Raw genomic sequence first — 144,179 nt, 5'->3', positions numbered from 1 at the left:
AGAAAAAAAGTAGGTCACTTGTCATCGCTTACTGTCGAGGAAAGGGGAAAATGGTGAAACCCAAAACATCAGGCAATTGTGCGGACACTATCTACAAACCAACCTTTTTTCAGCTATTTGCTCCTGCAATTCCTTGATGGTGTGTACGAGCTGAAGGGAACTAGAGAGAATGTGGGCAAAGAGATACAAAAATTATGCTTGCCTGTCTTTATTTGTATTTTTTACTGTACAGGAACAGCCATACATAGACAGTTTGCCACAGTACTCTTCCATGTGCTCTTAGAAGAATTATTTGCAAACTCGTCTCGAAAAGACAGGATTGGTAGTATTCAAAAGAATATACCGTTAATGGCCAGTGTGTGGCATATGCGCTACGAAAACTGCCATGGTATGAAGAACAAGAGTAATGGCAAAGCTCAGTGCTGTTTTAATCCAAAAACAACTCAACCATTCTGAGAGTTTGGAGTTGTCAGTGATAGTGAATGTGTCAGGGGCATCAATAAACAGTATTGATTCTTCTATCACATTCATAAGCAACCAGAAAAACTATTGAGGAAGTAATTTTCGATGATTTGTGTGTAATTATACCAAATGAATAAAAAATCAGTAATATGTATATTTAATTATGTTTTTCATTTACTTACCTTTACATAACCCCTCAGGACTTCCACCAATGCTCCAAAAACTTCAGGTACTATTTGAAATATACCCTTCTTCAAAATGTGAAATAAATTTGTAAGGCTCTGAAATGAATCTCCTGTTGCCAAAAGAGGAGATTAACAACAAGTCTTTGGTTGACTATAATTGCTTTCCTGAAATTTGTACCTTTTTTTTAAAAAACAAATGGTGCTATCGTATTGCCAGAAACTGTAAATTGATGGATGACTGCCGAATGAAGTTACAGAAACCAGAGCCATCTTCCATATTCAGCTCCCATTGCAAGTTATTCCCACTAGTTCTTCTCCAGTATGTTTTTGTCCACCAACGACGACGACGAGTTATATTTGTTTGCTTGAACCTACGAATGTTAATAATGCAGCACCATGTATCATTACAGTTTTCTTGGCTCTAGATATAATGTAGCAGACGATGCGGTTGAGGCGCCATGTCACGGATTGTGTGGCCCCCTCCCGCCGGAAGTACGAGTCCTCCCTCGGGCATGGGTGTGTGTGTTGTTCTTAGCATAAGTTAGTTTAGGTAGTGTGTAAGTCCAGGGACCAATGATCTCAGCAGTTTGGTCCCTAAGGATTTCACACTCATTTGAACATTTGAAAACATTAAGAGAAATAGAGTAGCAGGTGACGCGAATACATTACAGGAAATGTTTGTGGCCAGTGTGGGCAGAGACAGGAACAACAAACACAAAAAACAAAGTTGGAAACATGGTGTGAAACACTGCAGGAAACATATTTCCAACAGAGGCATGTCTCCAGTGGCAGTGTGCATGCAGCTTAAACTGCATACTCACTGAGCTTGAAACATGTTTTTGCAGCATTTCTGGCTGGTTGATGTGGACACCATCTGGAAATATATTTTGGAAGCGGAAACATCCGTCTGTAGCAGTGTTGATACAGATCAAAGAAAATAATGTTTAAGACCAGCTGCACCACGCTAGTGTTTGCTTATATGTCGCATAGTGCCATTTGTTACTTACAGTTGTATAGTATTGTTTTCTGCTGTGTTTAAGATTGATTTTTCTGAAAAAAGTGGATTGGATGAGGCAGCAGGCTATCGAATTGCTAGCACTGTACTAGGCTGAAGACTGCTTATGGAATATATGAAGCAATCAGTTCAAGAACATTAATAAAGACTTGATACTTTCCAGAGAAATGCTGCTACATTTGGCACAAACAAAAAAAGAGGAGAGAAGAAATACGGTTTCTTGTCGTTGTGTATCGACAGGAAAAAGAGAAGGATAGTGTCAAGCAAATTATCAGGTAGTGGTCCAGGCATAGTATATTAACCTACACGGTTTGGATATCCATTCCCGAAGTTTCTTGATGATGTTGATAGGCCACAAGGAACTACAGACACTGTGGATAAATAGGTACAAAAATTATGTTTGCATGTCTTTATTTGTGTTTTATACCGTATAGTAACATTCAGCCATAATTATTTTGGCACGTTACACTTCATTGTGGGCTTAAAAAAATGCAAACTCGTCTCGAATTTGTTTGTTTGTGTTAGAACGTTTCCAAGGTATATTCTGAGGTGCAGTCAAAATAGATGCAGTCTCATCTCGTCTCCCTGTGCCTGGTATCTTCTCACCTGCCTGTTCGTCATAGGAATCGAAGCTTCCTTGTAGGGTATGTACGTACCTCACTTCACAATTCTGCCTTAAAAACTGTGGACTCACATGACTGTAATGGGGCCTTCTCTGGTTGCTGCAACATAGGTTTTCAAAAGACGCGAAATATCAAAGCTATAATGCCGAATGTGTTCTCCAGAACCCCTCTAGCCCAAGGCAAATTAAAAATAATTTCTTTTGAATCTTGAACATGCCTTCGTGGGTAAGGTTTCGCAATGTTTTCTCATAATGGAAAAGCGTCCTCTACCACTAAAACGTATGGTAGGGCTTTCATCCCTTCAAATAACCATTCAGCTCTAGTCAAGTGCCGTTTATTTTTGTGAACCCGTTCATTTATGGTGGCGTTCTTGAATACATTACCATCTAAAATTCTTTCTACACAGCCAGACCTGCGAACAAAATGTTGCAGTTGACATCAGCATACAACAAGGAGCACAGTGCTGAATGACTCTTCGTAATTATAAAATTCGCTCCCACTAGCAACAGGAAACTGTGGGATTATTTGCCTCCCATGTATTCCTTCCACACATTGGGAGAACTGAATTATTTGTGACAACACACATGCTATTTCCCGTTAGCATTTTTCAATCCCAGACTAGTAAAGAAACAATTTTGATTTAAGATTTTGCAAGATTTTCCTGAGGGAGTAAACCATGATGAAAAGGATGCTGCCAGCCCTTGTACATCGACTCGTCCACCGACAAAATTAAAATGAGTGGATGGGAAGCATGATAGCGGGGCCTAGAACGTTGATTCCTTGCCTGTCATTAAATAAACTTCTAGAAAGAGAGGGAGAAGATTTTAATGACGAATGCAACACCTATGGCCAATATGTTGCATGTATGCTGTAGGGAAGCAGCCTACTCACGCTGTAGTAAATTCACATCAGTTTCCATTGTGTGCCAGCCAGTCTGCTGTAACTAGCTCTGACGTCATAAATGTTGCGCAATATTTTAAAAATCAAGCAAATAACCTAAAACTTTTCTAGCATGTCAGAAATAATACTAAATTAATGTGCGTTGAATATCAGTTCGATAACTTAAGCCATTTCCGAAATTTGGACGTTTTTCTGTAAAAATCATTGGCGCAACAGAAAAGAGCTAGAGACTTCAAAATTTATATTTAGATTCATCTTTCATAATGATTTAATAAAAACAGTACTTTGGATTTCACAAATTTAGATTTTAGTGGAAATTCATGATTTTCTGGTTTTCGTCTCAAAATTGAAGGAAGCAAGATAGATTAAGTAGGCTAAGAAATAAGGCTAGGATGTTTATATTTAAATAGGTTGGAGGTCCGCTATGACTATGAAGATGTGAAAAGTTTCTTTTGAATACCTATAAAATTATAGCGATAGCGGATCTCAAAAGGGACAGTTCAGAACTCATCTGCTGCGTGCAGTGTAATTAAATTAATTCTCTCGCCCAAAATATTTAACTTAGCCACGTCAAAATTTTATTATCAATACTTACCTGCGTGCTGAATGCACAGTTAAATTAAGAGCTTCATCGGCCATCAGCAAGAGAAGCTAGAATTTATTATGTAACTTGAAGTGGTGCGTTACTAGCCCAGCGGCTAGTCGGGAGAGCCGATTTGATCAGGCGTTCCCTTAGCCGTCCGCACCGCGGCTTTGTATATAAGAACGCTGCGCGAGGAAGCAAGGCCCCAGTTCTCTCCAGACGCTGAATGACACGCCATCTGTGTCGGCAGTCGCGTCGCGTCGGTATCACTGCGACAAACAGCCTCGGGTGCCGTATTAAGTTACTAGAGATACGCGGAACCATGAAATCATTTCAAGTGAAGTGTTAATTCTGGGACGATTTTCATTATCTAGCTTCAGTTTGCGTATTGTCGTATTTTCACGTGCCGTCGCGGGACAGACATTCTACCAATTATTTAGCGTGGCGTTTGATGAAACTAATCATCAAATTATGGCGAGCATTCATTTCAACATTTAATTCGGACATTTATAGTTGCATCAGCGCATTAGACTCTGAACTGCTCTGTTAGTTAGGTTGTAGGGATACTTGTGTTTTTTATTTGTGACTTTGAGAATATACTCAACTATTTTGGAAAATCGTTTTTGATTAGAAATCCTGGACAATCTCCTAATTCCTCAGAGCTATAAGCTGCAGCTATAATATTATTCTCAGATGAAGTGGGCACTAGGAACTCTAATTACAGGCTTCACGTTTTGTTAAATCGCTTTCTGGGGGCAAAAAAGTAAATAGAGAGCCAGTGTTGAGAACGGCGAAAGACAGCATTAACAACATTCTAAAAGCTAGAAACTGATTCAACAAACAAACATTTGTACAGCAAACGAATAATTTTCTCAATCCTAACAAACCGCCGCCCCACATATGGTGCATCGGCCGGGAAATCAACTAAGTGAAAGTGATTTCTAACTATTCGGATTCGCGAGTGGAATGCGACACGCAGCTGAGTAATAGAACAGTGAAAGTGTTACGTGTGCATGTGGACGACGCAATTGGATTAACAACGCATCTGGATTCACGGAGCTGGCACTGAGTCTAGCGGTGCTGCCGGCATCGCGAGTAGCCAGTTTCGCCGCACCGCAGTCGTCAGCCGCAGCAGCCGGAATCGCGCCTGCAGTTACGGGCCACGCAAACACACAACAGCCGTCGGAGTGCCGTCTACAGTTCAACGTGCCACGTCGCACCAGTAATCCTGGTACGCTGCGCCGGCAACGCCATACGTCGTGCAGAAGGAACTAAGTTAAGTGAAAAGCTGTTAAAAATTTTACTAACCTGCACTAAAAGACTGTCGGTGATGGAACCGCCAAAAGAAACTGAGTTTAAACTTAAATTAGAACCTATGTCTGTTGAGGGAACTGTAAATTCGGACAACGTTTCAAGTATAAACATGCATGAAAGTAGTAATGTTAAAGTGAAATATGAAGTATTGTCTCCTGACAGTAGTGTGCGAAGGGGCAATGATTCAATAATAGAGACCCCTGTAGTAAAGGAGAAAGTAGAAATTGTAAATTTATTGGATGATAGTTTCTCTGATGAATTAAAAATGAAACAGTCATCAGAGATGGTAGAGTTTAAGAAGGAGCAGTTAGATATGACTAATCAATCAGAAGTTTCATTTAGTTTTGATGATTCTGGTGTTGGAGCTAGTTTTTCGTCACCTGAGTGTGATAAAAAGCCAGCTAGTGCGCAACCCAAAGATGCTGGGGCTGTTGATTAAAATGTTATATTACAAGCAATAGCTGCCAGTAATGCAAAAATGACAGCTGAATTAAAGTCTGAAATAAGTGAACAGGTCAAAAGCAGTAATGCTGAAATGTCAGCCAGTAATGCTAGAATGAATGCTGAATTAAAGTATGAGATTGTGGCCAGCCAAACTAATTTTAATAAACGATTGGAGGAAATGTACAATACCTTCAAGGCTGGTTGCAATAAGTTGAAAGAGGATCTAGACAGTTTGAATTGTAAAATTGATTACAATCATGAGGATATTAAGAAAAAGGTTGCTCAACAATTTTCAGAAATGTATAAAACAGTAAAATCCGAAGTTGCTGAGGTTCGCAAAGACTTCCAAATGGAAGATGCGAAGCTGGAGCACAAGTTAACAGAAAAGATCGAGGCGGAGTCTGAACTGTGCTCAGATAAGTTTAAAGATGTTAATATAAAAGTAAATATATGTCAAGCAGACGTAGATGCAATCAAAACTGATACTACTCATATTGTACAAAGAGTAGATAATGTTGAAATGAAAGTAGAAAATATAAGTACTAACATTGCTAACATTGAGAGTAGAGTATCTTCAGTAACTTCTGGTAATGGTAGTGTACAAGTTGTAGCTGCAAACGCCGCTTTTATCGGGTGTCGGCAGTTCTTGCGGTTTGATCCAGATAAAAATATACACCCGCTAGATTTCTGGAACGATTTTGAAGATGTGATTCCATCAACTTGGTCTGAACGAGAGAAAATCTCATTTGTTAGAAGCCATTTAGCAGGTGACGCCATGCGTTGGTCAGCTGATGTTATGTTAAAGTGTAAAACATTAGCGGAATTTAAAACAGCTTTTATTAATGAGTATTGGTCTAGCAATAAGCAAAATGAAGTGTTGAGAGAATTTTGGAGTGGAAAACGCTTCAATGCAGGCAAGGAATCAATTAAAGAATTTGCTAGGTCATGGATTTCACGTTTGTCACATTTGGACGAAAAGTTGAAACCTGAAATGATTATACTAGGTCTTGAAGCCAAACTGCCATGGTATTGGCAAACTAGAATTATATCTGCCCCTAGAGACAATCTGGATCGTTTCATTGAGTATCTGGAACGTGTAGAACGTGTTGCTGCCAATGAGGAGCAAGCACGTAATAATAGAAATGCCAATAACAATAGTAGTAATTTTAGGAACGAGCAAAATGGCAATGTAAACATCAGAACAGTAGGTGTTCGCCATCCTAAGAGAGGTAGGAATTGGGGAAATAATTATCAGAACCAACAATGGCATCCAAATGACAGTAATGTTGTGCCAAACAGAAATATGCATGTAAACAACAGTACGGAAAGCAATGCTATGCCAGCTAACTATAATGAAACTAAAGGAAACAGTAGTAGGCCGAGGCAGGAAAACTAGTTCCCGTCTATGAGGACACTGGCGCTCACCAGGCGGTTACTTTTCCTAAGCCAGTAGTTACGATAATTGGTAAGATAGATCAAAATACTCAGACTGAGCATGTGGATGAAGAGTCGGTAGCACCTAAGAATACAGCAGAAATATTAGATCACTCACAGTATTTGATAGATACCGTGTTAGAGACGCTTTCTAAGTGGGAAGAGCAAGAGAAGGCGCAGCAGTGTAACGATAGGGAGGAGCTATAAAATACTGAATTGACAGGTGAAGAAGCAGAAGAAATTCATGCTTATATTTACGATGAAGATGATGTGCTCTTATCTAAAGTGCCTGTGCAGGATGTTAATAATATACTAATAGATTTAGGACAGGAGGTAAATGAGAATGTAGAGGGTAGGCTGTTGAGGGTCGATGAACCCAGTAGCTGTGACCAGTTGTCACTTGAGAAGGAAACCGACGATAATGGTGAAAGTGGTTTAGCTGTAACTAATGTTATGCCCGGTCTAGAGGCGCAGAATCGCTCAGACTACAGTAATTTGGGTTATGTTCAGCAAACTAAATGTAATGAAGTCGTGCGGTGTTTCGATTTAAAATTAATAGACCGACTGGAAAAGGCAGCTGAAAATGTAATTCAGGAAACCCCTACACACTGTGACCTAAATGTAATGAAGACAGATGTTGATCACTTTTGTTGGAGACAAATCCAAAAGGAACTATTAGATGAATTTGAGGAACCACCTGTACAACCTAGAATAAGCCACGCTATAATAATAGTGAATATGTTGGGTATCAATGTACGTTGTCTCTTAGACAGTGGAAGTGAGGTGAGTGCAATATCTCAGTCCTTCTTTGATGCATTACCGGGTAAAGACAAGCTTACAGTAATGAGGGTATCAGGACTAAGAATAATTGGTGCTACTGGTAAGGTGTCAAAAACGGTAAAGCAAGAAGCTTTACTGCCCTTTAACATTAATGGTAATTTAATTGATCATCCATGTTTAATTGTAAACAATCTCAGTATTGAGGTTTTAATTGGCATAGATTTCTTGTCAAAATATCAGAGTGTTGTTGACTTTGAAAGAAGCCAGTTAAAAATGGTCTTGCCAATAACCGGAGTAATTACAGTCCCTTTTAGTGATAAATATGTAGTAACTGATGATGTAACTTGGGAGCTGCCTATACGAGTTCTGAAAAATAGGAGGTATTGGGACGAAAGTGTTAATCTTAGTAACAGTAAGCTAAACACAGAAAAAGAAGAAGAAGCAATTATTGTGGATAAAATAGAAGCTAAATTGCAGGAAATCGATAAGATTTCAGCCAATCAGAAGGAAGAACTGAGACAGGTTCTCAAAAGGCATCATAAGGTATTTTCAGATCGGCCTGGCATAGTCAAAGGTTATGAATATCAGTTAAAGGTGAAACCCGGCCAAGTGTTTTTCAGGAAGCCATACCAAATACATGTAGCTAGGAAGGAGGCGGTTCGAAAGGAGATACAAAGAATGCTGGAGTGGGGTGCGATTGAAAAAGCGGTCAGTGAGTACAATAATCCTCTTGTAGTTGTACCAAAAAGAGACGGGAGTGTCAGATTGGTCTTGGACGCTCGTTGGTTGAACGAAATAGTGGTTAGGGAAAGTGATAGACCGCAGAACATGGACGAGTTATTGCAAAAATTCTGGGGAGTAAAATTCTTAACTTCTATGGACATCACGTGTGGATATTGGAATTTGCCACTGGCGGAAAGTTCAAGGAAGTACACAGCTTTCTTGTACGAAGGAGTTTGTTACCAATACCGTGTGGTACCTTTCGGACTTAATATCTCTGTTTGTGCCTTCGTACGTGTGATGTGCCATGTTTTAGGACCAGCTTTAAGTAATAAAATAGCAGTCTACGTCGATGATCTGTTAATAGCAACTCCTACCTGGGAAGAACACATAGCTTTATTAAAGGAAGTGTTAGAGGCTATTGAGAGAGGTGGCATGAAACTAAAGATTGAAAAGACAGAGTGCGTTAAAGAGGAAATAGGTTTCTTGGGATATAGGATAAGTGGAAAAGGTATTCTGCCTGACCCAGGCAAGCTAGCAGTCATTGAAAAATTTGAGGCGCCCAGAAACAAGAAGCAGTTGAGATCGATGTTCGGTCTGTTCGGCTTCTATAGGCGTTTTGTTAGTGATCAGGCTTTTAATGCTCCCTGTCTTCACCTCCTGCTGAAAAAGAATACCCCTTGGGTTTGGACAGCAGAATGTCAACAGGCGTTCGAGGTGCTTAAACAATCTTTAATTAATAGTTCTATTTTACATCATCCTGATTTTGAAAAACCATTCTGTATGTCTGTTGATGCTAGTGGCTATGGTATAGCTGTGGAGATATTCCAGGTAGAAATAGAGAACGAACAAGAAGTGCACAAGACTATAGCTTTCGCAAGTCGATCTTTACAGGCAGCAGAAAGAAATTATGGCATCTCAGAACTGGAAGCATTAGCAATTGTATTTGGGGTATAGAAGTTTGAGCAGTATTTATTAGGTCACAAGATAATTGTTTACAGTGACCATAAGGCGTTGACCTTTTTAAAGACCTGTAAGTTGAGGAATTCTCGTTTGGTAAGATGGTCATTGTATCTCCAGCAGTTTGACCTTGAGGTTAGATATATTCAAGGGAAAGACAATCTGGTAGCTGATGGGTTATCTAGAAGTGCGGAGCTCTGTGATGACGCGGGAATTACAGCAACAGACCTAAATGAAGTTCGAATGTTTGCATTGCACGAAGTAAAGGAAGAAAGTGCATTAAAGAGAGTGATTAAGAACTTGGGACGTGAGCAGAATGCAGATGACCAACTGAAATTAGTGAAGAGCTATTTAGGAAATGCGAACTATCCTAAGGTTTCGCAATACTATTGTCTGCATAAAGGTATTCTGTTTAGAAGGAAAAAGGTAGGTGTTTCTGAGTGGAAGCTGTGCTTTCCCTCACAACATGTAGACTTACTAATAGACTATGTACACCTGAGGTATGGGCACTACGGTGCAAAGAAGTGCATTGCAAAATTAAAAGAGAGGGTTGTGTTTGACAACATGTACCGCCGTGTGACCAAGCGTCTAGCATCTTGTGTAGTGTGCCAGAAAGTCCGTGCTGCTAACACCAAAATACAAGGAGATATGCATTCAGTAGAGCCAACTGAAACCCTAGAATTACTGGCTTGTGATTTGTTTGGCCCTCTTCCTGTTTCGAGAGGTGGTTGCACCCATGTTTTTGTTGTTGTGGATGGATTCAGTAAATATGTTAAGCTATACCCAATTAAAAGAGCAAATGCAAAAACATTGGTTGAAAAGTTGGAAAAAGATTTCTTCATGAACGTTGGCATTCCGAAGAATTTGCTGTCAGACAATGGGCCTCAATTTACTTCTGATAGATTTAAGGAATGTCTAGATAAGGCCAGCGTGAAACATCTGAAAATATCTGCGTATTTCCCCCAAGGAAATATGAGTGAACGTATTATGAGGGAATTGAATAGGCTTTGTAGAACTTATTGTGCTCGGAAACACTCAAGTTGGGCAGAGCACATTAAGTATTTTGAGAATGTAATTAACAACTTAAGACATGATGCCACTGGTTTTGCACCTTGCGAATTGATGTTTGGCCAAGAACCGCACAATGTGATTGCAGATATGGTAGAATTCCCTATTCTAACACAAATATCCACAGACGTGAAGAAACTAAAGGCTAGGGCAAATATGAGAAAAAGAGCGTTGGAAAGGAAGAAGCGTCATGACGCAAAAGCTGTACCTACTAGCTTTGAAATAGGTCAATTAGTCCTTGTCAAAACCAAAGAAAAATCAAAGAAAGTAAATGCAGAAACAAAGAAATTCATGTTCGTATACCAAGGACCTTTCAGGATCATAGGAAAACCACATGCCAATGCATATAGGCTAGAGTACCCTAAAAGTAAGAAGCTATTAGGTCTCAGGAACGTGATCGACCTAAAGAAATTCATAGGTAGTGAATGAATGCTGTAGGGAGGAGGTTGTTCTGTAACCTCTACACAGTGTGGCAGCTGTGCAGTCCCAGCTGTGTGAGATCTTCTTTCCCTTTCAGGTCTCACTCATTCTTCATCTTTCCTGTCCCCAAAAATTTCGACCTCTTCTTTCCAACAAATTAAATTTTCCGGTATGACTATTGAGCCAGCATTCAACTAATGAATTCTGTAGGGAGGAGGTTGTTCTGTAACCTCTACACAGTGTGGCAGCTGTGCAGTCCCAGCTGTGTGAGATCTTCTTTCCTTTTCAGGTCTCACTCATTCTTCATCTTTCCTATCTACAAAAATTTTGACCTCTTCTTTCCACCACATTAAAATTTCCGGTATGACTATTAAGCCAGCATTCAACTAATGAATGCTGTAGGGAGGAGGTTGTTCTGTGACCTCTACACAGTGTGGCAGCTGTGCAGTCCCAGCTGTGTGAGATCTTCTTTCCTTTCAGGTCTCACTCTTTCTTCATCTTTTCTATCCACCTAAAATTTCGACCTCTTCTTTCCAACAAAAGGAAAATTTTCTGTCATGGCTATCAAGCCATGTGTTATGTAACCATTCTATCTACCGATTAGTGAAGAACAAAACCTGATATGACAAACCTAATAGTGACAAACAATAGAGAAGTATGACGTAATTAAGATATAAAATGTATTTGAGTAACAATTATGTATAGAACCCTGGTAAAAATATTATAAGTATAAAGTGTTGTTTTATTGGAAATGGTCCACCAACAGTAATTTAAAAGGAAGTACAAATTCATGTACGAGCAGGATCTGAAGTGGTAGTGAAACCTAGTGTATGCATTAGAGCTAACTAATAAATAGTAAGAAAGAGATTGCTTAGTGTTATGAAAAACATGCAGATAATTTGTAAGATTAAATTCACCTGGTGTAGCAAGGAATGGCAGTGAAATAGAATTGAACAGTGTTTGTGGTTGAGACGTGAAGGACACGTCCCTGAAGTATTTGTAAGGTTGGAGCTGGACATTATTTTGGTGTAGTGTGTGACAGGATACACCTACACGTATTGAGGTTATGAGTTGGAGGCGTGAATGCGACCATAGGTACCCTTATGTTAGATGAGACAGAGCAGCTCATGGTGTCCTATAGGTTTAAGGAAATTAGCATTACGCTCGTCCATAATTACTTGATGCATTTTAGTGGTAGGTCGAGAGAGACTACCTGTGGTTTCAGCGTCCGATCGAGTGGAAATGGATTGCCACGTGAGCAAACTGATCAGCTGCAATACACTATGAATATGAAATAAATGTGCTATCCTATGCTTTAAATGTTAATACAGTGAGTGTTAAATAAGTACATACACTAGCAAAGTAAATAAGTAACATAATGGCAAACATAAAACATTATTTTAGCTCAGCATAAATACACTTCAAAGTAAGTAAGTACCTAATTGCAGATGTGGAACTGACACAACAGCAGAGGACCAATAAGTGGAGTTAGTAGTCAACTAAACGTAGTGTGTTTTGAACACTCACAACTGTACTATTACCAAAAGTTACTCACATGTAGAAAGAAGCTGAAAAACAACTACTAATCAAATATACTCATACTATCTCTAAGAATAAGGTAATCAAAGATGAGTCAGCTAAGTGAATAAAAGACAAATGTATCAGGAATGTACCGAGCATTGGTTCAGTATTCCGGTCCAGAAATAATAAATTCAGATTAAGTAGGATTTATGATTGTATGCCTTAGGAGCATAAATTTTCTCTAGTATGTGACTAACGGCGTTTTGAGCCATTTGTTTAACGATTTTATGACAATTAAGTAACCACGAGAGTAATACTGAAAAAGTTCTGTTAACTTGTTCCAGCAACAGACCCACCCTTAGATATTAAGTGAACAGAGTCTGAGGCACTCTTTTTGTTTGTTCTACAGGACAAACCAGATAATGGCAGCCTGGTAGCTGCGTGAAAGCGTGGAGTGACTTGGACATGACTCACAGTAACCCCTCCCCTTTCCCCATGTAATTTAGAGTGATCAAGAAGGACGCACACCATAGCAACTTCCCCTCCTCTACCCTTGTGAATGGAAGTGTAGGACGCCAGCCAAAGCGGCTACAACCACGTGTGTAAAAATTATTTGTGAACTTTTCTTTCAGGTTTAGAAAAGACTGCTAAGAGATAATCATCTGTTTATGTATCATGTTATTTTCTTTGAATTTGTGTATGTAAAGATGTATTTAATGTATTTAATGGATCTAAGATTTTCATAATTTTTCAATTTGTATGTGTTTGTTTGTCTAAGGCAATATGTATGCCAAAATATTTCATTGACTTTGCTTAAAATTTTGAGTAATGACATTGTTTAAAAGGCAGTGAACATGCCCACAATTTAAATAATTAATGTAGATAATCAGTTTTCTTTTAATGTTTCTACATGTTTACATTTCAATTTTGATTTTTCATAGGGAGTTAAACTGTACTCTTGCTTCCCTTTTTGTAATTAATTTTTTTTTCATTCATTAACATTCATAAACAAAAAATTTAAGTAGAGGGTGATGTAGGGAAGCAGCCTACTCACGCTGTAGTAAATTCACATCAGTTTCCATTGTGTGCCAGCCAGTCTGCTGTAACTAGCTCTGACGTCATAAATGTTGCGCAATATTTTAAAAATCAAGCAAATAACCTAAAACTTTTCTAGCATGTCAGAAATAATACTAAATTAATGTGCGTTGAATATCAGTTCGATAACTTAAGCCATTTCCGAAATTTGGACGTTTTTCTGTAAAAATCATTGGCGCAACAGAAAAGAGCTAGAGACTTCAAAATTTATATTTAGATTCATCTTTCATAATGATTTAATAAAAACAGTACTTTGGATTTCACAAATTTAGATTTTAGTGGAAATTCATGATTTTCTGGTTTTCGTCTCAAAATTGAAGGAAGCAAGATAGATTAAGTAGGCTAAGAAATAAGGCTAGGATGTTTATATTTAAATAGGTTGGAGGTCCGCTATGACTATGAAGATGTGAAAAGTTTCTTTTGAATACCTATAAAATTATAGCGATAGCGGATCTCAAAAGGGACAGTTCAGAACTCATCTGCTGCGTGCAGTGTAATTAAATTAATTCTCTCGCCCAAAATATTTAACTTAGCCACGTCAAAATTTTATTATCAATACTTACCTGCGTGCTGAATGCACAGTTAAATTAAGAGCTTCATCGGCCATCAGCAAGAGAAGCTAGAATTTATTATGTAACTTGAAGTGGTGCGTTACTAGCCCAGCGGCTAGTCGGGAGAGCCGATTTGATCAGGCGTTCCCTTAGCCGTCCGCACCGCGGCTTTGTATATAAGAACGCTGCGCGAGGAAGCAAGGCCCCAGTTCTCTCCAGACGCTGAATGACACGCCATCTGTGTCGGCAGTCGCGTCGCGTCGGTATCACTGCGACAAACAGCCTCGGGTGCCGTATTAAGTTACTAGAGATACGCGGAACCATGAAATCATTTCAAGTGAAGTGTTAATTCTGGGACGATTTTCATTATCTAGCTTCAGTTTGCGTATTGTCGTATTTTCACGTGCCGTCGCGGGACAGACATTCTACCAATTATTTAGCATGGCGTTTGATGAAACTAATCATCAAATTATGGCGAGCATTCATTTCAACATTTAATTCGGACATTTATAGTTGCATCAGCGCATTATCTTAATAAGTAAACATGAAGGCGCAAGCAGATAAATCACAAAGTATGACTTACATACATAACCATATCAGCACGACTAATCAGGTGACAATTATAATTTAAATAAATAAGCACAACAGCCACATAATAAGAAAATATGACATCAGTGAAAAGGCAGAGCAGCCAAGCGATGCATAATATACATAAGTAACAACCCTGTTCATTAATCAATCATTGTCAAAATCAGTTAACACAAAGTATAAATCACGTAATCGCGAGCAGCAAATTACGTATAAAGTACATACCTAAGTAGAAATATGTTACCTGAAAAATAAACTCAATTAATAGTTACCTTTTAACTTATTACTTTCTTCTTCGAAATTACATTCTTCCTCTTAACGTCGGACACACACAGAATTTACCTGAAGTTCTTAAATATTTTATACAACTGTATCCTGAAAAAAACTGAACGTTAATAACATAATTTATCAAGTCACTATAGCTTTATACTGAATTTAATCGGAGAAATTAGACTGTGTATTTGTTTACGGCTGTCAGTGCATTTGCACTGAGCGCTCGATCAGCTGTAGGTACGCGTGACGTAGGAAGTAATTGTTTGCGGTCAACGACTGCCTTGTGCGGCGCGCAGACTTGACTGTACTGAAGTAGCAATTTTATCGTAATTTATGATAGCATTTCCTGGGACCAAAGTGTGCATAACTGGAATGTGTGTACCAAATCAATTTATTAACCCACTCATCAGGAATGCAAACTAACCAAACAGAGTTGTCGACCGATTTTCGTTTAAAAAGAATATCATTGCGAACTAAATAATACTGTCTAATCGCTACGCTTTCCTTTCTCCTCCACTTCTCCTTAATGTCCTTCCAGATTAGATCCTTGTTTTGTTCCTTAGCGATGTCCTGGAGCGAAGACGAAATAAAATTTTCAAACGCAACACCTTGAATATACATCAAACAATAATTGTTTTCTTTGCAGTCCTCCTCAGCACTTTGTTTTAAACTCATAGGTGCACGTGATAAAGCATCAGCAATGATATTTGAAGAACCCTGTATATAAACAATACTAAAATCATATTCCTGTAGATACAGCGTCCATCGTGACAATCTTCCATGTGTTAATTTTGTTGACACAAGAAATTCCAGAGCTCGATGATCGGTGTAAACCTTAGTACGTCTGCCATACAAAAAAATGCGAAATTTTGTGAAAGCCCATGCAACAGCCAAAGCTTCAAGTTCCATAATCGAATAATTCTTTTCTGATTTAGAGAGAACACGACTTCCAAATGCAATAGCTTTCTGTACTACAACGCCGTTTTCTTCTATCTCTTGAAATAAATGTGCACCTACGCCTTTGTATGGTGAGTCCGTTGCCAAACAAAAATCTTTCGATATATCCGGATGTGAAAGAAGTGGAGCAGCAACTAAAGCATCATGAAGTTGTTCAAATTCTGATTGAGCTTCCTCGTCCCAACACCAATTAGAATTCTTTCCAGATAGTTCACATAAACGAGGTGTGGTCAAATTGTCCAATCTAACAAAGCGTCTAAGAAAATTACAGACACCAAGGAAACTACGAACATACGTTTTGTAGTAGGAACAGCATAATTACGAATAGCGTCTAGTTTCTCTGGATCAGGAAGAATACCTTCTGTAGAAATAATACGACCAAGAAATTTCACCTGAGAACAACCAAATTCAGATTTTTCCAAGTTCACCGTAATACCAACTCTTGCAAAAATACGTAATAATGAATCCAAAATTTTGTTATGCTCACTCCAAGAACGTTTAGCAATAAGAATATCGTCAACATATGAAGTAATATTGTCACGAAGATAAACAGGTAAAATTTCGTTTAAACTACAGATGAATGCTGCAGAAGATATAGTAAGTCCAAACGGTAATTTCCGAAATTGATAACAGTTACCAAAGGCTAAAAAGGTAGTGTATTTTCTACAATCAGGGTGGAGTTCTATTTGCCAAAAACTTGCGCGCATATCAATCGTGGATAAAACTTTAATTCCATGGAAATGTTGAAGAAGTTCATCTAAATTTTGTGGACGGTCAGTTTCAGGAATGATGATATTATTTATCTGTCTGGAATCCAGAACCAAACGAATTGACCCATCCTTTTTAAGAACGACATGTAATGGGCTGGAATAAGAACTGACTGCTGGCTCAATAATGCCTTGATCTAATATGTATTGAAGTTCACTCTTAACCTTGTCTCTATAAGCCAAAGGAATAGCGTACGTTTTTCCACGAAATAAATATTGTAAACCTTGTATAGTTCCTGTGTGATGACCAGATACTGTAGCATGTGAATTCAAAATTTGGTGCAGTTCTTCTCTTGCAACGTCATCTGGCACTTCAGCTTTGTTAACCTTTTTCATTAATTAATTCTTTGCTATTAATTACATCATCCATCCCGTCTCTGTATCTATTGTCGTTGTCATGAATGAACACATTGTCATCATAATACCCAGCGAAAACATCAGAAGTAAGAAACCTTAAACATTTTGTGTCTGATTCAGATTTCGTTAAACACTCGAAAAATTTCAAACATCTCGGCATTCTGGCAACAGTCAAGTTCACACTTCCTTCCTTAAAGTTTAAAATTGCCTTATGTGTGTTAAGAAACTCCATACCTAATATAATTTGTGTACTGAGTAATTGAACAATAATAAAATTAGCAGAAAATTCATATCCTTGACAAATGAAATTTAAGTTGGTCTGTTATTTGACTTCCACACTTTTCCCAGAAATAGCTCCTAGAATAGTAGTTTTAGAAACAGGTAACACAGGACAAGCAATAGTTCTTACACATATACGAAACACTGATTCACTAATAACATTCAATGGGCTCCCAGAATCTAAAACTGCAGTGAACTTATTCTTACTCACACATACTTCAATAACAGGATGTAAAAATGCGTCTACATTATTTTCCTTTTCGTCTAGCAAAATGTCTCTCATGTCTTCCAGGCGTACGTAGTGTAAAGTCGTAGTCTCATTACTTTCTGAACCGCCTATATTGCTGCCAGAAGCCGAAGCTACAAGTCATTGTCGATTGTTTGCGTCACGACTTTGATTATTCGCGTCATTTCGCGGATCAATTTCTACGATTTGCACTTGTCTCTCTGAATTTCTGTCACGCCGAGGATGCCAATTAGGTCCCTCCTGTCTGTTACATGTAAATTCTTGGTTATGTCTGTTATTACAATTTCTGTTTTCCTGGCTATCTGCATGCCTACTTCTTGTGTAATTTCGACTGTCACTTCTTCTATTATTGTTATATCTACTACTCTGGTTATTTCTGTAGTAAGAATTTCTATTATTGTATGAATAATTTCTGTCTTGATGATACCGATTACTGTTTCCGTATGATTGATCATTCCGGTAGGAATTTCCGTTATTATAATTGTCTGTGTAATTTCTGTTAGAACATCTGTTATTGTCATAAGGCTGGTATCTATTGTCCTGTCTGTTTCGTCTGTCATTCTCAAAATTACCACTGTAACGTCAGTTCCGATCATTATCCCTTTTCTCTAAAAATCAATTGTGATTACCGTTACTGAAAAAATTACAAGAAGTCCCGTCGTCGTTGTCATACTCAAGTTCTTGTAACAAAGTCTTAAAAGTCTCAATGTCGTCTTTACATCTTCCAGCTAAAGCAATTTGTCTTACCGATTGTGGCAGCTTAGTTAAACAAATGCGAATTAAGTCAATCGGGCTATAAGGGTTGGAAAGGAATTGATTCTTTCGAATCATGTCTTCAAAGTATTCTGCTGGCGTGTGGAACTCAGACTGTTTAAAATTACGCTGCATAATAAGACTATGTTTGACTCTGTCTTGCGTGTTTTCGGACCAAAATGCCGATAGAAATGCATGATAAAAATCATTTAAATTATTACAATCTCTAATAAGTGCGTTCATTAATTTTTCTCTGATTTTCAACATGTTTATGTTCTGAAACTTCCTGGCAGATTAAAACCGTGTGCCGGATCGAGACTCGAACTCAGGACCTTTGCCTTTCGCGGGCAAGTGCTCTACCACAACTCAGTTGGTAGAACACTTGCCCGCAAAAGGCAAAGGTCCCGAGTTCGAGTCTCCGTCCGGCAAACAGTTTTAATCTGCCAGGAAGTTTCATATCAGCGCACACTCCGCTGTCGAGTGAAAATTTCATTCTATGTTTATGGTCTGGTACTCTTCGGTTTCTACAAACGGCAATGGAGCTGTATCATCTGAATCTCTGTCCCCATTTAAACTAAGATTTGTCAATTTATCTGAAATCTCCTCAACTCTTTCCGATAAGTCACCTATTTGTTCTTTCTGTTTATTTATGTCTTCCGCAAGTGTCGCGACTTGGCTTTCAGTATTGACACATTTAGTAGTTAACTGTTCATATTGTTGTGTTAGGTTATTTATTCTGTCATTTGGTACGGATTCCTCAATTCTTTCAAATATTTCTTCCTTATTGTGTGCACGTTGTAAATTTAACTCTGAAAATTTTTGTACTATCACGCGATCTCTTTCTTCCTGTTCTCTATCCTGTTCCTTTTGTCTAATTTCTATTGAAATTAATCTATTATTGTGAGCATTCAAAATCGGTTGTACTTCTTCTCTAATTTCTTTTTTTAATTCATTTTTCATGTTTTTGAAACATGTCCCTATTCGTGAGTCTAACTGTGTTTCCATTGTTCCCATATCAGTTTTAATTGTTCCTATTTGTGAGTCTAACCATGTTGCCAATGTTCCCATCTCGGTTTTAATTGTTCCTATTTGTGAGTCTAGCCGTGTTGACAATGTTCAAAATCAGTTTCTAACCGTGATCCCAAATTTAATATTGCACTCATCAACTGCTCCATATTAACTGGTTCGAAATTCTTTTCACCCCTAACATTTCCCATAAAACTAACTTCCTTCGTCATAGCAGTAAAGCTATCTGTGTTCGATACTATTCCAGAATCTTCTGTCGTTAATCTCGTATTCTGAAAATTTTTTGATTGTGAAAAATTTTGAACTGGTTCCGAACTATTTTCCTGGCTTATTAAATTGTTTTCTACTTCATTATTCATCCTACTGTTCTTCTGTGTTGGCGAGTTCGCCAAGTTAACAATTTCGTCATTCTGACTATCCATCATTTTTGCCTTTCTCATCGATCGCGTAATCATTTACAAAACATACAAAACTCGTCACTATACGAAAATTACACACAATATAACACTTTATCACCAACAATACCATTCACACGAAATGCTTCCCGACAAACACGATTAACGAACAATTGAGATCTTCATAATTGCACAAAATTGTCAAGCCCGTATACAAGACATCAAAAATTAAATTCTGCAAAAATACCATTAGAAGAATGACAACTACAAATGTTCAATTACAAAATCTATATGTGCAATATAGACTACAATTACTAAACTACAAATTACTACAACAATACTACTGTCATATTTTTACTGTCAAAAGAATTCCAAGAGACAATCTGAAGCAGTGGTCGCCACGTGCATGGGGGCTTAATTATAAAATGAATGCAATAATTTTAGTAGCTGTGTATCCGGTTACGAAGTCTCGTACTATTAGTACACAATCTGACTGCATAAAACAACAATAAAGAATGAAAGGAAATTTCCGTTATTACAATTGATTAATTAAGTCCCCTGCAACTATAAAAGTTACGAAACAACAAAGCACAAGTGTAACTGTTCTGGACTGATGATCGCGTAGTTTGGTCCATTCTCCAACCAACCGACCTGTAACTGTTCTTTGTGTGGTAGTGTGGTTCAACGTACATGTATCTGGCACGGTTCTTCCTCAATACAACGAGATATTTTAAATACCATTTACAATGAACTAATTTAAAAACCAGAAATACTATAATTGCACATAGAAACCAGAATCACAGTCTAATACATGAACACAAGCCAGATGCTTTGTTGACTGTACCTGTGACCAAGAGGCATTGTTATTTAGGAAATTTGAAATAAAAAAATTTTTTGTTACCTCCATATATATTGACGAAAAATACACTGTGATCATTGCAACATCTTCCATCTATACATTACGCCAACCGAACAGCATCTACTCTCTCGCCCAACAGAACAATAACTGCACACGACATGCTCTCAACTAGTACTGCTCTCGACATCCTCTCAACAAGCACTGCCCACGGCAACCTCTGAACTACAACTGCCAGTGGAGGCGGCGGAATAATAGTCTTTGGCGCAATCTCTGGCGCTGTGACTCAGTGTAGCCACCTTTCACCATATGGGGAAGGCTGCTACCCAGCGCTTTTTCTGGCAGCCATAACTCATTCTACAGCATACCACTACACTCAGTGGTTGCAGAGACCAATTAATTTCTCAGTTATCATCCCAGCTTTGACACCATCACCTTGTCTGGCACCACTGGTTTGAGTCTGTGCACATACGGACCTTGGAGCAGAAGAGCGACAAATTAGCAGCACTCGCCTTGGAGTAGTAAGACAACCAAACAAAGGAAGCTGCCAGCTTATCACAGCAACGTGTACATAAGGCTTTGCCATTAGAGAGCCCTGCAGTTGTAGAGCCAACCCTGAATTTACGCTTGCCAAGCTCTTCTATTCTTGCTCCAACTCGTGATACAAACAATGGTGTTTCCTCCAATTGGTCACCTTATGCAGTGAATAAAATTAACTGTTATCAAGACAATGACATTGGCCCTTTCTGTATATACACACATCAAATAAAGTTTTGTATCACCCCAGCTCCCAGAACTCCTGGAGACAGACATTGACTGTGGATATTGTATCACAGAAACAATCCCTTTTGCTGTTCAGAGATGTCACTAAACCCGCCCAAAGGCACCATGTCACTAAACAACCATGCATGAGCAGCGCCTATTAGACGGAGGGGGTCCAACAGCTGATTAGTTCAAGATATTCCACCAGGAAGAAGGTACACAGCTCATGCGATGTGTAGTTCAACCACGCCTAGACGGTCAATACCGCGGTTCGATCGCGTCCGCATTGTTATTTTGTGCCAGGAAGGGCTCTCAAGAAGGGAATAGTACAGGCCTCTTGGTGTGAACCAAAGCGTCGTTGTTCAGACATGAAGGAGATACAGAGAGACAGGAACTGTCGATGACATGCCTCGGTCAGGCCGCCCAAGGTCTACTACTTCAGTGGATGACCGCTGCCATCGCATTATGTCTCAAAGGAACTCTGACAGCAACGCCAACATGTTGAATAATGCTTTTCGTGCAGCCATAGGACTTCATGTTACAACTCAAACTGTGCGCAATAGGCTGCATGATGTGCAGTTTCACTCCTGACGTCCATGACAAAGTCCGTCTTTGCAACCACAACACCATGCAGTGCGGTACAGATGGGCCCAACAACATCGTGAATGGACCACTCAGGATTGGCATCACCAATGAGTGTCGGATATGCCTTCAACCAGACAATCGTCGGAGACGTGTTTGGAGACAACCCAGTCAGACTAAACACCTTAGGCACACTGGTCCAACGATTGCAGCAAGGTGGAGGTTCCCTGCTGTTTTGGAGTGGCATAATGTGGGGACGACGTACGCCGCTGGTGGTGATGGAAGGCACCATAACGGCTGTACGATACATGAATGCCAACCTCCGACCGGTAGTGCAACCATCGGCAGCATATTGGTGAGGCATTCGTCTTCATGGACGACAATTCGCGCGGCCCCTGCCGGCCGGAGTGGCCGTGCGGTTCTAGGCGCTACAGTCTGGAGCCGAGCGACCGCTACGGTCGCAGGTTCGGTTCCTGCCTCGGGCATGGATGTGTGTGATGTCCTTAGGTTAGTTAGGTTTAATTAGTTCTAAGTTCTAGGCGACTGATGACCTCAGAAGTTAAGTCGCATAGTGCTCAGAGCCATTTGAACCATTTTTCGCGCGGCCCCCATCGTACACATCTTGTGAATGACTTCCTTCAGGATAGCGACATCGCTCGACTAGAGTGGCCAGCATGTTCTCCAGACAAGAACCCTATCGAACATTCCTGGGATAGACTGAAAACGGCTGTTTATGGACGACGTGACCCACCAACGACTCTGAGGGATCTACGTAGAATCTCCATTGACTGAGTGGGACAATCTGGACCAACAGTGTCTTGATGAACTTGTGCATAGTACGCAACAACGAATAGAGGCATACAATAATGCGACAGAACGTGCTACTGGGTATTAGAGGTACCAGTGGGCACAGAGATCTGAATCGGCACCTCTGAAGGTGTGGCTGTATGGTGCTACAACATTCAATGTGTGGTTCATATAAGCAATAAAAAGGCTGGAAATGAAGTTTATGTTGATCCCTATTCCAATTTTCTGTACAGGTTCTGAAACTCTCGGAACCGAGGTGATGCAAAACTTTTTTTGATGTGTGTATGTGGAAATGTATGCAGGAAACGTTGGTAGGCTGCATCTGACAGCGATTAGAAAGCTTGTGTACACAACGAATTCACGGTACACGCAAGAAATTATAAATAGGACGGACGGACGGAACAGAATCAAAAGTGAACTTCACTCTCTCATAACAGCTAACTTACAGGTAGAGTCCCCATTATTTTCTGCTCACCTACTGGACGCCTATGTACCATGTCACATCATTATGTCCCAGGGTATAATGAGAAATGCTGACAGCAGCTTAAATGAGGACGTACTCTTGCATGCAAGTTTCACCCTATACCATCTTGCATGTTAGGCTCATGTCAAAAATGGCGATGAAGGATGGAATTACCACTACCACACCATTTGGCATGATGCAGTTCAGTTTGCCTTGCAAGTACTGCCAGATTTTGTTGCAACTTATGGGATGCATTGCGCAGTGCATATATATATGTCCCTTCTGTGCAGCAAAGTTTTAACTGTCTCAGGGTCAGTGCTGCTTTCCCTAAGATGCGCCAGTTGTGGTGGAAATGATGCTCGAGCCAACTGTCCCTCCTCTCAGGTGGAGTGTGTACATTACAACCAGGTACACAAGCCACTAAACTGGGAGTGCCCCGAGTAAGCAAGCCGGAGGTGCGTTAAGGAAATCGCTACTAGACAAGGCATCACTTCATGGGAGCCCATAAGGGTATCTCACATAGGCTATATGCTGAAACAATGCTGTTTCGTCCACCCCTGCGTGATGAACGAGCCTTCCCAGCTCAGCCAGAGTCACAAAGCAGTGACGCAAGGCTTCCTGCCTGGTGCCCACACACCGATGAACGCCACCTCGACCTCTGCATCCTAACACCTTACCAATGGGACTGATCTGTCACAACCCATACCCAACGCAACGCCACGCCCCCTTGTCATTTAACATTCTTGTAATAGAAGTTCCATTCCAGAAATGGAAACAAGAAGACCTTCTACTCTGGGGTCACTCACACTGCAAGACGTGCACGTCATTTACGGAATGCAAATGGCGACACAGGGACCAGTCAGTTTCACAGTGCTATAGCAGATGTTACTAAAACCTGTGATTCAGCAAAATGGCGATTAAAATTCCACAATGGAACGCCAGATCGGTCATTTCCAACAGAGAAACCCTGCAAAGAATGTTACGTTCACAAGACATAAACACTGCTGCTATCTCAGAAACTTAGTTTAAATCACATTCTTTATTCTTACTCCCAGGCTTCCACATTTTTCAGAAAGACAGACACGACGAGAAAGATGGAGTGCACTATTCGTTAGATCCTCAGTTCCTGCACCTGCTAGATACATCGAGACACACACATAAGAGGCTTCGGGCTTTAGATCTCTTCATAGTGGCGTTATAGCACCCTCCAAGAACCAAAATCGAAATTGATCAATGGTATACCTTGGTTAATCAGCTCGACCCCTCCCCTCTTTCCTGTTTTTTGGAGACTTCAACGCACAGCATATGACCTGGGGATGCGAGATGGACAGCTGATATGCAGCAGCTGTTTTGGACACCACAGTTGGATTCATTTTATTTATTCTGAACAATTGTTGCCTTAGTCCAATCCCAGTGCATGGAAGACGGTCGTTTGCAACGTACATCACTTTTTGATCTTCAATTGTCTCCCAAGAATTTAACTGAGAGGTCTGGCGCTACCAGCTGGAGTCTGATCGTTTTGTAATTCGAATAACTACGATCAATGAGAGTGATCTAGGTACACACATGCCGTCAACGAAATGGAACATAACGAAAGCAGAATGGTAGGCCTAAAAAATATTTATCAAGGAACACCATTACGCAGGTTTATTGCAAGGGCCCACAGACAAACGTTAATCTGTTAATTTCCCTAAAGAATGAGATGGCCATATTTTCCAAATGCCAAGTCAAACCGATCCAAAGGCCAAAAGGTCTTTCTATTTGGATGTTTTAAATGTTTCTTGTTCCCAGTATTATTGTCATTCTTCCTCAAATACTATAAATATACCAAAAATAATATAAGTATAATTTGATCTCCAATAATGTGTTCTAATTTTTATTGTTCTTAGACGTAAAATTTTTGGAGACTGCGATCACTGTTCAGTCGCCATTTGTAGGGTATTATGTGTGGAAAAAGGATTTGGTTAGAACCATGGAAATATCATTTAAAAGCAGTAAATGATTTTTTAAGATTATTCTGGAATACATTATCCGATAAGGAAAGGGTTTCGACTATGCGAACAGTCAGCCACCATAGTTAATTAAGAAAAGATTGAACATTTCGTGAAGGATAAATGTTGTTATGCCACTTCTTGAAATAATTTTCCTTTTATACCTCTTCAGCACTGCAGTAACACGTTGGAGTTTCCCTCTGTTATTATTGGTATCCTTGCAGGTCCTCACGATCGTCCAAAATTCTTATAGTGGAATTTGGAGGACTGATAAATAAATATTCAAATAATTTTTTTATAACTGTCCGGAATATATTTGCACACACAACCTTTACGTGAAACATTCACAATGTTACTGATAGTTGTCAGGCGTACACATGCATAGAGTCTCTTTGCGATCCCAACACGGACAGACAGACAGTTACTAATTAATTAGTCCATGCTGCATTGCTCATTAATATCCTCTCTGCCCTCGCTATCTTTCATAGTTGTCACAGATGGTATCTCTATCTAGCAGTCAGAGAGCGCGTCCTTTAATCGACTTAAAAATTACCACTACAAGCTTTATCTAAATTTACATATTTTTCAACACATTCAACTATTTACATAAAGATTTGTCTGTACATGAAGTATCCAATATTTTTCTTCTCTTGTAAACAAAAATTGATTGGTAAGGTCATTACATTTTTTAGTCTGTGTTATACAGTTTTCGTTTGGAAGTCTAGTTGCTGAAAAAATGTTTGTACAGAGTAATGAAATGACATTCCTGACTTTTTAATGAAAGCTGCAGCACTGTTCTATGGTGGCATGTGACTGAAGTGGGCGTCCTAGGTTGCCACGTGGCGACAGGTCCGTGACCCTGTTGACAACTGAGGTGAAGATACAAAATCAGGAACCACCACATCGAGGGACAGACAGATGATGAACGCTCCTCAGGTTGGACAGAGTGATGTGCTTCAACCATTTCGTCAAGGAATTCATTAAGCAATCGAATGGGCAGTATCATTGTTACATTATGGCATGATATGCTTTGCTGCCCTGTCATAAAATTGGTGGAGTACATTTATTTCATGCAGAAATTTTAATATACATGTATGTACACCTAAACAACCTGAATCTGTGGGGATTTGTGTCTTTTACCAGTTATAAGTTGATAACCCTGTTTTCTGACTTAAATGTGTAACATATTTACACACTTAACTGTCCTCATCTACTCATACCACAGACTTTACTTATTAGAACCAATAGTCTAAATAAAATTGCTTGATGTTTGACGTCTGTCACTTGCTGCTACAGTGTTGCCACATCGGCTGCTGGCTACCGCTCGGTTATAGGTGACACATAAACATGATAGGTCACTTCACAAATACTGTTAATGTGGATCACGGAGATGGCAGCAGCAAGGTACGTCGGAAATCCGAGATGCTCAGTCGACAGTTGATTTTAAGTAATCAATGACTAAAATGCGGCAGACGACGCGCCTTGTAGCTCTGAATTTAAACTCATCTCCTAAGCTAACCACAACCTCGTGATGTGTAACGTATTCTAGTAAACAGAGGTAAGGAATCTGTGGCAGAACTAAAATCTTGGTCGCATTGTTCATGGCGATTCGAGCTGATCTCCATGAGGAATCTCAAGACAGAAAAAATACAGCTTCACAACTAAAAGCAAATTGTAATTCCTCGCTATCACTTCTTTCCTGAAACTTAACACTGGCTGCATAAGATGCAAGGTTAAAAACTGATGAGCAGTCCCCGTTGGGACTTGGTTGTAGATTACAGGCAACACAGGCAGATTTCAAATGAAAAAAGAATGATAGGAACAAAAATAAAAACAAACAAAAAATGCAATACGGTGATCAAAACGACTTGACAGAATACGGGAAATAAAAAAATTACATTTAAACCAATTACTGAATAAAAATAATAATCAAGCTCTTTTGATTAGATTTGGAAAGACAAAAAGTCGCTACATTTGACAAGATTCAAACATATGACATTATGACATCAGCCTTATACACTAACCATTATGCTACACAATAACGCTGAGGTTAATAAGTTGTAACTGTGGTGACCAGTCGCAACCATTAATTGCAGCCTTCAAAAATTTGGCTTTACGCGATGTTGTGCAGGAGTATCCAGTAGTGTTTGGTTAGTGCTGTATATGAAACGTGGGGATTTCATAAGCATCGTTTTGTGTGTGTGTGTGAGTGTGTGTGTGTGTGTGTGTGTGTGTGTATGTATGTGTGTGTGTATTGTTTTTGGTGTGTTTATCATGTGTGATGAAATACGAAATAAAAGTGCAAGACCCATGACTCAGGATCCAAACATATCAAGAAAGAAAGCTAGACAAGGAATTGGATGTGAACTGACCAAGTGTTAATGCAGATAGGCAAACATCAAATGGCTCGGGCGTGACGCTGAGCGCTTTGATTGAAGGAAACCAACTCCAACACGTGAAGTGTCAACTATAAAATAATTTTAACTTGACTATAGTAATCATTTACATGTTTATCACTGGCAACTAGCAAATATCACTGTAGTGTAGCGGCATGTGATGCACATTCAATGCATTTACCCACAACTTAAAAGTGCTGGACACGCAGGCTGACCAGGCTAAATAGAGTACAAGTGCTATTTTCCATCTTCTTCTCTGTATGCTCTACACTTTCCCTTTATTTACACATGCTGTACTCCTTTTGAACTTCGCAGTTTTGCATAATCTAAAATGCTTTGAGTTCAAAGTAAATAGCACTGGTGTCGGTTTATGATGTATTGCGGTACAGTGTGGCAGATGTGTGGTACACCAGTTCTCTTCATGTTCCCAGGATCAGACCATCTGTTAATCGCAGGGAAAAGCTGCCTATGTTAGAATGGAGATGCATTTATTGAGCAGACGTCAACTTGCAACGCAGCCCCCACTACTGTCTAGCCGGCAGTGCACGTATTTGCAGTTATTTAGCGCACATTGTTGTACATGTGCAAGTCAATGTAGGATCTTTGTTGAATTAGCTTACATTTTCTATCTCATTGTGGACAGTGTATGATCAACTAGTGAACAGCTGCTCAACAAGAACGGTGGAAAAACTGAAACGACACGTCGGAAATGTAAATTTCAAGATATTTCAGAGAGTGACTATTCTGGCATAAAGCGAATTACAGACGACTGCAAGACAAAATGCGTCACCTGTAATGTAATTTTGTAAATTCAAAACAAATGTGAGCATGATACTCTAGGTTAGAAATGTTCTTTGGACCAAAGCAACTGTGTTCAGAGGGGCTGAAACTGCGTCACATGGAACTCGTGTGGTCATATCATAATGTTGAACATAATCAATCGTTTAGAAGTATGGGCTGCACAAGCACTCTTTTCAAAAAGTCATGTGATCAGCGAATTTCTGTTGCAAGAACTAAATCAGAAGCTATTGTTACGTTTGTTCTACATAACTAGTTTGAAGAAAGATTAAAAGAAGAGATTACGGTAAGTCAATAAATTTCGTCATAGTGGCAAGTGATGCATCAAATAGGAAAGACAAGAAAAAAAGATGCTTCCTGTTCTGATTAGATGCTGCAAATTTTCCAGCGTGCCTGACAACATACATATAAATGTAAAAGTGAGGCTTCTGCGAGTTTGAATTCTTTCAAACGAGACTGTTGTAGAACATGTTCAATCTGTGTGAAGGTGTTAAATGCTGGAAGAAAGAATTATTCGTTATGTTGCAGATAATGCGCCTGTCAATTTTGGCTCTCTGACAAATACAGGTCAATGTAACAATGTACACTCTTTACTGGAAGAGATATTTAAGAAGAAGAAACTGACAGTAGGATATGCTGCACATATTATTCATAATGCATTGGAATCTGCAATGGCAAAGACAATACCTGTTGACACAAATAATATCTGTTACAAGGTACATCATGACTTTGACATTTACACAGAACGGGTCAATAAGCTGAAAGAATTCTGTGACTTCATTGGAATCCAGTATCGGCAAGTGCTGCAGCATGGGAAGAGTCGGTGAGCCTCTCTGTCTTTCCAGTGGTGGAGCGTATCGTATAATTGTTTGAACTTCTGAAGAGCTATTTTTTTAAGTAATACGGACTCCCCAATAAATTTAAAAAAGTCCTTTGGACAGCAAGATAGTGAACTATGGTTTGTGTTTATTCATGTACAACTTAATTTGTTCAGTAATTTTCTTACAAGCATTCGGAGGGTAGATGTTACTGCAATTGAAGTGGCAGCAGAATATGACAATCTGCTTCAGAAGTTAGAAGACAGGCAAGTGAATACATTTATTCCACTTACAGTAATGACACTGCAGAACACATTAGCAGAGAATGGTGTGCTAAACAAAACTCAGTTTCAGGAAACTGTCAAGAGATTTTACTGCGATTGTATCCTGTACTTAAAAAATTGGTTTAAACGATTTATTGAAGATGTGCTTGAATTAAGGAAGTTGCTCTTAAATTCTATTATAACATTTAAAGATTATAAATCATTCTTTGAACTGTATGAAAATATTACTGAATGCCATGGTGACCAAAACATTATTTTTTGTGTACTGCCTCATAAAGTGAATAACAGAAGACTACTTGTAATCCTGGAGAACCAATAATGTGTGCCTTCAGAAAAAATGGGAGATTGGCCTACAATGCTGTATGAAGGCTGATTGGGTTTTAAATAAAGAATTTAAAAGGTTTGTGGAGTTCATTATTACTGTTCCAGGAACCAACGCAGACTGTGAAAGAGTGTTCAGTGTAATCTCAAACTATTGGTCATCTGAAAAAAGTAGCCTTTCAGCAGAGACAATGGAAAGTGTGATGAAAATAAAAACTAACTCTAACTATGACTGACAGGAGTTCTTGGATGCCACGAGAAATGGGACCTCGCTTCTCGAAGAAGTGGGAACCTCAGAAAAATATATTAAGGAGGGGCCAAGCTGCAGTGCACAACAATCTTAATTTGTAAGCAGAGAAGGCAATGTTAAATGTATGTATTTTACTTGAATAAATAAATATTACATCTTTGGACAGTTCAATTGATATGTACTTTTTTCCAGTTGGCAATATATGGTCACCCTGTGGATATGGATTGACAATTGTCGTTGCAGTGACATTATTGACACCCACTACTGAGCAGGGCGTCTGTATGAAACCCCAGTTTGCACCAGTATCACGTGTTTTTGTGAGTGCGAGTGTTCATTAGCGACTTCTGGACATGCAGAAGACGAGAAGTGTCTCTGGAATCATGACTCTGTTGCATGTCTCTTCCAGATTATTAGAGACGAGTACACAGGCACTGTGCGTTTTCAAATGTTTGTCAGATGTCTGCTTGTGCGCATCATGTAGCACCTCCACTCGCACAAGCATCCCAGACATAATTTTATCAGTTCAAACTTGACTGAAAGAACACAATGTTCACACACACGAGTCCGACCACGACCCCACGTAGGAACTTAACCAAAGTCTCTTTTATTATTGGTGCTGCATATCATAAAAGTTTTCTTCATAGTGCCTAGGTCAAGAGACATTTGCAATAGTTATCTGCATTAAACACAACAAAGTATTCCTTTTTCTTTCTTTACAATACTTGTGTTTAATTTTTGTGGCCGTAGTCCTCACATGGAATTCAGTAGCGTGATACAAGTGAAGCAGTAGAAATACGAATTTCAATGCTTGGGATACCATTGTTTTATTCTCGCACATGGTGAATCGTCGCATACCTAAGCACGAATCGGACATGACAAGCAAACCAAAGTAATAAATCCACCGTCATCACAAACAAGAATTCAGTATTATGATGAAACACCCATTGAACAATTCATAGCTCGTATTACTACACTGAGGTAGCAAAAGTCATGGGATGCCTCCTAACATATTACCAGACCACCTTTTTTTGCCTCACGAAGTGGACCATCTCGATGTGGCTTGGACTCACAAGTTGTTGGAAGTCCCCTCCAGAAAAACTGAGCCACGCTGCCTCTATAGCCGTCTGTAACTACGAAAGTATTGCCAGTGCAGGACTTCGTGCACGAACTCACCCCTTTATTATGTCCCATAAACGTTCAAAGAGATTCGTGGCGGGAGATCTCGCTTGCCAAGCTATTAACTCGAATTGACAGAATGTTCCTCAAACTAATTGCGAACATTTGTGACCCGCTGACATGGTACGTTGCTATCCATAATAATTACATCGTTGTTTGGAAACATGAAGTCCATGAATGGCTGAAAATAGTCTCCAAGTATCCGAACATCTGGAGGACTCAGTCTATTCCACGTAAATATATCTCACACCATTATGGAGCCACCACCAGCTTGCATAGAGCCTTGTTATGGCTCCGCGCAATCTGCGCCATCTTCGAATCTTAATATCAGCTCTTACCAATTGAAATTGGGGCACACCTGATCAGGCCACAGCTTTACAGTTGTCTAAGGTTCAACCCATATGGTCCCAGGAGAGATACTGCAGGTGATATCGTGCTGTTAGCAAAGGCGCTCTCGTCTGTCGTCTGCTACCATAGCCCATTAAAGCCAAAGTTCGCCGCACTGCCCCAACAGATGTGTACGTCGTACGTTCCACATTGATTTCTGCGGTTTTTTCACGCAGTGTTGCTTCTCTGTTAGAACAGCCAACTCTACGCAAACTCCACTGCTCTGGACCGTAAGTGGAGGCCATCGGTCACTGTGTTGTGAGTTGTGAGAGGTAATGACTGAAATGTGGTATTCTTGGCACACTTTTGACACTGTGGATCGCGGAGTACTGAATTACCTAACGATTTCCGAAATGGAAGTCCCATACGTCCAGGTCCAACCACAAAACTACGTTCAAAGTCTGTTAATTCCAGTTATGCGCCCATAATGACGTGAGAAACCTCCTACAATGCACTGCCCTTTTATGCCTTGTGTACGTGGCTACCGCCATCTGTATATTTGCATATCGCTATCCTGTAACTGTTTGTTATCTCAATGTACCATCAAACTGAATACTTACTGTGAAAAAACTAACAAAAATCAACTGCTTATTTTGCTCAATGACAAGACTACTAGACACGATTCTTGCTTAACAACATATTAAAATATTTCTTTCAAGTTTTGCATGGTTTAAAACTGATGTGATTGGTTTATTATTCTCTCTATATTACACATCGTATGGATGAGAAGGATTCTGTACATTTTAGGTCCACAATCAGCATACAAAGATATATTAACTGTACTATACATAAGCTCTTAGTATGCCACTGAGGCAGTATTTTGCTTCTGACATAGTCACTACTGATCACTTCACTTTAACATACAAATTTAAAATATGCTGTTCCCACTAACACAGTTCATGAAAGATAACCATTTTCCACAGAAGTTTAAAAACAAATACTTTTTCCCATTTAGCACTTAAACAGAATATTTACAAACCATCTGTTCACTTGAAATGAACTGTCTGTTACTTGGTCAAGCGTCCATGACTCTATAACCACCAAGTAAACCAAGTTCCCTCTAACCAGTTATGGATTATCTGCATTCTGCTTAACTTTATTCTTAATGTACTAGTAGTACCCATATATATGTACAATAAAAAAGAACATTATGAACATTTAGTGCTTTGTACCTTGCAGTGAGCAATGTGCAACATATTCAGACAACAGACAAGATTTATTGTACTAAATACATATAGATAATAAGATGTACAAATAAAATAATAGGAAAAAGACAAGCATTTATGAATAAGACATCTTGTATTATATAAGAAACTCTGTAGTACATATTCCTTTAGATCTCTCCATTGGTATAATGCTTTAACCTTGTTGGAATCCTGATAGGCAATGAGACAGGATTCCTCATGTGGTATTCTGATAACCATCTGCAGATCACTGTGTACCAACTGCCACTTCTTGTTCTTATTTTGCAGAAGTGAAGGCTTGAGATGTGTTCTAAACAGTATTTTCTCACCAATCTGGAAATTCTGAACTCATGTCTTTTTTTTGTCTTAAGTTGCCTTCTTCAATCGCACAGAGGCTGTTAGGGAAATGAGAGCATGATGTGTTCTTTCTTCTCTTGATATGTCACACCATGGTATTTGCAGGAAAGGGTTTACCTATTCATTCCCTTTGGCTTTGAGCATGACCTCCTGGACATATGTAATGTGGATGCAAGGGATAAATTGTCAACTGCTTGCTCAAATAGAGTTACAGACTCAACCCGTATAATTTATTGATGAGGAATTTAGGTCAAACAGTTGAAGTCCCTAAAAATCCTTCCTGTAGGATTGGATTTGGGGCAAAATATGGAGATCAAAATTTTCCTGGTTTGTTGCTGTTGCAGGAAAGTTTTCTATGCCATGCAGATAAAATTCGGGGTGTTGTCAGTAGGGCTGCTGATAAGATATCAATACGTCTATACTTTTTCGAAAAAGTATCTGCATAAATTGCCTATATTTTTTCTCCGCTATATGGATATGTCGATATCGAAATGGCAATATCGAGAGCCAATATTTTTGTTTTATATTATATTTTTTAGCAATTTTCGTTAAATATTTCGTTATGTATTTAATTTTACTTTCACTGTGTGATGGAGTCTTACTATTTTTTGGTCATTCATCATGTTCAGTCTTTCTCTTTGACTGTGAGAAGCAACTACAGGTGACACAAAAGAGAAGGCCAATTGCACTGCAGGCAGGGGAGGGGGGGCTTGCTGTGAAGAAGTAGCACACCTAAAGACAATATTTTATGTATTTGGTGTGCTATTTCTTCACATCGCCACTCTTCAAAAACAATTACTTAAAATGATGGACAAAAACGTAGATTACAATATTGGTCTTTGTGGTGGGCAGAGATATGTGAAGGGAAATGCAGACATATCGGCCCTCGGTGCTACGAATAGGAACAGCAATGTTTAACTTCACCATCTAATTTTGACACTGCAACTGCTACGTTGTTGGCGTTTTGCAGAAATGAAGAACCAGGAAAGTCGACATGAAGTAATCTGGGAAAATCCGGTATTTGACAAAATCAAACTACAGTCGCATCCAACAACTTTTATTGTACCACTAACATGCAGTTACCACTGTTAGCAAAGTGGTTATTGTCAAGAGTGAATGTGCGTCGTTTCCCTTTCAATTCTTGCTCTAAGGGATTTAAGCCGGCACTAGCTTCATGATGTACAGAATAGCTAATAATAAATCAGTACTTAAATATACAATTCTAAAACCAGCAGTATATTTACAATGTGCAGCCGATGTCTCTATAGGCCAGTACATTGATACTTTTTCTGTCGATACATCGATATTTTTTCGATATATCATGTGCTGATAATGATATACAGTACTATAAATATAGATCTATCGAATTACCGATATTTTTTAAAATATCAACAATCCTAGTTCCCTGTTGTTCCCCAAATCTAGTCTTCCCTGATTTTTTTCATTATAGCAGCTGCTGTAGCAGTGTTAGTAACATACAATTTGAGATATTTAGTAAAAAAATCAGTTACAGCCACAAGGTCTTTGACATTCCCACAATCCTGGGGTAGAGGTCCAGCGATGTCAATGAACACGATTTCCCCTGCTTTAGCAGAGGTATTTTGTTAGAAACATGTATTGGTTTGTCTGTCTGACAGACAGCACAGGAGTTAAGCAACTAGTGCACCCATCAATGCAGCTTTGGAAAATAATAATCCAATGCAATCTTTCTCTTATAATTTTCTGGTCTGAAATGCCTCCATGTCAGATATGAGTTCTATATAAGGAACAGCAATTTGAATTGGGTTTTTGCTGATGGATGAGAGCATTGTCCTGTATCTTGTAATACTGAGTTAATTTGTGTTGTCGGTGTTGTGCTGTTAGTTGTTTAACTTTGCACCATCTTCAATCTGCATCTTGCAAAATTCCAATATCTCTATACATCTCCAAGTAATACCATCAATGTAAAGGATGTCTGCTCATTCAAACTCGAATACCCAGGTAATCCTTGCAGAAGTCCAGACAAAGCATCTGTGATCACATTATCTTAGCTTGGATGAACGATCTTGTAATCATATTATTGTAATATATGTAACACATACACACCAACCATTCAATAATGGTTTTGCCGATAGAAGAGAACGTTCATCTGTATACTATAATGTTGAGTTATTTTGTATTGTGGGTTTTGTGCTATTAATCCTTTAACTCTGCCCAATCTTGGATATGTGTCTTGCAAAACACCCATATCCCTGCATACCTCCAGGTAATACTGTCAGTTTAAAGTATCTTTCAGTCTTTAAAATAGGACATCTGCTCATTCAAATCCAACTTCTCAGGTAATCCGTGTGGAAATCAAATTATCTTTGTCTTGGATGTGAACTGTCTCGTAGTTGTATTCCTGTATAAAGGGTGACCACTGGGTAAGTCTTGAGTGAAACAATTTACATGTTAGAAAGAAGCTTAGAGCTTGATAATCACATTATTCACTAATATGCTTGCCTTGTATGTAGAAATAGAACGTTTTAAACGACCAAATCACGGAAAAGGCCTCTGCTTCCGTTGCAGAATACAATCTTTCACATTCTGTGAGAACCCTGCTAGTAAATGATTCTTACTTCGGCTCCCGCATCCTGGTCTATTATTTGAAATAGGCCTGCCCTCAATTCAGAGCAAGATGCGGCAGAGGCAGTGCTGAAACCTCTTAGCATGTTGGGGGGTGTAAAGTTTCTTAAGTGACTGAAGCTCGTGTTATCTTGTTAAATTCTTCTCAACATTTTTGAGACCAGAAACACATTGCGTTATTACACAAGAAGTTTAGCAATTCAGTGCTGTTCAATAACTAGTTAAGAATGAACTTCCTAAAAAAGGAGGGAAATCCTAGAAATGCCTTCAAATGTTTTTTCATGCAGGGGGGAGAGAAATTTTTAATTGCTTTGATGTTTTCTGGATCTGGTGCAATTCTCATTGGAAAGATGATATGTTCCGGAAACTTAACCTTATCGTTTGCAAATTTAGATTTCTCCAACTTTGACTTCACTACTCAAGAATTCCTTTAACACTTGTTCTGGTAGTTTAATATATTCTTTCCAAGTCACAATTGCTATTAGCAGGTCATCTTCATATACTATAGGCTTGTCTAATAATAATATGAATCGAGGACCGTTACGAAGAACCAGTGCTCACATTCAACCCAATGGGCAATACTTTAAATTGGTATGACCTTCCCTCGAATATAAATGTAGTGTACTTGCATGAGTTTTGTGCTCCACAGAATTTTTGAATTTACTCCTTCTATATAATATATTGAGCTGGTCCTTTCTGGAACTATAATTTTGTTGATGGTTCTTGCATGGTCACCCCAGACTTTGGTATGGCTCACAGCAGACTACTGTAAGGTGATAAGGATGTTTCTATAATACCCCATTGCATCATTTTCTGAATATTTCGGCTTATGGTCTCCCTCCTGGACTATGGGTTGGATATGTGTAAGACAATATGTTTTGCTGTGAACTCCTCTATAACAAACTGATATCCCTTTATGATCTCAGGTTTGCTGAAGAAATCTTAAGCACAACACAATAATAAGTCTGCTAACTCGAGTATCCTCAGTTTCCTTGTATATGCACACAGGATCACACATTGCATCTTCGCCATTTGATAGGGTGCTCGTGCATGCACATCACCTGAGATCATACGGTTTTCACTTTAGCCCCCTGAGGGGATCTACTTTGATGTGCCTTTATTTTTAATATAATTTAAAACAATTTCTCTGCCATTAACTACTAAATGGCATTGGCTGCTTGAAAGGTCGATTTTTGTATTCCTTTCTCACAGGAACTCCATTCCCAATGCAAAAATGACAGATAATACTTTCACCACAACAAACATGCAACTACTGGCTGTGTTCTCAAATTTTACATTAATCTGCGCTGGTGTCAAGTACAATGGTGGTCGGAATTACACGTTAACTGCTGCTTGAACAAGTTCTTGCAAAGGTTTTCTACAAAAGTCAGAGTCATTACAGAGCTCATGCCTAATATCTATGTCGACACTGTACCCCAACATATAAAGCTGCTCAGTGGAAATGGTGTCTATTTCCGTCCCATGACTGCCATTATGGAGCACAATGTAGTCACATCTAATTTGACACTTCATTCGTTGTTGAGGGATGCTCATCTTCTACCTCAACAATGTGAATGACATGATTCTCTGGTAGCGGCCAGTTCGGTGGACTTACGCCTATATGCACGCCTATTGCCAAATTTTGGGTTTTGAGCCGGTGACCAATTCGGTGGAGGTCCTGCATTGTTCACCTGCATGTTACTACGGTTAGAATTTTGAGGTGGTGGCGAATTCACTGTGTTTTGGTGCCACAGAGTGCCAAAATTTAAGTGCCTTTGGTTGTGTAGTGCTCCATTACAGGTAGTATGATATCTCTAGTTAAACCTTTGTTGTTATTCCTCTGCCACCCATAGAAATGCGTCGAGTTTTGTGTGTTTATGTTATTGTCCTGATTTGTTGGTGTGAGCTGCAGTGCAGTGTCGTTCCCAGGATATCTGTTGGCGTGCCCATGATCGTTGGCGTGCACATTAATATTGATGCTGGTGTTCCTATTAGGATAGTTAAAATTCTCCTGGATCTAGTGGATCGAATCCAAAACCGACACGAAATGCTCCTTTTTATTGTCTGGTAATCCATGAATATTGATTGGGAATTCAGCCTTTAAAATCCGCAGCGTATCTTTATGAGTATCAGATCGTCCCATTAGCGAGTTTTACTGATGTATCGCTACTACCCTGCTTTGAACTGAAGACTTCAATGTTGAAAAGCTCTTTCCAAAGTGTTCCTGCACGCATTCTGATCAAAACTTGGCTTGGAAGGCCTTCTCAAACTGATCAGTTGTCACCAGTTTCAATTGCCAACAGGGATCACCCTGAATATATGCCACAGCAAACTGGATTTTCTGACTTTCATTCCAAGAATTGGGAAGGACACCTCTAAAGGCTTTTATAAAGAGTACTGCATGTGGAGACTTCTTTTTGGGTGAAAACACCTGAAACTGACGATGCTTCTAATTCTAACAATATCGCTGTCAATGCTTCTGCTCCATTTGTAGCACACTGCAGAAACCAATGCCTGACATCAGCTTTGAGCAAAAATAAGATAACCATTGCCATTTCATCTGAGATGTTACATGCAGATAAAGAAAAGCTACACTCACTTGAGTTGAACCTAAACATCCAGAGTGTAATCTTGAAGACCTTCCACAGTTAAAGAAATAATTGCTGCGCTTTGCAGTCTCCTGTAAATGCCATAAAGAAGAAGTGAGAAAATGGCAAAAAAGAAAAAATATATTATCTAAACCTAGATTTAAAATTCGAACTGTCTTCAAGGCAAAGGTAGTTGGAAGCAACTAAGATGGCAATAGAACAATTGAAAAAAAGAAATCACTCATCCCCAAAAATCATTTGAGTGTCAAGAAGTTCGCTGACTCATTGATGCATACCAGCACAGAACAGCAGCATTAAACACAACACTGTACATCATTATAACCAGAGCACACTTGACCAGCCTGTTTCACAATGTGTCTGCAGAATTTCCCCAGAGCTACCAACACAAACAAAAGCCAGCAATGTAAAGTGAGATGACATGTGGACACCAACATTGGGCACCTTTAAGGCCCTCCAATGAGATTTACATGTACATCGATCTCATTGGTTCTCTTCCACCTCAGGATAACAATGATACGGTAGAAAGGTGGCATTGGACCCTCAAGACAGCTAAAGAAATCAATGTAGAACCTTCCCTTGGTCATTTTAGGCCTTCACATGGCGTAAGAGCTGGACATCAGAGTTTCATTAGCAGACATGGCATATGCACAGCCGTTAAGGATTCCGGTGTACTTTCTCACACCTGCACCTCTGTCATTGCAAGTGAAGCTGTCACAGCAGGTGCAACGGCTCTGAGACCACATAGCCAAGATCTGATGACCACCTGTTTTGCTCCATGATGAACACACTATTTTCGTCTATATAGCTTTGGTCGACTGTGCTTACATCATTCTCCATACAGATCTCATCAGAGATCAGACTGCTGTTCCAACCACCATGCACCAGCTCCTTTCTTATTTTTATGATCAGGAGACCACGCCACGTAGAGCTTGCAAAATGGTAAAACGACAAAGGTTTCTACTGAGTGAGTCACGCCAGCGTGGGTTATACCTTCATCATTACCATATCTATACTGATGTCACAGACCATACCACGCCAGGAGCCATCTGTGCAGACCTCGCATGTTGTTACCACCTCCCTCCATCAGCCAGTGGCCACAACGTCAATGCCACCAAGAACTCCATCGGTACCCCAGCCAACAGTTCAAACACCAAGAAAACAAAGAATGAATCCCTTACATTTCACCGAGCGAGGTGGCGCAGTGGTTAGACACTGGACTCGCATTCGGGAGGACGACGGTTCAATCCCGCGTCCAGCCATCCTGATTTAGGTTTTCCGTGATTTCCCTAAATCGCTCCAGGCAAATGCCGGGATGGTTCCTTTCAAAGGGCACGGCCGACTTCCTTCCCCATCCTCCTCCAACCAGATGAGACCGATGACCTCGCTGTCTGGTCTCCTTCCCCAAAACAACCAACCAACCTTACATTTCAGGTGTTCTGCTCTATGGGCAAAGAGGAGGGTGGTGCTGCAGGGGAATAATCGATCTAGTAGTCTGCTGTAGTGTATGCTACTTTTGGTACAACCTTTTATCTTTGAAGTTATTCTCTGTGTCTAATTTTCTTACATTGTCAAAAAAACATAGCCTATATTTGGTGCTGTGATTAATAAAAGTAATTCAGTAGGCTTAAATGCTGTGTATGTTATTCTATGTGGTGTGCAAGCCTTACTCGTCGCACCTTTTCAGAGCATGATATTAGACTAGGTACTAGACTGAAGAAACAGAACATAATTTAACAGTGTTTGGTACATTTTATCACTGTGAACATAACAAATTTTACTATAGAAATAGTGAAGGCAGCAACGGATGAAATAAGTAAAAGTACATGGCCTAATAGAAATCATTAAATATTGCAAGAGATATTGAATTTAATTGATGAAAGGAGAAAATATAAAAATGCAGCAAATTAAGTGGATGGAAGGGAATACAAACGTCTCAAAAATGAGACTGACAGGAAGTACATAATGACTAAGCAGTAAAGGCTGCAGGAAAACGTAAGGATACAGAGACGGCACGAAAATAGGGCTTCAAGCTCATCTCGCCGTCATACATATAATGATAATTTCAAATGATCATAAAAATTCAAAAAAATATTGGGTAACTCTGTTTTTAGTCGAGAATACGATGGAGTACTTTCCAAAAGAAAATTCTCCCTAGCTGCTAGGGAAAAAAATGAAAACTAACGTTACAAGAAATTTTGGAGGATAATAATTTTTTACTTCAACCTGTGGTAGTAACAGAATCACTAATACAATTGGACTGAAAAAAAATATTAACATCCTCAAAGTTTACAGGTGCATATGCTGCGTCTTTAATTTCGGAAACATAAAAGAATTCTGAGATAAAAAATAAAATATTATAAGAGGTGTGAAACTGTGCAGACTGCGTAACGAAAGTGAGATAATTTTCGTTCTGTAAGGCCGCGAAGAAACTTTCCACGAGGAAGTTGTTAAGAAAACTACAATTTTAGTTTTGGTAACATTTCAGAGATCATTATTGCATCATATCCTTCGACCATAGATACTGGTATCTATGGTCGAAGATCATATCACGTACAGAGGTAAATTCAACGAGTTAAAATTTCATAGAGTGGCTATAGGCCCGCCATGTTTGAAGCAAATTGAAGTTATGTCCGCCATGTTTTCTTTAGTCAAGGCATTCGTCTGCTGTGTCCCACCCCCTTGTAACTGCGTTTGGCTTACTTGAAATAGCCCATACTAGCTTTATTTTTTCTAAAACAAGAAATAGACAGCAGTGGTTTCAGTGTACACTGACAGCAAAAAGGGATGTTTTTGTCGAAATATGGCTAAACTTTTCGATGTGGATAACACTACAAGACAACTCAAATAAGTCTGTCCATCCACTATAACGTTACTTGTTGCCCATAAATTAATGCAATTAGAAAAGGTACCACCAGAATATTAAGGTGAAACTTCTAAACATGCTGTGGTTAACTATTAGAAACAGTAATGGGCGCAGAAATGCGATATTTTTGTCGCTATTTCAAAGTAAACAGTCAAAGCCTCAAAAACCAGTACAATGTGAACGAGAATATTATTTGAAATATGTGTTACAAGTAATTAACACAAGCATAGTAATTCAATAATAATAATAATCTACAAGAAAAGTAAAATAATTTATTTATATTTAATTTTTACAATGTTTTAACTGACATTCGTATTTTTTCAGTCTTTTCACTGACCTTTAAATAAAATAAGCTTCATGTATAGTTGTCTCACAACTTTACCTCTCTGCTCAGATGATTTTGATTTGCATAAGTGATTTATTCAACATACAAAATAATGTCTGAGCAGCAGTTTTATCAGTTTAACATAATGGGTTTCTTCACCAAATTCAGTTTCTGTAAAAAAATGTTCATTGTTTATAAATAAGGAGCCTCTCACCAATTGCAACACTTCTGTCTGGAACCTCAACAAAACGTTTTTCTGACATTTCAGGATTATGTCCTCATTATTTCTGAAAACCTTCTCAGCAACATTACAAAGTTTAACATCATTAGCTGGATTGATTAAACTGGCTTTCACATCTTTCACTGCAATCAATCCAGTTCTTTTAGCCTCAATACAAGCAAAAATAACTTCTAAGCAGTCAGTACAGTTAATTTTGTTTGTCACCTGTCTCACTATAATTCCAGCTATGTACTCAATGACATATTCTGAGTACATACTCACTGAGGCATAATCTGGCACATAATCATGGTCTACAGCTGCAGGGCTTACCTTAGCAAAAGGAAGTGATGGAACGGTAGCAGGAGGTAGCATACTAGTATTTGATTCTTGGCAATTGCCATTTTGAGAACCTTCTATCTGTGCAATTAAGCATTTCCTGTATGCTGATCTAAACTGCACAGCATTTGGTTTATTTCTGTTTCCTCCTCTACTACGAATGCTGGAGAAAAATAATTCCAAGTTTTCTTGACTTGTTCTACGGGTCTGCATTTTCTTTCCAAATATACAATTCTGCAATTTGCCTTATGCTCATTAAATTCAGCATAAGTCCATACAACGGCATTTTTCTGTTAGACATAATTACAGGACTTCCATCAGAAAGCTTTAAAGACTTGAAATACTTAATGTATTCATTGATCCTTTTACAGACTGTGTCTCTGTTCCCTCTGAAAATTGGTGCCTTAGTGCCCTTGCCCATTGTGTGACAAGAATTTAATGAATCAAAGGCACTGTCTAACATTTTGATATATATTTAACTGTTGCCTCACACCCATAAAATTCTTTAATGCCTAAATCTTTGCAGAACAACATGGCATTTGCAACAGAATTGCTAAGGGTTTGTGCTGCCAAAGCCACTTTCATTTTTTGAGTATGGTACAGAATGTGCTGCCTCCTAAGTTTGTTTGCAGCATGCAAGCCTTCCCTTTCATGCAAGCCCACTAACTTTTTAAAATATTCCCATTTAATTATGTTATCACCGCCTGAAATGGTACCATCTAACAAAAAATTCTTTTCTGCAAGTAAATTACATGCCAGCTTTAGCATGTGAGCTGTGTCAAACATGCAAAATACCCTCATATCATTATTTGAAGGGTGGGGAAACCAACACTGTGCTCCCTGTTCATCGCATCTGATCCCTAAATTTGCCATTAAAGATCTATTTGTGGCAGTACCATCGCAAACCACAGCTACTATAGTAACACCAGTTTCTTCAAGTTTTCGGAGATACTGTTGTGCCAAATTTAGCTTTACAGTAGAAGATAGGGAGTGAACTAAACAATAACCCACAGGAATTTTCCAATTTCTGTTTAGCGCTGTGACCATGAACACAAGAGCCTCTTTTGCTGCCTCGCTATCATCACTTTCTATGCCACCCTCCCCAAAATCAACATAGCCTCTTATTTTTTTCCCCACCCCAAACAAGGTCCTTCTTAATAGCCATCTCACCAAACATCAGTGTTGCAAAAATTTGGGTTGTGCTATTCTCAACTTCAGAGGCAATTTTAGTGAAACCCTCCTCAGTAAAACGTGGATGGCCACCCACTGACATTGCCCAACGGCGAAGCGTTCTTTGGTGGGGTAATGTCACAAATTTTCGTAAGTAGCTGTATGCCTTGGCAGAATAAAAGTGTAGGGTCAGGGCAAATTTCCTTATTTGCTGAGAATAATGGCATTCTTTAGCACTGCACTGAAGTTCCAATAGCTCCTTCAACAAACCAACTACATGTTCACTGTTTAACATATCAGAAACTGAACTACATAGCCTTCTTCTCAAACCAGCAACTAAAGTCTGTAACTGCACTATTCTTCTTTTGTGTCGTACACTAAGTTGCTTCATTTGCTTTATCCGCTTCTTTAGTCGCACATTCTCTGCTTGTACTCTGTTATATTGTGTTTTCAACTTCTTAGCGTTTGGTAGACAGTAATTGTGGTCAGCAGAAACAGATGTGGGTCCAACAGGCACTGAAAGAATGCAGTTACATTATGAGTTTATAACAGAGTTACACCATAAGATTATAATAGAAAGTATGTAATCCAAAGTAATAAGAACATGAAGTAAAATTAAATTATTGACTTACTTTGTGCTAATGATGTCACTGTAACAGCACTATCTTGCAAATTGTCGAAAGATAGCTTTCTGGGTTGTGGTCGTAATACTTTAATTGCTTTTGTAAATGTGGTGGAAAGTTAAAGATAGTAGGTAGGCGCCTCTGGACATTTGGGTGGTACATATATTTCTCTTCAAAATGAGCTGAACAGAGGTAACTGGCTGTAGTAGGAAACCAGTTTTCTCACTTCATATTTATAACCCATCTTTTTCTAATTTCCTTATCTTTTGCCCGCATCTCGTGGTCGTGCGGTAGCGTTCTCGCTTCCCACGCCCGGGTTCGATTCCCAGCGGGGTCAGGGATTTTCTCTGCCTCGTGATGGCTGGGTGTTGTGTGCTGTCCTTAGGTTAGTTAGGTTTAAGTAGTTCTAAGTTCTAGGGGACTGATGACCATAGCTGTTAAGTCCCATAGTGCTCAGAGCCATTTGAACCATTTTTTGAACCTTATCTTTTAAAGGAAATCTATAATCAACGATAAATAAATTACTTTCCTGCATTTGTCTTAAGCATAATTACAGTTCCAATGCAAATGACTCTTTAATAAACATTAAAAAACGTGTGTCGTATTTCGGTACTAATATACTTACTTATAATATGAAATATTTGTTGTTTTATCGCTGCGATTTGTGCAGTTGAATGCTGAACACACTGCAGGCATGTTGACTCTATATTTTGTAACAAAAAAGTCAACTAGAAAAGTTAAATATTGCAGTAATATCATAACAGCTGACACACTTCCAACACAAACAACAGTAACGCTTTCCTAATGTTTTGACTAAGGAGAACATGGCGGCCGAGTTAGCGTTGGTTGCCGCTAGGAGCGCTGTAACTAGTATCTCAGCCACTCTATGAAATTTTAACTCGTTGGGTAAATTACTTCAGCGATATTCCGTGCGCAGCAGCGCGCGAGTCGTTGTAGGCAGTCGCCAAGAGATTTGTTCGGAGGGCTCGCTTTAATATGACCGAGAATATTCTCTACTTCCCGAAAATATTTTACTGGCTGCTAATACATATCCTTCCCATTGCATCCATCACTCAAAACGCCAATATACGCTACACAAAAGTAATTGTAGTTATTTTGAAGCCAATATTTTCACTGAAGTAGAGCAAAATATTTGTTCGAAAGGTTTTGTGAAACCTAAGTTTTATTAAATTTGGTGTAAACCTATTATTCTCAGCACGGAATACGTTCTTGGTACACAAAAACCTCGTTCTTACTTCTGCAATGTCCCTGTCCTGTGTTACAAATTTCGTCCATCATTACAGTTTCTGAATTAAAAACCAAGTGGGCGGAGAAGACAGTGCATTGAAGTGACTGGCCAGAATAATCAATTTTATTACGGACATTACTCTTTATTGCTCCAGCCATCGGATACTATCCTCTGTCATACTAAAGTAATACAATTCTACGTTTTAGCTTTTCGTAAAAGTCTTCAAATATCACAGATTTCTATGCTCCTCTCGGAGAATAAGAATAGATTCTGGGACTGTTCTGTTGTTAGTGCGCTGTTATTATACAGTCGATATAGAAGCACCACAACGTTTTGTCGTTTTATGAATTGTATTCCCCTTACTACGAAGCAGCCAGTAAATCCTTCTATGAAAAAAAAGGAGTTCAATTTCGAATGTACAAGTAAACCGAATTCAGTATAATTATATCCGAATGCAAAGACATTCGATACAGGTTTTTAGGAAAAACTGTTGTTAATTAATGCAGAATTGACAATCTTATTTTAAATGGAAGTTAACTGTCGAGTAAACTAATCGCCACCACTTGTGATAAATTTATCAGACGTCTACTGAAAGGGAAAAACATTCCTCTATAACTGAAATGAATAGACAAACATTTAAATCAAGTCAGCTTTTTACATAGACGACACTTACCTATACTGAAGGATCTTCTGGCTCCGTGTCTTCAGATTCACTGTCGCTTGTTTCAGCCAGGTGTATTATCACAGATTCCATTATGGTGTCTCTTAAACCCTGGTTCAAGAAATCAGTTTTTTGCAATGCTTCTGCGTGTTTTACGCACCTCTCCCACTCCTACTGAGTAACATTATCAAGAGTTTCGTGTGTTAGGTTCTCGACATCAGCAAGTTTGAAAGTAGTACTTCTTTTCGCCACTTCTTGCTTTACTTGGCCCATATCAATTCAGTGGGATTATGCTGGCAGTGACACGGTGGTAGACGTACCACCTGGTGTCTCATTTCGTTTGCCAGTTGATCTAATTCGTAAGTCTTTTTGGCACCTATGATTTCTTCCATAGACAGGAGTTCAGAATTCGTTTCATCGACTGAAAATGAAACATTCTTTCTCTTTAACCATTCCATAATATCTGCCTTGCACCAATTTTAGCGTGGCAGCTATTCTATCTGAATGGAGTGATAGCTGGCGTTATCCACCACGATAATTGACCCTTCTTCCAGTGCAGACAACAGTCGAATACGCCAATTCTTAAAAACTTCTCCATTCATTTCTGAATGGTAATCAGATAGGCAAGAATTTTTCCCACCACGAAAAACAAGTTTGGCCTCTGGTATGAAGCCTGTGGTTAACGAACCAGTGTGGGCAATGATCAATCGGCCACATCTACCAGTAGGCCCTTTCAAACCGCCGTCTCCTTAGGAGTCGTGGCATATATACTTATAGGTGTGGTTCTGTGAAACTGAAGTTTCATCCAAGTACACTACAGGCCTGGTGTCTTCAGCACGCAAGAACTTCACTCTTACTGCTACAATGTCTCTGCGTTCCATTAAGAATTTCCGTCCGTCATTACACTTCTGGAACTGTAAACCAATGGAGCGGAGAAGACGAAGAGCGGAGGTCTCTGAGCCCGAGTAATTAATTTTTGCACAGAGGTCAGCCTGTATTTTTTTAGCCATTGGATAGTCTCCTCTGTCGTAATATCCAAGTACAGTTTTACGCACGTGCTCTTTGTTAAAATCGTCAAAGTCGGTTGATTTCCGTTCACGTTCGTATCCCTTTCTTGGAGAATCGAAACACTCGTTCATGTCTGGAGATTCTGCCAATGACACAGATTTGCTAATACGGCCTACAGTTGACTTGGAGACACCACATGCTTTAGCAGCAGGTTTATGAATTTGCGCAAATTTAAGTTATTCCTCGCTTCTTCATTGTCGACCAGATCAGTAAAAAACTTGAGTACATTCGATATGATAATTTTCGATTGTTTACGAATGTCTTTCCGTCATTTACGCACACCGACTGGAGGAGCACTAAAAGTAGGCCGTTGATCCTGCATTGTTGTTCACCATCGAACACACGTCAAAGCACCTTACTGTCTTTAGACTGAGATCAGACGTGAAAACTCGATATAACACGGTAACACTGAGCTTTCAGCTGCTCTGACCTACTGCACCGTTAATGTTACCTACATAGCAACAAAGCCGAGAGGCATGCGAATCACAGCCCGCAGACCCTGCTTGCGGCAGGCAGCGGCCTTGACCTTGAGGAGTCTACTTTCGTGCTGGCCACTATAGTAGAAGAATAGATGCAGCCTATAGGACAATTAAATAGGCCCTTGAAGAAAAGAGAAGCAGCTGTACGAGTATCAAGCGCTCAGATGAAAAAACAGCACTATTCAGAGAAGCTAAAAAAGAGGGAGGAGCATATAGAGGGAATACAAGGAAAATTATTTGAAGCCAATATTATAGAAAGGGAAGAGGATGCAGATAAATCTGAGATGGAATATTTGATACTGGGAGAAGAATTTGACACAGCAATGAAAGATCTAAGTCCAAACACGGCCTTTGGAACAGACGAAATTGCATCAGAACTAATGATGTCCTTGGGAGAGCCAACCATGACAAAACTATTCCAACTAGTGTCCAGGATGCATGAGACAGGCGAAATACCCTCGAACATGAAAGAATGTAATAATTCCAGTTTCAAAGAAAGCAGGAGCTGACAGGTGTGAATATTATCGAACTATCAGTTTAATAAGTCATTGTTGCAAAATGCTAACATAAATAACTTACAAAAGAATGCAAGAACTGGTCGATGCCAATCTTGGGGAATATCAGTTTGGATTCTGGAGAAATGAGGATCTCATGAGGCATTACCGACTCTATGTCTTCTCTTTGAAGATAGGTTAAGGAGAAGCAAACCTACGTTTATAGCGTCTGTAGACTTAGAAAAAAACTTTAGACACTGTTGGCTGGAATACACTCTGAAGTTATGAAGGCAGCAGGGGTAAAATACAGGGATCAAATGGCTATTTACAACTTGTACAGAAACCAGGTAGTGGTTATAGGAGTCGAGGGGCATCAAAGGGAAACAGTGTTTGAGAAATGAGTGGGAAAGATTTGTAGTCTATGCCCAATGTTATTTAATCTGTATATTGAGGAAGCAGTAAAGAAAGCAAAAGAAAAAAAACTGGAGAAGGAATTAAAGTTCAGGGAGAAGAAATAAAAACTTTGAGATTTTCCTATGACTTTATAATTCTGTGAGAGACAGCGAAGAACTTAGCAAAGCAGTTGAACGTAATAGACAGTGTCTTGAAAGGAAGATATAAAGTGAACATCAACAAAAGCAAAACAAGAATGTAGTCAGATTACATCAGGTGATGCTGTGTTGCTGGGGGAGTTAGTTAAGGAAACGAGACCCTAAGAGTAGTAGATTAGTTTTCCTATTTGGACAGTAAAATAACTGATGATGGCCTAACTAGAGAGGATGCAAAATGCAGGCTGGCATTGGCAAGAAAAGAGTTTCTGCAGAAAAGAAATTTGTTAACATCGAATATACGTTGATTTAATCTTTTCTGAAGGTATTTGTTTGGAATGTAACCTTCTATGGAAGTGAAACATGGACGAAAAACAGTCCAGAGAAGAAGAGAACAGAAGCTTTGGAAATGGGGTGCAACAGAAGAATGCTGTAGATTAGATGGGTACATGATGTAACTAATGAGAAAATACTGAACAAAACTGTCGAGAAAAGAAGTTTGTGGCAGAACTTCACTAAAAGAAGTGTAGTGTCACTACCTAGTTTTAGTAAAACTTGAAATAATTTGTAAGGAGCTGCTGCATCAAGCTACCAATGGTCATCAAGTGCTGTTTGGTGGCACATGGGTAAGAATAACATGTACATAAAACGACCATGAGATGGGCTAGCCATACTCAATGGAAAACTGCACTGCACAGCAGTAATAGCTATAGTGGGCAGAATGATGTCACCACACCAGGGAAATACTTGTTATGAGCAACGTGACTGTGTACAGGGTTTTAGTGTAACAAATGTGCCTCAGAGCTGTGTAGATAGTAGCGGATTTTGAGGCACATTTATTGGGAGTCTAGCAGCACCACAACGACCCCAGGTTCACGCTGGACCACAAGAGGACTGGGAGCCACCAGTTGCAGCCATGGGTTCGAGACTAGGTTGGGCCAGCCACTGACAGCACTGAACCTCCTTGCGAGACTTAGTGCCACAGCGCCGCTGTCCTGCCGTCCGCCCTCTCCGACGTCCGACTACTGCCAGAGGACAGTGGATCATGAACCATGCACAGCAGTCTTCATTCATCTATGCGGTGCGTGTTGCTGGGCCTGAATCGTCTAAGTGCAGGCGTCCATCACTGCACATTGCTGTCGCAGTAAAACACAAAGAATCACTGACCTCAACGTCGTGGCTCAGTGTGAGGCTTGCACAGGACAGACTAGCATGGAAACCTGCATCAAACCAGTCTTCGGACTGAAAACCACAACAACATTGTACGAGGACATGCTGGAAAGTAATGACTGCGGATTTTTATGTGAAAACCCTTAATGGTCTTTAAATGAAACGAACATTATTAATATTCTGCATTTTTATTCTCCATGTGTACATATTTAGTTCTCAACATAGCCACCCTGGCGAGAAACACATTTCTCCCAACGAGAGACCAGTTTGTTGATACCATCTAGTAATGTTTGACTCTACTGATGAGCCACACTTCATCGCTATCGAAATGAACTCCTGAAAAGTATTCTTTAAGTTCTGAAAACAGATGAAAATCGGGAAAGGCCAAGTCGGGACTGTGTGGAGCATGGTCGATAACAGTGAACCCAAGGCGTTGGATTGTTGCAGATGTCTCAGCGTTCGTGTGTGGTCTGACACTGTCCTGCTGAAGGAGAGGGTGCTCCATGTGTGGACGAACTCTTCGATTTCGAAACTCTATTACAGTACACTGTTCCTCATGCACCGACACAGTCACGTTACACACCGCCATGTTACACGCTACAATTTGGAGCTCTCTTGTGTCAGGGGGCAGCAAATATATAGACATGAATAATAAAGACGTAAAATGTTAATAACGTTGTGTTAATTCAAAAAGCCTTAAGAGATTTCGCATAAAAAATTCGGAGGCATAATTTACAGCATGTCCTTGTATTTTGCTATTTGATAATGGGGAATTGTGACGAATTTTATGCTATAGGCTTAATATTGTTATGTAAGCTGTTATAAATCACTTTATGATATCTGATGATGATATGAGGATTGAAACAAGTGGTAATACAGATGTGTTTATTGACAGCTTGTAGTTGTGAAAATATGAATTTTTTAATACTTGCAAGCTGTGGAGTATTATCTTCACATAATATACATAATAACTCTGTCAGGGGCAGCAAAGAACCTGGAAGAGCAGTTGAACGAAATGGACAGAATCTTGAAAAGAAATCATAAGAAGAAGATAAATAAAAATAGAATAGGGATAATGGAATGTACTCAAATTAAACCAGGTGATGCTGAGGGAATCAGATTACCATATGAAATGAGACGGTCTAAGGTGCTGCAGTCATGGACTGTGCGGCTGGTCCCGGCGGAGGTTCGAGTCCTCCCTCGGGCATGAGTGTGTGTGTTTGTCCTTAGGATAATTTAGGTTAAGTAGTGTGTAAGCTCAGGGACTGATGACCTTAGCAGTTAAGTCCCATATGATTTCACACACATTTGAACTTTTTTTTTGAAATGAGACACTAAAATTGGTAGATGACTTCTGTGATTTAATCAGCTTTTTAGAACATTTGAATTCATTCCACTTAAATATTCGTGTCACTACCCCCTCCTTGATGTTTTGGTGAGGAGAAAGGTAGGTGTTTAGGATATGTCGTTTATAGGTAGCCAACTGACAGTGATTTGTATCTTCAGCCTGATAATTGTCACCATTCACCTCAGCTTGAAGGAATACATCATATCTTGGTTCAGAGCACACATGTCATATCAGATCTTGAACATCAGCGAGTTAAACCTCCTCGAAGTCACCTTTCGTGAGAACAGTTAGAGTGACAGATAGATCACACATGTATTGTGCTGCTAGCAGTGAACCATGTAAGTGATGAAAGTAACAGGGTGGGATCTAAGTCTACTGCCTTTTTGCCTTCCACAGGTAACATTTCCAACAGGATTGGTCATATTCTGTGGAAACATAGTGTGAAGTGTGTTTTCCAACAGCCATCTAAGAATAGGGTCTGTAAAGGATGATTTTGGTTGTGCAAGCCGGGTGTCTGCCATATCAGTTGCAGTTATGTAACATGTCATACATACCATACAGACCATCAGAACAATAAGGAATGGTGTATAGTGTCTGATTGTCACACAAGCTTGTAACAGGTGAGCAAATCTGCTATTGCAGAACACAACTTTGGTATCAGTCATCATACACCATAATAAGGTAGAGATTTTGGTGTGCACTACCATGTATTATGATATTGTTATTGAGAAAATGGCCAACGGCCTTGCCACAGTGGGTACACTGGTTCCCGTCAGATCACCAAAGTTAAGTGCTGTCGGACTGGGCTAGCATTTGGGTGGGTGACTATCCAGTCTGCTGAGAGCTGTTGGCAAACAGGGTGCACTCAGTCTTTGTGAGGCAAACTGAGGAGCTACTTGATTGAGAAGTAGCAGCTCCGGTCTCATAGACTGACATATGGTCAAGAGAGCAGTGAGTTGACCACATGCTCCTCCATATCCGCATCCAGCGATGCCAGTGGGCTGAGGATAACACAGTGGCCGACCAGTACCGTTGGCCCTTCATGGCCTGTTTGGCGGAGTTTAGTTTTTTAGTTTTTATTAAGAAAATACTTGAGATTCGGTTTGCACTTAATCTTTTCAAATATAGATATGGAGGTTTTTTCTTAAATTCTGCTTGGAATCCTGCTCCCTGACCAAATAACAGAGAGTTAGAGCTAATGCTAGTTGCTCGACTATTGGTAATTAATATTTACAAACCATAACTTCTGATAATGATCATTTTAGGTTATTTGGTGGTGCTAGCTGTACGTAGCATGTGAGTGTATATTTGTCTATGTGTTTTCTTTCTGCATGTGCCATGTTATGGTAGTGGATGGAGTAGCCCTCCCTACAAAGTGTTTAATTTCCTTATGCAGTGCTTTTTCGTTATATATGTGGCTTGAAAATGACAATCTGCTAAAATATCAGCAGTTGCTGAAGTTATCACCTGAGACTGTTCCCATAAGCTGTTTAATCACATAGTTGATTGTGTACGAGAGTTTCAAATATTTTGGAAATTACTGAAACTAGTGAGACTGCTCGATAATATTGGGGGAGACTTTGTCTTCTTTTTCAAAAATTGGTACAAGATACGAAATTTTTTGTGATACAGGTAAAAATCCAAACAATAGACATTTCTTAAAAGTGAATGTGGCACCCATTATATACGGCAAACTATATTACTTTGAGTGATGAATTCCAGCCACAATCGAAAGTCATTTCCAGCAAATAATTTCAGTATTTGCAGATGTAGGTGATGTCTTAGAAATCCCTGCTGAAATTGTTACAGCCTTAAAAAACGACCGCTACGGTCGCAAGTTCGAATCCACCTCAGGCATGGATGTGTGTGATGTCCTTAGGTTAGTTAGGTTTAAGTAGTTCTAAGTTCTAGGGGACTAATGACCTCAGATGTTGAGACCCATGGTGCTCAGAGCCATTTGAACCATTTGAACCTAAAAAAACAAGTACAGTAGAAATTTACACAAGAGTTATGTGTTTGTAATTCATAAAACACATAAAAATTATCCATTTTAAGTTAGAGGAAGGCAGTAACTTTCAAAATATCTACATTAAATGCAACAGTTACATTTACAGATAACCTGAGCGTATCTTGTGGCAACATATAGGCTTTGTTCCATCGAAATCGGAAGATGGAAAAAAAGATATTGTAATTTAAAATTTTATCTAAAATCATCTGCTCAGCATAGTAGTTCACGTGTTTACACATGTGAGATGATCATCATGGTTCAGTACACTAAACGGCGAATAGATGGCACTGTTAGCTTCATAGTACACCACAGGTTCATTAAATGGCGCTATCAGTTTTTTTTTACTTGATGACAGATGTACGGAATATAACGGATATTAGGGAAATATATTTACTCTTTGAAAAATCTGTTTCCTCATTAAGTGTTGAGCTTTACCATATGGGTTGATACAGCCTATATAACATGATTCAACGCAGTACATACAATGCACTTACCATCCTCAACATTTAAATCAATACTTCCATGCCAATATTATTGAATGGAAAAGTAACTCTGTCTGTTACGTTTCCGTGATTAAACCAGTCAACCGACATTGAAGAAATTTGTTGTGGAGGTAGCTTGAACTGAGGAAGAAAATTGGCTACTTTACAAAACAAAAAAAATATCGTCCTCTAAGAGGATGAAATACGGAATTGAACATCTTTTTCTACGTCAATGAACATAAACCATCTAGTATAGCCATTTCAATCACACTATACATAGATGTGCGCTCCTAGCCACGCCCCTCTACACTCACACACACACACACACACACAACTTCTCTATGACCCTGAACGTGTCACTGTGATCCGCATTGGGGCAGTTGTGAAGGGGGGGGGGGGGTTCACATTATGAGCTGTGCTTATCCAAACTGCTATTTTTTTCTGATTTGTTATGGTAATGAACCTTCATACCAGATTCAAGTTGAAGTACTTAGACATTGGGTGACGTTGGTGGGAGAAGAAGTGCTCTGCAGAGCAGGCGGGATTGAAGAGAAGAGAGAACAGTTGAGGACGTCAGTCGAGGAGATACTTCTGTTTTCTGCCATCGGAGAGTACAGTAGAGTGGTGTGATTTTATTTATGTAGAGACACCTTGGATCGGATATCGGCACTCATGGCAGGCACTAAGAATGCAGATGAAGGAATTTACGTGTTGAGTGCACATCGCAGCTTCGTCTTAATGGAGATTCTGTCATCTTTTGTGTCATAATAGATAATTCAAGGGCGATTGATGCAGTTCAATAATTAACTCTATTTACGTATAAAACTTCTGGTAGGACCACCATTCAGTAGGAGTTTGGACCTCGCTGAATAAGCCATTCGTTCTTAAGAGTTAAGTCTGCAGTGTTGCCTATGTTTATTTCAAATGTTTCCCCATTTGTTTATGTTCATTAATTAATAATTTGCATAATTTGTCTAATCTCAATCATTCGACTGCAGGATCACGTTCTGGCAAATTATTTTGCTAATACAGCAACAGGGTGTAAAGCCGATGGTGTATGGTTCGTTCCTAAAACTTTTACAAGCCAATCTTTATTCACGCACATTTTCCCCTCTGTCACATTTAATGCAGAGCAGTGACGCAGCAAGTTTAAGCCGAGGATGGAAAACCATATGATTATGGGTTTGTGGGTTTTTCCGACTTTTGTATCATTATCACCCTGCATCTTTTTCCAAGCTTCTAGTATACTTCCTTCCTGTAGACAGAAGGAGGATGGGGATTATTTCTTCAGATGGTATTTTCCTCATGTGGAAGTTTTCTCTTGGTTCTGAGTTTTTCCCTGGCATGATTGATTCTTCTATTTCGTCCTCTATTATATGTTTGCTAAGTTCATCACCTTCCTGAATGTCAGCTTCTTACATAGTAAGGAATTGTTTTAGGTTTTGTACTGTTTCTTGGAGATAACTTTCATTGGAACTAGGGCCTTCAGAGTATAAAGAAAACAGAAGTGCTTGCGATACCAAGTACTGATCCAATGGGACTCAAAGGAAGCAGATTTAAAGTGCCTGCAACCGGCAAGTGCAAAACTGGAAAGAAACAGTTGTAAAACTTACTGGGATCTGGTTTGCAGCACAGATGATGGGGTGTCCCAGTTTGCTGCATCAGCAGCAGTAGTAGCAGTAGTAGTAGTAGCTTTATTCACCCATAGATCTCTTTTTACAAGGATATAGGACATGTCAAAGTATTTAGAAGTTTAGACCAATTTAAAATAAGCTAATTCGTATACACATATATTTACAGACTTCTAGTTAGAGAACTTCATTAGATTTACTCCTGGTATACAATACTTTTTTCTACAAATAACTTATTAAATAATGTAATGCCACACTGTTCACTCATATCTCACTATCAGTCACTGCACACACAATACACACATTGTTTCTTAATAGTTCACTCACTACACACTCAGACACACACACACACACACACACACACACACACACACACACAGTGGTGACAGCTATCAAACATGTTGTGCTTTAAAAGGATTCAAAAAATAAGAAAGCTCTCTGTGTCTATTGACGTACGAGGTCTATTAGAAAAAATTCAACCTTTTTTGTGAACATCTGGTAGATCTGAATCCAGCGCACTTGCGCGAGCTGTCCTTGAACCTTCATGTGCATGAGTGATTTTTTTCCTGCCTGTCGATGGCATCAGTTGCTGCCAAATGGCATTTGAGTGAGGTAGTGTGTAGTGCTCGCGTCGGTTTTTCATTGCAAGGGACAGGACGGAATTGCGAGAAACTGGGCGACAGCCAGGTGCAAACCATCCGGAAGATTCAGAACGACTTACAGTGATGGTGCTGTGAGCATCACACAGATTAAGAAGTGGTACAACCGGTTGACAGATGACTGTACATCAGTGGCGTGTGTGCCACGCTCCAGTCGGCCACCAACGTGCCGAAATATTCAGGTCACTGCCCAAGTGAATGCTACGGTGGGCAGGATAGTCGTGTGACTATCAGAGAGTTGCAGAAGAGGCGATCATTAGCACTTTTTCAGCCCACTCCATTGTGACCAAAGATTTGGCCATGAAGCCAGTGTCTGTCAGCGTAATTCGTGCCAAAGTAGCTGACAGTGGAGTAAAAGCAACTTCGTGTTGAAGTTTCACAGGACAAGCTGGACTCCACAATCAGCGACCCTGACTTCGTGAACAAGATAATCACTGTAATCACTGGCGACAAGTCATGCATACATGGTTACAACCTGGAAACCAAACCACAGTCGTCACAAAGGAAGCAGTCCTCGGCACCAAGGACATAGAAAGCTCGCTAAGTGTGCAGCAACGTCAAAATGAAGCTGACTGATTTCTTTGCCTCCCACAGTGTGGTACAGGAGTACACACCACAGGGTCAAACAATCACCAAAGAGTATTACAGGTATGTCTTCCATCAGCTATGTGATGCTGTGCAGGGCAAGATACCAGACTTGCGGTCAATAGGAGGTTAGCGCCTCCATCAGACAATGCACCAGCACATTCCTCCCAGTTTACACAGACTTTTTTTGGCAAAAAATAGGTTCCTGTTCTTCAAAATAATCGTTACCCTCCTGATATGGCCCCCTGCGACTTCTGGCTGTTCCCCAGACTGACAGCTGACAAGGGGAAGGCCTCAGACACGGCCAACCGATTCGGCTCAAATTTTGCAGGTCGCTTGTGTACGACCTAAAACGAAGGAATCTAAGATATTTTGGGTCAACATCCCCGCGTTTTTGAGAAAATCACATCTAAAGGTTATGACGAGCAATCGGCTCAAAACTGGCGGGATCGATAGACAATTGTAAATAGAGCATTTTTCATCATAGGTATGGGATCAGAAAACACATACTTTTCCAGAAATCGAGGTAAGAGACTTTTGCAACTGCCGCTTCTGTACCCACATGGTAAACGCTTTTCGCCGATACCACAACGGCTAAGGTAACTGGCTGGGAATCGGGGAAACCGTGTTCGAATCTCGAAGAAACCTGGCGGATGTCCTTCTCTTCTTTTGTATTTTTCCATATCCCAGTTGATAGGGATAGGAGGATTGATAAGGTAAGTAAATCAATAAGGAATGATAGTAATAAGGTGGGCAAATAAATTTCTCAAACCTCTTGGAATAGTAAACAACTAAAATGTTACTCCAGGCCACTTTACAATGGCTCTTCCAGTCACTATTTCATGCCCTCACTTTTCTTCGAACAAATAGATGGATGGTACCTGTCATATAAACATTCGCAACAAAAGTACTCACGGCACCAAGAACATCTAATGATTGCGATCTTTCGACTGCTACACTGCTCCTTCCGAAGAGTAGGCGGAAAACAAACTTGGTTTACATTTAAAAAATGTCTTTTTCGGGAATTAATTTTGATGCGCACCACGCATACGATATCATTGCCTGAAAAATCGGTGCTGAAATTTGGTTATGAATTATGCTGTGAATAGTTATTGCATCCGTGCTATTGTGCAATTCTCGCTAGGATTCCAGAAGCACACTGCAATTCTGAGGCCTGGAAATAAAGTTTTTAACCTGGCGATAGAAATAAACATTATACGGCTCGCACACAGGTGTGCAGTTTGGCGGTATTTTACTGTGCACGTCGGCTGACCCTCGCCATCTATAAACATTGTGCCATATGTTATAGTATTAATTTGTCCACTGCAAGAATTCAATATTAGACAAAACTTGTTATCAGAAACGTATGGTTTTAAAACATTCTCAAGAAATGTTCTGTAAATCGCATTCGTCAGTTTCCCGGATTTGGAGCAGGTAATGTACACATTTTTCAACGAGTCGGTTAAACAATTGACCTCTTCTATAACCCGAGGGCCAAATGTAACATTCGTTTCTTGTAAACACAGGAAAACCTTAGGCAACACTTTTCCAGAGGCTGTGATGGCATATTGCGCCGTGTACGAATGTTTTACTTTGTTTTTACTACCAGCTACGACAAGGGTTCGTTTTTCTCCCTTATGCGATAACGTGCGTCGAATGTTCACCCGATACTCGCATCCTGTTTGATCGGTGTTGATCACGTAATCACGATTAAAACCGGTCATAAGTGACGCCGTTTACGTGCTGAAAAGAGCCGCCACTTTCTGTATATCTTCTATATTTTGTACATCCTTATGAGACAAGTATTTAGTGACGTGACGTTGACGAGTTTTATGCTCCGATTTGAAATTTCTTGCCCAAGATAAAGATGCAGCAAACGTGTAATCCTTGTTGGCCGCATATTGAAGCGCTGCACCTGCAGTACTCTCCTGAAGCATTCTCGTTGTTACATTCTCGTTACGTCGACGAGATTCGACAAATCGGTCGTATGTCCACTTATTTATCGCCTGGTATTTGTCGTATCTTGTCCCTCCTTTAACGATATCACTTTCCCACAATTTCAAGTCCCTCTTCCCTTTCAGCGCTGTTGTTGCTCCATTCCTTTGCAGTGTTTTGAAGTTCCAATTTGGATGATTCCTGGCTAGCGCTACCGCCTTTACTTTTACTTCAAGGGGTATAGCGCCGTAGTTCAATCGTTTAGTAACCGGTTCGTAATACTCATCGGGAAAAGATGAAGCACATATTCCCAGTGACGTGGAGATTTCCAAAGTGTTATGACCATTTTGCGATTCACTAGTCGGGATGTCTTCCACTGAATCACCTTCTGCTTCGTCTTCATGGTATAGTACTTAATGATCAACTAAAGTCATTTCGTTCGTCAGCTCCAAAAATCGCTCGACGATAGCCGCTCCTATCAATCTGGAACGCCAAGAAACAGAACTGCCTGCTTCCGGTAGTGCATTGATAATGCATCTGTGTTGCAACACTTTTACAAACCAAGACACAGGGTCGGTAAATTCCTGCTTGCCATCGCCTGTGACTGGCTTCCAACTACATATTACAGCGCTAGTCGAAGGGTGTACATCCTCCATTATTCAGATTATGCACCTGAAAAGTATGACACAACAAACAATAGCTCGTTACTACGGCATAAACAGACGAGCTAATTACTACAAACTACATACAGTACTGGTCATATGTTACTTACGAAAGAACACTGTATTCATACACAAAACGTATTTCATTCGGCTCATTACGATGGAAAAATCACTACATCTATCGGCGAGGTTCGCGGCAGCCTAATCACGGAAAACAACTCTTTCCGATTGACTTCTATAAGGCTCGTGCTGGACACCTTCACTCTTCCAGGTTCACAAGTATGATACGACGAAGAGGCAACCGGATAACATAACTCTCCCCGCGTGCATTCCGTCCCGTGCCTCCCTGTAAACAAGCGTCGCGCGGTTGGCTATCTGTGATCCCTCGTGAGGAAGTCGCAGCACTCTTACTCGGAGTTGTTTTCATGTGACAAGCGTTAAAAGTTTAATACTTTAGTAACTCACGGCGTTTGGGAAATTAGTTTGCCTACCTTATTATTATCATTCCTTATTGATTTACTTCCCTTATTAACCCTCCTATCCCTGTCAATTGAGATATGGAAAAATACAAAAGAAAAGAATAACATCCGCTAGGTTTCTTCGAGATTGGAACCCGCGTTTTCCGATTCCGAACCAGTTACCTTGGCCGTTGCGCTATCGGCGAAAAGCGTTTATCATGTGGGTACAGAAGCGGCAGTTGTAAAAGTTTCTTACCTCGATTTCTGGAAAAGTTTGCGTTTGCGGACCCCATACCTGATGTAGAGAAATGCTCTATTCACAATTATCTATCGATCCCTCCAATTTTGAGCTGATTGCTCGTCATAACCTTTAGGGGTGTTTCTCAAAAACGCGGGGGTGTTGACCCAAAATATCTTAGATTCCTTCGTTTTACGTTGTACACAAGCGACCTGCCAAATTTGAGTCGAATCGGTTGGCCGTGTCTGCGGTCTTCCCCTTGTGAGCTAAACTCAGTTCTGAAAGAGGCTTTTTTCGGCATGCTTCCAACAATGGGCGCACTGCTGGGAGAAGTGTGTGGACTCCCAAGGGACTGTTTTGAGGGTCACTATGCTGCAGGAAAGCCAATTATTTTTCGTGGCCAAAGGTCAGATACTTTTCTGACAGAACTCATACACCACTAAGAAAATTACTTGGCTCAGTAGCGAGCCACACCATGTATCAACTGTTCATCAAACCCAAGAGATTCACAACAAAGATGTTCTCTTCAGGCTAGGCTAAAACTATGGGACAAACATATTTCACCTAGTGTAGGCACCCGCAGCCACTATTCAGGTTGCAGGAGACAAGACACTAAAACTGCCATTTTCTACAGCAGTTTCTAAATCCATTGTATTGTCTGTCTGCATCTAAGTAACCAGCCATGTAATTCTAGAATAGGATAAACGAGAGGGTTAGCAGAATCACTTCTACAATTATATGAGAACTCTGTAATGAATAAAAACTGTACTCCAAATTCATGGTGGAAGGTGGGGGAGGAGGGTCAAGTTCTCCCTCTTGTTTCCTCCCCCTTTTGGTCACCTTTGCCACCTGGTCTGTTACACAGTTTCTTTATTTCACAATCACAATTTTCTAGCATGCGCGATTTTCAAGTAACGGCAGCAACAAGATACAGTGCATCCCCAAGGTCTCTTCACAACGGCGAGCTCCGTTTACCTTGCTTTGTGGGGCGCCAAAGTTGGCAGCTCATTCATGGCGCTGTATAAGCTAAGTGTTGGGATTCACTACTAGTAGCTGTAGTTTGGTGGGAGTTGGGATTCAACATTATTACAATTTAAACCGTGAAATTATTTAATTACATTAATTACAGTTAAATACTCTGGACTCATCAATATCATAACAGGTGCTGAAAATGTTTTGCTCTTTCTTGAAAACATAGTTGTTTGCGATTACCTTCACCAGTGTTTCACACGTAATCAAATGCAGATAATCAGTTATTGTTGTCTTCAGTTCATCTTTTGTCTTTGGGTTATTTTAATACACAAATGATTTGGCTGCACCCCAGAGGAAAGAGTCAGGTGGAGGCAGATCTGGTGAGCGCAGGGGCCAGAGACGTTTGGCAAAAATTATCTGGAAGCAAAAGAACTCGGATGTGAAGCTGATATCGAAAAAGGTCGGCCCTCTAATTCGCACTCGCGTTATGGCAACCCACACACCGATTTTCTGAGCGTTCAATGGGGTTTCTCTTAATGTATGTGTATTTTCTGATGACTAAATTCGTAAATTTTGGCAATTAATGTAGCTAGACGGGTGAAACTAAGCCTCACCAGCGAAAACGGTTCGATCTAAAATCCAAGTCCATGTCGGTTAAAAAATTACAAAAACCATTCACAATACGCTATTTGTTTCGTACGGTCCATACAATGTAATTGTTGAACAGCAGTAATTTTATACGGGTAGGCCCACACCCCTAGTTGTTTGGTTATGGCCTTATGTGCTGTTGTTCAGGAGACTTCAGCCTCTTGATATTCCTCGCTGATTTTGTTGGACTCCGCAACATGAAGTCCGAAATGTCGTCAAGCTTCTAAACTATTCAAATTGTAAGCCTACCAGTTTATGGTGCATCAAGAACTGAACCTGTTGTCTGCAGTTTACCAATTAAATCACTTACAGTGTCATAATGTGGACACACCGAAGCAGGAAAACGCAATCTAAATTGCCACCTCATATGCTCTATAAAGTTTCCTCTTGTGCAGAAATCGTCTTCTGCTACAAACGCTCGCTCTGCAATAGTAATCATTCTCACTACACTCAGCTTATACAAGATCTAGACAATAACACAATAATCAGATACAATGCACACGGAACGCTCTATCCTCACCTTACCAATACAGGTCCATGGAACACGTGCAGGTGAGACTTGAATGTGTAGCCCATGTCACGTGCACTGCATGACGAGACATACGAGGCCCGTCGCTGCCGAGGGAGTTTGCTGATGCACGCTACACCTGCTAAAATCTGTTTACTTGTCAGGATGTGCCCTGCTCTTATAATAATAATAATAACACTGCTAACCTCAACACGAAATGCTTCTACACATACACTGAAGTGCTAAAGAAACTAGTACAGGCAAGTGTATTCAAATGTAGAGATATGTACACATGCAGCATATGGCGCTGCCGTAGGCAATGCCTACATAAGACAACAAGTGTCTGACGCAGTTGTTAGATCGGTTACTGCTGCTACAATGGCATGTTGTCAAGTAAGTGAGTTTGAACGTGGTTTTACAGTCGGCGGACGGGCGATGGGACACAGCATCTCCAAGGTCGCGATGAAGTGGGGATTTTCCCGTACGACCATTTCACGAGAGTACCGTAATATCAGGAATCTGGTAAAACATCAAATCTCTGACAAGGCTGCAGCCGGAAAAAGATTCTGCAAAAATGGAACCAACGACGACCGAAGAGCATCGTTCAACGTGAGAGAAGTGCAACCCTTCCGCAAATTGCTGCAGATTCAACGAAACATCATCGATAGGGGCTTTTGGTGCCGAAGACCCTTGATGACTAGCAGATGGATGTGTACAGGTCAGGAGACAACCCCATGAATCCATGAACACTGCATATCAGGAGGGGACTGTTCAAGCTAGTCAAAGCTCCGTAATGGTGTGGAGTGTGAGCAGTTGGAGTGATATGGGACCCATGATACGTCTAGATACCACTCTGACAGGTGACACACACATAAGCATCCTGTCCGATCACCTGCATCCATTCCTCTTGTGCATTCCGACGGACTTGGGCAACTCCAGCAGGACAATCCGACACCTTACACATCCAGAATTGCTACAGAGTGGCTCCAGGAACAGTCTTCTGAGTTTAAACAATTCCGCTGGCCACCGAACTCCCCAGGCATGAACGTTATTGAGCATATCTGGGATGACTTGGAATGTACTGTTCAGAAGAGATCTGAATAAAGTGGGAGGAATGTGCTGGAGCATTGTCTGATGGAGGCGCTAATCTCCTGTTGACCGCAAGTCCGGTATCTTGCGCTCCATTTCTAGTACTTCTTGGTGATTGTTTGACCGTGTGGTGTGTACTCCTGTACCACACCGTGGGAGGCAAAGAAAGCAGTCAGCTTCATTTTGACGTTGCTGCACACTTAGCGAGTTTCTTTGCCCTTGGTGATGAGGAATGCTTTCTTTGTGACGACTGTGATTTTGTTTCCAGGTTGTACTCATGCATCCATGACTTGTCACCAGTGATTACAATGATTATCGTGTTCACGAAGTCAGGGTCACTGTTTGTGAAGTCCAGCTTGTCCTGTGTGACTTCAACACGAAGTTGCTTTTACTCCGCCGTCTTCAACTTTGGCACGAATTTCGCCGACACTGTCTTCATGGCCAAATCTTTGGTCACAACGGAGTGGGCTGAAAAAGTGCTAATGATCACCTCCTCTGCAACTCTCTGATATCCTACCCACTACAGCATTCACTTGGGCGATAACCTGAATATTTCGGCATGTTGGTAGCCGACTGGAGTGTGGCTCACACGCCACTGTTGTACACCCATCTTTAAACCGGTTGGCGGGCCGGGGTGGCCGAGCTGTTCTAGGCGCTACAGTCTGGAACCGCGCGACCGCTACGGTCGCAGGTTCGAATCCTGCCTCGGGCATGGATGTGTGTGATGTCCTTAGGTTAGTTAGGTTTAAGTAGTTCTAAGTTCTAGGGGACTAATGACCTCAGAAGTTAAGTCCCATAGTGCTCAGAGCCATTTGAACCATTTTTTAAACCGGTTGTACCACTTCTTAATCTGTATTATGCTCATAGCATCATTACTGTAACTCGTCTGACTCTTCTGAATGGTTTGCACCTGGCTGTCGCCCAGTTTCTGGCAATTTCGTCATTTCCCTTGCAATGAAAAACTGACGCGAGCACTACACACCTCACTCAACTGCCACGTGGCAGCAACTGACGCTATCGCCAGTCGGGAAAAAAATCACTCATGCACATGAAGGTACAAGGCCATCTCACGCAAGTGCGCTAAATTCAAATCCACCAGATGTTCACAGAAAAGTTTGGATTTTTTCTAGTAGACCTCGTACATCAACAGACATAGAGAGCTTTCTTATTTTTTAAATCCTTTTTAAGCGCAACACTTTTGATAGCTGTCACCACTGCTGCTTTCACTCCATGGACAAACTGGGACACCCCATCATCTGTGCTGCAAACCAGATCCCAGGAATTTTTACAACTGTTACTTTCCAGTTTTGCACTTTCCGGGTGCAAGGACTTTAAATCTGCTTCCATTGAGTCCCATTGGATCAGTACTTAGTATCGCAAGCACTTCTGTTTTCTTTATACTCTGAAGGCCCTAGTTCCAATGAAAGTTATCTCCAAGAAACAGTACAAAACCTAAAACAATTCATTAGCATGTAAGAAGCTGACATTCAGGAAGACGATGAACTTAGCAAACATATAATAGAGGACGAAATAGAAGAATCAATCATGGCAGGGAAAAACTCAGAATTAAGAGAAAACTTCCACATGAGGAAAATACCATTTGAAGAAATAATCCCCATCCTCCTTCTGTCTACAGGAAGGAACTATACTAGAAACTTGGAAAAAGATTCAAGGTGGTAATGATACAAAAGTCAGAAAAACCCACAAACCCACAATCATATGGTTTTCCATCCTCGACTTAAACTTGCAGAGTCACTGCTCTGCATTAAATGTGACAGAGGGGAAAATGTGCGTGAATAAAGATTGGCTTGTAAAAGTCTTTCGAACGAACCATACACCATCGGCTTTACACCCTGTTGCTGTATTAACAAAATACACTCCCGGAAATGGAAAAAAGAACACATTGACACCGGTGTGTCAGACCCACCATACTTGCTCCGGACACTGCGAGAGGGCTGTACAAGCAATGATCACACGCACGGCACAGCGGACACACCAGGAACCGCGGTGTTGGCCGTCGAATGGCGCTAGCTGCGCAGCATTTGTGCACCGCCGCCGTCAGTGTCAGCCAGTTTGCCGTGGCATACGGAGCTCCATCGCAGTCTTTAACACTGGTAGCATGCCGCGACAGCGTGGACGTGAACCGTATGTGCAGTTGACGGACTTTGAGCGAGGGCGTATAGTGGGCATGCGGGAGGCCGGGTGGACGTACCGCCGAATTGCTCAACACGTGGGGCGTGAGGTCTCCACAGTACATCGATGTTGTCGCCAGTGGTCGGCGGAAGGTGCACGTGCCCGTCGACCTGGGACCGGACCGCAGCGACGCACGGATGCACGCCAAGACCGTAGGATCCTACGCAGTGCCGTAGGGGACCGCACCGCCACTTCCCAGCAAATTAGGGACACTGTTGCTCCTGGGGTATCGGCGAGGACCATTCGCAACCGTCTCCATGAAGCTGGGCTACGGTCCCGCACACCGTTAGGCCGTCTTCCGCTCACGCCCCAACATCGTGCAGCCCGCCTCCAGTGGTGTCGCGACAGGCGTGAATGGAGGGACGAATGGAGACGTGTCGTCTTCAGCGATGAGAGTCGCTTCTGCCTTGGTGCCAATGATGGTCGTATGCGTGTTTGGCGCCGTGCAGGTGAGCGCCACAATCAGGACTGCATACGACCGAGGCACACAGCGCCAATACCCGGCATCATGGTGTGGGGAGCGATTTCCTACACTGGCCGTACACCACTGGTGATCGTCGAGGGGACACTGAATAGTGCACGGTACATCCAAACCGTCATCGAACCCATCGTTCTACCATTCCTAGACCGGCAAGGGAACTTGCTGTTCCAACAGGACAGTGCACGTCCGCATGTATCCCGTGCCACCCAACGTGCTCTAGAAGGTGTAAGTCAACTACCCTGGCCAGCAAGATCTCCGGATCTGTCCCCCATTGAGCATGTTTCGGACTGGATGAAGCGTCGTCTCACGCGGTCTGCACGTCCAGCACGAACGCTGGTCCAACTGAGGCGCCAGGTGGAAATGGCATGGCAAGCCGTTCCACAGGACTACATCCAGCATCTCTACGATCGTCTCCATGGGAGAATAGCAGCCTGCATTGCTGCGAAAGGTGGATATACACTGTACTAGTGCCGACATTGTGCATGCTCTGTTGCCTGTGTCTATGTGCCTGTGGTTTTGTCAGTGTGATCATGTGATGTATCTGACCCCAGGAATGTGTCAATAAAGTTTCCCCTTCCTGGGACAATGAATTCACGGTGTTCTTATTTCAATTTCCAGGAGTGTAATTTGCCAGAACGTGATCCTGCAGTCGAATGATTGAGATTAGACAAGTTATGCAGATTATTAATTAATGAACATAAACAAATGGGGAAACATTCGTAATAAACGTAGGCAGCACTGCAGACTTAACTTTTAAGAACGGATGGCTTATTCAGCGAGGTCCAAACTCCTACTGAATGGCGGTCCTACCAGAAGTTTTATATGTAAATAGAGATAATTATTGAAATACATCAATCGCCCTTAAATTATCTATCATGACACGAAAGATGACAGAATCTCCATTAAGACCAAGACGTGACGTGCACTCAACACGTAAATTCCTTCATCCGCATTCTTAGTGCCTGCCATGAGAGCCGATATCCGATCCAAGGTGTCTCTACATAAATAAAATCACACCAATCTTACGTACTCTCCGATGGCAGAAAACAGAAGTATCTCCTCAATTGATGTCCCAAACAGTTCTCTCTTCTCTTCAATCCCACCTGCTTTGAAGAGCACCTCTTCTCCCACCAACATCGCCTAATATCAGAGTACTTAAACTTGAATCTGTTAGGTAGTTTCATTACAATAACAAGTCAAAAAAATAGCACTTTCGTTCCATTTTGGAAGTGGAAGTCCATAGTGCAGCATTTAGGGATTATTATTTAATTTTATAAAATTCTATTCTACAATTTTGTCACCCATAGCTGCCTTTATATATTATTAGTTATTTGATGATCAGTGACAGCATAGAAAAAGATATTTAATTCCCTATTTCATCCTTTTAGGGGACGCTATTTTTTATTTTGTAAAGTAGCCAATTTTCTTCTTCAGTTCGACCTACCCCCATTAAAATTTCTTAAAAATCAGTTGAGTGGTTTAGTCGTGGAAACATATAAGACAGAGTTACTTTGCTTTCAATAATATTGGCATGGAAGTATGGATTCAGCACATTGAGGATGGTATGAGCACCGTATTTATTGTGTTGAATCATGAACATTAACACATTCTGATCCATTACCACTCATAGAAAACGATGTAAATCATGTTGTTGTTGCTGCTGCTGCCATAACACACCACACACTAGATGATTTTCAAGAAAAGACAGTCACAACATAAGGAAACTGGAAGAGTTTTGCAGTGTTGTGGAGCATTTCCAAAAAGTTGTCCAAAGGTGACTGACGACCTCTACATGTACTCTCATCTATCACAGTGACAGGATAGCAGATGACTCTGTGTACCGTTTCAATTGATTCCTCATATTGCAGTCATGTACGTCATAACTAATTCGGTATTAGCCGCCCCCCCCCCCCCCCCGAAAGGTGTAACTCCTACTCTTTCTCCATCTCAAACAAGCGTGGCAATCAACAGTGTACCAGTGGATGGATAGGATGGAAAAGACACCATCGATGTACTGTAATAATAAGCATCACAGTTGATAGTGTGAATAATTTTAGCAATTTTACAGTAATTTCAACACCGACAAATGACGCGATAGCATGTTTCCCAATTTCAGTATCATCGCTAAACCACCCCTTGTCTACTTTGCGAGTATCATTGCGAATGTATATAAATGACCGTGCAGTACATCCATTCATTGTTAATTCTCGAACATATACATCATCGATGTATACCTGACATCACTCTACATATTTCTAGCACCTCGAACATAGTGCATAATTTACGATCTACGTCAGTGCGGATGGGAGTCAAAGGGCATTCTCGCAGTTTTAGGTTAAAATTGGAGACTGAAAGACCCCCTCGCATTGTCTTTGACCAACCTGCCCTGCAGCACCGTTACCGATTTAAATCCGCAGCTGACAAGAAGTAGACCGCTAGATTCTGTGTCTCGTGAATGAATGGAGCTTGCCAAGTCCTCACCCATCCAAGTGCATAAGAATTTCCCACATGCACCCATGTCGTGGAGGTTAGCACCCCTTATCAGGGTATAGTAGTGGATTTGAAAGTGTTGTGATGTAATAGCAGACGGTTAAGAAGAACAAGAAACGGTTGGTTTTAATGCATAATGGAGCTCCTGACAGATGGAGTTCGAAGCATTTTATGTAAATCAACTACGCTATCAATTTTAAGCTATTGTTCTAGTGCCTGGGATCAGTACCAGGAGGGTATTGGTAATAGAGAAAATAAACACATGCACTCCTAAGGCTACACGGTTCTGCACTTAAAACAGGCTATAATGTTAGATTGCTTCAGTTTCCGACATATCAGTTATGTGGAATGCAGCGCTGTTAATATTCCAATGTATGCGCATGACATACATCCTTCTTGCAGGTTTCTCTACGATAAACTATGGAAACAAACTGTAAAATGAAAAAACTACTTCCTTAAAATGTAGCTTTCCAGAGATGTATAGTGACCACTGTTCACACCTGATCACAGTTCAGAAATTATACTATGCCTGTATCAGTCCTATATAAAATGGTCGTTAGTAATGGAGAATACCTCTTACAAGGAAACAAATAAGCGCATAGCGGCGACGTCCAGCACGTGAAATTACATGTCATGCCGCCACTAACTCTGTAAACAGTACATCTGTAAACAGAGAAAATGCAATGCAAATGTGGAATATGTGGGTGGAGGCGACTGTGTGCAATCAAGTACAGTGCTATACTATGCTTCCGAATCAGAAATTGTGCATTTGGGCTAGGTGTTGGGTTATGTCAGGATTGCACGGGTTGAACTGATGTAAAATCGATAGAATTGCAAAAATGACGGAAAATACGTATAAATTGAGGGAATATACACCGATATGTGGGGAAATTGATGAAGTACTTGCGTGTCCTCTGGTTGGTGCAGAATAATTTGTACATGGGAAGAAGTATGCGACAGCAAGAGGAATCCGAGGAAACGTGGACATGGAATCGAAAGGAGCCACGGAAACAGTCACTTGTTTTTCCGCCGAGGCAGTATTCTATTGTATGTCTATTGAGGTAACAGTGATACAAGCGAGTTGACTATTGTATTTGACACTTTTCAGGAAAACAGAGAACCATCTGCCTCTAAACTTACATGCATCTGTCTTAAAGGATAAGAGAGAGTGGACGGACTGATCGATTGAGATGGAGCTGTAACGAGGTACGATTTAATGACAGACCTAGTATGCATTTTAGAGAGGGAGGGAGATGTTGCTGCAGGTCATTTGACCATTTTACCGCTCTTCTGTCAGGATGCATCACTCGTGTGACATAGCCTGCACTCGACTCATATACAGCCACATGTTCTGTATGTGACTCAGAGCACTGTCCACTTGTGATCGTTAACATCAAGCCTCTCGGTCATCAGAGGACTTCCATCTCATGTGTGATGAAACGTGACCATTCCTCAAAACGAACGAAGATTTATGCGTTGTACTCCATTCCCTTGTCGCATCTTGGGTATAAAATCGAGACTTTCAAGTTAGCGATAGGTATTTGTGAGACACTGCAATCTTCGTGTATAAATCTGCTTGACAGATGCACTGTTTACAGGGTTAGTAGCGGCAAGACGTGCAATTTCACATGTCGGACGTCGCTGCTAAGCGCTTATCTGTTTCCTTGTAAAAGGTATACTCCGTTAGTAACAATCATTTTATATAGGACTGATGCGGGCATAGTACAATTTCTGAACCATGATCGGATGTGAACAGTGGATGCAATACATCTCTAGAAAGCTCTATTGTGCACGTATCACACAGAACCGATATCTTAGGGAAGTAGTTTTTTCATTTCAGAGTTTGTTACCATAGTTTATCGTAGAGAAATATGCAAGAAGGATGTCTTTCATGCGCTGGAAATGTATTTCTTGCATTGTAATATTAACAGCGCTGCATTCCACATGACTGATAGGTTGGAAACTGAAGCGATCTAACATTATAGCCTGTTTTAAGTTCAGAGTTGCGTAGCCTTCGGAGGGCGTGTGTTTATGTTTTCTCTTACCAATACCCTCCTGGTACTGGTCCCAGACACTAGAACAATAGCGTAATTGATTTACGTAAAATGCTTCGAACTCCATCCACCTGGAGCTCCATCCTGCACAAAAACCACCCTTTTCTTGTTCTTAATCGTCCGCTATTACATCACAACACTTTCAAACCTATTACTATACAATGATAAGGGGTGCAAACCTCCCCGACATGGGCATGTTGGAGAAATCTTGTACACTTGGATGCGCGAGTACTCGGCAAGCTCCATTCATTCATGGGACGCTCACTGTGGCGGTCTACTTCTTGCCAGCTGCAGATTAAATCGGTAACTGTGCTGCAGGGCAGGTTGGTCAAAGACAGTGCAAAGGGGTCTTTCAGTCTCTAATTTTATGCTAAGACTGAGAGAATGCTCTGTTACTCCCATCCTCACAGAGACAGATCGTAAATTATGCACTATGTTCGAGATGCTAGAAAAATGTAGAGTGCTGTCTAGTATACACTTGTGATGTATATGTTCGAGAACTAACAATGAATGGACATACTGCACAGTCATCTATCTACATTCGCAATGATACTCGCAAAGTAGAGAAAGGGTGGTTTAGCGATGATACTGAAATTGGGAAACATGCTGTCGCATCATTGGTCGGTGTTGAAATTACTGTAAAATTACTAAAATTGTTCACATTATTATTACAGTATATTGACGGTGTCTTTTCTGTCTCATCAGTCCACAGGTACAGTGTTGGTTACCACATAATGATTGACTGACATCGCTTGTTTGAGATGGAGAAGGAGTTTAGTTGGAGGGGCAATACCTTCCAGGGATGGCTAGCACCTAAACACTATAATATGTGGAATCAGTCGGAACAGAACGCAGAGACATCAGCTATTCTGTCACTGTGACAGATGAGTTTAAACATAAAGAATGTCAATCACCATCGTACAGCAATTTGGAAACACTCCACAATGCTGCCAAACTCTTCCAGTTTCCTTATGTTGTAACTGTCGTTTACTTAAAATCATCCGGTGTGAGTGGTGTGTGTTATGGTAGCAGCAGCAACCTCAACTTATCTATCTGTGGCATCAACGCTTAGATTATTACATTCTCGGAGAGTTATTCGTTAGTTTTAGTCGATTCATCCAAAATTTTCTGTAGGCCACTCTCTATTCTGTCTGCCTTACATTGAGGTGTATCTATCGACTGCTCAGTCTTTTCTTCGACTAAATCAAACTACATGCTCCTCCAAACTAGCAGATGTAGAGCGTGAGATAGTAGCTACATCCGAATCTTTGCTTTGTTTCATGCCTTAAATTTGATCATGTATTGTGTTAAATTCCTGCTCAGTTAATTCTTTTAATTGCTTCAAATCTTTGTCCACATCTCTAAGTTACACTGTTCTGTTATTGAGTTTATCTCCTTGAGTGTTGTGCTTGTAGTTTTTATTTCCTCTCCAATGTCATGTATTTTTGTTCAGTGTGGCAGTTAACTCTTTCCTATCATTAGTCAGTTGTTCACTAAATGTTCTAAACCAAGCCTGAATATCCGTATCCATCTTTCCATACACTACCTACAATAACATGTGTTTAATTAATCTCTGATTAATATTGTAAAAAGGCTAGTAGCTACGCCATTGTAGTATGCCCACAAACTCTGGTTGTGAAAAAACTTGCAGTTTACAGAAACTAATTTTATACAGCTTGCCAGAATCTCGCCACACGTAGGTGCCGACAGGAAGCTGGATCGTTGTTGAGGCCGTGCTGCGCCACCGAAAATGGGTGCGTTGTTGACGTTGCTGTCGGTGCAGGTTGACGAGCTGCAACGGTGATCTGCAACTGCTGTTGTAGACTGGTCATAGGATTATTACAATCAAAGCCCCTTGATAGTCGTAGCCGAAAACTTCCGACTCATGGACAGTTATTTTCTTGTGTGTCATAATTGCATTAATCGACTACCCAAACCTCTTCAAAAGTTTTGGAGTGTTAACAATCGATTTAGCACTGCAGCGTAATCGTGGAAGTAAAAATAGGAGGAGATGGCGTTACAGACTTACGTTGTATGTGTTGGGTCGAATAGACTTCATATTACTTTTTGCAGTCTTGACGTCACTAGTGGGCTTTCGACTATTGACTTTTGCGAGCGCTTGTAGACGCCCCCAATGTGTCCAATTATTCATTTCCTTTGCAGTGTGTGTGCCGCAGCATGCCGTTCCAAATCAACGGCGCATTGAAAATTATCACAAACACATCACCACTATCATTAAATGTTAGTTAATAAAGTCTCAGCAACATAAGGCTTCAAGAGATTTCATCATAAACAGATGTGAGACGAAACTCATTAATGACTCCGTAGAGTAATAGATAACGACGTCCTGTATGGGGTCAAAGGTGGTAGATTCGCATCCCGCTACAAGCTTTTATTTTTCATCTTAAGCGTTGTTCGGAGATTCTGGGACTTTGTTATGAATATATTACAAGTATGTTCGGCAATACTGGATGCTATTTAACATTTCTGTCTGATTAGAGAACGAAGGATAAAATAAGTGTTTGGCCTTTTATTCCCGAGTATCTATATCTACATCTATACTCTGCGAACTACCGTGAAGTGCATATCAGAGGGTACGTTTCATTGTACCAGTTGTCAGTGTTTCTTCCTTTTCCATTCACGTATGGAGCATGGGAAGAACGATGGTTTGAGATTATCCTGTCGCTAACATGTCCCTAAGCTCCATTTGGGCGCTATAGTGATCTATTAACCGATAGATTCGTTTCTGATCGCCTTCACTGCGTCACCATTACGTCAGTTCCAGCAAAAAGAAGTGTGAATGGTGCTCGACTCTTGGTTATTGTGAAATTGGCGCTGGCACGTTAGATGCCCCAAAAACAGCCGACTAGTCATTGAATGGAGTTTGTTTAAGTTTCCTTTTCGTTCGTAATTTGTGTCCTGTTCACCCAACATCTGTTTTAAAAAGTGTGTATTACAGTGTTCACATTAATAACATAGGATCAGGAGGGCGTTTTCAAATGTTTTTCTGGTCTTAAAAGTGTATTCTATCCAGTAATACGACGCACTTTTCCTCAAAAATGTAACTCTTTTTGTTTATACATTCCAAATAACCAGGGAGTGAAGTATGTGGTGTGAAACCTATGCTTTTGTTCAAAATGTTCAAATCCTCTTTTACTGTATGTGCGTCGATAGCTGAAGAAGTTAGAACCTCGAAAACAATGCTTGTTTGCTTCTATTAGTACTGATTCTCAGTCATTACATTTTCAACTTTGAAATCATATCATAACATGTTTAATCTTCACTTCTACAAAAAACTTATCGAAATTTTCTTTGTTGGCCCATAAATGTGTGAAAGAAGGAAAAAGTAAGCAAGGTATGCTATCATGACTTGTGGATTATCAACATAGTGAAAGATTTTTGAAATGTCAAAGGGGCAGAACTACACGGAGTTATGGGTTACTTCCATGCAGAACTGAGTTCTTGTTCTATTAGACTACCAGTATGTCACTGTCATTGCTGTTTACATATCTTCTTGGTTTGAAATGGTGTCATTCAGTGTTGGGCCAATAATAGCAAAAAAAATGATAGATTCATTTTTGAAGGCGTATTCCAGCAGTTTATGATGGGTACACGGAATAACGATCAAGGTCCATCAAAATTTGAAATATAAGGCCTTCTTATAGAGGAATGGAAGTAGCATCATGTGGTACAGTTTGTTTTTGGTGAAAGCGATCATGGTGCCCGAAAATCTATGCTTAAGTTATCATGTACTTGAGATAAACAACCAAGATCCACTCAGTGCTGAGGAAGAACGACTAAGATCCATTTCCTACTTAGAGATCTTTTCTTCTCCTTTTATGTTTCATCTTACAATGCTGTAACTTCAAGTTACTGGCTTTTCAACAATACTTGCAGTCACTCACACATTGTATACAAAGTTCGAATTGTTACATTGATTAGTAATAAAGCAATGACAGACATAACATTGCGCCACAATGTGCATCTGAAGAGGTTGGAAGGTAGTTTTCTTCAGTAAGTTGAGCAGAAACACCCATCTGTTACTGAGATTGTGCATGAAGTTATTTCTTAAGTGAAATGAAGGAGCAGAAATGTCAGGGAATGAACATTCCTGTCCTGCGTAGAATACAAGTACAAGGAAAAGAAAAGAGTTGGACCGTACCTCTCATTCTTCAAAAAGATAACAGGCCCTGAGCCTTGTGACAGGTGACAACTGTAAGTGCTTATGGTTGAGATGTGCCATTTACAGAAAGGAGTAAATTAATAAAGGAATACAGACAGATGACTTCCTATGATATACAAATCTCTGCTCTTATGAGTGTAAAGCCTGTGATGCAAAACAGGCCAAAGGAAAGTCCAGATGAAGCTATATACCATGCTTTTTTCCTATGTCTATAACGAGCGTATTAATAGAGATGGACAAATACAGGATGTTCAGGCATATCAACAAGCATTCTTGACATTGCATGCCATCACCAACACATCTTACTACTCTTAAAAAGGGAATGACAACTACAAGGAAAGCAAATGTTGAGACCAGAGGAAGACATAGCACTAGACCAAACAAACTTAGAGGAGAAACCGTATCTAAAGTGTGTCAACATGTACAGCCAGTGAGAGATCGCAAATTACATTGTACCATTCCCGATGGCCAATGGATATGTTTACCAGAAGAACTTAACATTCAGAAGTTGCAAGTTATATTCAGAGAAATATCCTCTAAACTTTGCATCAAACGTACAATATCTATTGATTTTTGTGATGAACAACAACTTAAGTTTTGCGTACCCCAGAACTTACACATGTTCAGTGTGTGACAAATTTAGAGGCGACTGTTCAGACGGACACCGAGAAATATGCACCTCAGATACAAATGTCGAATAAGCAGAAACTACATAACAGGAAAGTAGACAAGTCTTACGACATTAAATGTCCAAAAAATTGCGATTAACAAAAGCAATCTGTGTGAATTATCAGAAGAATCTTACACTTCCCAATATTTCAACCCATGAAGCATATTAAGGCAGACAGCTATCATTTTATTCCTTCAGTATTCGTGTGCTTTCTTATTTTGGTTGGTTGGTTGAAAAGAGGGGGGAAAGGGACCAAACTACGAGGTCATTGGTCCCTTGTTCATAATAAAACAACGCCAAAAGTGTGAGAATAAAATAGATGAGATATACAATACAAAACGGAAAGACCACAAGAACAAAGGAAAGGCAACAAACACTAAAAGCAACAAAAGAGGACATGAGAACAACAGAGAGATACAAGAAACAGTTAAAAGAGAGTAAAACAAGGAAGAGATTACAGTGGCTAGACGACCACGAAAATAAAAAGGAAACGCCAGCCACCCTGCAACACATCAAAACCTTCACCCTAAAAGCACTAGGGTGGAGAACACAAGAAGGACAAAGGACAGGCGCTAAAACTCAGATCGAATGATAAAACACACCCTCACAGATGAAACATAAAACCAAATCAGCCGAAGAGGTGTTGTCTGTTAAAATCAATGATAACGAGTCTGGCAACCAAAGATGAAGTCTCAGGGCAGCCAAAGAAGGACATAGCAGAAGAATATGGGCCACTGTCAACGGGGCACCACACTAACACTGAGGTGGGTCTTCACGGTGCAGGAGGTAGCCATGGTTCGCCCATGCATGGTCAATGTGGAGCCTGCAGAGAACCACAGAGTCCCTGCGAGACGCCCTCATCAAGGACTTCCACACATTTGTGGTCCCGTTAATTGCACACAGTTTGTTGTGGTACTGAGATTTTGCCATTCCATCTCCCAAAGCTGAAAAACCATACAGTGTAATAACGAATGCAGGTCAGTTGGAGGGGATGTCCATCTCCAGAAGTGGTTTCCATGTAGCCTGTTTGGCCAGCCTTTCAGCAAGTTCATTTCCTGGGATTCTGACACGACCAAGGGTCCAGACGAACACCAATGAACGACTGGATCATTCCAGGGCATCGATAGACGCTACCAAAGGATGACAAGGGTAGCATTGGTCGATAGTTTTCAGGCTGCTCAAGGAGTCAGTACATAAAAGAAAAGACTCCCCGCGGCGTTAAAGGAGATACTGAAGTGCACAAGAAATGGCCACCAGCCCTGCAGTGAATACACTGCAGCCATCGGGTAAGGAATGCTGTTGAATACGCCGCCGTGAATGTAGGCAAAGCCAACGCGACCATCAGCCATTGAGCTGTCGGTGTAAACCACTTCAGAGCCCCAGAACACATCAAGAATCGAGAGGAAGTCACAGCAGAGAGCTGCAGGGTTAATAGAATCCATAGGGCCACATGAAGGTCCAGATGGAGCTGTGGCCAAGGCGTCACCATGGACGCATACGTGAATGGACCCCAAGTAGAGGTGGTAAATGGAAGGACTCCAGTTCGGAGAGAAGCGACCACACACAAACTGCAGTCATTATCCCAGACCTGGGCCACCAATGTGGGAGATGGACTGCCACGGGTGGGAACAGGAGACAGTAATTCAAATGCTCAGGGGAACTACAAATGTGTGGTGTGTAACTGGCGAGCAGTTGTGCACGTCTGATCTGCAATGGAGGGACACCAGTCTCCACCAGTATGCTGGTCACCGGACTCGTCCTAAAAGCTCCTGTCGCTATTTGAACCCCACAGTGGTGCACAGGGTAGAGTAAATGCAATGCTGAAGGCGCTGCCAAACCATAAACCACACTCCCATAATCAATTCGGAATTGGCAAGGGCTCTGTAGAGCTGCAGCAGCGTAGAGTGATCTGCGCCCCAATTGGTGTTGCTCAGGCAATGGAGGGCATTGAGGTGCTGCCAGCACTTCTTTTTAAGCTGACGAAGATGAGGGAGCCAAGTCAATCGAGCATCGAAAACGAGTCCTAGGAATCGATATGTCTCCACTACAGTGAGTGGATCGTCATTAAGGTAAAGTGCATTACACATGACTTTGCAGCCGAAAACTGAAAGCCGTGGGCTAGAGCCATGACTCCGCCTTGTGGATGGCTCCCTGTAGGCACCGCTCAGCAACACCAATACTGGAGCAGCAGTACGAAATGCACAAGTCGTCTGCATATAGGGAAGGTGAGACGGAGGGCCCGACAGCTGCTGCTAGACCGTTAATGGCCACTAAAAATGGAGACACTCTTAATACAGAGCCCTGCGAGACTCCATTCTCCTGGATATGGATGGAACTATGGGAGGCACCAACTTGGACACGGAAAGTACGGAGCGACAGGAAGTTTTGGATAAAAATCGGGAGCAGACCACTCATACAATGTGGCAAGGATATGATGTCGCCAGATAGTGTCATATGCTTTATGTAAGTGAAACAAGGTGCCAACCAGGTGTTGCTGTCTGGAAAAGGTTGTTTGGATGGCAGACTCGATGGACACAAGATCATCAGTGGTAGAGTGACCCTTGCACCTAATCCAACTGCTGACATACCATACGTTCCAGCAGCTTACAAAGAACGTTGGTGAGGCTGATGGGCCGATAGCTATCCACATCAAGCGGGTTTTTACAAGATTTGAGCACCGGGTTGATGGTGCTCTCCCGCCATTGGGATGGAAAGACGCCATAGCACCAGATTCGGTTGAAGATGATGAGGAGATGTCGCTTGTAGTCAGATGAGAGATGTTTAATCAACTGGCCGTGGATCCTATCAGGCCCAGGAGCTGTGTTCTAGCCATGTGCAAGGGCACTGAGGAGTTCCCACTCTGTAAATGGGGAGTTATAGCATTCACTGTGGCGTACAGTGAATGAGAGGACGTTCCCTTCCAGCCGTCATTTGAGTGTGTGAAATGCTGGGGAGGAGGGGGGGGGGGGGTAATTCTCTGACACAGACACTCGAGCAAGCTGTTCAGCAGTGCTCGGCAATCGCGTTTGCATTGGTAGATAACACGCCATTTATGGTAACACTGGGAACACTTGTTGGGACTGGTACACGAAAAGACGTTTGATCTTTACCCAGACTTGGGAAGGTGACATATGGCACCCAATGGTTGAGATGTATCTCTCCCAACACCCCTTCTTCCACTGTTTGATAAGGTAGCGAACACGGGCACGGAACTGGTTAAAGGCTATGAGGTGCTCCAGGGAAGGGTGCTGCTTATGCCACTGTAGAGCTCGCCAATGCTCCTTAATTGCTTCAGCGACTTTCGGCGACCACCAAGGGACTGTTTTACGCCTTGGGCACCCTAAAGAGCGGGGGATCGCGTTTTCTGCCGCAGAAACAATTGTTGTAGTCACCTGCTCAACCATCACATCGATGTTACCGTGTGGGGGAGATTCAGCGGTGAAAGTCTCCCAGTCCACCTTGTTTATACCCCATCTGGGTAGGCGTCTGTGGGCCTGACATATTAGTCCCATGCTGCGACAGAGCAGAGTACAGTGAAGGTAGGTTGCAGGAATCCAAAATCATCTACAAAACACATTAAGATTAATATAACACTTTATTTCTACAACAAAGAGAACTATTATTTAACTTGTTGTGCCTCCTATATGCAAGTAAACTGACGATCTATTACTACTCACAGAATGCAGGCAAAGTAATGTCTTTCTAATACTCAGTACTGATGTTTTTTTAAGTCTGCAAGCAAACTGGGCTGACCAACAATGGGTCACTGGTTAAATCAGCATTGACAGGAGGTGACAAACTCTGAGTTTCTGGAGGTGTGGTACTGCCTGCTTTTTCAATTGGCATATGAGACAGTACCTTCTTGATACTGTTTTCCGTGGGCCTGACGCTGGGGCAGTGAAGGAAGATGGGGAAGTGGTCACTACCACACAGATCGTCATGTGCTCTCCAGTGGATGGATGGGAGAGGTCCTCGTCTTCAAATTGATAAATCAATGACCGAATAACTACCATGGGCCACACTGAAACGTGTGGCAGACCCAGTATTTAAGAGGCAGAGGTCAAACTGAGACAGTAAAGTTTCAACATCTCTGCCTCGGCCAGTAAGCATGGTATCACCCCACAAAAGGGTTATGGGCAGTAAAATCTCCCAAAAGTAGGAAAGGTTTAAGGAGTTGATCAATCAGTGCAGCTAATACATTCAGGAGTACTGCACCATCTGGAGGGAGATATACATTGCAGACAGTTATTTCCTGTGTCGTTCTTATTCTGACAGTCACAGCTTCAAGAGGGGTTTGAAGGGGCACATGTTCACTACAGACCGAGTTTAGGACATAAACACAACTCCATCTAACACTCGATTATAGTCACTACGGTTCCCGTAATACCCCTTATAGCCGCAGAGGGCAGGGGTCCGCATTGCCGGGAACCAAGTTTCCTGGAGGGCAATGCAGATAGCAGGTGTGAAGCTTAACAATTGCCATAGCTCAGGCAGGCGGTGGAAAAAACTACCGCAATTCCACTGGAGGATGATGTCATCATTACACTGGGAAGGCATGGAACATTCAATGAGGCAGTTAACCCCTCATGGTCACCTGCTGCCACTGACTTTTTTCCTGAGCGGTCTATATCCATTTTGTCTGAGGGTCTGGCGAGATCTAAGTCCTCAGCAGACACAAATATCTCCATCCCATCCTCAGACACAAAGCTTTTAGGTAGCGGTGGTGTGGGTGCCACCACAATTTCCTTGGTCTTAGGGGTTTTCTTTTCGGATTTCTATTGCTGCTTCTTGGGTCTTGGGTTTCCCTGGCTGGGAGTGCTTCACTGGCTCAGTCTCCGGAACTGAGGATGAGCGTGAAGCCCTACAACCAGCTGCTTTTGGGCTCTTCATCCACTGGTGGGTGTCGTTTTTCCCCACTAGCAGAAACCTGGGAAAGGAGTGACCCAAGGGACCCCTTCCTAGCAAGAGAAGCTGCTCCCGAAGTAGGTGGTGCACGAGCAACAGAGAGGGAAATGCCCCCCACCATCAAGGGGGCAGGTGTAGTCTTCTGGCTCTGAGAGGTGACTTGGGTTGGCGGAGCTGATGGTGCCAGAACTGTTGTAGCGGCGGCGTAAGATGATGTCATACGCACAGCATGCAGGCATTCAAACTTTCTCTTAGCCTCAGTGTAGGTCAGTCGGTCCAGGGTCTTGTACTCCATGATTTTCCTTTCTTTCTGGAGAATCTTGCGGTCAGGCGGGCAAGGCATATGGTGCTCTCCGCAGTGGACACAGATGGGAGGTAGAGCACGTTCCTCACATGGTGTGGTCAGGGAGAGGAACAATTTGGGGCCATACTTCAGTTGCATTGAATTGAACTCATTATCACTTAGAGACTGCTGGTGGACTACACTTCATCACGAGTCATCCACCCTGACGCCACCCACTCTGACCCGAAGCCCTCCCCACGGGTGTCACCCAGCTGCAGCAAAGGCCACCTGGCAGGATGGCCATTGTCAGGAGTCCCAGTGCCCCAGGGGTTGGGCACCTACTCGTTGGCATACATGGGGAGTTAACGGCACAGGCATCAGCGTAATGATCCCTGTGTGGTCAGGGGGCTACAACAAACAGGGTACATGGCGGCCCCACCACAACGGACTGGCTACTGTGCTGGTTATCAGGTGCAAAGAAGTGCATGGTCATCATCGACGCAGAAAGCGACACTGCATAGTGCATGGCGGAAAACGCACCCAGGAAGGTGTCCACGCCCAAGAGATCGAGAATGAGCAGTACCGCAATGTGACGACGATAAAGTGGGCTAAAGATCTCAAAGCACTTCCTCAATTGGCTTGCTCATCGGGAAAATTTTTGAAGAATGGAGATCAAACCCTACAGGGGACCATCACGTAAAGGCCAAAACATGTGAAACTCCTTTTAGGTGCCTCTTATGACAGGCAGAAATACCTTAGGCCTATTCTAACCCCCAGACACGAAGGGGGTTTCTTAATTTATTAATATCGCGAAACAACAATGGACAATCTGAACTATTAGTTCACCCACAAACAATGTAAGGTGGTATTTTTGATGTAACAACCTTCACGACTTGAAATAACAAAAACACCTGAAGGTAAGGGTTTCGGGCACCTAAGATGGCGAACATCGGCTACAAGTTTTTGACGTCATGACAGCTCCCCTTATTCTTACAGCTAATGTTAGTCTCAGAACACTTCCTGCAAATGTGACATTTTGACTTCAAGTGCAGTATTGACAATGGCAGGAACTGCTATCGACATTCGTAAGCTTTCGATGTGGACCTCTCTAACATGGGTAACACATCACTTTACCGGCAGAAATATACCAACCGGAAGAGTCACTGGTTTACACAAGGATGTGTGAAATGAAATATTAGTAACAAGGAAGAATATAATGTTATTGTCCATCATTTCACTTGCAGCAATTTAAGCTGACCTCTTAGGTTCCTGCCTAACCACACACTCTGAAGTCGCCACACTTTCAGAAATAAACAATCAAATACACATTTCATCTTTAATTTTCTGATCAGGCGCAGATGTTAAAATTACATTGAATATTGCAGAAATACTTGTATTACATTCATAGTAAAAGCCAATAAGGTGTTGACAACAGTAATATAAAATATTAGTATTTTGTGAGAGGTAAACTTACATTCTTCAACTCCATACACCACGACCTTATTTGTCCATTACACTATTGCCTATTCATGCGATAATTGTCTTTAAGTCTCTGTTATCATAGTATCTCTTCGAGGCTTGTATCGTTGAGGTATTAACTGACATTTAATGATAAGGGTGACATGTTTACAATACATTTTCAATGAGCCATTGCCTTGAAATGGCATACTGCAAGTTGTAATACAAAACAGTTGGATATGCCAAAATAAATATGGTGCCTCCCAAATCGGTTGGTGGTCCCGCAGTGAGCCTTGTGATACCGTAGTGCATGTGACGTCAAGATGACACCATGATTGCAGAAAGTACTGCCTCTTTGAAGGTATTCTTGGCTGTTGATATCTGTCATTATTGACAACATATCTACAGCCACAAATCTCCATACTCATAAACTCCACCAGCTTTCTTTAAAATTTGTTGTGCTTCATAAATTTTATTTAGTCCTAGCTGTATACGTTCTGGTTGTTGTCAACGGTTGCCGCAAGTGGTATTCCACTAGTTCTTCACTGTGATATCGATTGGCGAAGTAACGTTCTGATGGGGAGCTAAGACTTCCTATTATTCAGTCTTGTTCACCTTACTATTTCAGTACACTCACCAACCTCTTCCAGTCAAACTTCGTTCCTCGAAGTGCTGCACTTACTGCTGGAAGTTAAGAGAACGAATCCAACATGCAAGTCTCAAAATAAATGAGAGGCTTCTCATTCTGTCTGGTATATTGTGTCAACTAAATGTATCCTTTTTTCACAACCTCAACACCTTTTTTTTCTCCAACCCGCTTCAGCCGGTCCTCCTCAACGCAGTATGCCACCTTTCTACTCGTTGACCTACTACTACCTGATGGCTCCAACCACACCTCTGCCCATTAACCATCAACAGTACCTGTACTTTGATAGCTTTCATACCAAGAACTACCTCCCATACAGCCTGGCTACCCAGGGACAGCATATCTGCAGTGACAAGGACCCACTTGTCCAGTATGCAGAGGGTCTCGCCAAGGCCTTCACAGACAGGCACTATCCCCCTGACCTAGTCCACAAACAAATTTCCTGTGCCATTTCCTCTCATCCCAAATCCTCCCACCACCCCCAAAACCAGCCACAAAGAAGTGGCCCTGTCACCCATCAACAACCCGCACTTGACCTGAACCTGATCGTTTGCTAGGGCTTTGATTACCTATCATCATGCCCTGAAATGAGGGGAATCCTACCCAAACTCCTTACCATCCCTCCTAAAATGGTCGTCAATAGCCCACCCAACCGCCACAACATCCTAGTCTGTACCTACGGCACTCCCAATCCCTATCCCTATCCCTTGTCACAAGGATCCTACCCCTGCAGAAGACTCATGTGCAAGACCTGCCCAATCCACTAACCCTGCACTTCCTATTCCAGTGCTGTCACACGTTTATCCTACCCCATCAGGGGCCAAGCTACCTGCGAAAGCAGCCATGTTATTTACAATCTCTGCAGCAATGATTGCACAATGTTTTATATTAGTGTAACTACCAACAAGTTGTCCACCAGGATGAGCGGCCACAGCTAAACTGTGGTCACGAGCAAAGTAGGCCACCCTGTGGCACAACATGCAGATGAGCATAACACACTTGATTCAATGGCTGCTTCACTACCTGAGCCATCTGGATACTTCACTGCACCACCAGTTTTCTGAACTGCACAGATGGGAGTTCTCCTTACAACACATTCTCTGCTCCCATAAATATCCTAGCCTCAACCTAAGGTAAGATACTGTCCCAACACCCTCCACCCACCAGTTTCCAACCACTGTCACATCAACTCCTCCCCATTCCCATCTCTTACAGTCTGTTTGCCACTCTCTCCCAATGCACCCGCCCATCTTTCTCCAGTCCATTCTTTTTTCATCCTGTTTTCCCCATCTCCATGCCCCAAAACCTCCTGCTGGGTCAACAGAAGCGTCCGATCCCACGCATCGGCTTTGACCCGTGACGTAAGGGTGTTCTTGTGTGTGACGTCATGACGGCGCGGAGTTTGGTTTGAGTGTGGCTGTCTCCAGTTCTGTTTTATCTTATTTTATTTACTTTTCTGATCTGTTCGTTCTATCCTGTGAGATTTTTTTTTCAAAAGACAAAAGCACTAATCAGCTACTGAAGCATCTTTATCTTCTATGGGTTGCAGGGGTTACAACTCCTGGGGAGGTGGGTGGGTATTCATGCATAGCTGTCTTCACTTACACGTAGCTACGCAAGGCGTCTAAGTTTGTTTATATTTAGTTTGCCCCCCACCCAAAACACCCCATTTCCCGCGCTTGTCCCGTTAGTGTCATTAGGCTTCTTGTGGAAAGTGTGTGTGTTTGTTTTTGTTTCCGCCATATTTGTGACGTCATGGGTCAAAGCAGAGGGGCGGGAACGGACGCTTCCGTATTTCCCTCCTGCTTTCCCTGTAGTCCCTGCAGACTCTGCCAGACAGCACTCCTCCACCCATACACTGCTATACCTTCCCCTTCTTCGCCCCGGCTATATTGCTGCTATCATCCCATGTGATAGTTGCATTATGGCCAGAGCTACCCGAGATTGCACTCACGTATGCACGAGGTGTGCTTTCTTGTGTGTGAGAATGTTGTGTGTTGTTCTTTCTACAATGAAGGCTATGGCCAAAAGCATTTGTGTGTGTAATTGTGCCTGTCTGCAACTTAGCGTGTTATCTTTACTGTAAGTAACGATCTATCTTTTCCTACATTGCTTAATTGTAGCAAGTTGGCTCTCGTCCCTGTGATGTCATAAGCATTGTCACAGGCACTCTTCCTCTATGGCATGCACCGTTATTTCCAAGGCAGGACCTGACTACATGGAATAAACTGCCCAACCAACAGGTACTGCAAACATGGTACAACATTGTCATCGTACTGGCTTGAAGATATGCTGTGTCCATCCATTTCATGATGCACATGAATAAATAAAATATACATCCAAACATTACATTATCCAGTTCATTACTAAAAAAACTTTTTATAGTGGCAATCATCATTTGTCGGTTCAAAAAGTGCTTGTGCAACACATCATTTCACCAGAGTAATAATGTCACAAGATTCACTTCACTGTAAACAACATTACATAAACTATGTATTTGAGTGACATTCCTGTCAATGGGTTGTAATAGCCCAGTCTTACAAGTGTATGCATACATTTTCAGATAGTTTGGTAACATTTTTATCGTTTTCCTACAGCCTTCCATTGCAGTGTGTGTTTCAGTATTTCATACATAGTTAATACTGCTAAATAAGCCATTCTCTATATATTCAGAAATTAAACAACAGGCAAAGGAGACACGATAATCGCAACTCATAAGATACTGAGAAATTCATACCCTATCTATCTTACTTGAACCAGAGAGTTTCTGTTATGCTGTCTGCTGCAGTGAAGTTACTAATAAAGAATTATCCTCGTATTACACGGAGGTGAAACTACAAGTAGCAAAAGTTTTGGATGCTGGAGTCTACTACAACTGGTGAAAATCAGTGTGATGAGGAAACTGAATAGGGATTTCTCATTGCACCATGAGACTCCATTTCACAATTATCCAAATGATTCTGAGATGGGAACTGAAAAATGTGATGGGCTCACCAGATCCTATACTGTGCACTGCTAAAAATCTTGAGGTGTTCTATGGATAGACCAAATAATACTGCTTTTAATTTTTTTTTTAAATACATTATGAAGATTGTTATGCACAATAAAGCAGTGCTACAAAAATGGCCAAATACCTGCGTATTTCACTGCCTTCCCATCTCTGGATGGATGTACAGTCAGTCTGTGGATTTTGTATTCAGTAAAAGTATACCTAGAGATGAAGTGAAATATTTATATGTGAAATATTCTTCTGCCTCATACGAATTTGGTATTATAAGTAGAGCAGAGGAAATTACATACTTGACATGCTTCTATTGACTGATTTCTACATACAGTGCAGTAGTAAGTGTATGTTGTGCCACTAATATGCACAGGTTACTTTTTATAATACTTCATACATTTCAATGTAGATAGTGTGCCCTTTTCACCACACACATCAGCATGAGATGTGACATAGCTCTATGAATGTACCGGGTATTATTAGTCAAAGAGCAGTGTTTACATTTGTGTGTTTTCTGTATTATTTTACTCAAACTTGGAAAAGGATTACTCTGAAAGGTAACAAGTTTTCTTTTTGTGTGTACCTATTGACAACTCAACACTTCTGCTTTTCAATGAGTGGTCTCCTTTAAACTAACAATATTTAGATTCAGTCATATCCACAGCCAGAAACTGCCTACTTTTATACAAAAACTGAAATTTACGATCCCTCCCAATTTCATCAGATGGGTCAGACAATATTGCCTATTCTGCAAAGGCCATGTTTATTGATAAGACACTGGCATAGTGGATCATTCTAACCTATTCACACCTAAACTGTCTCAAGTTCAAACATGTCCATTTGGCTGCACAATAAGCATACATTGTAAGTTTTTTAATCAGAACTGTCTTGATATACAGATTTATAAAAGCCATTTGTCAGTGGACAACAAGATATGTGGTTTTCTGTAATACGCACAATGGTAGTCGCCAACAATTGTTACTTTCTTGGGTGAAATAGTGATAGGAACTACCCGAATATCAATAATTAGGACAAAATGTAGGATTTCTCATGATGTAGACAAAAACTCCTCTTAAAACTTTCTCATCCTTCTGAAAGACGAAAATTGTGTCTTGAAGAGACCCACTAACATTCAGTTCTTAAGTTCTCCTATGCACACTGTAACACTCATTACCTACCAATGTAAAGCAGTGATTAATCGGAAAATTTCACTGCTACACTGGAGTGAGTCTGAAATTTTGAGGACCCCAATGCATCACACATAGTTGACTCATCTCAATAGCAACTGAAGTTGACTGTCTCCAAAGAGCCATAGTTGAAAAATTTAGTGCCATTATTGGAAGCAGAAACAAATAATAATAATAATAATAATAATAATAATAATAATAATAATAATAATAATAATAATAATTAGTAGCAGTAGTAGATGTTACCATAATGGAAGGTGGTATAAGTGTGCCACACATTTAGTGGTGATAAAATTATGCCTATATTTCAAACTGACTTGATGCTGTAGTAGGTAAAAACTTTTGAACTCAGATATTTCACTACTGCAGACTGGGTCATATTTAGGTTAATTTTGATATTTCATTCCCTTACTACAGTTACAAACAGTAGTTCTGCTGACAGTGTCATATCTTAAAAGTATCTTTGTACATAGGGAACAATGTAGTTGTCTGCAAGGCAGAGCAAATTAACAGTGTAATGTAATAAATCTTTGACTCAAATTTAACTATTATTTCCTTGTAATATTTCTCTTATTCTCATTGTCACTTTCTTTTGTTAAAAAATAATTTGAAATTAATCAGTATTTCTTATGTAAAATTTTTGGAAAATATAAATCACATGAGTATTTATTTCTCAGCATGATGTACATTTTATTCAACAGTGTTGGTACCTCTTTTGAGAACAATTAGTTTCATGTAATGAGTAAAATTTGTAAAACTACTGAAAATAGCAACATTAATTTTTTAAGGATCATGCAAGAAATGAAACTGTTTCACATCTTTAATGTTGGTGTGTTAATATCAAGAGGAACACAGAAGCCTGCACTGCAACAAAGATCATCAGGACATGTAACCAAATAACAGCTTGAAAAAACTAAACGAGCAACATAAATGAAGACACAGAAGCCCAGAACAACAATGAATCTAAAAAATACAAACTCCCTCTCCAACAAAAATAATATCAAATGGTGTACCTTGAAAAACCTTACACTTAAAAGGTTGGTTTCAACTTCACATGGATTTACTAGGCATGGTCCGGTCCTACTGGAAGTGGTATGCTGTTGCCTTCCTCCAACCTTCAAACCGAGTTCCCCAGCTAGTTAAAAGGGAATCTAGAGTTTTGTGTGGACTCGAAACAACAATGCAACTTTATGTTTTTCACACTAACCCATACTGTCGGATGTGAAATAATTGTTACGTGACAGATAAAAATCTTAGTACTGACAAGGGGTTGAAGGCAAGACCTTTGGATCTGTTGTCTCGCACTTCATTAGTAAGCCAGACTTAAATGTGGAAAATGAATGTGAATGTTTTGCAGTATGGGACACTTCAGACATAATTCAGAAAGATCAACTTTATTTACATTTATACACCACAAGGTGTCCCACAGAAAGTGGATGACAATACACTGTGCAACTAAATAGTCTGCCTTCATGTTCAATTCACAAATGGTGCACATGGAGCAAGACTATTGCTAAGCCTTTGTATAAGATCAAATTTCTTCATTTTGCCAGCTGGTCATTTCATGAGATATGTTGGTTGGTTGTTTTGGGGAAGGAGACCAGACAGCGAGGTCATCGGTCTCATCGGATTAGGGAAGGACGGGGAAGGAAGTCGGCCGTGCCCTTTGAAAGGAACCATCCCGGCATTTGCCTGGAGCGATTTAGGGAAATCACGGAAAACCTAAATCAGGATGGCTGGACGCGGGATTGAACCGTCGTCCTCCCGAATACGAGTCCAGTGTCTAACCACTGCGCCACCTCGCACGGTCATGAGATATGTATGGGAAGACATAGTGCCTAGCCCGATTTCCTGAAATGCAAATGGTTTTAACAGTAAATGCATAACACCTCTCTTGTTCTTCAGTAGTTTCTTCATCCAAGGCACAATTCAAATATAGTAACCTGACATAATCTGCCACTCTACTTTTACATAAGCTGGCTTACTTCTGATCTCTGACATCAAATGCATGTGCTCATTTTTTAACTAATCAGTCTCGTTACTAAAAGTCTCTTCAGCAAAGCAATTACTGTACATAACTTATGTTCATACTACTGTGCATAAACCTCCAGGATGGAGAAAATCGAAATATCTTAAATAAATATTTTTTAATAATTTACAGCATGTTACAAACATTTTAAGAAAATGTGCACTGTAACAAATATTGTAAATTTCAGTTCTTTTGTACAAAACAGCTTTTAAGACAGCACAGATAATGAGGTTCACAAGTTCTGAAGAATGTTTTGTCAAATACATTTACAGTCGAGTAAGTAACAACTTGTGACAATGCAATCATACAATTCATCCGCACAACACAGTGAAACGAAACAAACAATTAAAAGAAGTCACACAGTCCAATGCAATTCAACTCACATGGATGACGTGTCACATCAAATTCACAAACAACTCAAGTTCATGTGCTGCCAGAGTTCTTCACCTGCTGTAGTGAGAAACAGCAGACATGAGGATTGCAAAGCCACTATGGTTAATTTACACCAAATCACCAATGACGACAATTATTCAATAAGTTTCTTGGCTTTGAAAAATCTTCGTAGGTACAAAACCTGCCATGTCGCCAAACCCAAAAGACAGCACATACTGAAAATGCTGAAGTACAGGACTCGGCTATTTGTTGATTCTGCAAAAGAAAAGACGTGCTTCTTAATAATACTACCAACACATAAAAAGCAAAATATTCAGACATTCACAACAGCAGAGCAAAGTAACAAAAATCTACATCCAGTTACAATGTCTATGGCATACAGTAAACATGACAGCATCATATGCTGTTGGCTGTCTTGATCATATCAGGAAAATTTATTATTTTTTTTTCTTTCATACCCAATGTGCTTTCATTGTGCAAATTGCAAGAATTTACAATGTAATTCTATTTGTAGGGAATTCTGTGGGTTCTGATGAAATACATTAACTTATTGTTTTTTATTAAAACTGCTTTCTACGGGACAATCAAAACATTTCTTCTCATATTCTTCAAATAAAGTCACACTTCACAACGGGTTAAATAAGAGGAACTGAATTCTATACCGAGATGGGGGAAGGGAAGGAAGGGTAAGGGTGAGAGAAAGACAGAGAGTGATTTTTTTGTGTGTGTGTGTGTGTGGGGGGGGGGGGGGGGGGGAATTCAGCCTTCACGATTATGTTGTCAGAGCTTTTATTGGCCACAGTCTTGACAGTCTAGTGCATGAACAGTGAATGCTCAAATAATAGTCAGTGGAACCTCATTTATCAAGACTAGGTGGGGCCATAGATCATTCAGGTTATCAAAAAACCGAAAATTCTGACTAAATCACGACATTAAGTGCCATAAACACACCCACTGTCATGCAAACACACTACATATAATTTTAACACACATTTTAAGCATATATTGAAGGAAAAAAAAAAACAGTTTTATACATTGACATAATCAGCAACTTTCTGCTGAGCTAGATTCATAGGTTTATGGTCAAGTAGTTCAGTTGAATTAGTTTACTATTAAATGTACAAATTGTATAGTGGACTTACAAAAGGCTGGTCATAGATTAATCACTAAAGTTACAGTACCAAATTCGGCAGCAATGCTTTTAAAGAATACTACTCCATCCTTCCTATGCAGAGTATCTTTTCATCCACAGGCACTACCAACTTTTGTCTCTTTGTTGTTGTTTTACACTTGCAATGAACAAAGGCAATACAGTACCGTACAATTCAATGTTAACTTACTGACTGACACTGTACCAGAATCTGTGTATGGCAATAGGTTGAATTTAAACCTAATGATTGTCATCATTAGATGACCAGGTTACATGCATCATAAAAACTTTAAAATATGCATGAAATATGCTTACAAACGCATGAAAAGTGCCGAAATATGCAAGATCAAATAATAGAAAAACATGGTAGCTATGCAATGCAAGTGAGTTGCAGCTAAACAATTGATATGTAAAGCATCAACTTCGAGATGCAGAAACTCTGTAATATTTTATTTAAAAAGCAACATACAATCATAAATTTTTTTGAACAGCATTAACTATTAATTTATACAATTGGACCAAAGCATTATTTACAATTTATTTTACATTTTTCTACTATTGTAAACATAAACGACCAAGTACTGTCCCAAATGTTCAGTAGTAAGATTTTGTCTTTGATCACTCAAAACATTTTTATAAGCACAAAAGGACCATTCTACATCAACTGAGGTAACTGGGCAGTATTTGAATTTGGGTGCTATGTTGGCATTCATTGTTTCTGGTAAAAGTTCACCTGTCCCATTAATACAACTATCAATTTGGCACAAGGCTTCAAAGCCTGGGTTATTGTTTAAAATGTTTTCAAACTTTTCTTTAAGTTTTCTTGGGAATATTTCTGGCAATGACGAGTTCACTAGAATAGTTTTATTCATTAACTGAATAGATTCATTCAATGCCAAACCCTGAGTTTCAAGCTTTTTAATACTTGCAGGTACATGGGAAAATGAGTGCTAATCACAGCAATGTCATTAAAAGCTTTCTTGCACTGGCAAACTGCCAAGACCTCTGCACTATTGAAGTCATTTACTACCGCTCTGATGACCTTTAAATGTCCATTGTAAAACACAGCTTCGACCCAAGTACCCTGACGAGTTACCACTGGTTCGGAAGGTAACATTTGGTAGTTTTTGTTTGTAGGTTCTGATGCGGACAGGAGCCTTCAGAAACTCTTTCTTTGTTGATGAAATCTGTTTATTTACATTCACACACGTGGAACATAATTCTTCAGCAAGGTGATGTACTCCATGAGCAAAGTACATCACATGAATCAAATTGGGATAAAATACTCAAAGGGATTTTCCTGCTGTGATCATATACAGAGGTGCAACTGAAATAAACACGAACACCCTATTATCTGCAGATGATTCTGGAAATATTTTTCTAATGCCCTCATTCACAAATCTGGCAATCGCAGAATGATTTACTTTTTCAAGTTCTTTGCAGGCCGCTGAATAGGAAGAAGGCTCATCTTTTAAAGCACCAACAAATACATTTGCAATGTAACAGCCACAAGTGTGTGAAGTTTCATAAACTGAAATCCAGATAATGCTGTCCTTGAGTTCATTGCGTATTTCTTTCAGAACATTTATGTAAACTGTCGGTACGTAATTTTTATGCAATGTTGATTCATCTGGTATACTTTGATTTAAGCAATATTTGCACAGGAAGCCTTTGAGGACAGGGTTCACGAGTTTGTGAAGAGGAATATTGCTTGCAAATGAATACTTCACATAGATCCGTGTTAAACTGACTTTTTTTGTTACCTTTGGACAAATCCCTGCTACTGCAAATTGCTGTTGTCAGAAGTTGTTTTCTTAGGCCTTTCTTCTGCATTCCTGCGATATGAAGACTTGTCTTGACATTCTGGTCTATTAGAAACTTCACAATGTATAACAGTTCAGTCAACATACCCACATGGTCAGCTATCCACGAAACAACATTCTTTTTCGGGTGGCATGGCGCACAACACTTTACACACTACATGTCGTAAATACGTTCAACTGTGTACAAGTAAATAGAAAGCTAAACTGAAACAATGGACGTGTGACTCAAAGCTTGTGTAGTTTAATTGTTGCCGATGTGTATGGTTTCACAGCTGAGTGTATTAACCAGGGGCATGGGCGCAGAAGCACTGACTCTCTGGCTGTTCCTGTTCCTCTTCTGTAATGTTTTCGCTGGGCAGTGGCCTCTCGGTTAGCGATTGCACGCAGTTCTAGGTTGTGGTCAATCTGTGAGACCATCAAAACTTGATCGAACTAGAGACCGCCCACCTAAATTTTTAAAATATTGTAAACATAGAGCGAAAATATGCTTCGTCACAAGTTTTTAGTTAAAATATACAATAACTGGTGAAAAGCAGCCAAATATGCAAATGCATATACAACATGCAAATGCATGTAATCCAGTGTCTATTCATCATCAACTGTTGCCATTATTACTTCCGAAATATCCAATACTGTACAGTTACTGTAGTTTCTATAAACAGGACAGATGAATTTCAGATCCAGATTAATGAGGACCAGATAAATGAAGTTCCACTGTACATTCTTATCTCCTGTGTCATGTAGGCACTGGACTTTCCACATATCAAGTTACCTAAGAGTGTACCTTTGTACTTTTGATAAATTGCAAACAACTGAAATAGTTGTGGGCATGAGAATAAGGGTCAAGACGACTATATTTTGTGATGCTCTTACAGAAATCACTTTTCCCAAATGACCATACAGGAGGATGGATTTACAGATTTGGCAAAAAATTGTGAACAACATTTTAATTACAAAACATGTCAATCGAATCTGATATGCTCAACATATCTGATCTACTAAAACTAATTTTTTTGTATTCCTTGGAAAAGAAATTTGTCTACATTTCTGCACTGACAGCATGACAACCTCTTCATGTAACAAAATTATCCACCCCCCATGGCCCCCCAAGCAATTTGTCTTTTTAATTAGGAAACAGAATTAGGCAAAAATTTTGAAACAACAAGAGTATGCAACTATTTTAAAGACCTTCTCAGGCACATGTGAGCGAGGGTAGAAAACTTTTGGTAAGATGGATGAAGCAGAAGAATCTAAAAATGTTGAATATCGTGTTAATCTCATGTATTGAGATTTCTTGTTGCCTGTTAGCTGTAGTAAGCAGATAACATTGTGTTTCGGACATCTAAGTCTAGGAATGCTGGGATACCATGAAAGTAATGATTGGTGAAATGTTGAAAGTGTGGAATCACCTTATTCATAGAACACGTTACACACATCAATTGGTGCTGTCTGATGGCTGACGTTGTTAATAAGTGAAAATTGGTCAATATCACTAGTCACTGTCATTAAGCCCGTATTACACAATGCGCCTAAACTGTAGACCTATGCTCCAGTACCCCTAGCTTGCATACCTGTAACTACAGGCTGGTTCACGTAGACCTATTCCACCATCCACGCGGGATATACCTGGCACGTATGTGCAGTAGACAGTGATGATGCACAAAACGCAAACAGAACTGTCTGATCTCTTGTAAAGTCGTTCATTCTACCGAACGAAACACAAGGGGACTGTGTGACATATTGAAATGTCATCCATTCAAATTATTTATGTGACTCAAGGTTCCTATTTCATAAGAAAATGTTTATTATTATTGTTTATTAAGTAATCTTTATTCTCTTATGTAGGTTACTACTGTTCTGAATTACAAACTCAACAGTTAGTTTTATATTATGACACTTGGTTACACATGTATATGTATTTATACAACATTTTGCAAACAGAGGACCACTTGTTTTTGAAGCTATTGTCCTGGTAGTGACAATAAATCTTTGGATTAGGGCAGGGCGATGACGAAAACAAAAAGCCAGACGTTGTTGAGTTTGATACTAGCTGAAAAGAAGGGGCAAAGGCAGGGGATTATATTCATTGCAAATGAAAGAACTGAGGCTCTAAGATCCGCATGAATTTCGGAGCTTCGTGAGGATGGACGTGGCCTGTTTGGAGAAGCTATTGTCTGTGATAGAAGATGGAATTAGCAAGTGTGACACAGTCATGACGGAGGCTGTCTCACATTCTTGAAAGTAGGAATTAAATCATATGATTATACGTTTTGTGATTATACCAGCCTAGATCATGAATAAAATACCGGTAAATGATCTGTTACGTTGCAGGCTGGATGTAACATTACGTTTCATGGCAACTGGGTAATCTTAAAGAGTGTGGCTTTTAGGCACAGCCTGCCATTTCAAAAGTAGTTGTGGATACATGCACTGCAATTTGCAACACTTTAAAGGACCAATACTTAAAGGTGTACTTGTGTTATTTTCCCAAGTTTGGACTACAGATATGTGCTACTCAGAGTTTTGAAGTCCTTGTCTGTTGCACTGGGCCAAACTGCAAGGACTTTCTCCCTTTCACTGCCAGTTTCTCTTTTCTGGCATGCTGAAATCAAGGAAGAGATGCAATCAAATCAAACCTGAACTTTCGTGAACTAAGGCATTACGATACAAATCAAAAATCACCGTATAACGTTATATACATATTACTCAGAAATAAACAATTCCGACTACGTTATTATGATACAGTGGGTCATACATACACCTTTCCTCGCTGTATGCTTCATTTAAGATGCTTAACACCTCTTTGCTCCACTTGATTTCTAGAATATGAAGCTATCAAAAGATTCTTTCCTGCATTTATGAAACCTTCTTACTGAAGAACAAAATGCGGAAGATCCCAACCAGAAAAATCTCCAACATGAAAATCTGTAATTAGCCACTAGCCTCCTAACAATAACCACACAACAAGCAGAAAGCACTGTGGTACACCCTTCTGCACATGCATGAGTTATCGCTGCCTACTGCGCAAGTGGGGATTGATGGCAGTTTAGAACTCTCTAATTTGGCACATGGACAATGTGTCTGCTAATTTTCGTAGTTTCAACATATCTACCGTCAGATGGTTGTCGCGCTAGACCAGTACTGTTCACGGCAGATAGTTGTGTAATACCCACTTTACATTTCTATCACTTTAGCTCTTCATCGGCCACCTTATCGAGACACATTTAGACTACGCTTTTAGTACTGGCCTGGTGCAAAGCCATGTTTGGAAGTAAATCTTTGCACTTTTGCTTCAATTCATTACATAAAAGGTCCTTTAATATGAGTCATAAATACAAAGCTCCATTTTACCTGCAGCCAAATAATGATACCAAAAAGAAATTTCAGTTTTTTCCAGAGTCGATTCTCAAATATCCTCCCTTGCACACTTACAATCACATCACACATTCTGCTTTTTCATTGATGTAATTTCATTCAGGATATTATGTTACCATTCATATTACATGACTATCATTTCAACAATTTTGTCACTCTCACTGCAACTGTCTTCCATCACAATATTACGAATTTTATCAACAATTCTTCAAAAAAACTCTGAGGTTTCCAGAATATGTTAAAAACCAATACAGCAGTCCAATGAAAACTGTAACAACATAGAATCACTACACAATAAACATGTTAATTTTATCTATACAAAATTAGCTAACATATGTGAACCACCAATGATAGCTACCAAAAACTTGTTTCAGCTGAAAAGTCGTATTGCAAAAAACATATCATCAGTTGGAAAGTTTCCATTAAATTAATGAATTAAGCAGAATTGTAAGTCCACCCTCACACATCTTTAGTTTAACTAGTTAATTTGCTCTTTATTACAACAATGATTTTTTTTAAATAATCAGCACAGTGGATGAGTTACAATATGAAAATGCTCAGGAGTATCATATAGAAGAATTATGATACAGCACGCTAATTTGTCAGCGTGCAAGGGCAATGGAGCACCTCCATGTGTATGTTTTTGCACAAATTAAAGCACAGTGGCTTTTCTACCAATCAATTATTTCTCCAATCATAATATATATAAATAAAAAGCGCTTTCAACAGTAATTTAAATTTGGGGCAGATTTTTATTTATTGGACTTCACACTTACCTTTATAAAAGTGTGTACAATATCACAAGCATTTAACACATTTATTGCTTAGGAACTGATCAATATTTCTAAGCCCTGACATATTTATGACAGCAAAAATCTGTCATACCAGCCCAGATCACGTAAGAGACGTGATCTGGGTTGTAATTCTTCACGCTTTCCCGGCAATCTGTTGACATCTTCGCTATTCAGGAATCCAGCCGGATGTTCGCATCATTCTCGCACGATATTTCAACAGCATGCCTCGCTGTCTTCTTCAGGTGCTACCTGAGACTGGTCCTTGGGTCGATTGAGTCCAGTATTATGCCTGGAAGGAGCTGGGCGTTCCCTAATCAGTCTGCGCCGAGTCGAGTGTTCTGTCTGTGGTCGGCACCCGCCAGACTCTGCTTCAATGGACCCCTCCAGTCGTGGATGTTCCGACTGCCGTCCGCGACTGTTTTAGCCGTCCTCAACGGTTGTGGTCGTCATCTGAGGTGTGTCAGACCCGATCTGAGATGTTGGGTACTCTGTATCATGACTGTTACTATGATTTGCACTTGTGTTTCGTGCTGGGCACTCCGTAATCAGTCCGCACCGCGTCGTATGTTCCGTCTGCGGTCCGCGCCTGCCAGACACGGCTACGTTGGCCCTCTCTGGTCGCCAGTGTTTCGACCACCATCCGCGCAATGCCTGGCCATCTTCTGAAGTTGAGTTCATGATCTGGGGTGTGTCAAACCTTGTCTCACAGCTGTTCTCTCGGTCTCCACTTCTATTTCTTGTAGAATCCCGGAGTGTCCTGCGTTGAGTTTCCACAAGCTCCAGCGCTGGATTCCAGGCAGTGCTGATTTGGTACCCCAAGTCACAGTTGATTAGATTGTCTGTGACCTTAATCTCAATGGCTTCTTTAATGACACTGTCCCAAAATCTTGAGGTCTGTGTCCAATCTTGGTGTCATTGTAATCCATTGAATGACCAAGTTCCAGATAATACTCTGCTATGGCTGATTTAGTTGCCTGTCTGAGTCTGGTATGTCTCTGGTGTTCTTTACACCTGATGTCCATAGTTCTGGTGGTCTGGCCAATGTATGACATCCCACACTGGCATGGTATGTTGTAAATACCAGAGACATACACCAGAGACATACCAGACTCAGACAGGCAACTAGATCAGTCATAGCAGAGCATTGTCTGGAACTTGGTCATTCAACGGATTACAATGACACCAAGATTGTGACATAGACCTCAAGATTTTGGGACAGTGTCATTAAAGAAGCCATTGAGATTAAGGTCACAAACAATCTAATCAACTGTGACTCAGGATACCAAATCAGCACTGCCTGGAATCCAGCACTTGAGCTTGTGGAAACTCAATGCAGGACACTCCGGGATTCTACAAGAAATACAAGTGGAGACCAAGAGAACAGCCGTGAGACTAGGTATCGGACATTAGAGACCATGTTTGACACACCCCAGATCATGAACTCGACTTTAGAAGACAGCCAGGCCAGGTGCGGATGGCGGTTGGAACACCAGTGATCAGAAAGGGCCAATGTAGCTGCGTCTGGCGAGCGCGGACCGCAGACGGAACATACGACGCGGCGCGGACTGATTATGGAGCGCCCAGCATGAAACAGAAGTGGAAATCATAGTAACAGTCGTGATACAGAGTACCCAACATCTCAGATCAGGTCTGACACACCTCAGATGACGACCACAGCCGTTGATGCCGGCCAAAACGGCCGTGGACGGCAGTCGGAACATCCGCGACTAGAGGGGTCCATTGAAGCAGAGTCTGGCGGGCGCCGACGACAGACGGAACACTCAACTCGGCGCGGACTGATTGGGGAACGCCCAGCTCCTTCCAGGCATAAGTACTGGACTCTATCGACCCAAGGACCGTCTCAGGTAGCACCTGAAGAAGACAGCGAGGCACGGTATTGAAATATCATGCGAGAATGATGTGAACATCTAGCTGGATTCCTGAATATCCAAGATGTGATTTTGGATATCAGCTTTATCTGCAACAAGGCGTTCTAGCAAAATGGGAACCTATTTAGTGCTAACCAAGAAAAATAAAGTAACTTTATGTACTTGCAAATGATGTGTGTCCCACAACAGTGGGTGATTTAAGTTATCACCTACTAAAAGACATCATCTCTTAAATTTGTTTTAATAACCTCTGCAGCTACAAATTAACTTTAAACATAATTATTCCCAAATAAGTAATAATTCACTGTAGAATGAAACACACAAATACAAGGTGTACAACTTTGCTACCGGCATTTGCCAACAGGTGGCAACAACGGTAAGCAGCGGCCGAAAGAAACTGATCGCAGATGTCACGCTGTTAGCTTGGATTTTTTAATTCAGAAAAAAGGAACTTTGGTCCCGTGTGAGCTGAAACCAAGAGACGTTGAATGGCGTTTGTGTGTTTGTGAACAGTTGCTTCAGAAGCAAAAACAGAAGGGATTTCTGCATTGTGACCGGGGACGAAAAATGGGTTCATTACCATAACCGTAAATGCAAAATATCATGGGGATATCCCGGCCATGCTTCCACGTCGATGGCCAAACTAAATATTCACAGCTCCAACATCATGCTCTGCAGTTGGTGAGACCAGCACGCCGTTGTGTGCTATGAGGTGTTAAAACAAAGTGAAACAATTATAGGTGCTCATTATTGAATGCAATTAATGTGTTTGAGCAGATCATTAAAATACAAACAGCGGCAATACAGCGAGAGGCATGATAAAGTTATTTTGCAGCATTACAATACTCGACCTCATGTTGCAAAAGAGGTCAAAGTGTACTTAGAAACGTTAAAATGGAAAGTCCTACCCCACCCGCGGTATTCTCCATGCATTGCTCCCTCTGACTATAACCTGTTTAGATGAATGGCGCATGGCCTGACTGACCAACACTTCCGATCTCATGAGGATGTCTCAAAGTGGATAGATTCGTAAATCACTTCAAAAGATGAACAATTTTTTTGACACTGGATTCGTACATTGCCCAAAAGACAGGAGAAAGTAGTGGCCAGCGATGGAAAATACTCTGAATGATATATGTGTAACCAATTTGTTTCATTAAAGCCTCAAATGTTGGGGAAAAAACGGCGGAAGCAAAGTTGTACACCTTGTAAAAAGAAAAAGAATTTGAGAGTGACCTTCAGCCAGGACTGAAAAATACTTTCCAAATCAAAAATGCTTTAAATTATATTGATCCATACCATTTGTATCTCTCATTTCTTCTTCCCGCTTCCTCATAAGAGAGAAGTCTTTAACAATAGCATCAGATAAATCTTCAAGGCGCTTTAATTCTACCTCTAGAGGTTTGAGTTTAGCTGCTTCTCCAATCTGAAATGAAAGTTAAGGGTCTGCTAAAATACTTGCAAAAGTATAGAAATCCTGTAAATAACATTTGCCATACATGTTCTCTAGCCAGTTAAATAGTCCTCATACATAATGTATGAAATTGTGACACCTACGAAAGGAATGTATATTCATTTCAATGGCACAGGCTCAAGACCAACAAAATGATTTACATACATTACATATAAATGGGTTACCAAATAAGCAGCAACCAGTCGCAAAATCATGTTTTCTTTATTTACTTTTCAAATCGATTTCAACTGATTAACAGCCATTATCGGTGCTACAAACACAAGAATAAAAATAACAGTGACCAAATGAATACATGTACATAAAGCAACGTAAAACCAATTAAATGTATATAGGTGCATTAAACCATTTAAAATGCACATACAAATTTACCTTTCAACGAATATGTGCCCCGAGTAGTAACACTGTCTTAAACAGAGGTCAAACAAAGTAATACATTGAGAATTGACTACGACAACGAGAAATCATAAGGGGGCGCTGCAAAGCAAAAACGCCCTCCATGTGAAAAGATACAGCTAAAATAAAATAAAAATGAGAAGAAGAAATGACATACAAAGTTAGGTAAAATATTATGATAAAATACTGAAATATTTACAAAAAATGGATATATTGACAAAGATTTTGTCAACCACATAGTACAGTTATAAACACCAAAAAGCGATTGTACAAATTAGTAAAAAAGGAACGAACATATTCAGGAGGATCGGATTTTTTTTTATAGATGGAGCCACATTGCAAAAAAATAAATAAATAATTAAATAATAAATATCTGATCTTCTCGAATATCATTAACTGTACGCTAGATGGATGCCGACACCGTTTTACATTTTGGCATTATGATTAACTTTTGCTCTTCGATAATATGATAAATAATTTTAAAATTTTTTAAAAAGTATTTTAAAATGTTTTCTATGGTGTGCTTCTCACCTATGTTTGTTCCTTTTTTACAAATTTGTACAATCGCTTTTTGGCGTATATAACAAAATCTTTGTCAATATATCCATTTTTTGTAAATATTTCAGTATTTTATCATTATATTTTACCTAACTTTGTATGTCATTTCTTCTTCTCATTTTTATTTTATTTTAGCTGTATCTTTTCACATGGAGGGCGTTTTTGCTTTGCAGCGCCCCCTTATGATTTCTCGTTGTCGTAGTCAATTCTCGATGTATCACTTTGTTTGACCTCTGCTTAAGACAGTGTTACTACTCAGGGCACATTCGTTGAAAGGTAAATTTGTATGTGCATTTTAAATGGTTTAATGCACCTATATACATTTAATTGGTTTTACGTTGCTTTATGTACATTTATTTATTTGGTCACTTATTTTTATTCTTGTATTTGTAGCACCGATGATGGCTGTTAGTCAGCTGAAATCGATTTGCAAAAGTAAATAAAGAAAACATGATTTTGCGACAGGTTGCTGCTTATTTGGTAATTTTATGGTTTACGGTTGCTGCACAACTTGTGAACCACATGGAGCCCACCATTCATATAAATGGGTCATTCTTAGTGCTAGAAATGATTATCCTATGGAAATTACAGTGAAATATTAATTTATTATTACTACTATTAATTTATAAGTACTGTTTACCACACTTTTGTTTATATTTCTGACATTTCACACACACACTATCTTTTACATTTTTTTAATATCGTCCCATCAAATTTCATCCTTGAGTTAGTATATTTTTGTAGCCATTATATACTTTTCACCCATGTCTGATTACTTTAATCACTGGTTACACCTTTGGAAGTAATCTGATCTGTATAGCTTTCACCTCTGAAAGCTTAACTTTAATTTACTTTCTTATGTTATGCATGTTTTAAAATTGCAAAACTGCACTCCAACATCTTACTTCTGAAGGTTGCATTATTATTATTATTATTATTATTATTATTTTTAAATGGCCTCCCAGAGTATCAAATTCCCAGTTCACAAGTGCATACTATCATTCACCTCATCCAGTTTATCCTTTATCAATCAGCACATCCAGTTTCCCCATACCTTTAACTCAATTTTTTTTTCTCGTCACACACTCTTGATGCTATCTGCATCGTATTTACCAACCACATACAACAATGTTCTGCAGGTCATACCATTTAAGAGGTGTTTAATATTCTACACCTCTGTGCACAACAATGCCTGGCAGAAGTTGAGCCAAATAATATGAAAGCACTGGAATAAACATATTAATAGAAATTATAACTTATTTTCTTCCCCAGCGATACTGTGCCTTTCAACTTTCCTTTTACTGTTACAGCCGTGGAAGTGTGGAGAGTCACCAGCACATCTGTGATTTGGTGTGTCGTATCTATATGTATATAACACACCAAATAAAAACACTGGTACTGGAACTGCATACTTAAAACTTCCACAGTTGTACTGCTATTGCCAATCTCTTGTAAACTACATAATTGCAGAGACTCCAGTGGAACAAGAAGCACAAAATCTTGTTTATAAACCAGTGGAAACATGTAAGGTGGCCCGATGAGTGCAGTGTTACAATGCTTTTTACCATCTTTATACATGATAGCAGCCTATCATCCCAATGGTCTTGCAACTATGGTGAGTAGTAGACGGGCTGTAATAGTTTGAGGGACATACAATTATGAGTGTGCCACAATAAAAATGCCACCATTCACAAGTATGATTATGTCCAAGGTCGGTATGGTGAATGCAAGGGCTAAGTAACATGTTGTCCCTGTTTAGAGTATCTAACACATTCAATCAATAAGTACACCAGAGGGGAAGTGAGTTGCAACAGAGCCACATGCAGACAGACAAGTACGTTATTTGTTGGGAAGTAAAACACGACTGACAGGTATTGCGAAGCAGAGTCAGCTGGGGGCGGTATACCAACAGCTGATGCTCCAGTACTCTAGCAGAAGGATGAAAACCTTTCTGCACTTGCCACCACACAAGTGTTTGACTACGTGCCTTAAGCCCAAAACAAACAGTCTGGAGCAGATAAGTACGCTGCCATTCATGTACTAAAATATTTTCATCTCTGTATCACAGCCTGCACTACGAGTCTGCGACACCCGAAGTGATGTCCTGGAATGCTGTACAGGGTCCACTGTTCGATCACAGATCAGGACAGCCTGTCCTGAGTCACTAAAGGCAACCGCCGCCAGAGCAGAGCCGCACACTCTGGAGGCAAGTCACGGCCACCCCCTGTGGAACTGTCAGCTGCACTGCCATGCTGTCATTATGGTTGCAGCTGGAGACAACGCTGACAGTGGCATTTGAGTGACAATGTTCGGCCCCGCTCTTTGTGCTGTCAGCAATGCCGGACATCTATTGTTTTGCATGAGGCAACTACACACCTCCACCAAGCTTTTCCTGATGTATGCCAAGGGCCAGAATAACGAAATTAATTAAACAAATCTACTGCCGTCCTGATGTCTCATTTCACTCTCAAAAGGTCATCTAATAAGTGTCAGATCACTGACATTGCCTTCTTAAAGCAACTTCTGAACCTACAGTCTACGGTACGCTGAGTCCCACAAATTTTAACTGTATTTTGGTCATGGAGAAACAATCTGATGGTCGCGCCTTTTATAAAGTAGATTTTACTGCGAGTAGAGAAGCAGCAGATTTATCTGGTTTTAGTGGTAATGGAAGTCACGACTGGTTAGTGCTTGTTAGATGGGCTCAGTGTAATCTTGAGGGCCACTCACTATCATATATGGAATCAGTTCCAGTAAAATTGTATACACGAAATCGTTAGAGGCATATGGCTAAGCAATGTCTGAAGTTGAGGTGGCTCATGATTAGACAAAATAATTATGTTAATGCATTTTGTTTTCTTGTCCTGTGAATGTTAGCTCTCAAAACAAGTGTTATCAACGACAAAGCTTCAACAGAAGTGAAGAGACACAAGGCGTGTGAGAACTGGAAGCAGTACACATATTGTTAGGAAAGTTAACATGATTAACAGCGGATAACACAGAACTGTGCAGGTTGGTAGAATTGCGATTGTCACAATAGGGTGTAGATTTATGAGTCACAAGTTTAACTGCTCCTTTTTCTGGTAAGGCAATCGAGGATGTGCAGAGCTTTGTGGTAGAACTTGGAAATCTGGCTGAGATGGAAGGTTGGTCTGATAAGGAATTCTTGAGTGTTGAAAAATTGAGGAAGCCACGGCATCCAAAGAATTTAAACAATGGTTAATTCAGAGATATACAAAAAACAATAGTGCCAGACACCACAGGAAACAATTGGGGGGGGGGGGGGGGGGTAATAACTAAGAAAAACCCAGAACTGTGAAACAATTTGTGGATAGGACAAGGAAAATTAATGGATGTACCTATGAATTAGGACAGGATGCTGCAATCACTGAAATTATTTTGCAAGGAGCTGAGCAGAGGGTGCTTAACAATTAAAAAAGGATTGCATGTGGAAATGGAAAGATGTGTACAGACAATGGGTCAGATGGATTTACGTACAGCAGTGCAGTTAGCTATAAAGAGAGATATCGATCTGTCGACTGGAATGCAGGGTAGACGGACAGTATTTGCAGCTGGTATAAAATGTTTCAGGTGTGGATGAACGGGGAATTTAAGGAGGCACTGTCACCAGCCTCAGGGTGATGTGAATAAAGAGGAAGTAATAGTTTTACAAGAACAGGACCAGGGAAGAATAAGGTGTTAAACACCGACGGGAATCCCAAGTCCATGTACGATCATTTCCAGTAATATTGGATGCTATGAAACTGTATGCAGAGGTGGACTGTGTGATAAGAGGAATGGTAGGAAAAAAGGATTGCAGGATGTTATTGGACACAGGGGTGCATGTGTCAGTTGCCAGTAGTGATCTTGTGAAATATAAGCAATGGGAACCACCACAATCAAGACTGCGTGGAATGGAGGATTAAAGGTATCACATCATTAGGATTGGTGGACATAGACTTTTGCCTGGATGTGGTCCAATTTAAACAATGTGTAGAAACTGTGCAACACGTGAGTGATGTGATTCCAGGATTGGAGTTCTTATCTCATCATTGTGTCATAATCTATCTTCAGCAACATAGGGTGGACTTAGACAGGATAATGTTTCAGTTAGTGATGTTGTGAGGGGAGTGTCGTGACAGACAAACCAAACTGCGAACGATCACACTAAGACTTTATTTGCACAACTGTGTTCCTAAGGGTACTGGGAAATCACTTTCAATCAGTCTAGCTTGCCGATAGGAATTTTGTGAAGGAAATATCTGATCAGGTGGGTTGCTTAGTTCAAAAGAGATACTGGATGGGTACAAGAAATAAAGGGTGACATCAAGGTACCTGTTCTTATAATTAACTTTAGTGCTGAGGACACACGATTAACAATGGGGTTGTTAATCACTAGTATGGATATCCTGGAGGCAGAAGAATCGGACACGAGGGATTTCAGACATGGACAATTGCCAGACACCACTGAAAGGAAAAGTGGAGCACCTAGATGGAAGCAATAGGGAACGGATGGAAAAATTACTTTTGGAATTTAAGAATTTATTTTTCCCAAGATGGCCATTACGAGCTACGCATATCACACAGCACCGCATACCAACAGGAAATGAATCACCAGTCTACTGCAAACTATACAGAACACCTAGATACTTGTAGCCAATTTTGGAGGATTTTTTCGATTAACGGATGAAAGGTGGAATAACTGAAGAAAGCAGGAATAGTCATGCCAAATATGGAAAACAAAAATAGAGATTTTGCTATGATTACAGGCATCTAACTTCGAAAACCATAACGGACGCTTACCTTCTGCCAAACATCACAGAAACCTTTGATAATTAGAGCAATGCAAATTTTTTCAACAATGGGTTTTGAAGAGTGGTTATCACCAGATAGCAGTTGCACTGCTGGACTGATACGAAACAACATTTTTGGCACCCTGGGGACACTACCAACTCAGAAGAATGCCATTCAAATTAAAAAAGGCACCCGCAACGTTCCAGAGATTGTTGGACAGAGTAACCAGAGATTTAATGTATCTTGATGACATAATCGTCTATGGGAGTGATACGGAGCAGCACATTCCTAAGGCTAAAAGCAGCGAAAGTAACACCGAGTGCAGAATAGTGTAATTTTGTGATGAAAGAGGTAGCATACCTAGGTCATATCATAAGTAAAGATGGGTTTAAGACAGACCCAAGATTAATTAGAGCTGTGTGTGAATTTGCTGTACCAAAATTGCAGTCTTTCTTGGGAGTTGCAAACTATTACAGTCAGTTTGTAAAAGGATTTGCGGATATTGCCAGACAGTTGGCACAGTTGTTAAAAAAGGGTACTAAATTTATGTTGTCAGAAGAGTGAAGCACGCTTTTGAGGATCCAAAAGAAACTAAAATTGAGTCTAATACGGTATTTCCCAATTTGAATAGGTAATTTGTTTTATCATGTGATGCATCAAACCCTGCACTCAGCTGTGTGTTGTCACAAGAGGTAGAAGGTAGGTACTCACAATCTTAGATCATTTTTCAAGATAACGTAGGAATGGTCGCGATACCAAACCAGCAGGTAGCAACAGTCACTGTTGCACGTGTAAATAATTGCAAACTGAAGTTCAGAGTGCCTGAAACAATAATAGCAGACCATGGATTGAACTTCATGTCAGATCTTTCAAGGAATAACATAAATTACTGAATGCGGAGTAGTTAAGGACGAGTCCTCTCCATCTACAAGTCAATGGAAGAACTGAAGGAGTGCATAGGACAATTCGAAAGATGCTTAGATACCACAATGACGCACATCACACCAACTGGGATGTCTAAAGTACGTCATCTCTGTCTACAACTCAAAACAGCATACGAGGATTATCATCATATAAAGTAGTATACTGTCGTAAAATACCATCACCATTTGACATATTGGAAACAAAGAATGGGAAGACTGGAGAGTCTGTTAAGGAATTTGCCTGTGTAATTAAGGAAATTTAGAGTACAGTAGAGAGGGAAAATACATGACCACTGAAGAAACAGGAAGAAGCAGTGGGCTGTATGGCACTAATGCCACAGTAATAAGTTGGTCAATGAGTGATGCTATTAACTTCATATACGCTGAAGGAAAAACAAACAACTTTTCTGCAAAGTATAAGGGGCCAGAAAATATCAAGATTCATTTGCCAACAAGAATGACAATCATACATGTAGGATGGCTGAAACCTTTTCAAGGGAGTCTGGAAGTTATTCTGCAGGTAGGAGATGCAGACCGCAAACAGAAAGTGAAAAGAAAGATATTGGAAGAAACAAGTGGTTGTGAATGAATAGGTGATGAGGAACCTGTGTGGAGAAGGCCTAGGAGATAGTCATTTAATTTTTTTGTACAGTTAGATATAGATTTAGTGTAATTAATATAAGCAGCTGTGGAGCAGCAATGAATTTAACGATGTGGAAAGTAATAGGTTTTCCTGCCTGCACATGAGATGCACAGAAGGGGAAATGCTGTGGTTCATTGAGACACAACTGATCTTTGTCAGGGTGGAAGTGTTATCAAACCAGCATCTGGAAGGGGGAGTGCTGTTTGCCAAGCATGAAGACTTAGTGATCACCAGTCATCACTGGGTGATACAGTTGATATTCAATACATGGGAGATTGGTCACAAAATGAGAAGATTGTAAGAAGCACAAGGCAAATTCTGCAAGGGAACAGAAAGGCACAGGGTCGGGGTGTGTAATAGTGTACAATGTGCGTACGAGAAATTACGGAGCGAGATGACCCTGGTACTGGGGATTATTCTACATATGCGAAGAAAGCGGGGTTGGATGGCCGCTGGAGGTTGGCTTATGAAAACCATATTTGGCACTGCTGATGAAGACATTCGAAGGATGAACGACATTGCAGAAGAGTTTAAGGACTGGGAAAAAGGGAACAAAACGGTGAATGATCGGCACACTAAACAGATTGCAACTTTAGACAGGTACGTATTGCATAACACACGACTACTACGACAACTGACTGGTGAAGTAATGCGGTATGCCAGAGTTACAGAAGAGGCATTTAATCAGAGTATCAGGGAACTACAGGTCTTAGATAAGGAAGGAGTAATGACAAAATGTTTACAGTCCATAAAAGATAATGTTTGGGAAGCACGAGGGAAAGTAACGGAACTACAAGAGGCTATGCAGCAGGCTATAAGAGGTCAGCTAGGAGTGGACTTCTTGTCAGCAGATCAATATTAAGAAGGTCTACAGATAATACAGAAGGAACTATTGCCAGAGTTGGGGTTGGTTTTACAACCAGAGCACAAAAACTTGCCTTTTTATTTCAAGAAACCCACAGCATCAATGAGAACTGATGGAGGGAAAAGTGGGGGGTATTGAAAGCAATGATTGTTATTAATTATAAAAGACAAGGGAAAATATGTAAAAAGTTACAAAAATGCTACCAAGGGGAAATCACAGTGTCTGAATATGATAATAAGGAGAGGGACAGGATCTCTGTACAGTAAAATTGCTAATGGGACAAAAGGAGATAAGAGAACGCAATAAAGAAGTGATCGAGCTGGAACTGTACTTTCAGCGGGCTGAGGCACATTGGCTGTACTCAACCTTTGACAAGATGATAGTAGCAGCTAATTTTTTCAAGCAGGGGAAGCTTATGTCAGCACAGAGGCTAGAATTAAATTGGAGTGGTTTGTTACTTAACAGAACAGCTTGCGAGATAATGGGGCCTACTTCCAATCTGCCAGCTGCAATTTCAGGGATAATTCACCTGAATATTTCGCAGCCTTATTTGTATCGGCCAGAGAAGCCCATAGAGGTGCTTTGTGCCACAATTTAACCAGCTTAAACTCTAGTTGGTTGGTTTAAAAAAAGTGGAGGGAGGGGGGGGCGGAGGAGAGGGAAGGGACCAAACTGCTTGGTCATTGGTCTCTTGGTCCTACGAAACAAGGCCACAAGGGAAAGAATGAAACAAACCAGACTTGCCACACCAAACCTGGAGGAAAGAAAAACCACAAGAACTACAGAAGGGTAGCCGACACTACTATGGACAAAATGAAATAAGATGACCACAGAGGAAGCAAGAAAAAATAGAAGGGATTAAAACAATAGAGCAGACAACTGCGGCTGCCTGGTCAAAAGAACAAAAACGGATAAGCCAGCCACTCTGCAACACAATAAAACCTCCAACCTAAAAGCATTAGGGTAGAGAACACAGATTGACAAAGGACATGCACTAAAACTTACATGGAACAATGAACACCCCCCCCTTCCCCCCATGTATAAAATATAGCACTAAATCAGTCAATGAGGCATTGTCACCTAAAACATTGGGAAAGAGTCTGGTAACTGAAAAGTAGGACATTGCAACAGAATGTAGGCCACCGTCAACTGGCCGTTGTACCTACACTGGGTTGGGTCTTAACAGTGGAGGAGATAGCCATGGGTCAGCCATGCATCACCAATGTTAAGCTGGCAGAGGACCACAGTCCTTGCAAGAGGCCTGTATGGAGGACTTCTGCACATTTGTAGTCTCTGTTATGGCACGCAGTTGATTGGGCATATATAGATTATGACATTCCATATCCCAAATCCCAAAAAACTTGTGGCATAATACCGAACGCAAGTCAGTTTCAGTGATGCTGATCTCCACAAATGGTTTCTGAGTAGCCTATTTGGCCCCACCATATCATGGGATTCCGACACATCCCAGGGGCCAAACAAACACCACTGAACATCCGGTCTGTTCCAGGGCAAAGATGGACTCCTGGATGGTCACTACTGAAGGATGGCAAGGATGCATGGGCCAACAGCTTGTAAGCTGCTCAAGGAGTCACTACAGACAAGAAAGGACACACCAGCGCATGAACTGATACGCTCAAGAGAATGGGATATGGCCACCAGCTCTGCAGTGAAAACATTGCAACCATCCAGCAAGTAGTGCTGTTCAATTGTCCTGCTTGAGCATAAGCGAAGCCAACGTGACTGCCAACCATCAGTGTCTTAAGTGTAGACTATGACAGAGCCCTGAGATGCTTCAAGAATCACGAGGAAAAGACAGCGGAGAGCCTCAGGAGGGACTGAGTTCTTCGGGCCATGAAAAAGTTTCAGCTGGAGCTGATGCTACAGCCTACGGATACACCATGGAGGTGTATGTGTATGGACCCAGAGAGGAGGTGGTAAAGGAAAGGACTCTAGTTCACAGAGAAGAGATCGGATGCAAACAGCGATGGTAATTTGGATGCTCAGGAAAGCTACGAATGTGTGTGACGTAATCAGCGAGCAGTTGGTGTCTGATCTGCAATGGATGGACCCCACCTCCACCAGTACGCTGATGACAGAACTCATCCTAAGAGCTCCCATCGCTAGCTGAACTCCTGTGGTGCACTGGGCCTAGTAACCACAACGCAGAGGGCACCACCGAACCATAAACCAAATTACCGTAGTCAAGGTGGGACTGAACATGAGCTTTGTAGAGTTGCAGCAGAGTAGAGTGATATGCACCCCAATTGGTATTGCTCAGGCAGCAGAGGGCATTCAGGAGCTGCCAGCACTTCTGCTTAATCTGACAAGTCCTAAGAAATGATGTCTCCACTATAGGGAGTGGCACCCGTCTGCAGCTCAATGTCTCCTCTACATGGTGAATAACAATCTATCATTTGCATAGTATTATTGTTATTCTGTTTATTTTATTGCAATAATATGAGCCAGATTAAGCACACAGTTAATAGCAGTTTAACAATACATAATTATTAAAGGAGCTACCAACGGCTTGACTTATTCCACATACTTAGAATGGTGGAACTTGCAGCAGTGTGTCAATAAGTAAATAAAAAAGTTAAATGTTCGCAATTATGAACTTCACACACAGATGAGTTTTGCAATTTCTGCAAGTACATGGAAACAAATTCCACACTGCAAAATGTGTACTGATAATGTCACAGAAGAAGCAAGTCACTTAGTCAACTGATGTACTACATATGTAATTTTTGCATGAATGATCAGGCTAATGCAATCTTTTAACTAGTTCTGCAGCTAAGGACAGATAATTTTGGGTTGTACTGCGCCACTTGGCTCTCTGTACATCTGACTTGGTAAAAGGTGGGAGCGAAGCGCACATAAAATAGTTGTAAAGCTGCTATATGCAGCTTGCAGCGATCAGTGAACAACATGTAAACAAACTGCCTATTGGCTTCTGTCTCGGGTTCTTCGGCCGACGTTCATCTAATGATTTTCCTGACGTTTCGCCAGCACGAGTGGCTGGCATTGTCAAAGCTTCACCCTCCATTGCCGGTGGAGAAATCGGCCGTGGCAGAGCACGCACTGAATGAGACCGACCATGTAATAAAATTCGCCGACACGGAAGTTCTGGCTGTAGAGAAGCACTATCACACGCGCTTGTTCAGAGAAGCTGTAGAAATACAAAAACACGCGAACAGTTTGAACAAGAAAGAGGAAAGCCTTAAGGTCAACGGATCCTGGCTTCCCGTACTGCAGCGAACGACCGTCGCAGGTAGCAAGAGGAGAACCGCACCGGAAATGACCGCGGAGAAGCCCTCGGACATTGGCGCGCCAGGTACATATAGCCTGCGCCCGCGAGCTCGGCTCCAGTTCACCACCGGCAATGGAGGGTGAAGCTTTGACAATGCCAGCCACTCGTGCTGGCGAAACGTCAGGAAAATCATTAGATGAACGTCGGCCGAAGAACCCGAGACAGAAGCCAATAGGCAGTTTGTCAACAAGTGGCCACGAAAGCCTCAATAATTTTGTAACATGTAAACAAAAGAAAGCACACACTACTATGAGAACATGAAACTAAAGTGTTGACTGTACAATGATTCGAAAGTATATTAAATAAAAATCTAATTTAAAAATCAAACAAACAGTTCTCACTTGACAGCCTAAGACCTTGAATACTGTGTGTTTAAGAAATACTACTTAAAGGATATTACTGAGTGCAACAAGGTAAAACTTAACTGAAATACAAATCAGCTTATCTACCTTCACCCTCTCACATGGCAGACTAATACTTAAAATATTTTGCATTACTATAACTATTACAATGATTTCTGTAAGACATTTTCACTAACTATTCTTAACCGCATCTGCATTTTCATTCACCCATTTTTAAATTAAATTCAACTTTACACAAAATGGACGATAATCTTTCCCTCTGACGTATTGGACATCTTTAATTATCATAAACCATAATTAGAGAAATGCCACAACACTCTCGTAAAACAGCTGACTCATGATGCATTTTAAATGGTTAATGGTGGTACACTGGCAGAAATTTAGAGGTGGGAAGAAAGAACTGCTACTGGGAAGCTAAGAGTAAGCTAAAACCATACATTGTGATGTGTCATGTAACACACAGAAGAAATTTTGTATCACTTATTAAAATTAAAAATAATTAATGTTTATAAGCATGCCAATTAAAGACTATCACTTGTTAAGAGGGAGTGACTTGGATGTAAGACAATTTTTAATATTTCCATATATAGGTTAATATTTGCAAGCCAAGAATAAAAAATTAATTTTCAGGTACAGTGCTCCTCAAAATGTAAACTCTCAACTTATAGTGCAAATGTAACATGTTAGTGTTGGGTATCAAAACTGGTTACTATACTCAGTCTTAAAACCAAATGTTCATGCAGCACAACAACAGACAGGACGGATTTCTTATACAACAAAAATTTTGGTTATTTAAAATGGAAGGGGTTAAGTGGAAGACATATCATTGATTTACACTTTTGTAAGGTTCACACTGTCAAAAAATCACACCCACAAGCATAATGACTAAAATAATCAAATTACCATCTTAGTTGTAGAACCGGAAGCCACGAACACGGATGATACAAAAATAAAATTAAAAATTAAGACCAATAAATATAGTACAAATGAACAAATGTAAAAACATTGGCATGCAGTGGGCTTTATACTATTGCTAAAAAATTCTGGTATATGCAACAAAGAAATATAATAAGCTGTCTACATTCACCAATGTAATTTCAGTTGCCGAAATCCAATTACATGTGACCAAACCATGAACTTAAATACTGAAACACTGTCAGTAATTAAAGAATATATCACTTTGTCAAGAAATGTCAAGATACACATACATCTAAAACAAAATTTACAGTTGACACACTGCAGTATGAAGTACAAGAAATATTTACTCTTATAACAGTATACATATAACTACCAGAATCTTCTATGTGTGTTATTCCTTCTGGTATACAGGTATTGTTTTGAAAGTGAACAATGAGGAAACTCCATGAAACACTTAGATTTATGCATCCACATGGGCCATCATCCTTTTAAAGTCTGAAAGTGACACTTGTAAGGTTCCATTCTCCCACATTTTGTCACATGGAAATCAACACAATGACTGGACATACTTATACTCTAAGTCTAGTCTCTTTTAAATTGGTGGGAGCAAAATGGTCCTATCCTCTCTTCTCCAGCTATCTGTATTATTTAAATATTTATCATTATCTTTCCCAAGTAATTCATATTATAATTTAATTTTTTTTAATTTATCCAGATAAAAAACAAAATTTAGGTCTGGAGAAACTCTTCTGTTTGCTATTGTACACCTTCCTCCTATCTCCATAAAATTACTTTTCTGCAATTTCTTCTATGCACATTTACCAAATTTTATATATTTTGAGAAGGTTTAACAGAAATAAAGCCCCACTGAGAAAATGTCACTTGACTGTACTATACTGCTGGCAAATAATGTGCAAAAAATGAATGTATCATTAGAGTAAAAAATTTGTGAATTGTGTAAACTTCATAGAAACATTGAAAATAAAACAAAATTTATATCTTATTGTTTACAACACCTACTGTACGCTGTTTCTTATTGGTACAACTGGCAGATGCAGTGAAACCAATCGTCCAGTGAGATTTTATAAACGACCTACAAGGATTAAACATCCAGCTCTGAATAGCAAAGAAACTTAGGACTTTCAATGCTTTAATGTGTGTAGGAGTTTCATTTGCACTAGAATAACAAATTAGTTGCAAATTGCAGGGTAGTCAAGTAGGTGAAGGGTTCAAGTTAGATGAACAGAGTGTAGCTGTCTACAGGTGCAATGACTAACAATATTAACAATCAGTCACAGAAGGCTTATTATCTCTTCCACATTTTTTGCTTTCTTCCTCAACCATTACTTCTCGCTTCAGTCCTCAGTTATCAGAAATTGGTAAAAATCAAAAGCTTTTGGTCAAATAGCGTTATCTGCTTCAGCACCCTTTCAAAAACCTTTGAGGTCTTGCAATACCATAGTGAAGTAGTAGTAGCGAGAGTTCTGTTGTTGAACATAAGTAGCTGTGTTGGCTGCAGCTGCGTGAACCAAGCATGTTATTGTCACAAAACCCATGTTAGCAATGGATGCCCTCTTGAGTAGTAGTAGTAGTAGTAGTAGTAGTAGTAGTAGTAGCAGTAGCAGCAGCTTCTTTATGAATTACTTGGACAAAATGACATCAATACAGCAAGTGTCTACAGTCTTGGGCTGAGGGAACAGCTTCTTTTCGCAGGCAAAAGACAGAAACACAAGAGTTAGGAGCACTGTCCTACATGACTTAATTCTTAATCCTCCCCTTCCTGGACCCTTGGGCAGACCTATCTCACCACTCTCTCTTTACAACCCTGATGTTGCCAATCTACAACTTCTTGAACATGCTCTGTAAGCTGACCTGCTTTTTATGTATATACAAACTTTTACTGAATGGACAAATGTGGCAAACCAGCTTACAGAGTATGTTGGAGAAAAGCAATACATTGGCAACATATAATGCTAACCTCTCTTTGTGGTTTTCTTATATAATTAAGATAGAACTACTCATGACAAAGTCACTATCAATACCATTTAATATTTTTTCTAATAATAAATATATGCAAGTCATTTGCACACAGCTGCTAATTTTGTCAAAATGTTTAAGCTTTTCAACATCTCTTCTATGCATTCCCTTTGTAGTATTTCTTCCATCCTGACACATAAATGATCGACTAATGTTGACAAGGGTGGTGCCAACAAGTGGGCTTTGCCTCTAGCATCACAACCTGGCAGCGCATATGTAGGGAGAATAGTTTCAGGTTTCAGGTACGCAATGAGACACGAAAAGAATGGCAAACTGAGTATCAAATGTAAGAATGCATTGTCTCGTGGCAGTTACACTGAATAAAAAGTTACAAATGTGCCTATCAAAGACTGTTTGAACCTAGTACCCCAGCTCTTTGTAAGTGAAATGGACAAGTTATTAAGGTGCACACTTACATTATCTTATTTTCTGTACAACAGCCAGTATTACGATCAGACAGACGGCATTGCAGCAGTGGGTAGCCTGTTAGCTCCAACCGTTGCAAACCTCTTCAAGGAGAATTCTGAGGATATTGCCTTGGACATGGCACCATTAAAGCCTAGTTGTTTCTTTCAATATGAGGAAACGTTCAAAATTTGGCCCTAAGGACTTGAAGTCTACTAGGGTTGGAACACCTAAACGACATTACAGTAACATTCAGTTTACTATGGAAGTAGAAAAAGATGATGCATCGTCCTTACTCAAGATTCTCATCCAGCACATCTGTACTTGCATGCCATCAGCCATCATCATCCAGACAGAAGTTCACTGTTTTACAACCATTGGCTCATTGTGCAAGAATGATATCAGATGCTGATAACCTGCCCCCATGAGCTGAACCACCTATGGAAGGTCTTTAATGAACAACAGCTATAACATCTATCAAATAAATGAAGTGACATCAAGCAAGACTCACAACAAGACCGACAGGAAGAGAATCTTGCTTTCTTGCCATTCTGTCACTCCGTGTTGGGCAAGCTAAGCCGCCTGCTGAAGTGACAAGATCAAATCGATTTCAGGCCTCCAACGAAAATGCCTCATTTACTCAGACCTGTTAAAGACGTAGCAGGTGTCAGAACACCTGAAGTCTACAAGATACTTGTAAGCATGGCCAGTCTTCTGTCAGACAAACAGTAAGCACTGTGAAATGATGCAGGGAGGAGCAGAAGATATTTTATCGCCTATGCTAGCCCTAGAAAATGGACACCGGGTAAAATTTGATGATACGTCTGTCATGGCTCATACAAATGGCTTCTGTAATTGTGTAATTAAAGCAGCCATTGAAATAAAGGTCACCAATAACACCTTAAACAAAGATGGTGGCCTGCAGCTCAGTAGGGGATCCAGTGATCGTGTGATTGAAGCGGGCGCATCGGACGCCAAGACAACATATGCCTGTTTATGGTGATGCTGTGGGCACAAATGACATCACAACTGGCAGCTAGTGTATATAAGGAGTGCACCAGCAGCCCACTGGCAGTCATATCACTTGACAATGGCCGAAAGTTCATGTAATTTTAATTACTTGACGCAGTTGGAACCGAAGAATTTTTTATTCACTTGAGCGTAAAAATCTGTATGTGTCTGCAGTTACATATGTTCACATCACATAAAAGTTGCCTTGAATTCCGATTTTTTCCTATGCTTTTTGGGAATGAAAGTTGTAGAGACAGACTGATCTGTAGTTTAGCCTGATGTCTGTGATAGACTGATTGTGACCTGGTGACACAATGAATGTGATGTCATGAGAAAAAATTGGTTCTAGTCATAAGACAAAGAAATTGGTTCTAGTCATAAGACAAAGTTGATGGTTATGGAATAGCCTATGTTGAGATTTCAGCTGTACATCATGTGCTACAAAATTATTTTATGGAAAATATCGCATGAACCTTTAATATCAAGAGCACTCCTTTTGCAAATACATTGTACATTCAGTGGTTTTGTACACTGAATTGTTTGCCACAATTACCAACACAATTACACAAAACATTTAAGTAACATCATTGTCCTTTCTGGATACTTAACCAGATGATGTTCTACTATTAAATAACCAGAAAGCAATACAGATCAATACACACAAAAATAAGGATCACCATTTAGTTCTGGTGCTGTGTGTCACATGTCTGTTAGTCTCCTTGAAATTTTCACAGTTTAAGGTCTTGACTATTTTACACATGATACATACAGCAGTACATGCCAGAATTCAGCATTTATCTTATAAAAGTATACCAGAATCTTCTGCTTAGGTTATGAAACTATGAACTAATGTAAGGACTCCAGCACAATTTTCTTTTCACCCTAATTCTTTGTATGGGATGTGACTGTACCATTCAAATAAAAACATCAAACTTCTCAACAGACTAAAATTCAATGGGAGCTATTAGCCATTTATCTCTTTTTACTTTTAACCTGATATGCCAGCAAGTGGGCCATCTGAGAAAGGTTCATCCCAGCACGCGTCTTCAATCGATTACCAATTTTCATTACAGTGACCTTTCAGTCACCAAAGAGTGCGTCATTCTAACAGGGAGATGTCCCCGTGGATGGGATCAACTTTTTGAAAGCATCTATACAGTGGTGCATGTTAGGGTCCCATGTAATACACCCTGCAATCATTTATGAAATTGGGTCCTTGCTTGTGAGTAATCCATGAAAAAGAATTTCCTGTGATCCTCTACAGTTTGAACAAATACAATTAAGCCGAGTGGCAGCACAGTATAGAGGTTAAGATACATTCATGGCGTGCAGAAATTTATGAGTTCAAATCTCATCAGGTGCTTTGAAATTTTTTATTTTTAAATCTTTGTCTTAATAACCAATCAGTTTTATTACATTAATTGGTCAAAATGCAATTTTTCTTCATTTCTTATCCTTTGCCACACCATTTTCATCAATGTATTGTTTTTTATTTGCTCTCATTCTTTCTTCATTTTATACCATTTCATTTTGAATCTTATGGTTTTACTTATTTTTATTTATCTATCATGACATTTAAAGATTTTAAAATTCCAAATTATCAGATGAGAATAAAAGATGGAATAATATATTCTGGCTGTGAAATGACATTGAAAACATCTTTTTTTTTTTTTTTTTTTTTACAAGACAATTTCTTTTAGACGGTGATAGTTGTACAAAGAAATAAAATACACATTCATATTGCACTATGAAAAAATAACACGGATGAAGATTTAAACAGAGAAAGGGATTATAAATGTAAGAAAATTCAAGAAAAATGAGGTATAGAAATAAATGCCAAAACATGGATGAAAATATAAATTTCCAAAATGAAATAAATCAAATCAACATAATAAATAAATAAATTCAAAATCACACAGACAATTTGATATGAAATAGTACAACAATAAGAAGAAATGCGAGCAAATAAAGTCTGTAAGTTGTTGAAAATGATGTGGCAAAGGATTAGAAATAAAAAAAAAAAAAAATAGAACCAAAGAACTGTATAAAAAATGTCAGTCATTTCGACAAAGATTTAAAAATACCTGATGCAATTTGAACCCACAACTCTGCACGTCATGAATGTATTTTAACTACTATGCTACACTGCTGCTCTATTTAACTTTATTATTTTTAAGGCTCTAAAGAAATATGCAACATGCATTTTTCTATTACTTGCAAATGAGGGCTCACTTTGATAAATGGCTGCAGGGTGTGATATCTGGAACCCTAGCCAACACCATCATATACACGCTTTCTGAAAGTAGATCCCAGCCACAGGATCTCTCTTTGTAAGCAGTAGTCGAGACACTCCCCATCATATTCCACATCTCAAACATGCTACACCATCATCAAGACAAGTATGAATGCATCCACACATTTTCAAAACATTCAAAAATCACACTGAAGTTACATCTGAGTCACAAGTGAGTATGATGCCGGGAAGTCTTGGATGGGATATAAATAATGCTAGGAGTACAGGAAGGAACACAACAAATTAATCAATGAATTCACTGTACAGCTGATGCACATAAACATGATAGAAAACAAAGCTGAGGTTTCGAAGCTTTGGAGACAACGAATACATTTTTACCTCCCTCTCAGATTACTCCAGAAACACTCTGACAACATCCAAGTCCATCAATCTTCAACAGTATCTACATTTTTAAGGCTGCTGTTCCATCCATGCAAAAGATGTCTCCCACATGTTACAGCCACCAGTGGACAGCTCACCTGCAATGATGGACACTTCCTTATCCAGTAGGTTTGAGGTCTTCCTAATGCCTTCAAAGACAGGCATTAACATTTGATCCTAGGCTGCAAACAAGATCTCCCATGCCCCCAAACCTCCAAGTACCTGCACAAATCGACTGCAGAGTAACTCCCTCTCATTAACCAATACTACCTTGGACACAAACATCTTCACCAAAGCATACACCAGCACTTCGACTAACATGTCTGAAAACGATGTTGCATCCTTCCCACCAAAGTTATATCCCACTGTCCATTTAATCAACAAAAAAAAATGAAATGATCGTATGGCATTGTTGGCCGGGAGACGTCACTCGAGGTTGTTCGGCCACCGTATTGCAAGCTCTTTTTAGGTGATGCCACATCGGTGACTTGCGAGTCAATGATTATGAAAATTATGATGGACACACAACATCCAGTCCCCTGCCAGGAATCAAACCTGGGCCCCCCTGAGTGGTAGGCGGTAATGCTACGCTACAGAGGCGGACTAATCAACAAAATATTCTGGTCTATCACTATGCCACATCTACCCCCAGCCCCTTGCTACGCGAGTTATATCCTTGTAGAATACAACCTAATGTATGGTCCATACAGCACATTCTATGCCAATTCTGTCATCAGCTTATCCTACGCTATAAAAAGCAGAGGTACTATATACCAACTCTGCTGCAATGTCACACAGCCTTTTATGTGGGTGTGACCACCATCCAGAATACTACGCAAATGAATGGCCACAGCCAAACTGCCACCAGCAAAGTTGACCACCTAGTGGTAGAATATGCTGCTGAACTAAACTTCAGAATCGGTGTCACCCAAGTTTCTCCTGTACAATACCAGCTTCTCTGAATTACGCTGACAGGATCCTGCAATTCTTCGAAGAATATTTATCTACCGATTCAGCAATCTCCAACTTCTGTTTCATTCTCCTCCTCCCAATCCACTCCATTCCACTGTGTGCAACCCACACCCACCCCCACATTGCCTACACCATGGCGAGTTCAAGCTAAGTGTTCAATCATGTTTACGTGCCTGCAAACTGCTCAACTACATGACGAGTGGTCATCTGTACTCCTTCCATTATTTATATTAACATCATGAGTACAGATACACAAAAAGAACAGAATTTAAATAAAGAAATTAAACAGATGACATTTTATCCCAACCCAAGAAATTAGTGAGGAACATAAGGGAAAAATTTGATTGATTAGAGTAAAATAATCACAATAAACAAATAGTTCATTACGAGACAGCACCTAGAACCACTAACATTTATACAGCATAAGCTGGCACCACTATCCAAAGAGTTCTGCATTAGTCTGAACTAAACTTACAGTACCAAATGTAAATTGCTGTTCAACACAGAAATCAAATACATTTATGTGCGAAGACATTACTAATGTGAATACAGAGATTGTACATTCTATGAAGGAGCTATTAAATTATGGTGCAGTAAAGATAGTCCCACCAGCCATTTTTTTTCCAATCTGGGTAAACATGTACACAGCAGTTTCCAAAGTGACAAAGCAGCTCCTACAAATTAAAGGCAATATCTTAGATGACATACGCAGTAACTCTCATCCAGAAAGAATTACTATCCAGAAAGAATTACTTAGCTGCATATTTAAACAAACAAAAATTGTAAAAGAAACTGGCTATAAATTTTGGGGTTTAAAACAAAACAAAAAACAAATATTTTTGCAAGATCACTTGGAAAAATTTCAGTCCTCCCTTAACAACAGTATAGTGGTCACTTCAGAGTGCTGTGAATGGCATAGAACTGGCACCAGACACTCATCTGACCATCCACTCCTGTCTCATGTCATAGATGTGCATGTCTGTTGGCTGAATTGAATCAGCACAGTAAGATGAGTTGACTTAGAGACATGGCAGAAAAAGTGTGTGTTTTGATGTGGACGTAACCATAAAGTGAATGAAACTGCCTGGTTATTTCGTATATCAATGCAGACTATCCTGTGTGTCTGCAAGTGATGGAGTACCACTCACAGTCATGTAACGTGGCAGATCTGTCATCACAGAAAGATCATAACCAACAAGGACCAAAGATGATTGTCGCGAACAACTACGAAACTGGTCCGCAGCTGTCTGAAGGTATGTAGTGTGGTCCAATGTTGCCTCTTTTTATATGATTTAAAGCAGGGCTGGCCATGGTGTGCCAGACTAGATGCAAGCAGGGCTTGCGAAACAAGGCCTGGTATATTTCAGCATTGCTCAGTCCTCTGAAGTACCCGGAAATGTACAACATTTCATTAAATATTGCATGTGTCGGTCGGCACAACTCTCTACAGTTCCGCAGAATAGTGGTGTCAGAAATGTTCCCTGTACCCTTCACTCATTATTCGTAGCACGAAGGACATTCATGTGTCCAGTAGCTGTCTACACAAAAAGAGGCAGTTTAGTGATCTATCATCACAAGACTTTTAAAAAGGATGGGAATGACACAAGAGAAGAGTGAGAATTCTCAGTACATATTATGCAATCACATAAGTGACGGGTACTGCAAATTCACTATGAAACGACATTACAAAACCAAGCAGAAAGAATTCCAAGACTTAGCTGACAACAAAAGAGCAGAAAATGCAATCAACAGACTGGATTCATTGTTCTATACATCAAAAAGCACTATGCTAAATTTGCAGGCATGGAACATGTGAAGAAATTGGTGGCACGAATAGTAAAATTTCTGAATTCACACACTTTATTCCAATGTCAGTTGCAGGAGCATTCAAATGGATCTGAAAGAAGAGTATGGAGACTTTATATATTACTGTAAAGTTTGCTGGTTAAGTCAACGGGCATACCTGGAACAATTTTTTTATTTAAAACTTGCTAGGAAAAAGGGCGTGCAGAATCGAAAATGAGAACATCCAGAATGGATTGCAGACCTTGCATTTTAAGCAGACTTTACTGCAAATTGCCCATAGTAAGACACTGCAAGGTGAGAAACCACTTATGATTTAATGGGGATATATTTAAAAAGAAAATTGTATTGAAGGGACACAGTCCAACAAATGCAGTCCAGTTCCCTAAACTCCCTAGGGTTAAAGAAAATTTAAGGTTCGAACAATACAGTGTGGCCTTGAAAGAATTGCATGGCAGGTCTCCTGAACATTATACGGATACTGCCAACCATGCTTACATCTGCTTTCGATACTGTTAGCCATTTCAGTTGACAGTGACCCCTTGCACGTGCAGATGTAGCTGATTAATCTGCAAGGTAAGTCCCATTTTAAACACTAATCCCTCTAATGCTAAAGTCCATAATGAGATTGCAAAAGTGCTACAACATTTTGACAAACACGTGTGTGACATTTTTTTTTATTATGACACTAAATAAATCACAACTATGTAGCAACCTGAGAGTGAAAATCTGTGAAATTATGTCTGTGTGTTGGCAGTTTGCAGCAGATGAAAACTATATTATGTCTTCAGTGCACCAAAAATAATTTAATAATACTGAAAACATTTGGTTTTGAACTATGTTGTTGAGAAATGTGAAACATAAAACAAAGTCGTATGCAATGCAACTGCATTGCCCTTTAAATGCGGCGTGTTCACAGTATTCCCAACTTCACCCTCCTTGCACTCAGATAGCATGGTGTGGCAGTGGCAGAAATGTGCCAGCCAGTCTTAGCACTTAGGCACTCATATCAGGTCACAGTTGGCGAGCCGAATTCTTGGCAACCTCGAGTGCTGAATGCTCCAATTAAAGCATTTAACCCACAGAGTATGGAGGATGCCGTTCAGTCCAGAACTGGTTATGTCATGTTTTGAGAGTGTTTTCCACATCATGACTTGTGTCCCCTCATACAGGTTAGCATCAACATGAAATGAGATGTTTATTTCAACATTATTAGCGAACAAGTGTTCCTCTTTCTTATAAATGTTCACAACGAGTGTGCTGCAGATACTCTAGTATTCGCAGATGAAAACTGTGTTCACAAGGCTGCACACCCGTTGTTCTGGTTGGAGGTACGCTGGAGCAACCTATTGTATTTCAATTGACCCATTAAAAGTCCAAATGTTAACCCTGTAGAAAATATCTACTTATGTGGAACAACAGGTGAAAGACAGCAAACAATGTCCCCATCATTTGATAGCTCTACAGGATCTAATCATCAATGAGTTGTTTCAGCTGGATATTACATATCTAAAGGAACAACTTGTGGACACACTTTGCAAACAAGCAGTTATCAAAGCTGGAGGCGATGTTACACAGTATTAGCATCTTGCTCCCGGGAGATGACTATTTGTCCAGTGTGATTAATTTTGAATTCATTATTGTCTTTTCCTTTATAAGTGGATGGTCTTTCAAGATTTTGAATCGAGGAATGCGACAATCAAACATATTTTTTTATAAAAAAAATTCCAAAATCTTTCAAAATGGTTCAGAAATGTTGGAAAAGTACACAAGTTGTTATGTAAACACTGTTAGGCCTTCTACATCGGCATGACTACCACCAAATTATCAATCAGGATGAATGGGCACAGGCTGAGGATGTATACTGGCAACTCGCAATATCCTGTTGCAGAGCATGCTCTGCAACATGACATTCATGACCTTGGCGCCTGTTTCACCACACGCGCCATCTGAAGTCTTCCCCCATACACCATCTTCTCAGAACTCTACAGGTGGGAACTAGCACTACAACATGTCCTTGGTTCTCGCTACCCACCTGGCCTTAGTTTACATTAATTTCTTCCGTCTCAGCATTTCTTCACTAACTACAGTTTGCTTCACTCCATTTCAGTGTTCTATATCTTTCATTGTCTTTCTCATCCATTTTTCACTGCCCCCCTCTTATTAAATCATGCATGATGGGAAAGCAGTAATCTCTGTCAGCATATTACCCCGTCTTCCACCTTTAAGCTCTAAGGTTATCAAATCTCGTCTGATGCAGTCACCAACAATTGGTCTTTCCTTCTCATCCTGTATGGTAAGTCTCTCCTGACCTGCAGCTCTCAGGGACTTTCCCGAAATCTACTCCTTTTCCTAGACCTCTCCAGTCATTTTCCTTCACCCCTCTTCCTTCCCCTTCAAACCCTTCTGCCTGTAGGGGTCACTGTCTCTGAAAGCTTGTCAATTACAACTGCTTTTTATGTGTGTTCTGCCACTGCTTGGTGAGTAGATTTTTTTATCCATCCCATTAAATAATTTTCTACCTAAAGATAGGTGTGATTACGGTAGTCAAAATCAAACCAACATGTTATCAAAAATACTTCTGACATTCAAGAACTCGTTCTTCATACTACATAACATTCATATTGCTTCCTTTTACTGCAGTGTCGAGACGAAAATGCTGAAACCAGACAAGAAAACTATTTACTACTACCCATAAAAGTCAAGAAAGAGAATGAAGGCAATCTGATCCATGCAGTCTCCAATACTGATGACAGTTTGTGGGGTATTATACTACACATAATTAGGAAATAATTGACTGCTGGATACATGAAGTATTTTCTAACAGCTAGTTCAGGTTCCTACAAAGCAATATAATCTTCCCCCACACGTAAGAACTTCAGGAAATTACTTTAATTAACACCAGGTACCACAGACAACAACACTTACAGGAGTTACGAAGATCCACAAACTTACACGAGTCATTTCCATTAAGCTGATTGTTGAAACTTAGAATATCATATCTCAACAATTACATTAGCCATCTTTGTGTATTCTGTAGTTACATCTTTGACCCTGATGAAAATGCACATTTTCCTCACTGTTGTCTGATATTTTCAAGTTTTTAACAGGTTTGGTTCAATACCAAGAATGTCACAGCCTGAAACCCCCATATGCCTGCAGGGTACTAAGGATGGTCCAATAATTTGGATTTTAGAACACATACAACTGTTCAGCATAATAGTCTCTCCAGTGGTAAAATAGTGCAGATTAGTAGTTGCGTTGTTGACAGCATCACTTGTCAAAACTGGTGTGTTGTACTGCATTCCCTCATCCATCCTAGTAAATCCCTGTGTCAATCCTGCACATTGTGTGTGAATTCCCTGCGAGTTGCCCAGGTAGAAGACCTGTCTCTCACATATTGCTACTACATCCTACTGTATGTCTTTACAACAATATCCATGTGCACAAGCTGCCAATTCATAATCAACTGTGATGCAGCAGCAATGTTTTACAGATGCATAACAAACCAGTTGACTACCAATATGAATGGCCACCAGCAAATTGTGGCTACTTGCAAACAATTTTTTTGTGCATCCTGCATATCACAACATCAATTGCTTTGACAGCTTGTTTAGGTATACATGCGAGTCGACCGAAGCGTCCGATCCCACCCATTGGCTTTGACCCGTGATGTAAGGCTGTTGTGGTGTGTGACGTCACGATGGCACGGAATTTAGTTTGTGAGAGTGGCGTGTTTGTAGGTGTCATTTTGATGTGATCGGTGGTGCTCTCTGGTGGTGTGTTAGGTGATGTTTTTGGTTTAATTTGCGTGTGCGGTGTGTTTATAGGTGGTGTATTGTTGCGGTCGGTGGTTCTCTCTGGTGGTGTGTTTATGGGTAGCGTGCTATGTGGCGTATGGGGTTCATCTGCGAGATAGCACTGCACGTGTGTGGTATCAGGACTGTGCTTTCAGCAGAATATTTTTCAGTGAGTTAACGATTTTAGTTTTGTTATTTCGACGTTATTGTAGTTTTTTTTTCTGTTCGCTGTGTGTGAATTTTGGTAAATTGCTTTTTTTAAGTCTTTGGTAGGTATGGATATGACTGACAAGGTCAACAGTTTTCGGTTGTCAGCAATGATGGGGGACAGTGCTTTGTCTCTAATAAAATTTCTTCAACTATTCGGATTTTTGGATGAAGTAGTGAAGTGTTCAGTAAGTCGTGAAAAAATGAGGCTTACTAAAGTTCCGGCGTCTCGGACCAGGGACGGCTGTATGTGGTGATGTCGTAAGGATAACAGGTCAAGGGAAGTGTTCAATTCCAATGTTGTTGGTTTGTTGAGTTTTTTGAGGTGGTGATGATTGTGGACGTGGTTGTAGTTTTGGGTTTTATGATTTGGTATCGGTAGTTTCTGTTGACCTATATAGGTCAAAGGAAGTGTTTGATTCCAATGTGTGGTTGTGACTGTGGGTGTTTCAGTATCTGAAGTTGCTGTTGAGCTATACAGGTCAAGGAAAGTGTCCGATTCCAGAGGATATTGTGTTTAATGGAATTTGGGGAGTTTTGTGTTGTTGGTTTTTTTTTTTCGTCTTGTGTGGTTTGGTATGGTGGTGTGTGTCTAAATTTGTTTATATTTACTTTTTACCCACCCAAAAACCCCCAATTTCCCATGCTTGTCCTGTTAGTTTCCATTAGGTTTTTTGTGGAACGTGTGTGTGTTGGTTTTCAATGTATTTTCGTGTTTGCATTCATGTTTCCATAATGGCGTCATAGGCGCCATATTGAAGTCATAGTGTATGGTCGTTTCCGCCATATTTGTGATGTCACGGGTTAAAGCAGACGGGTGGAATTGGATGCTTCTGTATTTCCATACATGCTATTTGGATTCCTCATCAACCAAAACAGCTTCTCCAAACTGTACAGACACAAACAGATGCTTAAGCATATTTTCCATTTCTGTGATATACTCCTCCTCTAAATATCTGCTAGGCTGCTTTTTCGATTGCCTTCTTTCTCCAGCTCTCCCACCTTTGTCTGTGCTTGAAATAGAAAAAAAATCAGTAGCTCAAAAGCTCGTAAAATTTTCCCTACTTTTACACATGTGTATGTGCCACGTTCCTCAGTTTCATGCTCAGACTTCCATTACAGACACTACATTAGCACCAAATCTCCTACACTGCGAGAAAACTAAATGTAATGTACTAACACCTAATTATACATAACTAGGAACTACTACCTAAAGAGCAGTGAATTATTTTATACAGAACACTTTTAAAAGCAGTAGAATTCTGAATGAGTACAGCACAATACAAACATCTGTGCAACTGTACTGATTTAAGTAGTATATTTTCTAACACTGAAAATATAGGATTTTTTCTCCATTCTTGCTAGTACCTAATACCAGATGTACTTATCTAAGCAAAAACACAATGTCCAAATATCATGAAAGAAAATATTGTAGTAATTAATAGAAGAAAATTAAGGAGTGATAGCTAGACACGTAATTAAATCTTAGCCATACTGCTGCTTCATGTAACACACAAGTACATTTTGTCTTATTACATACTGATTTTTAAATTTGTTTCTGTGCATATAATTCCCCGGAACTAGCAATATACACAAGCCATTGAAATAATTTTAAGAGTGACATCACGAGACACAGAGATAGCGTCTTCTTTTCTGTTTGCATATTTAACTTGTAGACAGCATTCATGTGTTCCATTAACAATATGTATTTTAGTTCTTGTGGGTGATGCCTTACATTGTGTTGTTTACTATGATACTGCTGTTCTGCTTTCAACAGTGACTGCCAAACGTCATCATGGTAAAGTGAACCATAGTGTAGCCCAATGTCTAGGTATCATTGGGAATGGACAGACTGGTTTGCAAATTGGTGAAACCACTGAATGTGTCATGATAGTATTTCTATATTTACATTGCACATTCCAGAGTTACATTTGTGTCCCTGAGAAAAACTACTATCTTCCTACAGATATTTTCAAATTTTTAACAAGTTTGAAGAGGTTGACTAAAACACACCCACTCAAATCCCCTATTCCTGTGGTGGCACTATGTTTGTCATTTGCTGAAGTTTGTATTAGTGATGATGTCCACTGGTCACTTGTTGAGACTTTGATCTCTGCCATGACACTGACATACAACCACAGAATCGAATTTTTTACTAATCTCAGTTCCCCACCCCAAAACTGAAGGACAGCATTTTTATAATAAATCAATAAGTACAAAAGATTATTTCTCAAAAACATTTTTATATATTTCTGAATAAAGTAAATTGATGAAATGTTTGTTTAATATCTAACTTACTTAAAATTACCTCATTCTCTACATATGTAAATTTATTGTCATTATTCAGGGTCATCAGAAAGGGATGGATATATTTTAGAGATGACATTCTTACTCCATAACTGTTTTGCTATTACAAATTGCTAGCACTTTTTACATTTTTGAAACATATCTAATACAAAATACTTACACCTTCATAATTTCTGGCCTCAACACCTCTTTTGGTAATAAGAGAAACTTCTTGGACTACACCCCTCTGATCTAGAGCAAAAGAGAAATAAATGACAAACACTCCACACAAAAAAACCTACATAACCATTTTAACCTTCAAGGTAATAACAGAAACACAAAAATACAAAAAGCAATATCTTTGAAAATAAATATTTGTAGCATCTCTTTCTGAACATAAGAGTTTCACAATACCCATATAACTAATGCCGACTTTTCACATGTTCTGGTTTACATGTCAATCTGTTTATGTATTGAATTTCATACCATGACAGTTATTAGGTAAGTGCAATGTGGATGATAAACTGTTCAGCCATGACAATAATGTAAACTTTTGAAATGTGATGCAACAGTACAATGCTGCAGATTAGATGGGTACACATATACTAAAGAGGCAGAACTGTAATAGGGAGAAAAGAAATTAATAGCGAAACTTGGACGAAAATAGGGGCGCAGTCAGGACAAAGAACCATCAATTTCTTAAAAGAGGGAAACTTCAGGACAAAAAATTGTAGGGAGTGACCAAAGCTTGCCTATGTACTGTACGGTGAGCAGGTTCAGATGGATATAGGTTGCAGGTTGAAGTAGCTATGTATACATGAGGACAGCCTAGTGTGGAGAAATCCATCAAACCAGTCTTCAGACTGAAGGCAACATCTGCACAATTGTTAGTGCATCAAACATTAAGTTGAATACATCCTGCAGTACACTACGCAACTTTCAAAAGTCATTCAAGAAGCTATCACGGACTCCTATAATTTGCCATTTGTAAATGCTTCACACGAATATTGATATATTCTTTTTCTGTACGGGGAAAATAAGTAACACAATAGGAATAGAAATATGTTCAAGAACAAAAAATTAATTATCAGCATCATTTACAAATAGGTAGGATGGGACAAGCAGTAGTTGCAGAATTTTACTAAACTGAGGGAACAACGTGAATTTTCCTGTTCCAACTTCCCATGTGAGTGAACATCGACGAACTTTGAAATATACGGCTTAGTCTTGCGCCTTTTGCGAAAGTAATACATTCATTACCTGTATTACAACTGTTGTATGCATGTGCAAATTGCGTATTTTGAAAGAACAAGAAAAGTCTGGCGAACGAAGGTACACACACACAACATATGGTTTTCATAATTTACAATTTTCAAATGGAGTTTCGAATACTTACTGGGTGGCACACGTGATGTGAAACATATTTCAAATTTATCGTACGTTTCAGTCACAAACGAAAATTTCCCTTTCGATATATCCTCCTTCTGTGACAGAATATGACCTTTTGAATCTCTAACCTAAATCAGAAAACATTTTATGAGTGAGTGACTTCACAAATTAATAGTAAATTCTATCATTACTGTCAAGAACCTACTATATAATCCACTTTCTGCCCTGGAGCTGGAGATACTTCATAATCCCCCGTCACAAGAACGTCAGACTGGATTTCTTCTCTCAAACATTTTTGTGTATTTGGTTCCATTTTCCACATTATTCCTTCTACATTTCTTATAACGGCTATAATGCCCAATAATAAATAAACTAAATCCATTTCTGTAACAGAAAGAGCTAACTACCATGTATATAGCACAACAAACTGTCAAATATTGTTAACTTCCACTCGCATTGCATCAAATCCAAACACAGATGAGTTGGCTTTACTCAAAGATTTTCACACGTGAACGTCATTTCCTGATGTAAAACATCTTTGCAGCTATATCGATACAGCCGAGATCACACACGCAACTAACCTGTCGCCACAGCTAGTGGCCTACTACAGTTGCATGTCATGCGACAAACAGTTCAACTTTTTTGTGCTTTGTGGCGTCACTTTCTTTCGACCACTGCTCTCTGGTGCAGTATTTCGATACACAAGTATCCTTTCGCCGTTATCGTGGAGCAATTGCTGCTCTATTCCATTCGCTTTCAATGTGTTTTCATTTTATCACTGAAAAACAGTGAAATCAGTGGTCGTCAGGTAATTTTCGCAACTTTTGGAACTACATGGAGAGCAACATATGTTTGTTTTCTGCAGAAGTATGTGTGCGTGCGTGCGTGTGTGTGTGTGTGTGTGTGTTTAAGAGAGAGAGAGAGAGACCAAGCACTGTATAAATTATGGATTATATGCAGAAAATAACTTCCGAGTGTGATATGGCATCTGTTAAACTCAAAACTAGTTATTCGAAATGGCTGTCAGCGAATGCAATAAAATTACAAACTCTTGAAAGAGTGACGTGTCTGCAGATGATATAACACGCCAGCTGTTGGTTAGTTTATCTTTATACATAGCATTTTCGTCTCTGAGAGTTATTTCTTTTATAAAGTGTAAGAGGTCCGTGATTTATCCCAGTGTCAAATCCATTTTCGTATCCAGAATTTGGGTTTCGTCTTCCTTGTATTTAACTCTTGTCACATTTCTAATGCCATAACCTGCACTGTCCACATTCATACCCGTCCATGTGATTTCAGCTGACGCCATATTGAAAGCTGTGTACGTGTGTAACCACGTAGAATTTGTGCCGCCCTGGGTGAACGGTAGCTCATGATGCCTCTACAGAAAGTCACAAGCTGTAGCGCCACATTCTCAGCTGTTTTGCGCGTCTAGCACCATTAACTGCTAGCAGCCAATAACTTAAATTCTCTCCCCGAGCGGCTAGCCGCGAGTTACAAACTAGACTGCGAGCATCTCTCTCTGAGTCTCTGGCATGTTGCGCTTTGCCGTATTTCGCGACCATGCAGTTTCATTCACAGAGAGCCCGAATTATTCACTCAGATGTCGATGTTACTTTCTTGTAGCAGTATAGCTGAGGATGTGTATCTGTAAACGTTTTAGTATGATTTCCAAATGAAAATGTCATGTGATGGCAATAAACGTGAAATTCCTCACAAGAAACTTTAATTACATTGCGTGCCTATGGAGTATCGTCCGCGTCGTGCGACTGGTTTCGTGATTTCCTGTCAGAAAGAGCTCATATGTAGTAAGCGACGGAAAATCATCGAGTAAAACAGAAGTGGTATCTGGCGTTTGCAAGGAAGTATTATATACGCTCCTCTGTTCCTGATCTAATAAACGAATTGGGAGACAGTCTGAGCAGCCATCTCAAACTGTTTGCACACTCTTAAACTGTTTGCAGATGATGCTGGGATTTACCGACAGTCATCATAAATTAAAACAAATTTGAAAAGACTTAGACAAGATATCTGTATGGTGAGAAAAGTGGTATTTGACTCCAAATAATGAAAATTTTGATGGCTCTGAGCACTATGGGACTTAACATCTATGGTCTTTAGTCTGAAAATTTTGAATTCATCCATATGGGTACTAAAAGGAATCCGCTGAATTCGGTTTACAGGATAAAACACAAGATTCTAAAGGCTGTAAATTCAACTAAATACTTAGGGATTACAATTAAGAATAACTTAAAATGCAACTATCACATGGATAACGTTGTGTGGAAAGCAAACCAAAGACTATGATTTATTGGTAGAACATAAAGCATGTCTACTAAAGAGACTACTTACACTTTCATTTTCCACCCTCTTTTGGAGTACTGCTGTCAGGTGTGGGATCCACAGCAGATAGAATTGATCGAAAAAGTTCAAAGAAGGGCAGCTCGTTTTGTATTTTCGCGAAATAGGGGAGAGACTGCCATGGATATGATACACGAATTGGGATGGCAAACATCAAAACAAAGGCGTTTATCGTTGTGGCAGGATTTTCTCATGAAATTTCAGTCACCAACTTTCTCCACAGAGTGCGAAAATACTTTGTTGGCGCCCACCTGCACAGGGAGGAATGTTCATCATAATAAAATAAAAGAAATTAGAGCTCTTAAGGAAAGATAAAAGCGTTCGTGTTTCCTGCATGCAGTTCGAGAGGGGAAAGATAGAGAAATAGCTTGAAGGTGGCTCTATGAACGCTCTGACACGCCCTTAATTGTGAATTTCAGGGTAATCATGTAGCTGTTTCACAAGCAGTCGATGAGGCTTATGTCCCGCATTTATAACTTCTTCAAATGCGAATCTGAAACCGATACTTCTATTTTTGACATTTTGAAGACTCAAGAACGAACTGCAGAAACACTTTTTGGCAAGAGAACTGTACAGAGAATAATAAACAAAAGTGTTGGAGCTGTAAAAAGCTCAGAAAAACTTGTTTTTGTATTGCCTGAAAATCACTGAAATCGCAAGAAACCTGTAAAACAAATAGATGGTTTTGACATCGATGTTTCAAAGCGCTCTCTGTTTGAATGTATGTAAGAAGGGAATATCCAACATCACAAAAAAACATATTAGAATTATCCCTAAGCAAATTAGCATCAACGGTGGCGATTCGTCAATGTAAATAATTTTAAAATACATTGGTTTTAAATATGTTAACAAGAGGGTTTTTAATTGAAAGAAGTCACATACAAGCAGCATGAAGCATGTCCATTATAAAGATGCACAATACAAAAAGAGGATGTAGTTCTACAGTGTATTACCTTGATTAAACAAGAGTGAATCGAAATCATTCCATTAAAACCTGCTTGGAAGTGAGTGATGGTACTGGCGGTTTTAAAGGACCCTTAGGAAAAGATTCTTGGATATTTACTCTGCGTGCTGGCTCTTCTTCTGATTTGGTTCCTGAGAGTAAACTTGTGTTTATGTGTAAGAGAAATAGTAGTGACTACCATTCCGAAATGATCGCTGTCACTTTCAAAAAGTGATTCACTGAACCATTCTTGCCATACCTAGCTTGGAAGTCAATCATTGTAATTACTGTGCCAGTTATCATTTAGCTGTTACAGAACAATGACCAAGTACGAGCACCAGCAAAAGGAATATTGTGCTCTGGCTGAAAAATAAAAGTATTCCAGACAATATAAGCCAGGCTTGTGCTGAACTCCTGCAGCTCGTAAATGTATAAAATTCACATGACACGATATATAAATTTGACTTCCTTGCATGTGAATGTGGTCCCACAGTTTTTTGTGTACCCACATATAACTGTCAGTATAATCCTATATAATTAATTTCTGCACAGGTTACAAGCTATGTGGGGAAAAAACAAAACATTCAAAATAACAGACGCTGAAAGGCGTATGTGTGAAGCAATAGACAGCAGCCTCCATTAGTGTGTGCACACTGTGTGTCACGCTGAAAAATTTCAAAAATAAGACTTGCACAGGGTGGTGAAGATGGATAAAAGCCTTGAACATATCATCCTAAATTTAAATTAAATGGTTCGGACATGGACTCGGATAGCAGATCGTATTACGATGTAGACTGAAACAAAGTAAAGTAATGATCTTTCTTGGTTTTAAAGACTTATGGCTTAAAATATTTTTGTCAAGATATCAGTTGCATACAATGGATAAATTCATCAAAAATCTAGTATTTCGGTGTGTAAATCCCTGCCATTTTCATGACAAGAATTAGAAAATGCCTTAAAACGAAAGGGAGGGCTACCTGTCGCGATATCGGTGGTTTTCGACGTTATTAGTCAGCATTCTGTCGAGTTATTTACAAAAGATGGTTAATTGTTAGCTTGCTCAGTGGATCAGAAATGAGTTCTCCTGCTGTAGTGTGGAACGAGTTAATTTTAACTTATAATGCCTGTCGACACCGAAAAATATGATAACATACTAACAATTTTTACTATAGTCTTTTGCACTAGTGTTTGCTACAAGCAATTCGTTTTTACACATAGTGTTTTACATTGAACAGCAGTGAATCACACCCAAATACTCACATTGTACACATTTGTCAAACAAATGTAATGATGTAGGCAAATGATTAATGTCGGTTTTAAAATGCGAACGTATAATATAATGTACCCAAGGCAAATGAACATGATTGTTGTCTGCAGCAACACAGTTCAGCAATACAGACTTCGTTTGCCCGCTCTCTGCTGCCACACATATGCAAACCTCATTCCCTCCATGCATCCCTATCGCTTCACCTCTATGCGTGGAAGTGCCCTCCTACGTGAAGCAGGCTATAGTTGCGTGTGTGAACCTGGCTACAATCTGTGATTTAATTGGGCAATAACATAAACAGCATCTCGGATCACTCGCAATCACGCTTTTTCAGCTGCATTAAAATGCAGATGTGTTTTCGTGGGGTTTTATAGCATGGATATAATACACCGTGAGATCACCAACATATCAATTGATCGAATTCATTTTTAAGCCGTCCCATAGATCAGTCACATACTTGGAATAAATCAGCTGTAGTACAACAAAAGAGAACATGCATTGCTATTTTAGAATCAAGAAACATTGTGGCATACCCATCCACAAAGTCATTCCATAAATCAGTCACATATACAGAATAAGCCAACTGAAGTACAACAAGAGAGAACATACATTGCTATTTGTATAATAAAGAAACAAAGTAACATATCTATTTACAAAACATTGCAAGTCATATGGAAATACAACATATGTATCATTAGTAGTTACAGAACAGGTTAGAATAGAATAGAATCTTTATTTACCTTTTGGGGGATTTTTCATACAATTCGCTTCATCAGTGCTTTCAATACACAAAACGATACAATATTAATTACTTAAATATGCATGTGCAATATGTCTATAGGTCTATGCTAAAATAACAGTGATAATGCAACAATCATACATACAATGGAATAATAGTAATAATAAATTATATTAAACACAAATACAATAGTACCATACATAATTATGTGTTAAGTACCAGGTAGAAAAAGTATAAATGCTTATACATTAGAGTCTCACACATGGACAGGCATAGTTCATGATATACTATTGACTGCTTAATGCATATAGCTGTGTGTTGCTATTTAGAAACCCACCAAGTGAGTAGTACAGCATACATTTGAGCCACACTTCTGTGGCATGCTTAAAGCTATTCATGGATAGATCGCTATGTGTATTTGGGAGTTTGTTATAAAGTTTCAAACATGGATACCTACACCTGTTATGTTTTTTGTTGTAACAGTGCCACAATATTTAAAAGTGCCGCTACGTCAGTACGCGAACACGGCGATAGAGGCGCTCCGCAACTCGGCTGAGCGCGGGAGCGCCACCTAGCTATGAACGGCGCCAGCCGCATGTCACAGCACGGCAGTCTAATGACAGATTCGGAGTAGGTAGCATGTAATCCGCTATTGTTCTACGTTTGTATATCCACGCAATTTATTAGTGATTAACGGTTATAACACTTTTTGGCGACGAGGTCGGATATTTTTTTTCCTGCGTTGTGGAATTGTGTGTTCGTGTCAGGGCAGACATGGAACAGCTTATGCAAGCGCTCATTGAACAACAAACACAGCTGACGGCTGCTATTCAGGCGCTGTCGACGTCGCTTACTCATCGTCTGTCTTCCTCTTCGCCGCCTCCATTCCCTCCTTACGACGAGGCCGCTGAAGACTGGGAGAATTATGACAAGCGTTTGCGGCAACACTTCTTGGCTTTCGGCGTTGTCGACGCTCCTATGTGTAAGTCGTTATTTCTATCTTGGATTTCCCCACGGATCTATCAGCTGCTATCTCAGTTGGCCCCTCTGCGGGAACCAGTCTCTCTGTCCGTCCAAGAAATGTGTGACTTATTGTCTAACTATTAGCGAAAAAACACCCACGTCGTTGCCGCCCGCGTGGCGTTCTACCGGTGTCGTAAACAGCCCCATCAATCTTACCGGGCTTGGGAGGCGGAACTACACGGTCTGAGTAGGAATGTCAGTTTGACACGGACACTCATCATGAGTCTTATGCTGATTCAATGGTTAGGGATGCTATTCTACGGCTTGCTCCTGATAAAGAAGTTCGGCAACGTGCCTTACAACTGCCAAACCCGTCGTTGTCGGAAGTACTAAGCATCGCTCAATCTTTTGAAGTGTCTCACGCTGTTGGTGCGCAAATAGACGCGTGGTGTGATGTAGGCGCTATACAGACAACCTTCGACACGGACAATTTGCCTGTTTCACAGGGGAACGACGATGTGGCGGCGGTTCACTCGCGTCAACAACGTCGCGTTGGGCCGCCACGCTCGCAGCGAAAACAGCAACCACAGAAGCAGGTTCGTTCCGCACTCCCTTCTTGTCCACGTTGTTTCGTACAGCATGACAGGGCCGCGTGTCCAAAACGTTGGGCCACGTGTAATTCATGTAGAAAAAAAGGCCACATTGCTTCTGTGTGTCAGTCCCCTAAAGTTCCTGTCGACGAGGACGAGGCATCGGACATGGATGTTAACTGTGTGCTTTCTCAAACAAATAAGTTGTTTGTCACTGTTCGTGTTCTGGATAAAGACATTCGCATGCAAGTGGACACTGGCTCTGCAGTAACTCTCATTAATTCTCGCACGTATTTGGAGTTGGGCTCCCCTCCCTTGTCTTCCGTTACGCGAAATCTGAGGACTTATAATAAGCAGAAAATTCCTATCGTTGGCCAGTTTGATGCTTCCACTGCCTACAAGTCTGTTGTTAGGCCCCTCACGTTTTATGTGGTGGATCATGCGGGCACTGAAAACCTGTTCGGTTATGATGCTTTCCAGTTGTTCGGGTCCTCCATTGATGATGATGTGCACCTCATATCTGAGGATATTCCGTATCAGCAGCTGGATGGATTGTGTTCGGAATTCTCGTCCGTGTTCTCTGCTGGTCTGGGTCGTTCCCAGGATTTTGAAGCCCACATTACTCTTAAACCTACAGCTCGCCCTAAGTTTTTCCGGGCACGCCCTATTCCGATGGCGTTGCGTGCACCTGTCAAGGCTGAGATAGACAGGTTAACAGCTTCAGGGATTCTCCTTCCTGTTATCTCCAGCGAATGGGCATCGCCAATCGTGGTGGTTTCTAAACCAAACGGGAGTCTGCGATTGTGTGGTGATTTTAAAGCCACTGTCAACGCTCAGAGCCTCATTGACACTTATCCTCTTCCCCGTCCTGAGGAGTTATTTACCAAGCTCGCTGGGGGCCAGTTCTTTTCCAAACTTGACTTATCGGAGGCGTACCATCAGTTGCCGTTGGATGCGTCTTCCAAGGAATTTCTCGTCATCAACACTCCTTGTGGGTTGTATCAGTACCAGCGGTTACCATTTGGCGTCGCTAGCGTGCCGGCCATTTTTCAGCGGTTTTTGGAACAGCTCACGGCTTCCGTTCCCGGCTGCATCAACTACCTGGATGACATTGTTGTCACGGGGGCCTCCACTGAGGAGCACCTTCGCAATTTGCGTTCATTGTTTCGGGTTCTGCATTCGGCTGGGTTGAAGTGCAATCTATACAAGTCACAATTCTTCCAACCCTCCATTGTGTATCTTGGTTTCCACTTGTCCCATGAGGGTATACGTCCTCTACGTCAGCACGTTGCGGCCATTACCGCTCTACCCAGGCCGTCTACGGTCAAAGAACTTCAGGCGTTTCTAGGCAAGATTGCTTATTATCACAAATTCATTCCCTCCGCGGCGGCGGTACTCATCCTCTGCATCAGCTGTTACGCAAAAACGTTCCTTTCTGTTGGTCCGACGAGTGTGAGCAGGCTTTTGTCCGCCTGAAGGCTCATTTGCAGTCGGCGCCTTGTCTCGCCACATTCCGTCTGCGTCAGCACTTGGTTCTGGCGACTGACGCGTCACAGTATGGCCTAGGGGCTGTTCTCGCCCATCGGTATGAGGATGGGTCAGAATTACCCATCGCCTATGCTTCCAAGACCCTCAACGATGCCCAACGGCGTTACTCTCAAATCGAAAAGGAGGCGCTCGCTATTATTTATGCTCTAAAAAAGTTCAGCATTTTTTGGTATGGTTCTAAGTTTCACCTCATCACCGACCACAAGCCGCTGGTCTCTCTGTTCAGCCCATCGGCGTCGCTTCCGGATAAGGCAGCTCACCGCCTGCAACGTTGGGCCTTATACTTGTCTCGTTTTCACTATAAGATTCACTATCGCCCCACGGCCCAGCACGCCAACGCTGACGCGTTGTCGCGTTTGCCGATGGGCCCCGACCCGGTTTTCGATCGAGATGAACTACTCTGTTTCCACATTGATGAGGAAGAACGTCGTGCGGTCGAGGGTTTTCCACTTACAGGTTCGCAGGTCGCGTCGGCTACTGCGCGGGACCCGGTCCTGCGTCAGGTGATCGGTTTTATTCAACGGGGTTGGCCGGACAGGACCAAGGGCCGGGCATCGGATCCCCTTCGCAACTACCATGTCTTGCGCCTTCGTCTGTCTGTTCGTGAGGGTGTTGTGCTTCTGGCCATGGATGGCGCCTCTCCACAGGTCGTGGTGCCAGCCTCTCTTCGCAAAAATGTTCTCAAACTGTTGCATGAAGGCCATTGGGGGATTTCGCGGAATATGTCCCTGGCCAGCAGGTACGTTTATTGGCCCGGTATTGATTCAGACATCGCCCACATGGTCGCTGCGTGTGGTCAGTGTGCTCAACAACTGGCTGCACCCCGTACAATGCCTTCTCCGTGGCCTGATCTGGCGCAGCCATGGGAATGGGTGCACGCTGACTTTGCTGGCCCTTTCCTCGGCACTTATTGGCTACTGTTGATTGACGCCTTCTCGAAGTTTCCGTTTGTTGTTCGATGTCTGTCGCCCACCACTGCGGTGACGACGCTGGCTTTATCTAAAATCTTTGCGCTAGAAGGTTTTCAATCCACGATCGTCACGGACAATGGCCCTCAGTTCTCTTCGCAGGCCTTCCGTGATTTTTGTACTGGACACGGGATTCATCATGTTACAGCACCGCCCTTCCATCCGCAATCAAATGGGGAGGTCGAGCGCCTTGTCCGCACTTTCAAAAGCCAGATGAAAAAATTCCTTAGTGATTTTTCCACAGATGACGCTCTGTTGCAATTTCTGAGTTCTTATCGCTTCACGCCTCTAGGTGATCGCAGCCCTGCTGAACTCTTGCATGGCCGCTAACCGCGCACTCTACTGCACCTGCTTCACCCTGTCAGGTCTTGTACTGTGTCCCCTAGTGCGGGAAAATAGTCGGTGGGCGTCGACGTGTGGGCACGAGGGTATGGATCTCGCCCTAAATGGATTCCAGGGGGTGGTCAAGGCTCTTCGCGGCCGCCGGCTTTGTGAAATACGTACGGACGACGGCATGGTTGTTTGCCATTACGACCAGATGCGCCCACAAGTGGTGGCCACGCCGGTGCCACCGCCCCTTCTTTCGCCTCCACCAGCCCGAGAAGCCAGTACTGTCGATACTGCCGATCTCCCGTACGTGTTGCTGCAGCCGACGTCGCTACCGCTTCCGAGTACGCCGGAACCGACCCCAGTCGCGACGCCGCCTTCTCCGGGACCCATCTCGCTGGAGCACACCCCCAGGTCCATGCCACCTATGGATGCTGCTCCGGAGTTTTCACCCATCATCTCGTCCAGGAGGCACGTTCCACGCACAAGCTTCCGTCCTGGACATTTTCGACCATACTCTCGTGTTTCTCCACGGGATCTTCTCGGGGCCTCCCAAGAGGCCATGGATGTCTCCGCCCTGTCCGTGTCTCCAAGGAAGTGAGTGGTTTTTTTTTCAAGGGGGGAAAAGTGTTGTGACAGTGCCACGATATTTAAAAGTGCCGCTACGTCAGTACGCGAACACGGCGATAGAGGCGCTCCGCAACTCGGCTGAGCGCGGGAGCGCCACCTAGCTATGAATGGCGCCGGCCGCATGTCACGGCACGGCAGTCTAATGACAGATTCGGAGTAGGTAGCATGTAACCTGCTATTGTTCTACGTTTGTATATCCACGCAATTTATTAGTGATTAAAGGTTATAACACTTTTATATCAGTCTTGAGTACAGAAGATCTAGAATAAAGTACTATGGACATGCACTTGGGACCTTAAGTTAAAATTCCCTTAGATTTCTTTAGCATATATTAAAGAAGTGTAGATTGACATACTAGACAGTGTCATTATCTTGAGTTGTTTAAAGTGATGTTTGCAGCTTTCCCAGTTCAGTATCCCATACTGTAGTTGTGATTGCAAGAAAATAAAGTATGTAGAAATTAATAAATATTTGCTAATTATGTGTCTGACCTTGTGCACTAGGAAGAGAGTATGAGCAAGTTTGCTGCATAGATAATTTGTATACTTATCCCATGTAAGTTTTTGATCTACATGCAGTCCCAGTAATTTGAAATTTTTTGTATCTTGTTTGAATGCCTTCAGGGTAAAACATATAAGTTTGTTTTTTATTTTATTTGTAGATGAAAGATTGTCCATGCACCAGTTTTGCTCATTTCAGTTACTACTCTGTTGTATTCTAAGACATCTTGTAGATTTTTTCCATTTGTAATTAGCACATAGTATACTGTCAAATGGCATGTAATTTGAAAGTCATTGACACTCACAATGATCAAGAAACACCCAAGTGCTGAGCCTCGTGGGATACCTCCCTTTGTTTTCTTGGGTGTCGAATTTTGGCTGTTGGCCTTTACTAATTGTGCTCTATTACTTAAGTGTGACTGAAATAGTTGTAATGGCTTATCTACAACAGCATAATGTTCTAGCTTTTTTATCATTATATCATGTGTGACAGAGTCAAAGACTTCGCTTAAATCTAACTGTGTTGCACAAGTGAGTTTCTTGTTCTCATATCCTTCATGGTCGCCAATTATCCCGGCCTACCCTGCACAGATGCTGATGGTTTGTTGTCACCATACCGTTGGTGTTCTGCATACTATCGCACAGATGACTGTTATGAAACTTGAGGAGACCACTCTGCATAAAGATGGCCTCATCTGTGAATAGGATGGATGACACAAATCCCGCAGTTGTGTTTACCTGGTGAAAAAACCAGTGACAAGACTGCCCCTCATGTGGAAAATCTGTTGCTAGTAGGCCTTTCTCACGCTGTAAGTGATAAGTGTAGTAACAATTGACATAGGGAATGTTACACAGGGTCAACAGCTTACCCTGCACTCGCAGGCCAAATGCCTGGTACTGAAACAGCAGTCGCCTTCCACGGTGTTAATCACATTTCCCTCCAAGTCCGGTGTCCGAACATTTTGGGTATGTCATTCGCGATTTCCAGCTTCCTGAAACGACCCTGTCTTATACAAACGGTGAAACGCTGTTGCAAACATTGAATGCTGTGGTTGTAGACAGCAGAGATACAACTGATACAACTTTTCTGCCCATTACCTGTTACCATGTGCCTTTCTGTAAGCAAACACCATATCAGCAAGCTCTCAGTTCAAATACAGAACCGTTGTGTACAATGCTGTGTCACATCCACTTCAACATGAGTAAGAAAGAGGAGTGAATCGGACACAGCACTACCAATTACTGTGGCAGGAGAGGGCGCTAGGGCTTGACATATGAGTAACAGTACCACCCTCTAGGAGAAAACCATGCATACTGTAACTGATTGGTACAGTGCATATTACACCACAGTCTCTGTAACAAAATATGACTGGATAAATGGCCTCTAGCTCAGAAACCAAGAGTTTCCGAATGTAGGTTGAGTAGACCTTATTTGTTCCACATCCTCTCATCGATTAGTTCCTAGACTTAGTGCATGTACATCTAAGAATACATTTTTTCTTGGTTTCTTATGTTTTTTTCCACACATGGTATAAATAAATATTTGCAGCATATTCACGCACACAAAATTACTTACACTACGATAAAAGGGTCATACTACTACTGTGCAGATTCTCTCTCTCTCACTGATTCTCTCCCTCTCATTCAGAGTACCCCCCCCCTCTCACTACAAGTGAGCAGTGTGAGAATGGATGAGTTTCAATCCCGTGATCACAAATGACCCTTTTATCATCATGAGGCGACAGGTCGATTTTAGACGGCAGCACAGTATAAACCTCATGTCCTCTCGATTGAATACTAGTTTGGCGTACCATGTGCGGAGCTGTAGTGCAGAAAAGCGAACACCCCTGCAGAAACACCACAAATAGTCTTTGATAGAGAGAGTTCTCAAAGCCAATTGATGCACACACTTATCCCGCCTCTGGGTGGTACGTTCCAAGTGTGCAGTATGCATACATTTTTGATCCCAGACTTAGAGACTCCACAATCGGCAATCCATTCACCTTATAGCTCAGAGGCTAATACGCTTCTTGTTTTGTGGAATAATACCATAAGGATTACTATGAGGATGTGTCGAATTCATTAACATGGTACTTCATGACCTCATATGAATCACAGTTCTTCACCCAACAGATGAAGCTATCTGTATCTGTATAAAGAAATTTAGAATCTATGAAATGAGTTTTTGGAAACTCATAACGAAAGCTGTACATGTGGAGTTCAGAAAGTCTAGTATGAACATCCCCTCATAATAGTGACTGACACAGGAAGACCTCAAAGAAGGGGGCTAAAGATTTCTTGAGCTACCTTTACTTTTACCGTAATAAAAAATAATCACTTCACATGCAAAGTTTACCCTTATACAACACAATGCCATCTTATGATACAAAAAAGTTACAATTGTAGTTCTCTTCTGATGAATTCTGTGTGCCTATTCTTCCCTGCAAATTGGCTAATTACATCGTCAATAAGGCAATCAATGTCAGGCTTAGTCTTCAACGGAGCTAAGATCCTCCTTCACAACCTATCGCGTTCACTAGAATGGCTGCCACTTTTCTCTTAGGTGTGTGTTAGCTACCTATGTGCCAGACAAAAACGTATAAAATACGATAACTCGGACACGTGTGCTGCATGGGAAAGTACAACTACTCGATAACTCGATTCAGTCGACTCAACTGACGAAAGAAAAGACCGAATAGCGTGCGGGCTGAGTGGCGGGGGCTGCGCTGTCGGAAATGCGGGTGGCCCCGCAAGGGGGGTGGGTGGGAGGGCGCCCCGAGCGCCCGCCATATGTATCCTGTATTCGCCACTGCCTCATATATAGGTTTCATGAACTCTACTGCACTCTTCGCCATCTCCACTGCAACAACAACGCGTGATTCTAGCCAGCTCCAGCCCCAATTTGAGACACTGCTGGAGAATGCGATAATGAATAATGTATCTTTGCTTTTTCACCAGAGTTGTCATCAATTTTGGAGTGGAGCCTCCTTGCGAAACTAGTTGCTCTGGACCCAGTGGGAAATCGGCGCGTGCACCATGCAAACCAATAGGGTATGTGAGGTCTGCCTTCATCATACACCCTAAATCAGAATCAGGCGCTATATCCCCATGATTTTTCAACCCAATCCCTTGCATTCGTCTTCAGGTACCCATTAAAACTCAACAATCAGCAGTGATTGTTGCATAGTGTACCCGTGTAAGTTATTTACATCAAACTACACGATGTAACTCAAGTCAAGGGATGCACTGAACCTGTCACCCCATCTGTGGGTTATTTGCCTTCGCATGTCTATCGACACAGTGGCGAAGTCCCACATGGATCCCTCGCTCAAAGGAAAGAAGCATATCAGCATCAGTCAATAATTTGATGCGACACTTCACTTTCTCATCCCAAGACAACCCAGGTGCCATGTAATAAATGGTGGGATGCAGAGAATATGTTGTCATGCATGGACTACCAACTTTCTTGAAAACGTCCACAAGCAAGCTCACGTCTGTGTCCATGTAAAGCTGTGCGTACTCTCTTAAAGCAGAGATACTGAATTCCTACCAGACATTCACTGCATGTCCATACTCTGCATCTGTTATGACATCACCTGTAAGGTTGCTGGAGAATGCAGTTATGTCTGGTAGCCTGCTGTCGTTGAGTTTTGCCATACCATCCACATACATGTACAAGAAAACCCCATCCTTCGTCACAAGTTGAAACTTTTCCTTGACAGAAAGTGCATCTCGGGTGATATGCATATCCTCCTGAGGCAGAGTTTCAATGAGCTTCTGGAATTGTGTCTCCATAAAACGTAGTGTGTCAACGAAGCGGAGCATAATTCTTGGCGTCATTCATTTGGAATATGAAATGTATTCCTTGACGCCCTCAGATTGGACTCTGACCTCATCTTCCTCTACGCCAAAATCAGAAAAGTGCACAACTAGAAAATGAGCGTCATACCCACTTTAATTATGGAAGAAAACGGGTATGTGTGTTGGTAGCTGGTACTTCAAACTGCACAAATTGTGATCTGCGCCACAGAGCATCTCTCTAAGATGACAGTGGTTCCTACAAGGAGTTTCTGCTCTTGTATCTAGTGGCAGCCCAGAAATATGACAAGCAACCACTCTATTGCACAGATCTTGATTCTCTTTCGATTTGGTCCTGGGAACATTGTCACTGTAAAGCTTATCAGACTCTCATGAAAGTTTTTCCAGCTCAGTGAGCATCCAAACTGCAGGATTATCCCCAATGTAAGATTTGTAGCGGTTAAGACTCAACTCATAGAACGTTACAATTTGGTACACTGTTGCACATGGTAAAGCTGGTATATGAGATCAGAGGGTCACTTGCGCAGTGGGTCACAGGTGTGAGGAGGTATTCAATGTCGTCATACGCTACAAATGGGCATCGCTCCTGATGATAAGCATTTTTAAATTTTATGAATTTGTTTTACTTAGTGGGAATAGCAACACATACTGGGCCCATGGAAGCACAATCTACTAGATGCACTGCTAATAACTTGTCTGAGGAAAAAGCATTGAGGCATCTTAAGCAAAATTTCCATTTACTATGATACTTACTCACTAGGGCGGAAAGGAGTTGGGACATGTCATTGATCCAAACATAATCATAATTATCACCATCAGAGAAGAGCAGCATGTTTACATGCATATTATGCTCACCAGCAAATTTTGAGAACTGGAGGGGATAATGACAATATGCTATTCCTGCT

The 144,179-nt window shown here is 40.6% G+C and overlaps 1 protein-coding gene across 1 annotated transcript; it reads right to left on the bottom strand.

Moving 5' to 3' along the window:
* Positions 1-87,717: 87,717 nt before the first annotated feature.
* Positions 87,718-129,115, bottom strand: LOC126193758 (transmembrane emp24 domain-containing protein bai). Its single transcript, XM_049932713.1, has 5 exons — positions 128,825-129,115; positions 128,627-128,747; positions 127,412-127,482; positions 99,095-99,221; positions 87,718-89,019 (listed from the first exon to the last, which is right to left on the bottom strand). The coding sequence occupies exons 1-5, from the start codon at positions 128,999-129,001 to the stop codon at positions 88,898-88,900; spliced, it is 618 nt and encodes a 205-aa protein (XP_049788670.1). The 5' UTR covers positions 129,002-129,115; the 3' UTR covers positions 87,718-88,897.
* Positions 129,116-144,179: the final 15,064 nt, after the last annotated feature.

Source organism: Schistocerca nitens, chromosome 1 (genome assembly GCF_023898315.1).
Source record: "Schistocerca nitens isolate TAMUIC-IGC-003100 chromosome 1, iqSchNite1.1, whole genome shotgun sequence".
NCBI lineage: Eukaryota > Metazoa > Arthropoda > Insecta > Orthoptera > Acrididae > Schistocerca > Schistocerca nitens.
This window is presented reverse-complemented; position numbering and strand designations above follow the sequence as displayed.

Bases quoted from the DNA above. Each gene is read 5' to 3' on its own strand.
- LOC126193758 (XM_049932713.1), bottom strand. From the start codon at position 129,001: ATGGATTTAGTTTATTTATTATTGGGCATTATAGCCGTTATAAGAAAT. The intron at 127,483-128,626 runs GTAAGTATTCGA...CTTTTGCTCTAG, and splicing joins CACATCACGTGTGCCACCCA to ATCAGAGGGGTGTAGTCCAA. The intron at 89,020-99,094 runs GTATGGATCAAT...TTTCTTTTGCAG, and splicing joins AGAAATGAGAGATACAAATG to AATCAACAAATAGCCGAGTC.